Source organism: Mercurialis annua, linkage group LG3 (assembly GCF_937616625.2).
Source record: "Mercurialis annua linkage group LG3, ddMerAnnu1.2, whole genome shotgun sequence".
NCBI classification, from domain to species: domain Eukaryota; kingdom Viridiplantae; phylum Streptophyta; class Magnoliopsida; order Malpighiales; family Euphorbiaceae; genus Mercurialis; species Mercurialis annua.
Window position 1 is genome coordinate 53,312,619 of NC_065572.1, and position 138,502 is coordinate 53,451,120.

The window sequence follows — 138,502 nt, forward strand, 5'->3', positions numbered from 1 at the left end:
TTACAGGCTGAGGATCGACAATTGAAACAGATTATGGACGAGGTTCTTCAGGATGAAAATTCTGACTTTATGTATGTGGATGGAATTCTCAGGTACGGTACCAGACTGTGCATTCCATATTCGTATGGTTTAAGATACTATATTCTAGAGGAAGCGCATAAGTCAGCGTACAGTGTTCATCGGGGTTCTACTAAGATGTACCATGATCTCAAGGGTGCATATTGGTGGAGCGGAATGAAAAAGGACATTGCGGAGTTCGTGTCTAAGTGTTTGACTTGCCAGCACGTGAAGTTGGAACATCAAAGACCATTTGGCTATTTACAACCACTACCTATTCTAGAGTGGAAGTAGGAGCAGATAACTATACTTTGTGGGGTATTTACCACATATCCGACATGGGTATGATTCGATTTGGATGATTGTGGACCGTATGACCAAGTCGGCTCACTTCTTACCAATCAAGGTTATGTATTCAGCTTCGAGATTGGCACAATTGTACATTGACAATATTATTAGTCTTCATGGTGTACCAGTGTCGATTGTTTCAGATCGAGGTTCAGTCCTTGCAGGAATCTTTGGGTTCAAGGTTGGATTTCAGTACTGCTTTTCATCCTCAGACTGACGGTCAGTCTAAGAGGATGATTCAAACTTTGGAGGATATGCTCAGGATGTGCATGCTTAATTTTCAGGGTAGCTACGATACTCATTTGCCTTTAATTGAGTTTTTGTATGACAGCAGTTACCACGCTAGTATCGAGATTGCGCCTTATGAGGCTTTGTATGGGCGCAAGTGTCGATCTTCCATTTATTGGGAAAAGGTCGGCGAGCGTAAACTTTCTAGAGTGGAAATCATTCAGATTACCATGAAAAAGGTACCTTTGATCAACCATAGGTTGGAGAGAGCTTTTAGTCGGTATAAGAGTTATGCTGATTCTAAGCGAAAGGATATTGAGTTTTAGATTGACGACTTTGTGATTCTTCGGGTTTCGCCTATGAGGGGTGTCGTTTGTTTTTGTGTTAAAGGGACGTTAGCACTGAGATACGTTGGGCCATATGAGATTATAGAGCGTGTTGGAGCGGTGGCTTATTGTTTGACTTTGCCACCGGATATGTCGTTGGTTCATCTCGTGTTTCATGTTTCTATGTTGCGGAAGTGCATTTTCAATCCTTCTCACGTGATTGTACCACAGAGTGTTGATATTGACCAAAGAGTTATCGTATGAGGAACAACTTGTTGAGGTTGTTGATTAACAAGCGCGTAAGTCGCGGAACAAAGAGATTCCGATGGTCAAAGTTCTATGGCGTAATCATTCTGTTGAGGAGTGCACTCTGGGAGACGGAGTCCGATATGCGGAATCGTTTTCCTTTCCTCTTTCCTTGAGATGCGTAGGGTTTGCTGTTGTTTATATTCTTGTGTTTTTATATTTATGCGCGCTATATGTGCTGTTTTGTGCTTGGTTTGCATTATGATAAAATCGAGGACAATTTTGTTTTTAAGTTGGGGAGAATGTAATACCCCGTGTTTTTTCGACTAATTCTGATGAACCGTCAGATGTGCTATGTGTGATCTTTGGTGGTTTGGTTCCTTTAAACCTTGGTTTAGTATGCATAGACATTGTTTTGATGTGTGATCGTGTTTCGGGTGTGTTTCAGATCGTTTGGAACGGCTTTGGGCTTAGGCCCAAAATCAATTTTATTGGAGGCATAGCCTCTGTCACGGGCGTGACAAAACACTGCTGAGGTCGCCGTTTCCTATAAATTGACCCCTTATTCGAACTAAAAACATTTCCAATCATTCTTAAAACCCTAGAATTGCTGAGACCTCTATCAAACTCATTTCCCTACTCAACCTTATCATATTTTTATCCTCGGTAAGTATCTTTATCATTGTTCTTATGGTTTAATCCTTGGTTCATCATTTCTTTCAATATAGATTAATAGCTCCATGTGTATCAAATTTTGTAAGCTTTGACTGATTATTATTTCTGGATATTTGTATACCCCGAATATTTAAAATTAATTAAATTGTGCCACGTGTCGAGAATTCTAATAAATTAAATCAAAGTAGATTTAATTTATTAATATTGGAAATTTGGAATAATTTTTATTAATCAGAATTATTGGGATTTAAAGAAAGGTTTAGAAAATTTATATAAAATAAAATATAAATCCCGTGACGATAATTATTCCGCCAAAGATCTTGGAATAATTTATAATATTTTTGGTTAAAGTTTCGTATCGATCGAAGATCTTTTAAAATTTGGACGCGAACGCGTTTTGGGTTAAATTGAAAATTTTAAAGAGTTTAAGGACTAAAGTGCAATTTAGCCACACCTATATAAGGATCATTTTGAAATTGAAAGATTAAACTTACACAGGCTTGAAGAAGAGAAATTCTCTCAATTTTCATTTCCATCGTTCTCTCTCGCCGTCCCGCCGTCTGTTCGTCGTTTGTGATCCGAATCGCAAGATTTTCGCATCTATTTCTTCGTATCGTTGAGGAGCACAAGGTAAGCTACTCGTTTCGCATTTCGATTGTGTGATTTGGACAGAATATCGATTTGATCGTTTAGGCATTTTTATATCGATTTTGAATTAGTTATCGTTTTGAAGCGATTTTGACGTTTTGATTACGTTTTTCGTAAATTTGATAAGTTATGGAGATGGGTTATCGATGAATTGTTGTTTTGGGATCAGAAGCACGTCAGGAGAAAATTGGCCTCGGGATGCGAGCCCGCGGCTGTGCACAACACAACTTAGCTGTGCGAACGCACAACACACTATGAGATCGCATAGTGCTGTGCGAATGCACAGTCATACGGTGCGAACACATAGTCTTTTGAGGACTGTACGAACGCACAGTCTGCTGTGCGAACGCATAGTCAGACGTGCGAACGCACAGTGACCCGACCGATCGTTTGGATTTTCAAACCCCGTTTTGTATTCGCGTATCGTAATCGAAATTAATTTATTGATCGACTAGTTTATGTAAGTAGATCTAAAATACTGAGATTGGAGATCGAATCGAGAATCGAATCAAAAGATCGATATGAATCGATTGAGTTGTAAATCGTTTATCGGAATTGATACGTTGATAGCACGACGGTTTATAATTTTAGTGTGGCATGTCGTGAGTCTAGAGTCAATTCTAGAATAGGTTCCGGATTTGAGTTTATCTAATATCGTAATAGATCCGGGGAATCATCCAGCTGCTGGACCCGGAGCTCCAGGAACCTTATCGAAGAGTTTGCTTTGCTTTTGCTGTTAATAGCACGATCTGTGAGTTTGTTTATTTACTTTTGAAGTATTTACAAAATATATCGTTTTCATATCGCAAATGTTTTCTTTAACATTTATCTACAACGCACATGTTTATATCGTGAATGTTTATATAGAATTGCATTCATACTTGAATTTGAAACCAGTATAGATGTGATGGAACATGCCTTCCTATTGGGCGGTAATATGACCGTGTGATCACCAATTTTGATTTAAGAAGTTATAAAAAGGGCCCATATTATCGAATATCGAACATCGAATATCGTATTGTATCGAAGTTGGAAAATATATATCGAATTGGATAAGAGGTTTAACTCGGTTGAACTATCTCGGAACCCGTATCCAGTGGGTTTAACTCGGTCGAACTATATCGGGACTCACAACTTGGGAATAAGTGACGGTAGAGGTTGAACTCGGTTGAATTATCTTGGGACCCTACCAATTGGATCGATTGAATTGATTATTATCGTTATTATCGTATATCGATAGATATTTGGAGAATAGGGTTTCATCCGGATCAGTTACTTGGTTTCATTTGATTGAACCATTTACATATAGATTTTATGTTTTATTTGAATGCTTATTAGTAACTATGCAAACTCACTCGGTATATTCCCATATACTGACCCCTCACATGTTTACATTTCAGGAAAGAAGTAATACTTTTTGAAGAGTCGGGACTTCTATTCTTCACTCAGAAGTCTACCATTTTTGAAAGTATGTACAGAGACAAGTATTTTGATCGTAGGGCTGAAGTAGACAGATGTCCTAGTGTTACATGTTGTAATTAAAGTATTCAATACTTGCGTACTCTGATGTTTTAAATGATTACCGAAGTTATTTATATATATTGGCATTATCGTTTGATCGTTGTTGGCATGACATGTGTGTATATATTTCATGCATATCAATTAATTGTTTATTGATTATCGATGGATCGTTAGGCTTGCTACGGGTTTCGGAGATAGTACTCCCGTTCCCTAGCGCCGGTCTCGGCCCATGAGATTGGGTCGTGAAAAAGTTGGTATCAGAGCATGGTCCAGTTACCGTTGCTCATATCTGTTATGTGTTAAGTGATTAAAAGCCGAGGATTCTACTGCAACACATAGGAATCGAGTCATGTCCTTGTCAAGTATTCGTTTGATTTTCAAAACTTTCAGCTCTCCCTATAGGATGTGAGTCTGCTATATGATTGGTTTGATCGTATACGACGGAATACGTAGAATTACACCGTTATACGCTTTACGTTTGCGACAAGACGCGTTTATACAGATATATAACGCTATTTATCTTGGTCAGGATGTCTGACCAACAACAAGAAGAATAGCGAGCTTCCGCTGCAGTACGAAATGTGGTTGAAGGAGCACAGGGTGTACTTCCACAAGCGCAAGATGAGTCTTCTGTTCACAGTGGAGGTGGAGGCCAACAGGCTAATGTTCAGGCACCAGGGGTGCAACCTCAAGCTCAACAACCTGATGCCGCAGGTTTTAATTTGAATCAATTAAGTTGAGGTGCAAACTATGCATCAGGAATAGCTACAGCAGCAACAAGCTCATAATATTGCTAGTACTGATCGAGAAATTGTTTTGGCTTACATGAATATTAAGCCAATCAAGTTTGACGGAACAGGAGATGCTTTAGATTTCCTGGAAGAATTGGAACGCAACGCTAGATGTATGCAAGCTGACGAAAGACAATTGATTATTCTGGCAGAAATGTCTATGCGAGGATCTGCCAAGGATTTGTTTCGGCGTAATATTCAACCGGCGATGGACCAGATAACTTGGGCAGAAATTATAAACCATTTTAGAGGGTTCTTTCTACCGTTTGCTGTAATGGAAAGTCATCGTAACAGGTGGTTGATGTTGAATAGAGATGGAAGGTCAGTACACGAGTACGTGACAGAGTTTACAAGATTAAGTAGATTCGCACCGGATTTGACAGCGGATCCAGTAAGGATGAACACGAGGTTTGTTCAGGGCTTAGGGCCCGAGTTTGTGAGTTTAATGTCGGATGTGAATAAGCCTTTACTACAACTTATCGACAATGCCTGGCAGATAGAACTATCCTTGATTCAACATGGGAGGATTCCAGATCCTACTAGTTATATGCCTGTACGAAGTGATACCTATCATACTACTAAGAGTGCTCCAGCACAGTCGTATGCTGGGAGTCATCCAAGGCCATCACAACGCCAGCGAGATCGCAAGAGAGGTCGACATGGACCTCGAGTTGGAACAACTAGCACAAGGTTCGGTGCTAGATCCACCAGTGGATTAGGAAGCGGAGTTCCTATTTGCTTGACATGTAATAGGAGGCACTACAGAGTGTGCCACATTGCTACTGGAGCATGTTTCAACTGTGGCCAATAGGGTCACTTTGTTAGAGATTGTCAAAGATCAGGGACCTTCAGGATCGACTGTTAGTGTGGCGCAACCAGTTTAAAATCAGTAGAGGCCTGCCTACCCAGCGGCATCTGGGCAAGGAAGTACGTTTACTGGGCAACGTGGAAGAGGTTATGGTAACAGAGGAGGTCGATCTGATGGAGGATATGGAGCTGGTCAGACTTCACAAGCCGGTGGAAGTCAAGCGAGAGTGTTTGCGTTAAATCCTCATGAGGCTCAGGCTTCTAATGTTGTTGTACAAGGTACATTCCCTATCGCTTCACAAGACGCTTTAATATTGTTAGATCTGAGTGCTACGCATTCGTTTGTGTCGCTTAGTTTCGCAACTAAGTTAGGAATGCAACCAGCATATCTTAAGAATCCTTTATCGGTAGCCACTCCAGTTGGCGAGAGTGTGGAAGTAAGTATCGTTTACCCCTCTTGTCCTATGAAAGTTCAAGGACGAGATTTATTGGTCCATTTGATTTTGCTCGAAGTGTTAGTTTTCGACGTTATTCTGTAATGGATTGGTTAGCTCAGCACTACGCCAATGTTGATTGTCGGAAGAAGACAGTAATGTTCAACACGCCTGGAATTGAACCGATTTCAATTTAAGGGGATCAAACAGAGTCTCCTACGAGAATCGTTTCAGCTATCAAAGCTTCTCGTATGTTAAGGAAAGGATGTCAAGGATTTCTAGCTATAGTTCGCAATGTGGAAAAGAAGTCTGGAGATGTAAGCGATGTAACGATAGTATCAGAGTATCCAGATGTTTTACCAGAGGAATTACCTGGATTGCCCCCAGATCGCGAGATTGAGTTGTGTATCGAATTGGCTCCTGGCACGAAGCCAATATCGATACCTCCTTATCTTATGGCACCGGTAGAATTGAAATAATTGAAAGGTCAACTAGAAGAATTGCTCGATCATGGCTTTATCAGGCCAAATGTGTCACTGTGGGGTGCATCAGAATTGTTCGTCAAAAAGAAAGATGGATCGCTTAGACTTTGCCTCGATTATCGACAACTAAACAAGGTGACGATTAAGAACAAGTATCCGTTACCGAGAATCGACGACCGGTTCGATCAGTTACAAGGAGCAAAGTACTTCTCCAAGATCGACCTGAGATCGGGTTATCATCAATTAAAGATTCGAGATGATGATATATCGAAGACTGTTTTTCGAACTCGATATGGTCATTATGAGTTGCTGGTTATGTCGTTTGAACTAACCAATGCATCAGCAGCTTCATGGACTTGATGAATAGAATATTCAAGTCATTCTTTGATCAGTTTGTGATCGTGTTCATCGACGACATTTTGAGCACATGTCTCACGTACAGAAGAAGAGCACACGCATCATTTGCGGATAGTACTTCAAACGCAGAGGGAGCATCAACTTTACGCCAAGTTTTCCAAATGTGAGTTTTGGTTAACGGAAGTAGCTTTCTTAGGTCACATATTATCAAAGTGGGATCAAGGTTGACCCAAAGAAAATCGAAGCTGTTTCAAAATGGAAACGACCTGAATCGGTTACAGAAATTCGAAGTTTCCTCGGTTTGGTAGGATACTATCGACGATTTATGCAGGACTTTTCAAAGATCGCTGCACCTTTGACAAAACTAACTCAAACGAACGCTAGATTCAACTGGACAGATAAGTGTGAACTCAGTTTTCTAAAACTGAAAGAGTGTCTGACAACGCCACGAGTTCTAGTATTGCCAAAAGGAACGAAAGGATTCACAGTATACTATGACGCATCAAGAGTGGGGCTAGGTTGTGTCCTTATGCAACATGGTCGAGTAATCGCTTATGCATCTCGATAATTGAAGAAACATGAAGTAAATTATCTGACTCATGATTTGGAGCTAGCGGTGGTAATTTTCACGCTAAAGATATGGAGACATTATCTGTATAGCGCAACGTGCGAGATATTTACAGATCACAAGAGTTTAAAGTATATCTTTGATCAACGAGAGCCAAACCTTAGACAACGGAGATGGTTAGAGTTATTGAAGGACTACGGCTGTATGATACAGTACCACCCAGGCAAAACCAACGTAGTAGCGGATGCCTTAATTAGAAAGTCAACAGGAAGTCTCGCGCATATTGCAACAACGTGGCGGAGACCATTAGTCAAAGAAATTCATACGACGTTTAGCCAAGGAAGCAAGTTCGAGGTTTCATCCCTTGGAAACCTGATGGCTCAGCTAATTATAAGATCGACGTTGATCGATCGAATCAAAGAACTGCAAGCAGACGACCCTCAAATGAAGCATTTGATCGATGAAGTACAACAAGGAAAGTGTCAAGATTTCAGTATCTTTAACGGAGTGCTGAGACATGGTAATAGATTGTGCATACCAAACGTGGACAACTTGAGAAAGCAAATCATGGAGGAGACCCATGGATCGACTTACAGTGTCCATCCGGGTTCTACAAAAATTTACCACGACATCAAGGAAACGTATTGATGGAGTGGAATGAAGAAAGATATCGCGAAGTTTGTGGCAAGATGTCCGACATGTCAACAAGTGAAATTGGAGCATCAGCGACCATATGGATTTCTTCAGCTGTTACCCATTCCAGAGTGGAAGTGGAAGCGAATCACGATGGACTTTGTTGTTGGATTACCAAGAGCGTAGAAAGCATTTGATTCTATTTGGATGATCTTAGATCGCTTGACGAAGTCAGCACACTTCATTCTCGTCAAAGCGACTTATTCTGCAGCAAAGCTAGCCCAAGTGTACATCGACAAGATCGTTAGTTTACATGGAGTACCAATATCGATTGTCTCGGACAGAGGTTCAATATTTACCTCTCGATTCTGGAAGAGTTTACAAGAGGCATTGGGAACACATTTAGATTTCAGCACTGCTTTCCATCCTCAGACGGCCAGTCTGAAAGAACGATTCAGACTTATGAAGACATGCTTTGATTGTGCGTTCTGGATTTCGGAGGTAGTTGGGATACCTACCTACGTTTAGTCGAATTTTCCTACAACAACAATTATCATTCGAGCATCAAAATGGCTCCTTATGAAGCCTTATACGGGTGCAAGTGTAAATCTCCCATTTGTTGGGATGAAGTTGGTGAGAGAAAGTTGACTGTAGCAGAGATTATCCATATTACTTCCGAGAAAGTACCGTTGATAAAGCAACGCTTGAATACAGCCTTCAGTCGACAGAAGAGCTGCGCAGACCCCAAGAGAAAAGATGTGGAGTTTCAGATTGGAGATTATGTTTTCCTCAAGGTATCAACAACGAAGGGAGTAGTTTGTTTTGGAAAGAAAAGCAAATTGGCTCTGAGGTACATCGGACCTTATCAGATCGTGGAGCGCGTAGGCTCAGTTGCCTACAAGTTAGACTTGCCACCGGATATGTTGCAAGTTCATCCTGTCTTTCATATTTCCATGCTTCAGAAGTATGTATCGGATCCTTCTCGCGTGATTCAACCGCAAGCGGTAGATGTGAATGAGGAGCTATGGTACGAAGAGGAACCAGTGCAAATCGTTGGTACGCAAGTGCGGCAACTGCGGACGAAGCAGATTCCCATGATGAAGGTTCCTTGGAGAAACCACTCCGTGAAGGAATGCACGTGGGAGCCATAAGAAGATATGAGGCAGAGATACCCATATTTGTTTGCTCAAGGTACGTGGCTAAAGTTTTAAATTCGAGGACGAATTTATTTTAAGGAGGGGTGAATGTAATACCCCGAATATTTAAAATAAATTAAATCGTGGCACGTGTTGAAAATTCTGATAAATTAAATTAAAGTGGATTTAATGTATTAATATTGGAAATTTGAAATAATTTTTATTAATCAGAATTATCAGGATTTAAAGAAAGGTTTAGAAAATTTATATAAAATAAAATGTAAATCCTGTGACGATAATTATTCCGCCAAATCTTTAAATAATTTATAATATTTTTGGTAAAAGTTTCGTATCGATCAGAGATCGTTTAAAATTTGGACGCGGACGCGTTTTGGGTTAAATTGAAAATTTTAAAGAGTTTATGGATTAAAGTGCAATTTAGCCACCCCTATATAAGGATCATCTTTCAATTGAAAGATGAAACTTCCAGAGGCTTGAAGAAGAGAAATTCTCTCATTTTCATTTCCTTCATTCTCTCTCGCCGTCCCGCCGTCCGTTCGTCGTTTGTGATCTGAATCGCAAGATTTTCGCTTCTATTTCTTCGTATCGTTGAGGAGCACAAGGTAAGCTACTCGTTTTGCGTTTTGATTGCGTGATTTTAACGAAAAATCAATTTGATCGTTTAGGCGTTTTTATATCTATTTCGAATTAGTTATCGTTTTGAATCGATTTTGACGTTTTGATTATGTTTTTAGTAAATTGGATAAGTTGTTTAGATGGGTTATCGAGGAATTGTTGTTTTGGGATTGGAAGAACGTCGGGAGAGTTGAATATTGGCCTCGGGATGCGAGCCCACGGTTTTGCGAACGCACAGCACACTGTGCGAACGAACAGTCTGGGGAGACTGCGCGAATGCAAAGTCAGACTGTGCGCACGCACAGTCTGTTGAGTACTGTGTAAATGCACAGCCTGTGTGCGAACGCACAATTTGCTGTGCGAACGCACAGTGACCCGACCGATCGTTTGGATTTTGAAACCCCTTTTCGTATTCGCGTATCGTAATAAAAATTAATTGATTGATCGATTGGTTTATGTAAGTAGATCTAAAAGACTGATTATGCGATGTTATATTTTTATAATACCATTAATAATTCGCATACTCACTCAGTATTTCCCAAAATACTGACCTTCTCACTCTGATGTTTTTCAGATAGTTAGAGTCGGATCAGACAAACCTTCTTTGTTATGAAAGAAGTCGATTAACTTGCACAGAGTATGAGTTCTCAGAGCTGCAGTAGTCAGTAGGTGTTAGTATAAGATTTGTGATTTGGTTTTAAACAGTTATTTTGAATGTAACTTCTGATATATTATTTTAATATCTATACTTGTGTTATCTAAAAGAGTTTACTGAAAACGTTTTATATATATATTATGTTTTATTTGCAATTTTTTTAGTAGTTTTAGGCTTGCTACGGGTTTCGGAGCTATCACTCCCATGCCCTAGCGCCGGTCTTGGCTCAATAATTTGGGTCGTGACAATTGTGATATCAGAGCAGTTGGTCTAGTTACCTCTGCTAATATATGTTTTGTCGGTTAAGTGACCTAGGAACTACTGCATCTATAGAGTTGAGTTCTGTCTGATCCAAGTCGTTTGCATGATGTGCTTTGTGATAAGTATGATAGATTGGTTTGTGAAATGCTTGTTTGTTTTTTGGGACATGTATATACGAGATACATACGCGTATTTCGATTTCGATAGGATAGGCATGCCTGATATGCGTATCTAGATGAAACCTCTAGGAGATGTAATGCCTCCTATGAATAGAATATAGTTGATATGGCTATGACTCGATAGTAAAACATATGTGCTTAGCATCAAATAACGCGAGAGATGCTATTGAAGTTGATCGATCGAGACGTCAAGATGTGTATGATAAAGAAGTATGAAACTACTGAGGTGGAAGAACTTGCCGGTTACAGAGGATAAAAGTCTAGAGAACTTACAAAACTGAAAGTTTATAACTTGTTAAAGTTGTTTGTTTAAACGATTTTGAAAGCATAATTTTGCCTAGACCTGTAATAGTCACTGATAACTGCCACGACATTGATAGAAATGCATCACTACATACATCAATACATGCATTAATAGGACATGCATCATATGCATTATGCTCAGACAAAGAGGTGAGCAGTGGTGACTCTTTGGGGATGAGAGGCGTCATCACCTTAGTGCACAATTTTGCTAAGATTTCAACTGAATTTTGATTTAAATTTCAAAATGAGTTGTTTTATTTAAAAAGATTTTTCAAGGATTTGTTTTTATGTGAGCATACCTAGACCAGAACTCTGTAACGGAAGTGAAATGCTCGAGAGCAAGCTGCGATAAAGGCCACGAGAAAAACGAATACGTACGATCGTGAGAACATATGATTTATGCTTTTAGTATATGAACTTAGCCTTGATCGAACGAACTAGAATACGACTAGAATAGCTGACGTAGTCAGATAGTGACGCAGGTCTGCTTAGCGATAAGCTATAACGTGAACACCCTTTTAGACGAGAAATCGAGGACGTCAAACTGCGAGATAAGAGGATAAGCATAATAAGATGGAATCGAAAAATTAACGAATGTATACCACAGAGTGAGGAACGAGTATGGTTGTTATACATCGATAGAGTAAGTTTTAGATATACTACGCGGATGGTGAAGGTTTAGTAAAACCGTGATAAGTTTTGATTGAACTGTTGGATCAAGTCTATATTGGAACACGATGTTCCTAAGATGGTTACCTGATTATTGTCATGATCGTCAAATCGAGACCTTGAAATAGTTCTCATAAGAGTATATACAGATAAAAGCGACGAGCCAATGAGACGTGCGACGAGAATATGAAATACAGAGTATAGCATTGGATCAACTTAGTATGGTTACATCACTTCCGTGAGTAGTTTAAAATATACGATTTGGCCAGCTAAGTATAGCTAATGCCCACCCCGCATGGAAGTGACTGGTTTGGGATATACGATAAGAAAGATCGAGAAGTAAACGACAAGTATTGCAATAAGTGAATTAGGAGTTGGAATTTCCCCCACAAAATTGTGATTATGAAGCGGGTAAGTAAAGTACGAAGGGTATAAATGTAATGGATACCGGTGAAGTGTTGAACCTTAAATTTCAGATAGATCAATAAAGAGTTAAGCATAGTGCGATTTATATGGAGAATTAATAGTGATCCTTGGATGAATACGTGGAAACTACATGTGGACGGCTAAGATGTGTTTTATAGTAATAAATGTATCTGATATATGATTGCAGTTTTGTGTATCAAAGTATTCGAAAGAATATAAATAAGAGACTCAGTATCAGAATTGAGCCATACTAACGAAAGTAATATCAAATAGACCAAAATAGAAGATAAGATATGAGAGTAATGTACCTACGAGAAGGTATTTATGAAAAGGAGAATATAAGGACCAAAAAGGTAGATTAAGAATCCCAAGAAATTCGTTAAAGTAATTAGTATCAAGAAAGTACAGGTAACTAGCGTGCCACATGAAACTCGATAAGAGTAATCGAGGAAGAGAAAAAGAGAAAGTCACGTGGAGAGTTAACAAGAAGATTAAATAAGTTGAACTCTATGTAGTCATAGACGCATAGAGACCGAAAGGGATAAAGATGATACGAACAATACGATCGACTTGACTGATAGTTAAGATGTCAATAAGGATACTATAAGATGATATGCACACAATTAAGAACACACCATGTCGAGAAATTTAGACAAAATGAACTACTACTCTCTACCGATAGTCGATATTATGAGTGAAAAAGCAAAGAGTACAAGAGGTACAAGATACAATGAAGAGAAATACCAAAAACGCAATAGAAGATGATCGCGAAGCACGATAAGAGCATGAATATGGGACACAAGAAGAGTACCATAGGATTATAAAATTAGGGCTACTAATCCTAATGGGTTGTTAAGAACAAGAAGTAGAAGAAAGATCGTAGAGAAATCCATCTACGGTATGGATAAAGGAAAGAGATAACGAGTAGAAATAGCAAGATCGTGGATAGTAATGAGAGGTAAGCCTAACGCTACATGATAATAAAGAGAAATAGTGTGGAAGCTAAGAGCCAAGCCAAGATCGAGTATTGGAAAGAGGAAATAGATATGCGATAGTTGGATTATGACGATGAATACTGAAAGCATCATTGAAGATCGAAAGACGATCAATGTCGAGAAGACGATATATGAGAGAAGAGCCTAGTTGAAATGATATAGGAAGATGAATAAGAAGTTAAGGACAAGTATAACCCAAGGGTTAATACTAAAGTAAATATTGAAGTCCCGAAAGATGAATCGCGACGAGGAAAATAGTGAGGAAGCTAATAAAAGGCAGAATCATGTCAATAAGGAATGAAGTAGATAGATTTTATAATGCCAAATGTGGCAATAAGGATTCGAATATAGTAAATGATCATAAGTGTCGTGAAATAGTAAAGAATGTTTACGTTCGCGAGAAGGATGAACAAAGATCTCCGCAAGGATACGGAGGTAGAATTTGGATAGATAAGAGAACAGATTAACGAATTTGAAGATCAATGAAAATATACGCGATGCGCAATACGTGATTAAGGTAACAGTGACGACACTACCACAAACAACATGCGGCGACAAAAGTTGAAAAGATCAAGAAAGCTCATCGTGAATGAATAAACAGAGTTCATTGAGCATATCGCAAAAATAAGTTATGTATGAATAAGAAAGTTAAGCATAGAACGAGTAACGACGTCACCAGAGGACATCCTGGTGTGTGTGTCTGTGTGTAAAATTGGAAGAAGATTAAGACCCTCACATAAGGAGTATAAGTATAAGGATTAGTTAAACGTTGTCTCATCACGATAAGATCCAACATTAAGTGTAACGATTCTATTTAGTTATAAACTCGGAGGCTAAACCAGATGAATTGGAAATAAGATGAGACCACGAGTATAAAGAATAGTGCATAACACTAAGAAGCAGGAAGTAAGTCAATAGATATACAACTAATGAAGGAGTATATGAGACACGAAAACGCAAGAGATAAGCCAAGTAAGCCCCTACAAGGAAAACAAAGACCTTATAAGGATACGTCATGAGAATTCATCTCATGGATTACCATTGATGAACAACGATAATAAAAGGTGAAATTACATAAGATAAGTAAATAAGACTTACGAGGATAGCGGATAATGGAATTAAGTTTCCAACATCATGACGAATGGCAGTCGGACGACGACAACAATCTTACGAAGAAAACTACGTAAGTAGTAAAGCACGAGCTAATTGAATGTCCACATCATTCAATAAGAAATGGTACTAGAAGTAAATATATTAGACAAAGAAGAATAATCGAGAACAAAGAGTTATAAATGCATGTGGATGCAACTAGTATTGCCATAAAAGAAGATATTGGAGATAAAGATAAAGTCGTGACAACGACCAAACAAAGAAAATTAAGACGTACGAGCAAATGGATTGTCTACATCACTCAACAACAAATGAGGAAGCATAATAACAAAGACTATCGTCTCTATTAGGACTTAATTAAAACATATACTTGGAACTAAGGGAAATATTAGGAAAAGTTACTGAAATAAAGTTTAAGCCCTAAATTGGAAATTTACCAATTAATTCTCTGAAATAGCAATTAAAAGATTATGGGCGGAAATATATATATATATATATATATATATATATATATATATATATATATATATATATATATATATAATTCCTTTTGAATAAGTAATTGAAAGGATCAGAAGGATCCAGATGAAAGAAAAGGGAGAAAACGACGATCAACATCGATCCGCCGCCGTTTCGCCAAATCGCGCGTTCTTTATATCGATTTGTTCAGAACTCGATTCTCTACCATATTCAATCTTATAATCAAGGTAAGGAATGAGATTTTGATGTTGAAATTGATGGATTAATGGCTGTTTTAGGTATATACTTTACGTTTATATCGAAATCGTCGAAACTAGGTCGTTTTCGATGTTTTCGGAAAGCTAAGATTTGGGTTTTGTCGGAATAATTGTATTACGCATGATGGAGCACGTCGGAGCGGCCCGGAAGTGGATTCCGGGTCTGTACGAAAGCACATCAGAGTTTGCGAACGCACACCTATGTGTGCGAACGCATAATGCCTTTTGTGCGCTCGCACAACCAACAAACATGCCTGCTTGGGCATTTTTTTCCCGTTACGACCTTGTTTCCGACTTTAAGTGTGTCGGACATTGGAATTAAATCACGGACTCCGAAAACATGAAATTTGGATATCGAACATGACGTGTTCGATTAGGGTTTTAATATATAAGGAACCTATGATTGGAAATCGATAAAAAGTAATATAACAAGTATCTCGACTAAGTATATGAACACGATCAAAGTTATGAGACGTGTTTAGAATAAGATTGTGTTAACCTAAGTTTATAACTTATGGTTTTAGTACTAAATTTAATTTTATAAATTAAATGTACGTACGATTTGAATAGGAAATGGATGTATCGAGGAGCTACTAGACCGGCGAGTTGGAGTAGCTAATGGTTCAAACGACGCATGGAACTTACATTCGTGAAATTGTGATAATGCAGTTTTGGATAGCGGTTTCTGTGAGTTACAATTTAACTAATTTCTTATAATACGAATACTATTATCAAATACATAGCATTTATATGACTTGCTCGTATAAGATACTGCTATGTTTGATTGATTTGATTTTATGAATGATGTTTTATTCATTGCTTTGCATATATGAATCTAGTATGTGATCCGAAGAAACTAACTACCTATTGGGTGTCAATACGCTGTGTGATCACCAGTACTTGAGTTGGCGAATGGCGTTGTTCCTTGACTCAAGAGTCTCTGGTTTTGCTTTGGGGGATGTACGACATTCCGGACGATTATCACATGGCTCTTCCGGCGGAAGGTCAGTTTGCCAATTCTCGTCATCCTCTCGGCTCCTCCTTTGTTTTTAAATAATAACCTTTTGCTGGTGTTCGCTTCCCGTTGGATTCGTTATTGTTTCGGTTTCTGAAGTCTTGGGGCATTGCCTTATCTCAGTTGCATCCCAACGCCATTCGCCACTTCATTTGCCTGAACTCGCTTCATAATCTAAACGGCGAGCAATTGTCTCTCAATCGCGTGCACTATTGGGTGAACTCTCCCTACCGGAAAAAAGGATCTGCCATATATCTCTTGGGGGTTCCGCTCTGATTTGAAGATGTTTAATGACCTTCCTGACTCAATAAAGAAGCAGTGGAAGAGTAAGTTCTTCATCATCTCCCATCCGACTAATTCCCTCAGCCCTATTTTTCGCCGCTCTCATATCAACCCGCGTGATCCTTATGAGGTTCCGACAGAGAAATATTCTCTCATGCAGCGGATTGGACTATGTATACTGAAGGGTCCCAGACTTTTAGTGATTTTATCAGTGAGTATTTATGGAACCGTGCTGCACCCCCTGTTTCTCTTCCCGTTGTGTCCGCTACTATTGCTTTTTTGCCAGGCGCTTCTTCCGCTGTTGGTGAGTTCTTGTCTGCTCTTTATTGTTATTTTTTATATATGCTTTTATATTAGTCTATATCGTTTCTCACCATTTGCGCTGGTAGGGCGCTAAGCGAATTTGCCTGCCGCGACTGAACCTGCCATAGTTTCTCGGAAGCGTTTACAAAATGGTGATTCAGATCTCCCTCCTAGGAAGAAATTAGAGATTCGTCCTACCGTATATGTTACTCCTTCTCTTCCTTTGTCGCTGCCTGTTGTTCATCGTCCTGCATCTTCCGGTAGTCGACTAATGGTTCTGCCATCTTCTTCTACTCGTCTCGATGTGGTTTCAACTCTTCCGGCATCCGTCCTTCTAGCTTCGGCCGAGGCGCGCACCTCCCCCTGGATCAGTCTGCTGCGTCTTTGTCTTTTCAGGGTGGTGAAGATGAAGAAGAGGAGACCGTTGCTCCCCCTCCTGTTCCTCATGGGGGTTCTCAACTGATTCTTCCTTTTAGTTGTAATTGTCATGATTTGAGTGTTTTTTGCCAGATCCGTGATTTTATCGGAATGATGGAGCCTCCATCCTTTTACCACCCTTTGGAGGGTGAAGGTCTTTTTGATTTAGTGTGCTAGGCGCTTTTGACTGCTGTTGACGGTGTTCGTATTGCCCAGCAGCATTTTATTGCAAAGGAGTGTTGAGTTGGCGGTAGAGTAGGTGGATCGCTCCTTTGCTGATTTACAGGCGAAAGAGGCTTTTATTGATAAGGACCTTTTGCGGAGGGAAAATATCGATCTTCGCGCTGAGCTTGCCCATTTTAAGGCTGATCATGCTGTGGCGGGGGAAGGTTTGGAAGACTTTGCCTTTCTTATCTCGATTGTTGAGGTTACATCGGAGGGCTATTCGTGAGAATTACCTCGATTTGCATTCGGGTTCCTTTCTTTCCATTGATACTCGTTTGTTGAAGGAAGAAGCTCAAGATCTGTTGAATAATTACAAACAAGCTAGTTTTATGCCTCTTGCTGTTGCTCCTTCTTCTACCTCTACTGCCGTCCCTTCAGTTCCCATCAGCCATCCAAGCCTTCCTCCATTGTCTTTGGTTTTTCCTTCTCCCTTTGCCTCACAGTCTTTGGCCCTGCCGGATCCCAGCATGCCTTTCTTGTCTGAGGGTTTTGGGTTTCTGAACACGCCCAATGGTGGTTGATTGCTCTTGTAATAGTTTTTGTAACTTTCCTTTTGGTAGGGAATAGCTATGTAACAATGTTGTATTTTGAATTTATGCTATCTTTATCTCTTGTATTTATTTGTAGGTTGTATTTTCCAGCGCAATTTATTTTTGTTGAATGATTCGTTAGTGGCTACTTCTCTTGTCTTTTTATAGTTGTTGTCGTGTTTTTGCCTCTGAGGAATGTTCCTCTAGTAGTTGGCTTTTGTATTGTGGGAGATATCTCCCAAATACCTTCTCCTTTTTTGTCGTTTGTTTGTTTTTACTTTCCTTGAGAAATGTTTCTCAGTTCGGTGGCCGTTGTCTTTGGGGAATTGTTTCCCCTTCATTTTTGTTTTGCACTTCTGTAGCTTCCAATCAACATTTTCTTCCATTTTATTCATGAAACGATTTTAGGTGTTCTACATTCCAGAATCTAGGTACTTCTTGTCCTTCCATTGTCTTTAAGCGGCATGCTACTCTTCCGGTTGTCTTGGTCACTCAGTATGGTCCTTCCCAATTGCTTTCCAGCTTTCTTACATCAGCGTTGCCTTTTCCTATTGCATCATCTCTTAAGACCAGATCTCCCATCTTGAAGCATCTTGGCTGCACCTTCTTGTCATAGTACCTGGCTGTTTGATTTTGATAGGCTTCTGCTCGGATGTTCGCCGCATGTCTCCTTCCTTTTAACTGGCCCATAGACCTCCTCAATTATTCTTAGTTTGTTTCTTCGTTGTAGTTTTTTTTTCTTATCGACGACATTCTGATTTTCATTGGGATGACCGCTTCTACCCCTTAAGTTAGAAGGAATGGTGTTTCTCATGTTCCTTCCTTGGGGTTGTTCTGCATGCCCAACCTACACAGTTCACCTCTTCCGCCCAACTACCTTTCGCTTCGTCTAACCTCTTTTTCAATCCTTTATAAATTGTTCTGTTGGTAACCTCTATCATTCCGTTAGTCTAGGGTGCGCCACCGTTGTGAATTGTAGATTTATACCCAGGTTTTCACAGAAACCTCTAAAAGTTGCGCTGTCGAATTGCTTTCCATTGTCAGTTACTAGCGTCTTTGGTATCCCAAATCTACACACCACTTCTCTCCAGAAAAACTCATCTGGTTTGGCCGATGTTATCGTGGAGACTGCTTCTATTTCTACCCATTTTGTGGAGTGGTCAATTGCCACGAAGATGAATTTCTTTTAATTTTTTACCGTTGGGAATGGCCCCAGGATGTCTATTCCCCATTTTACAAACAGCTAGAGGTTGTGCCCGGCTTTGTTTCCTGAGCCGGGATGTGCGACCTGTCCCCGTGCCTTTGGTATTTGTTGCATTTCTTTACCAGTTCCTTGGAGTCTTCTTCCATGCTTGGTCAGTAATACCCTTGTAGGGATGCCTTTCTCACCATGGCATGCTCTGCATATTCCATCGTGTAGCTCGCTTAAGATATATTGTCCTTCTCTCCGGGATACGCATCTGCACCATGGGTGGTTTACGGCCATTCGGTATAGCGTTCCTCGGTAGATCGCGTATCGGCTGGCCATCCTCCTCACCTTTTCTACTTTTCCCTGGTCTTCAGGAGTCTTTCCCTCTTCTATGTATTTCCATATAAGTTCCATCCATTCATCTAATTCATGTGTGGGACAACTTCTCGGCACATTGATTGTAGGTGATGCTATTTCTTCTTTGAATTCCATTGTTTAAACTTGTCGCTTTTTTCCAATGTTGCTATTGCTATCGCGTCTGCTTCTGCGTTTTCTTCCCTTCCTATCTTTTTTATTTGTCATTATCCTCCCCGCTTGTCAATTTCTTATAGAAGCTCCTTCGCACTTTTGTTATATTTTAGCAGGTCTTCCTCCTTTGTGGCGAACGTTCCGTCTATTTGTCCCACCACAAATTATGAATCGTAATGGATCTTCAAGTTCCCATTTTTACTTCAACCGCTAGTGCTATCCCTGCTAATAGTGCCTCGAACTCCACTACGTTGTTTGTTGCCATAAAGTTTAAATGGACTCCGTACTCGATCCGCACCTTATGTGGGCCTTTAAGGATGACTCCCGCTCCTGCCCCCTTTTCGTTTTTTGCCCCGTCAATGTGGAGTTCCCATTGCTCTTTGACTTCCGACTCTATCGTAGAGCATTCAGTCAATTCTGCTACAAAGTCGGCTAATGCTTGGGCTTTCTCTATTTGTCTTGATTCATAGCTGATGTCATGTTCTCCCAGCTGTATTAACCATTTGACCATTCTTCCCAAGAATTCTAGCCTCTGAATTGCCTGTCGCAGAGGTTGATCAGTTCGCACGACAATTGGGTGTGCATGGAAGTATGGCCTCATTTTCTTTGCCGTTGTTGTCAATACTAACGCCATCTTTTTGATTTCCGGGTACCTATGCTCCGCATCCTTTAAGATCCAGCTTATATAGTACACTGGTAGGTGTTGGCCTGCCTCCTCTCTTACCAGAACCGTTGCAGTCGCGTCTTTGCATATGAAAATGTACAGATACAAAGTTTCTGCATCTTTGGGTCAGCTCAGCAGCGGTGACTTCATTCGGAACTTTTTTAAGTCGTCGAAGGCTTGATCACATTCTTCTCCCCATTTGAATATCTTTGTTTTCAGCGTGTTGTAGAACTGCAGGCATCTTTTCGCTAATGACGAGATACATCGTCCCAGGGCCGTTCTTCTTCTGTTGAGGATCTGTACTACCCTTTGGTTCTTCGGCGGAGTCATTTCCAAGATAGCCTTGATTTTTTTTGGGTTTGCTTCCACTCCTCTTTGTGACACCATGTATCCTAGGAACTTCCCTCCTTCCAACTCTGAACGTGCACTTTTCCGGGTTCATCTTCATGTTAAATTTGTCGAGTATCTCCATCATCGTTCGTAGGTCTGTGGGGTGATCTTCTTTGCTTTTGCTTTTCATGATCACGTCGTCGACGTACACTTCCATTGTTTTGCCGAGTTGCTCCTTGAACATGTGTTTCATTAGTCGCTGGTATGTTACCCCTGCATTTTTTAGTCCGAACGGCATCATTAGTAGTAGGTTCCTTCGTCTGTGACAAAGCTTGTGTTTGTTTGGTCTCCCTCTTTCATCGGGATTTGATTGTACCCTTGTGCCATGTCTGCCAGATTGTACATCACGTATCCTGCTATAGAGTCGACTAACTGATCGATGTTAGGCAGGGGAAAACAATCCTTCGGGCATGCTATATTCAGGTCCATAAAGTCGATGCACATTGTCACGACCCAGTTTCAAGAATCGTGACCGGCGCTAGGGTATGGGTATGGTTGTATCAAAACCCGTAGCAAGCCTTGCGGATAACAGATAAATATCATAAACAACAATGTACCTGCATAAAACCACATGCTCGGGGGCAACCGAGACTCCAACCTAGTCTAGCAGTACATATAAGCAACATATATTAAAAGCATACTTAATTTCAATTAAAACTCCAATAGCATGGCGATTAATATATAATACCATAAACAATATAATCATGCCAAAGCTGATAAAATAATAGTCGGACCAATCCAACAAACAATAGTCTAAATGTAAACGTAGACTATAACATAAATAAACTGATACTACTACTGCGGTCTAAGAGTTTAAAATAGTTCGACTCTTTTATTCTGAAAATAAAATAAAAACCTCCGAGAATGAAGAAACGGAGATCGACCAATGCTCAAATCATAAACCTGGAAAATTTGGGAAAACAACGGGGTCAGATTTATTGAGTAGAGTTTATATAACCATTTACATTTATTAAGTTAAAAACCTTTAAAATGTTTAATAAAACATTTTCATTATGGATTATCAATGAAACCCTAAACCACAATTCTAAATCCATTGTCGTGTCGGTGAGACGTATCTCAATAACCGATCTCCGACTATCACTTAATAAATAGTGAGCCCAGGAGACGTATCTTCCACCGGTGCCCTCACTAAGGTGAGACGTATCTCAAACCTACCTCAATTCCATAATCATTACCGGTGCGCACGCAGTCCCGATGATGCCCATCGAGTAGCACGTTCCAAATCAAATCCACAATGCCTAAAAACAGTTCAAAAGCTGCGTATACATATATATATATATATATACAAAATATAATAATTGCTTAATAAAGAGGTAAATAGAGATATAAACTCACTGTTTGCTATTCCACGTGAAACTTGACAAGCAATCTAACTCTGGTTTGCCTCTGAAGTACGAATAGTCGACGGGTCTAAATAAAATATTAAAATCATCATTAAAATCAGAGTCTAACTCTAAAGAGTAGTAGACACCACATAGGACTAGCACAACACAATACCAAGTCACATTTAATAATCACTTATATTAAATGCATTTCAAATATAACCCAATTTACAAAGTACAAATCATGATGCATATTTAAAATGATTCGTAAAATAATTTAAATAAATTCGAGTTAAAATCCATATCAATGAGTCAGCCGAGTTATTTAAAACTACCAAGCTTCTTCCCACTTGTTGGGCGACCATAGTCCAACCCAAACTAAAACATTATTAAATTTATAAACCCGAGTTTATAAATTAAAATACTTGATAAACAATTATCTATTTTTAAAATAGAAATCAATAGCTTCAAATCCAAGTAACCCAAGTTACAACTAAAACTTAACCATTTTAAGTTTATAAAAGTTTAGGGGCTAAACTGTACTTTAACCAATTTGATTTTCGAAATCAAATTTAATTGCTTGTCCTTAGTTTATTAAATTATAAATCACTAAAGTCCAAAAGTTTATCTTATAGATAAAATCTAATTTGAATAAGCTCTTATAAATTTTAGGGGCTAAACTGTAAATTGCCAAAATAACATTTAAATCAAAATTAAATATAATTGCCCGTGTAATTATACTAATTTAGATTATAAACTAATTATCGTTTTTAAGTTGTCAAATTAAAATCAAAACGAAGTCCAAACGTTAAAAACAAACAACTATAGTTCAATTGATTTAAACTAACAATTTGGTGCCTAATATGGCCATTTAGCCATCTTCCCCATTTCAAATCAATTCCATGCCGCCAACCCTCTACTGCAAACATTCAAGGATTTAAAGCTAAAACTAAACCTAGGTCTTGTGTTTTCTTTTTTGTTTTAGCATCACAAACAACCTAACTTAGTAGCATTACTCAATTAACATGAAAGAGATCATCAACAAGTTATAGTAACCATCTTAAGCAAGAAACAACTACGGCGGCCCCACAAGGATTCCACAACTAAAATCACAGTACAATAACTCGAAGCAAAACCCACGATCATAAACACAAGGATTTGCTGTGATAAACACGCTAAGTTTCTGATTCTATGTTGGTAGTAACAGACCCAAGAAACGGCAGGAAACCAAAATAAGGTTACGAAGAACCGTACAGCGAAACGAACGGAACAATCGCAAGCTAAGCTAAGTTTAATTCATTAACAAAGAATGAATCATTGTTTAATGATCATCCACAACACATATAACATATCCATGAACAACATAGGAGACGACAGCAACTTAAAAGCAAAACAGAACAACACCACGCGAAATTACGATGAAACGGCGGCGACTATGTCGTATTGAATTACGTACCGTTTTGGCGAAAACAAAGATGAGAATTGAAGAGGCGTGTGTGTACAATCTCAGCGACGAAACGGAATTGATTTCGATCTACAAATGAGCGAGAACGATCCAAATTACGGAGATGCCGTTTATAAGCTTAAACTAAAAATAATGAAACAAGGAAACTCACCAAACTTGAGTCCAATGGAGTTGGAATGAAGAATGATGATTGAGTTTGCAGATTGAATCAGTGAGGAATGGCGGCTGAGTTGGAGTTTAAAGATGGCAGTTTAGGTTTAGGGGAAAGAAACGTGAAGTTGCACGTTTAAATAGAGGGGAAAGAAAAGCTGAGCTGAGGCACGATTGTGCCTTAGCAATTTCTGAAGGGACTCGTACGAGACACTCAGTCTCGTACGAGAAAGCCCTAATTAACAAAGGGTCTCGTACGAGACTCTTGCTCTCGTACGAGACCTCACGTTTTGTTTAAGGGTCTCGTTTGAGACCCTTAAACAAAACAAGAATGTATTATTTATTTATTTTTTAAAAAAAATCAACAAATTTTCCTCTTTTTAAAATTTAAACAACCTATTTAAAACTTCAACCAATCCGACTTTACTCGGACCACAAACGAAACACCGAAACCGAAAATGATCCGGATTTGAACTAAAAACTCATCGGAAATATTAGAAATTTTACGGGGTATTACACACATGCGGTTCTTTCCGTTCGCCTTCTTCACTAGGACCATGTTACTTAACCAATTCAGATATTTGACTTCTTTGATGAACCCTACCCCAAGTAGTTTCTCTACATCTTCTGCTATTATTCTCTACCGTTCTTCCGAGTGTCATCGTTTCTTATGTCGGATCGGTTTCATAGTTGTGTCGACGTTTAACTCATGGCATGCTACCTCCGGGTCCACTCCTTTGATGTCCGAGGCTTTCATGGCGAATGTCCCCTCGAACTCTTTAAGTACTTTTCGGATCTCCGAATTTATCGATTCTTTCATGCCGGTGCCATTTTCACGCTTTTCCAAGCATGGACTTCCCAAGGTTTCGTGTCTCCCACTGGTTCTGCCGTCAATTCCTCACACATAAATTGTAGTATCTCATCTATGTGAAGCAGCTCAGCCATGGGTATGCAGTGGCTGGCTTCTGCTTCCTCTCGACTTCCTTCGGTCATCATTGCTCCTTTCTCGGCAGGAATCATCATCCTCTCGTTCATTGTGTCAATAGTTGCTCCTGGTTCATAGAGGAATGGCCATCCTAATATAAGGTCATGTGGGAGGCTCTTGTTTATGATTTGGAAAAGGGAGGTGATCGTCCTTTCTTGTCCTCCTGCATTGCCAAGATTCACCTGAATGTCCGCTACTCCCATTGTTCGGAGCCTTCCACCTTCCACTCCTTTAATGTCCTCCGATTTCTGCTTGATCCGGATTTGGCTTCCTCCTATCGCCCAATAGGCCTTCTCTGCGATGACATTGGCACTCGCTCCTGGGTCTACCGATACCCTCCGGATCTCGTGCCCTCCTACCCTCGCTTTTATCACGATTGGTTCTTCCGGTTCACCCTAGATGGGCCTAGGTCTATGCTGCATTCGACTACCGGTGAGGTGGTTCTTTTCCGCTTGTATCTTCTCTCCGGATCTTCGTCCACCGTCGTTCTCTTTCTCTTGGCATTTAGGTTCCTTTTAAATATGTCCATCTCATCTTGATTATGAATGATGTCGTGGGTTTGTGTAGCTCTTACTGCTCACCGCTTCTATCGCTAAATTTGTTCTGAGAACAGGTTCCCACAGACGATGCCAAATGATAGAATTGGACTAATAATACATGTGTTGGGTTTGTATGTGTATGTAATGTGTCTAGAAGTCCGCCCTTGTGTGAGTATGGGATTGATCTATTTATAGGCGAGCTTGTGTCTCTTACTTTACTTAGTTGATGTGGGTTTTGTGCTAATCCGGGTGCTTTGTAGGCTCATTCCATCAGTAATGCTTGGAAAGCATTCAACTTCATGAGATTCAATCTCATGAGGTTAAGACGTAATCAATGAATATTGTTAAGGATATCATGTATAAACATATACATGACATAATACGAAAAGGACAAGGAACGTCAAGGAAAGATGACGCCAGACTCCAATAAATTCGGAAGTCATACGACACACGATGGAGATAATAAATGTTATAAGGAACTTCTTAGGCAATATAATTTGGAAATTTGCGACGACATAGCGCATTTCCATAATTAGCCACGAGGCTATGTTTCGGAAAAGTTCGGACCCCAAAACTCGATTATTGGTAATCAAAATCAATGATTGTAAGTGAATGATATTGCATAGATTAAATTTGGATGATTTAATCACAACATTATTAGATTGGATTAGTTGTTTTTCAAGCTAAAAGATGAGCGAAAAACATGAAATTAAGCAAGGAATACAAGTGTGACTAGTAGACAACTTCAAAGACGATTTCGGAAACCGAAAAGATGTCGGATGAAGTTCGACTCTCACAAAAATAGTAGATAGGGTATCGAAATATAAGAATATGAAATAAAATCTGGAAAAAGACTAATTTATATGCTTGGTTCATTGGCTTTAACAACAGCCATGACGACAATTTTACAGTCTTCAAATTCAGCTCAAGAAGGCAACTTTAAGGTTGATTTCCGATACCTTCGAGAAAGAATCTCAACTCAAAGTATAAACAAAAGTTGTAGACCACGTTGCCGACTATAATAATACCGATTTTATTTGGTAAATGAATGCTTCTATACAAGCGGTTTAGATATCCATAGTAGGCTCGAGGAACAGTTTTTGACAAGTTCAAGTTGACTTAAAATGTCAATTAACCATTTGGAATGTTAAAATTTATCAAATCATATTTGATTAATACAAACGAGGATTAAAGAAGAAGGTTAAAGTTGGTATAAGGTAATTAGAAATTAAACTGAGAAGTAAGTATCGGGAATATTACAGTATGAGTAAAATACCACGGCTATGAAGAAAATAACAAAGTGAGTACCAAAATAAAAGAATTAAGAAAATTCGAGGACGAATTTTTATAAGGAGGGGAGACTGTAACACCTTCGAATTTGGGTATTTTAAAATTAAGCGGTGTATCTCATTTTAACTGGTTAAAATGAGATAAATAAGAAATGAGCTAAGTATTTAAGTAAAGGAAGACCCGAGTAGGTCGATATTGAAATTTCAATAAGAAAATTTCAATAATAATATTTCATAAGAGAAATCGAATTGGGTCAAAGAGATAAATTTGAGAAAGTTGCTAAAACTCCACTTTAGCTCAAAATTGGAAAATAACTGTTTTAATTCCCGGAAAATGAAAATTAAATCAATAATTGACGGGATTTAGTATTTATAAAAATAATATCGATAAAATGGTTATCGATAATTATTTAAATGAAATTAGGACGAAAAAGTTGGAAAAAAGTGTAATTTAGCTCAAATTGGAAATTGAGCGTTTTTGGCCAAAATTGTGAAAATAAATTAATAGAAAATGGAATTTAGAAATATGAGAAGAATATTATTTAGGGTTAATTCCTAAAAAAATCACGAACTTTACACGGAATTTCATTTTAATCATGACCTTTAAAAATTGTCATTTAAAGGCACGAACTTTCATTTTATTTCAAATCTATCATTAAAGTAAAATTCGGTGTATTTTATCTAACTAAAAATTCGTAATCCTAAATATTCTAACTGAAAGATAATAAGATTTGATGTTGATTAATAACTTGGGTCTTTCATTAATGGTTTAATGAAGAATTTAGTTAATAAAAATACACTGAATGATGAATTTGAAACAATATAAAAGTTCGTGTCTTTAAATGGCAACTTTTAAAGGTCGTGATTAAAATGAAACTTCGTGCAAAGTTCGTGATTTTTTTAAGAATTAACCCTATTATTTATTTGGAAATAAATAATACGGAATTGATCAGACCTAAAAGATTTAGCATTCGATGGACTAAATTGGGCGAAAGAAACGTTATGAATTGTGAAGTGAGGAGGTGGCAAGTCAAAGGACCAAATGAAGATATTTTCCATAAATATATAAGGATTCTAATTTGAGTTTAAACTCAGATTTTCAATTGAACTCAGCCATCAAAACTCATCATCTTTTCCCGCTTGAGGGTTTGATGTGCAAATCTTTAATCAAGCATAACTTTCTTGTCTTTGGTCCGTTTTTGACGATTCTTATGGCCACGGAACAAGGAGGACGAGCTTTACACATCTACCACTGCAAATCAAGGTAAAAATCATCACCTCCCAGGTCTGATTTTTAACAGTAATTCGGGATTAAAAGTATAAAATGGTGATGATAATTTGAGGTTTAAAATTAATCGTGGATACGCAAGTAATCAGACAGTAGACAAGTAGACTCAGACACAGATACGCAGACACAGATACGCAGACACAGATACCTTATCTGAAGATTAAGCTGTTGTAACTAACTTATTGCCAAAATTCCTATCTTATAGGGATCATCATTATAACTGAATAAGAAGAGTTTAAACAGAAATCTACTACATGAGACCTGAAGCTAAGTCAATATCAAAGTCTATACCTATAAATAGACATGGAAGTTAAGGTAAAAGCCCTAATTCATTCTCTTTAAACTACGTCATTTATCTTTGAACCTTACAAGGTATCTGACTTAGGCATCGGAGTGTGGTCGGACACAACGTCCGACTCATTCTAACCTGTGTTCGTGATCTCAGGTTGACAAGAGAAGATCCTACCATTCGCAGAACCATCAGAGTTTAAACTCGGATTTTCAATTGAACTCAGCCATCAAAACTCATCATCTTTTCCCGTTTGAGGGTTTGATGTGCAAATCTTTAATCAAGCATAACTTTCTTGTCTTTGGTCCGTTTTTGACGATTCTTATGGCCACGGAACAAGGAGGACGAGCTTTACACATCTACCACTGCAAATCAAGGTAAAAATCATCACCTCCCAGGTCTGATTTTTAACAGTAATTCGGGATTAAAAGTATAAAATGGTGATGATAATTTGAGGTTTAAAATTAATGTTTAGGTGTTGTAAATTGATGGTTTGGGGCTGAGTTAGTGTTGTTTAATGTGAGGTGAGGATTTTGATGGGTTGTATTCATGAGAGTTTGGGTTTGTAGGTGGATGGCCGGTGATGGAGACCGCCGGACCTGCTGGACTGAACCTCCAGTAGGTATAATCACCGTACCGCAACACACTGCTGCTACAAAGCAGCAGCTCTGGTGCAACGCATGAGAGCCGTAGCAGCCCTCCCCTTGCCAAATCAGAGGAGGGCAAGGCGAAGAGGGAAAGGGATGAGCCAACCACGGTCTAAACGATATTAAAATCTTGACGCAAACGCTACGCTACGCGCTAGCTGCGGTTTGAACGTAAAATACGTTCGAAAATGGATAAAGAAACTAAGATTTTAAATGAATGAATAATAGAGGTATAGGGCTGTTTTAGGATGATTAAAACTCTAAGGAAATGAGTATTTAGTTAAGCATTTTACGTCTAAAACGTAAACGGTAAATTGACGCAAAATGCGTAGTTTGCGTAAAATGCCATAAAGTCGGGTTTAGAGGTTTAGAGTTAATAATGGCTGATATAACCCTCAAGAATATCTTGGATACAGGTTTTAACGGTGGAATTTAAGTTATACGTTTATTAGATTTAAACGTATCTAGTTATTATTGTGTAATAGGTATCGACGAGCTACAAATATGACGCTTTTGGCTAAGGGGTTCAGCCAAGATAAGGAAACCGTGAAAGATTTTAAATAGCAAGTAGTGAGTATATCTTACTCACTTGTATTATCTATCAAAATTTTTATTTGATATATATTGTACGAATAAAAAGAAATGCATCGCTTGAACTGTTTATGTTGATTGAAATTGTTATATGTATTGATTGAATTGATTGGATTGGCTATATGAAAATTGTTGGATTGAATTGTTTGATTATATGGATTCTATTACTTTGTTTCTTACTTGATAATTGTTTGCAAAGTGAATCCGGGTACGATCCGAAATAGTATGTGATCACAGAGTTTAGTCGGTCTAGATGATAAATAGATCGGAAATAGACTAACTTATGACGCGAAAGACATAGGTTAAACTCGGTAAAGGCATCTCGGGACCTATATCTAGGGAGTGGAACTCGGTAGAGCGAGGCTCTCAGGCCTCACCTTATATGGAATGCGTAAAAGTGTGATACCAGTTAAACTCGGGTGAGTTATCTTGGGATTGTATCACTGGGTACAAGTTAAACTCGGTCGAGTCATCTCAGGACTTTACTTATAAATGGACATGAGAAAGCAGTACTTTCGTTAAATCTAGTGATGAGCTTAGATTAAGAAATGGTCTGGATTAAGATTAAGATCGAATCAAAATGTATGTATACGTGAATTATTTGAATTAAATGTGATTGTATCGACGTGGGTGTATATATATGAAAAATAGTTTTAAACGCGATGTTTATTTTGATAATGTGTTTAAGTAATATATATATATATATATATATATATATATATCTCACTCAGCTTATAGCGACCCCGTTGATTTAAACATTTTCAGGTGCCTAGATCTAGGACTTGACTAGAAGTCCGCTTTTTGCTCGGAAGTCAATTTTGCATGTACAGTCCTGACTTCCTCTTCGCTGCAGTAGTGTTTGTCTGACTTGTCATAGTCTAGTATGGAAATATATTAATATTGTATATAGTTTCCTTCTTGATGTATATATATGGGCCAATATGTTTGTATTTTGTCCACGGGAGTAGATTTTTGTAGTATGACTCCAAACACTAAGTAGTTGTATGCCGGGTTAGTACGTATGAGATACAGAAATGAAAACCTGAGGTAACTTGTAATGTTCCTACTAGTGTATGTATGTGTATATGTTTGATAAATGCTTCAGCGTATAGGGTCAGTACTTAAGTATTACTTGAATGAATTGCGAAAACGTTTTAGTGAATTTTAGGCTTGCTACGGGTTTCAGAACTACCATTCCCATTCTCTAGCGCTGGTCTCAGCTCAAGATTTCTGGTTGTGACAGCTCCACACGATGAATTTTGATGTTGTTGTTGGTGTTTCTACAAGCCTGGTTGTTTTGCTGCATACTGAAGTTTGTTCTTGTAATAGCTTCTTGTTGCTGCTACTTTAGATTAAAAAACTTTAAAGTTAAAATTTAAGGTTTTAATTTATTTTAGAATTGTGGTATGTGAAGCACTAAAGTTTAAATACTCTGAAATATATTATCTGATGTGTTTAACTAAGTTTGTGATCAGGAGGTAATTGAATTTGTAGTTGATTGTCTATTTTAATGCGTGAAATGGTTATAAAATACTTGAAAATTGTTTGAATTAGCATTATACATGTACAAAAAAATTCTGATATATATTAATACATGTCTAGGCAAAAAGATACAGATTTTTATGTTTTGCAGGTATATAAATATTATGATGGAAAGTGATTAATTTGTAAACATACAGGTCTAAGGTAAAATTCGGTTTCCGACCGAACTGAATCAAACCGAATCCGTTCAGTCAAATTCAGTTTTACCATAATTTTGATCAATTCGGTTCGATGACCGAAATTTTGAAAAACCGAACGGTTAGTGATTTCATACAATCTTTTCACTATAGCAGATCCGTAGTAGTGGTAGTAGTAGATGCTTGATGATGTCATGTTAAGGATAGTGGTGTCAGGCCATGTCGAGTCTGTCCTTATATTATTTATATCATGGGTGTTTATGTATGTTTGTACTTTGTAATATGATTGTATCGAGATGCCATGGTAAGCTCGTAAAAACATGATGAAACGTAAAGAATTCTCACATAAAAATGATATAGAAATGAATAGTTGTATGTGATGCTTGTATGAGTGATCATTTAATCTGCGAAATTTTTTTAACAAACTTTTAGAAAAAGAATTATATTTTCAAAAGAAAAATCAATAGATCGTTTGGCTTGCTACGGGTTACGGAGCAACCACTCCCGTTCCCTAGTGCCGATTGCGACTCATGGATTTGGATCGTGACATCGATATTCCCCTAAACATATGCTCTTGGTGACCCATTAGTCAAACACCCTGGTACTCTGACTCGGCGGACCGACAACTTGTCAGATCTAATTGGGTTTCAAATATGAAACATTATTAGACATTGAATCCCTAACTTTACTCGTATCATATAGACTTCTAGTCTTTAAACTATTTCCATCTATAAACGAACCTAATTCCGTTCTTGATATTGAACTTATCGTTCAAATCTTAATACCGTTCTTGGTATAGACTTACTATTCTTTTTATCATTAATCGATTTGATTAATATATAGGTTAATTAAAACGGCATAACATTTTAATAAACCAACTATCTTTATTCATCTATATTCTTTTTAAACTTCTGAATGTTGTAGTTCAAATTTAATAGTTCTTTAGATAAACAGTCGAGTGTACTACTCGAAACGAGGACCAAACATCCAAGTACCAGAGAGTCGGCATCACTGTGCGTCCGCACAGCTGGGAATTTGCGTACGCAAAGCTAGGACTGTGCATTTGCACAGCCACGAGGAACGATCCCTGGGGCTTTTCTGACATACCTCGACCTTGAATTTTGCTCTGAAGAACAAAACGATATCCATTTCAATTCAATTTCGCAATCGAAACATTAAACCCTTATGAAATTTAATTGATTCAATACATTCAAAGTTATAAACTCAATTATAATTCAAATTAATAATAACTGAATTCAGACTAACAATTATTACCTCATATACGTGTGGATTATAGAAGAAATCAGAGTCAGAATCGAGAAATCGGGTTGGAATTGACGGAGGGGACGAAGCCCTAGCTTCGTCCATCTGCTCGCTGCGGAAAAAAAGAAGAAGGATCATTTCCTTCATATAATTCTGTTTATATATCATTTGGCCAATTGGTCACTAGCTCAACTTTGCACTTTAACCCACTTTTTAATTATTCGTCTGCACCTAATTATGAAACAAATTCATAATTTTGCAAAATGTTATCCAAAAATCCTGTAAAATATGAAACAAATAAAAATATAGTATGTATTCGCATGTGACTTATATTTTATTTTTAGTAAATTTTTGAAAATTTATTGGGTCTAGATGAGTCCCACTTAATTCTTAAACTACGTCCAAATTTCATCCAATTTTGACGGTAGCTTCTTAAAATTATTTCGCGAATATTGACATTAAATATTCGCTCGGGACTACTAAATTATTTTATCTTAATTTATACTTTTTGCTTTAATCCCAATTAATTCCACTTATAAAAATTTAAATACCAAATTTAAATATTTCAAATCCTATACTTACGATATATCTTTAGAGACACTTATAAATTAAATTTATTCTTAAATTTAATTTAAATACTCTCAGTTAGAAAAATCTTAACACGTGATGCACAAAACTGCAAGTATATAGTATCGTAATTAAGTAATAAAGAGTAAGTAGAGTGTCGAACCCACGAGAAATGAATCTAGTACCAAAATAGTTAGCTAAAGCATTATTTGAGCAATCAAAGTTGAGACAATTTTGTATTTTAAATTAAACTAATGAAAAAAGAAAATACTAAATACAAGAAATTAACAATGATAACAAACAATCTAAAATATTGCTTTTATAAGGATTATCGTGCCTTACAAATCTAAATCATATCAATCAATTTCAATTGTTACATACAACGTCGGATAGATCAAAAGTTGCTAACTCAATATCCCTATATATTGCTAACCTATTGATTATAACCTGTTATTCCGAATCATCCTTACTATCACGGCTTACAGAACGATAGAAGATAAACGGCAATTTATAACCACATCACTAAGAACAAGTTATCCACACACACGCATGGTGGTCATACCATGTAAATATGTCTTGGTTACCTCTTTCCGATTAAATTGCTTTAGTCCCCTCCTCACAATTCAATCTAACTTCATGCAATTGTTAGCTACTCAATCACAAGCATTAAACTCAATAACGAAAATTGCATATAAAAAAATATGTCATTTTGTTTTCAGTTTTTAAACCTATTATCCATACTACTCACAATATTTCAAATCAACTAATTTAGCTAGACATGGTAAAAGCAAACAAGTAAACAATTAAGAGTTGCATAATTAAAGAGAATGAAGAAGAAATCAAACTTGATTTGGCGTGAAAATAATCCTCTTAAATGAAATTTTGAAATCCAAATAGTGCTTGGATGATTTACAAGCTAAGCTGAATTAAAAGTAAAAATTAAACTAAACTAAACTAAACTAATAAAACAAGAATAGAATATGAATATATTTACATTAATAAATGGATCAATGCCATAAAAAATCATGAACTTTACACGTTTTCTCATTTTAATCACGAAGTTTAAATTTTCTCATTTTCATGCACGAACTACCATTTTTTCCCAAATTCATGCACGGCGCTGAGCTGACACTCATTCATTGGTGTAAAATGAACTCCACCTCAGCGAAGTACACCAATGGAGTCGTGACACCTCAGCACCGTGCATGAATTTGAGAAAAAGTGGTAGTTCGTGCATGAAAATGAGAAAATTTAAAGTACGTGATTAAAATGAAAAAACGTGTAAAGTTGGTGAATTTTTATGACATTAACCCTTAATAAATTGAATGATTCAATAGCCTTGAGCTGAACTTTATTTATAGAGGTCTTGAAACTTGAGTTTTGCCCGAAGTCAATCTCCTTTTAGGATTAAGATTAACTGTTGAATGTGTAGAGAAACACTCGTAATCCAATTTAGAATTTGATATTTGATGTTCTCAATCTTCTAGAAGTAGAAGATTCCACCTATTATGTTGTAAAAGTAGTCCTAGTCGAATTAGGATTGATCCCCGATGAATTTAGCGCATTCTGGATAATTTTTTTGTCGATTTCCACTTTGCAGATGATCCTGCCGAGCAAGGACATCCTGCTACTCTGCAGAAATTGGTTATCTCGGGAAGGGCTGGTTACAGAATCCATTCTTGCCGAGGAAGCCCTTCTTGCCGCTCGGCAGGATTCACTTCCTTGGCACGATTGCGTTTCAGCGCAACTAGACAATTTAGAAAGTCATAACTCTTTGTATTCACATCCAAATGACTTGATTCTTAATCCATTGGAAAGCTTGAGATGTCTAGTTTATTTCATACGAAGAATATAAATTAATCAGAGATCTCTAAGTATTCTAAAATATCCAATTAAGAAAGAAGGGTCAAATATATAAGTAAACTAATGCAACGCGTAGTTTTGTCAATCTTCAAAACTTCATAACCTTAGCTAGACAACTCTTAATGATGTAAATCTTGATGTTTTGGAAAGATTAGGATGTCTACTACAATTCATATGAATAACTCTTTCTCATTTGAGATCTTTAAGAAGAACAAACAACCAGTTCATGAACAAGGATCAATTTGATATAATTTCTTTCTTTCTTGGCAAATTCCTTCGACTCCCGGTTCATGACTTTCTTGCATAAAAACAACACCTATTCAAGCATAATATCCTCAAAATAATATAAAATGCACACATTATACTTAGAATAGGTACTTTACAAATTAAGCGTATCAACACGTGACCTATATTAACACTTAAAAAGTGCGGGGTGTTACAGTAAATTATTGACTTATTCTTTTTAATTAAATGATACAAATCGACAACCCTTTCACTTTTTAGAAAGAATAAGACATCCCTTTAGTTTATTTTTGGTATATATCGACCATCGAACTTTTAAAATTGAACAAAAACTCTCTTCCATCCAAAATCTCAATAAACTAATGACGTGACATATAAGAAAAAAGTTCAAAAGCAGCCCTAATATTTTAAATACTTACATATTTTATATTTATGAATTTGTCTAACCATTTTCATCGTCTTCTTCATTTAAATATATATAATCAAATAAAATTTATAAATTAAAACTCAATTAAACTAATCGAACCTAACTAAACACTTTGAAATCCGACTAAATCAATCGAAACCTGATTAATTAAACACTTCAAAACACAATTAAAAATAATAATTGAATTTCTATTATTTTAATTGAATTTCGATGTCTTTAAAATAATTCAAACATTGAAATCCAATTAAACCAATCAAAATCAAATTTAACACACCGAAATCCGATCGAAATCTATTTTTTATTTTTTAAAACCTCATCCGGAGGAGAAATATTTGGTTCTTCATGAACATACCAGATCTGTTTTTGAAGAACAAACATGCTGGTCTGTTTCTTATGAACGGACCTCGGAGATGTCTCTAGCGGCAGGCAGTGGAGCTGGTCGCCAGAGAAGATGAAATTTGATGTTTAATTAGATTTCGGTTGATTTAATCGGGTTTTGAAGTGTTTAATTAGCTTTCGATTGGTTCAATTGAGTTTTGATTTGTTTTAATAAATTTAATTTTATATATTATTTAATTATTAATATTTAAATAAAAAAGATGGTGAAATGTGCTAAAAATTTATAAGTATAAATTTTTTAAGTTTTTTAAACATTAAGGATGTGTTTGAATTTTTTTTATGTGTTATCTCACCAGTTAACATATATTTTGGACGAGAGAGTTTTATTTCAAAAAAACTAAAATTAAAAGATCGAATTATATCAAAAAAAAATTAAAGAACTGTTTTGTATTTTTTGAGAAACTATGAGAATTTTTTTTGTACTTTTGGCCAAAAATGAGTGACCTTAAAAAGCGGAAGTACATTCTTTAACTGTTTGTAAGAAGCACGGAAACTTCGACGAAGTTGTGTGTCCCATTTCAGAAACGTTTCGGAAACCGAAAACTCTCAGAAACTCTCGGAAACTTATAAGAATACATTTTGGGCCGTTTCTGTAAATAAAAATAATAAAAAAATTGTAAAAAAATATCTAAAAAATTCTCAACAAATAATTTTTTGAACCAATTACTCATGATTTTTATTGTTCACGTTATCTACGATATAACTTATTTTCTTATTTTTGTTGCATTTAATTATATTTGATTTATTTTATTAATTGGCATAAATGTATAAATAAAACGTAATATATTATATCCCTATATTTTTATTATTTACACATTTTTCCACGTTTCGTGTCCTTCATTTTAGAAAAATGCCTGTTTCTGTGTGTCCGTTTCGTGTCATTTCCGTTTTCCGTTTCCATGCTACCTAGATTTGGAGTGTTTTTTTATATATTTCTAATTAGTGTATAAATTTACAGAAATCAAACATGTTTTATCTTGTGGCAAATAGCCCTAACAATCATTGCCAATTATAACTACAGGTACCAAACAGGTAATTCTCCAATTCATAGAATCATAAGTGAAAAGAAAAGAGGTGCAGTCGAAGGGCAAATTGAATTTCTCTTTGTTTGCATTGCCTTAAAACCTGGTTTCACAGGCCAAGCAGAGGAAAAGAAAAAAATGGGCAAGAGCGAGAAGACACAGCTGGGTAGATCGTTGGTGAAGCACCACAACCAAATGATCCAACAATCCAAAGAAAAAGGCCGTTTTTACAACTCCCTTCACAAAAAAATACTCGAATCCATCACCGACACAACCGATATCGAAGCCGTTATCGAGCAAGCGGAGGACGCCGACCGCCTCTTTTCCCTCCGCCACTCCGACCCAAACCAACCCATTAGTCTGTTCGTTTTCTAACTCTTCCCTTAACTTGACTAATAGTTTTTATCTGCTGTAACTTTTCTTAGTTTAATTGGGTTTTTTGAGTGTAGAGACACGAGCTCAAGTGCGAGTGATTTGACACCTGAGGAGAGGAGGGCGCAGCAGAAGAATGAGGAGGCTTTACATGCTGGGAGTCTTCGAGTTCCTCGAAGGTATTCGCTTTCGCCTTTTTGATTATGTTGGTTGGTGTAATTTATTTGGGTCTTGTCCTGTAGGCCTCCTTGGAATGCTGGAATGTCTGTGGAGGAGCTGGATGATAATGAAAAAAAGGCCTTTTTGGTCTGGCGCCGAACCCTTGCAAGGTCTGCTTCATCTCGAGTTAGTATTGTTAGTAGAGGTTTCTGAATGCTTGTTTATGTTTTGATGTCGTACTGTATTTGTTGCAATTGCTTCAGCCTCGAGGAGAACGAGAGTCTTGTTCTTACACCGTTTGAGAAGAACCTGGATATTTGGAGACAGCTTTGGCGGGTCGTTGAACGAAGTGATTTGGTAAATTGATGTTTTTTTAATAGTGTACAACAATTTTTATACATTGCGATTGAATAATAGCCTTTCATAATTTTAGGTGTTTCTTTGTGCATATCATGTCATGGCAGATTGCTAAAGTTCATATTCACTTCATTGTAGGCATATTTGAATTTTTCATGTTGAGTAGTGGTTCAACAAGTAACTGCGAGCATTAGGTTTATCAACTTCTTGGAGAACACATTTCTATCGTAAAAGAGATATCCTTTATTGACTGCCCCCAAAGTTTTCCCAATTAAGAGGCTTAAAATAGGATGTCGAAAATACGATAATTACGGTTGGGTAGTTGTTCAACTATAGTATATATTATCTTTTAATAGAGTGGAAAATTGCATTTCAGAACAAAACAAATTATTTATAAGGCATTCACAACATTTTAACCTAAACATAGTGTTTCTACATCATTGGCTTCATGTCCATTACAAAATTACTCATCACAACACTCTTTTGTGTTTCTTTTTATCATCAGTTTTCCTTTGCTAAACGTTTTTCATTTCTGCTTCGATTTTGCAAACCATTACAGAATCCCTTCAACAAGCCAGGTCTGGCTGGGATTGGAGAGATTGCCTGCCCTGGCTTATCTATGAAAGATGGCCATCTAACTTGCCCTACCTGATGAAGCAAAATCAACTTAAATAGGATAAGAAATTTTTTCTTTGTCTCATTTGCATTCGAAAAGATAATTTGGAAAGTGAACTCAAGAATTACATTATTGACCTAAAAGAGTGGCAAATCCTTATGTCAATTGAAAATTTGTGGAGCAAGATCTAAGTTAGTGGGACTCTTATTATCATATTTTATGCTTAAGATGAAGAGAAAATTAAAAGATGGAAGAATATAGGAGATGGAGGGGTCATAAATTGGCTTGGAAAGGGTGGATGTGAGGGGCCTTATTGTGTGAGATTCTATAAACATCATTAGCTTTAGAGTGCAACTTGTGATTTTGAAATCATTTGATGAGATATGTAACTAATGGTTCTTCTAGAAAAAAAATACTTGGGCTTTATTACTTTAACGACTCCTTTTTGTTAAAAAAAAGTCATTGGTACAGGTGGTTGCATCCTGATAGTGTGCTTGCTTCTTTCCTATTTGTATTTCTCTTAGTACAACATATTAGTTTTATATCATGTAAGTGCATGTTAGTAATACTGTGTTAGTTTCATTCTGTTAAATAAAAAAGTACGCTGCCATTCAAACAAAGGAAGAATTGCACACATGGTTTTAAATAACGGTCATGTTCGTGTATAACTATCTAGACGTGGTAATTTGTTTAGTTTATGTATTAAATATTAATAGTACGTGTGGTCTTCATGCAATACTGCTTTAATACCCTTTTAAATAAGATTAAGAGCTTGTATGAAGTGAAAAAATAGCATATTATGTTAAACTAAATTTTTTATTAGCAATAATAGTATGTGCCAAGGAAAAAAATATTAAATCTGTCATGTACTTCAGTTTTCTTTTTAAAATATTCGTATAAATAAATCAAGTATTTGTCTGGACTTGGTCATTCAAAATCAAAACAAAAAAATCCAGTGTGCTATATCTTTAATGGTATTCTTAATTCACAGACTCTTATATCTGATGCTATTTGTATCTTTTATTGTTTTATCATGTACAGTAAAACTTATTGTTGTTCATGCGTCATTGCTAATCTCTGATGCACTGGCTATATTGCCTAGTTGCACTCTTGGCTAATAGATTATTTTGACACTTTGAATATTCTTTTGTTTATAAAATATGTTCTTGTTGTTTTATATTTCATATGAAATGCATGGCTTTAAGTTATAGGCATATCTCATTATTAAGGCATTTGAACTCTTCACTTCTATAATTCTTGTCTTTTGGTTCATTCTGTTTGTTATGTTCAATTTTATCTTTAACCTGTGCAATGACTTTCAACAATTTTTTCTCCATGTGTTATGTGCAGCTTGTAATGGTTGTTGATGCACGAGACCCCTTATTCTATCGCTGTCCGGACCTTGAGGTAATAAATCATTTAATATGTTTAAAAAAAAGGCTATTTGCTTAGAAAGTTAAAAGCATTTTTTTGTGTGCCAGATTCATTTATATTCGATCAGAGAAAAATCTGATTTATTATGTCAAAAGAAATAATTTTTACTTGATACGTTGGAGGCCCATTTATTGATACCCATAGTTGTTAAAGGAGAAAAGCGTTTCGAGGTGCAAAGGGGTCCTAATTCTTGAGGCGCTAAAAGAAAAAACATGCATACAATAAAGTTTATAGAAATCATTAAATAGATAATAAAATATGCATGAATGTATTCTAAATGTAAAATTGAAAAAATGTATAAACAATGAACTTAAGTAGTTCAAAAGTTTTTCAAACTTAAGAACTAAACAGTACCATAGTCATATTACTAAATCCTAATTTGTTTAAATTTATAGAAAAAATTATATTAAAGTCAACTACTCATCATCCGCAAGGTGAACAAAGTCGTCATCATCGTTTTCTTCTTCTTAATCAAAATCTCCATCTCACTTTCTAAGCTTTTTCTTCGTCATCTTTAATCTTCATTCTTCCTCTTCTGTAAGAGCTAAACGAGTGACCTTTTATGAGAAAATAAAGATGCTTTTGTCTTTTCAATTCTTTTGGATGTGGATTCATTTGTTTTGCCTTCAATTGATTTGATAAAAGATACATCTTCTCCAACTCCACTAGCTCTAGTAAGTGCACTTCATGTCAAGTTATTGTTATCAAATACCAACTCATCTTTATCATCATTTTCTTCATCCATGACATCCATTACACACTTTTTACTATTATCTACATCTTTTAAAGAAATTTAAAATTCGATTAAGACGGTCACAAACTTTATATCGAGGCCACAATGCTCAGTTGTATTTCACAAATACCAAATAATTTAAGCATTTTTGAGCTGGCATGTTTTTTTCTCTTCTATGAATATTTAAAACATATAATCATAATGTTTATACTATGAATTCATAATCTAGCAGGTAATAACCAACAACTAATATTACACTACAAATGAACAAAGAATTAAATTCAATCACTTGCATGTTCTAATATGCTCCACTTAGATTCATAACCTCATGCGCTACAACTGAGAGTAAGTACTTCAATAGAAAATCATTGCAAGTTTGGAGTTGATTCATAAGATTTCTATTATTCAGCAGTCAGAAAATTTAAAATTCAAAACATATAAGTGTTTGCCATTTGAATATGTTAAAGGGGCTTTTTACTTTCCAAACAGATTCTCCTCTGTTTTGATAGTAGGTTTTTGACTTGAAAATAGTTTGAAGTACCCGAAGCTTTTGTCTTTCCATGTGCCTCACAACTAAGTCTATCATGTCTATGCAAACTAGTCTCTTTGAATTTTATAGAGTGAGTTGCTTTTCTTACTCTTTATAATTTAAGACCAACCTTTCAAGAGATTACTTGCATCCTAAATTCTTTTATGTCAATCTTAATATTTCTCAAGTTAATGACTTTATTATATTTAAAAAAAGTCAAAGTAGCAATCTCAAAGGCACCTCTCATTGTGCACCTTGCGTTATGGGTGAGGCACACTCATTTGATAAGTTGCCCACCATTTGCCAGGTGAGACACCAGGGCTAGCGCCTCTTTCCCCAGGCGCGCATTCAACAACTATGTTAATATCTAAGTGATATTGCTTGAAGCTCCATATTCTCTATCTGCATTTTCTATTTTAAAAATGACTGATAGACAACAATTGATTTGTTGAAAATGTTGGTTATGTCAGCATTTATCATCTTTATTCATCCATGCTGCTCAACTTTTTAACAAATAATGGGCTAAATTATGATTAGGAGCAGAACAATTTGGTTTATTCAGTTTGTCTTAATTTTCCCTTCCTTAGACGGTCGTAAAATTTATCATTTTAATAATTTTTTATGTTGATATTATTCTTTTACTTGCAGAGTTGAGAAATTATTGAACTTAATCTATCCACAATGAACATTTGTATGCTTCTCATCGTCTTAACATGCAGATGATTTTGTCTGGCACATGGCTTTAAACCTTATGTCTTTCAATGTAGGTATATGCAAAAGAGGTTGATGAGCATAGAAAGACATTGCTCCTTGTAAATAAAGCTGATCTATTACCTTTCTCAGCCAGGTTCCAAACTCCTGCGTGCTCATATGCTTATGTTATTTGATTCTCAATGTTACAATTTTCTAATACTTTGTTGCTGCTTTGGTTTTTATCACAGACAAAAATGGGCGGAGTATTTTCACCGTCATAATATTTTGCACGCGTTCTGGTCAGCCAAGGCTGCTACTGCAGTCATTGAGGGGAAGATGCTGAAAGAAGCATGGAACGAGCAGGCTGACCCTGAAAAGATGGACGACTCTGATACAAAACTTTTTAGTAGGGATGAGCTTTTGTCTCGATTGCAGTCAGAAGCAGAAGAGATAGTGAAGTTGAGGAGTAGATCTGGGCCAAGTGGCAGACTGGAGTCTCTCGGACAAAATGTTGCTGGGCAGTCAGCTCAGAAACATGTAGTTGTTGGATTTGTTGGGTATCCTAATGTGGGCAAAAGTTCTACTATCAATGCTTTGGTAGGCCAGAAGCGGACTGGAGTCACCTCTACACCAGGGAAGACCAAGCATTTTCAAACGTTAGTAATCTCTGAGGATCTGACCTTATGCGATTGTCCCGGACTAGTATTCCCTTCCTTCTCAAGCTCAAGATACGAGATGATTGCTTCAGGGGTGTTACCAATAGACCGGATGACTCAACACAGGGAGGCTGTGCAAGTTGTGGCTAATCGAGTCCCAAGGCATGCTATTGAGGAAGTTTACAATATTAATCTGCCGAAACCTAAGCCATATGAACCACAAAATAGGCCGCCTTTGGCATCAGAACTTTTAAGGGCTTATTGTGCATCTCGGGGCCATGTGGCATCTAGCGGACTACCTGATGAAAATAGAGCTGCCCGTCAGATTTTGAAGGACTACCTAGATGGCAAGCTGCCACATTATGAGATGCCACCTGGGATGTCTTCTGTGGAATCAAGTGTTGAAATTGGAGGGCTCAGTTTATCCGAGACTAATGAGATAGATTCATCTGACCTTGAAAACCCTACAAGTAGTGAAGCTGAAACAGCACCTGCTCTTGAACATGTACTTGATGATCTAAATTCATTTGACTTGGCCAATGGACTAACTTCCAAAAAGGTTACAGCCACAAAGTCAAATGCATCGCTTAAGCATCACAAGAAGCCTCAGAGGAAAAAGGATCGTACATGGAGGGTCGGAAATGATGGCGGTGATGGAATGCCAGTGGTTAGAGCGTTCCAGAAGACGGTAAATACCACTTCTTCACAAGTTGGCTGATTAGTGATATTCCTCAAGGATTCTCTCATCACCTATATACTGCTGAGAAGAGAAATCCAGAATTGAAATGGCCTGCTACTAGTTTACATTTTAAACTCGAAGCCATAATTACAATATGAACTAGCATCTAGTTTAGCATTTTCGGGCCACGAGATTGAACAGCACGATCTGTTTTGCGTGCCTTATGCGGTTATTTATTGTTGTAGTTCTTTCTATTTTGGGTTGGGGGGATGGGTTTAGGGGAATGAATGAAGTTGAGTTTGATCTATAAAAAAAACTGCTATTTAAAGTTTATAAGTTTGTTCTTTCACTTGAGAAGAGAAAAATGGCGAAAAAAAGGAATTATTAACCATTTTGATGTTTGAACTATTATACGACATTCTAGTGTCTCTGACTTTCGAAACTAAGGCCATTTTCAATCCAAAACTAACTTCTATCACACTACCCCTGGCTCAAAAGAAGATAGAAAAATGCTTTATAATCTGAGAGTTCTAAAAAAAAAATAAGAAAATGCTTTATAATTTATCTATTATAATCCTCCTGTTGTGATAAGATTTTATTCATTTAATTTTTTATTCAAGTGTATCTCAAAAGCAAAATTTAATACATTCATTCTTCATAGATCAATGTCAGCCGGTATAAGTAGATGGATGAATTAAAAATAACTAGATATATAGCATTATTCAAAAAAATATCATCACCACCGCCACTACTCTTGTCTATTTGCTGAGTTGGAGTTATTTTGGCAAAATATATACTTGACCTCTTGCACCAGCATGCAATATTGATTTTAGTAGTGTTTATTCCATTCATTTGTTGTGTCATGTCATATTTACAACAAGTCAATGAGTATTTATGATAGAAAATCTTTTAATTATTACATAATTTTTTTATTATAAATTTTTCCACATAACTAACGCATTATTGGTTTGTTGCACGAATGACATAGCGCAACGGTTGCGTGTAATAATTTTTCTTGATTTCAGATCATGTAGTTTTATTTTTATACGTTATTTTAGATATACTTAAGAAATATATTGATAATGTTGATCCAGATTAAAAGATATTTATAATTTGATTCTCATTATTTAAATTCATATGCATTGCAGTTTTAAATTTCTAACTTTTAGTTTAGTGTGTGAAAATTAATCAGTGGAGTGCAAATCACACCCTATTATTATTTTTACTATTATTATCAATGTATACTATTTTGTTATTTAAACAATTTAAATTTAATGTTTTCTGAATATTAGTCCAAAAATTAATAATAATAATTTTTTAGAATTAATTACATATAAAATCACTACCTTAACATGAAATTTCAAAAATAACACGACCTTTAAAACGTATCAATTCAGGGCATCACCTTTCATTTCTTTTCAAAAACAATATGGGCATATTTTTAGGTAAAATCTCACAGACTAGTACATCCAATAAGAGTGCCATACGTGTCATGCCACGTTAGTGAAAACGCCATTAAAAATTGCCGGTGTTGTTTTTGAAAAGAAACGAAAGATAGTGCCCTGAATTGACACGTTTTAAATGTCGTGTTATTTTTGAGATTTCGTGTACATGTGGTGATTTTATATGTAATTAACCCTATTTTTTTATTATAATAAAAGAATAAAAAAATTGTTTTACCATATATACAATAACAAACACACTATTGATAACTCTTTTTCAGACAGGTAGAAAAACGACAAGAGACTGGAACGTCCGATGATTTTTAAACCGTTCATGTGACGAGCTATTGATCCGCTTGATATAATTTAAAAGGATTAGATCGACGTGCGTCGGCAAATTGAAAGGACGTTATTTGTTGCGAATCCATATAAATTCAAAAGGATCGTGATAAAATTTTAAGAAGTTTGACTAATCTAATGCCTTAGAAGTTTCTCCATAAATTTATAGTTTAGGTTGATCCATGTGTCCAAAAATTCTAACAATTGTAGCCCTAAAAATCGTTTTTAATACTTTCAGGGAAAAAAAACTCGTGTCACCTTTTTTAATGATATTTTTCATTTAGTTTGAAAATTATTATTAAATAAATAATAAATAATAGTTAAATACATATAATTATCTAAATGAAACCCTAAACAAACCCTAATCCTAACCTAAATACTATAAATACCACATTATCACACATTTATAAAGGGTAGAAAAAATATTTTAAAAAATTAATTAATTATTGCACAAAAGATCATTTCAATGTTCTAACACCCGCACCGGATATGGACCGAACTGTCTCACGGCGATCTTTGACAAATCTCAACCACCTCCACCAATTTTCAGCTACCATTAACGCACCAAATTAATCAAAATCAAGAAAATATGCATCGAATATTCAGAATTTCCCGTTGCACAACGATTTATACCGGATCTTGCATTTGGAGTATTAAAAACGACCCAATGACTTAGAATAGTTTTTTTTAAAAGATCCAACTTAATCGTTGTACATGTATACGTATATAATTTACATATGTTTCAAATTTACTTCATTAGAACGAATTGTTAAGGTTTATGTGGTCTTGAGTTTTCTTGCAAAATTTCCTTTAAAAACTGCATGTAGATACGTTTTTAGCGCGCTTTTAACCGTCTTCATATGTTATATCGATTATATGTTAGTTTCAGAGGCTTACTTACGTACTTTTTGATGTTTGCATGACTTTTTGGGTTAAAAATTGAATATTTGAGGTCCAGTAGCGAGTTAGAAGCGTTGCTACAAGACACTTCATCGCCTTCTCCTTCTCATTCCACCCAAAATCTATCTAACGTCGTTTTAACGAGTTGGCACTATTGACCATGTTGTTAACTCTATGATCCATAGTTTTTTTCTATGTTTCCTGCTTCATCAGGATTTTGAATCATTAGAATATTGTTTGAATACTTTTGAACTTCTTAATTATTTAAACCATTAGACTCATATCGATCAATAAAACATTGTTTGTTCCATAATCAATTCCTAATTCTGTCTGTATTGACAAACAAATGACAGGCAATTGCTAGACGCCTTAAAAGGTCAAAAGTATTCAAACCTTATATAATTAAACTAATGTTTAAGTAGGTTGATACTTCTTATTTCTTTGAATGTACGATCCATATCCAATTTTAACATGACTAGTCAGATAATTACATTAATTAGTTCAAAACTAATCAAACACATATAAACTCTAGGATTACTATGAAAATTGTAGTTAGTGGTTATATAAATATTTAAGATGGTGATTTATAAAATTAACCGTACAACCGGTTTAGATATTGCGCATGTAATTTGAATAAAATAAATTTTTATTTGTTACTTGCTAAAAATCTCTAAGTTTAGATGCTTGATTGAGAATATATATTTTTTGTATAACATGCCAATACAGATCGATTGATATGCCAATTTATATTATATTGGATGTTTACACTATATTCTATACTTTATTTTCCAAACATTTATCTTCTGGTATTTATTTTCTAGTGTTCTATTGTGATGAGATGTTATTATTTGTATACAGTGATATAGCCATAATTATTATCTTATGGGGTAAAATTACAATATACACTATATACGAGGAAATAATTTTTGAAAGTTAAGGGCCCAAATTTTAATGTACAAAAGAATAGATATTAATTTATATAATTTTTAGAAATTTAGGGGGCTAATGTCTTCCTTACCCCTTCTAGCTCTGTCATTACCTGTATAACATGAGTTTGTTTTGGTGTATAATCGGCAAATCAATAAAATTAATAAATTGCTTTAAGTGCAAGAGTTCGTTATGTCCATAAATCCGTGTCTTTTTGTTCAATGCTTGGTGTTTTATGCATCCATAAGCTAGTGAGGTGTTTAGTCAGTAGAAAAGACATTTCTAGCCTAGTTAGACGAATCCATTTCCTGTTAAAACCATTATGTTACCATAAGCATGGGCGAACTAACACCCCCACGACTCTTTCCTCTTTTAATTGTGACTTAACTGGAAAAAAATTCAAAATGTTTTTAACATAAGAAACAAAAAATATTTTTAAAAATATTTCTTTTGACATGATTACAAACTTGAAATTATTAATATTATTATTTTACCAGTTATACCCATCACCTACTGCATTGTAGTAGAAATTCTCTTCTCATCTTACTCTCTACAACAACCCTATTTACCTTCCGATGCTCAAAGCCGTTCTCACAAACCAGTATTGCACTCCACTATTGGAATGTTTTATGCAGAGTAGTATCACTCACAGCTCAGTACCTTTATAGTTTGTACTCGTAATTGAGAAAAATCATCAAAGGTATAATTTATTGTGGAAGAACTAAGTTGGTTAGTATTATAAAAACCCGAACCATAAATCATAATAATATCAACATCATGATCAATATCTAAAGGTCGTCCTTCGAGTGACTTCTCTCGACCAGAACTACCAGATTGAGTCGTGCCCTGAGACACATATCTCGATCAGAACTACTTGGCCTCCAGTTAATCCACAAGTCATGTGAGTCCCTAAAGACGTATTTCGACCAAGAATCATATGATAAATCATAATATACTCCAACTCACATACCTGATCACATATCAATACTGATTTGCACGTTGTCCCTCAATAGCTAGCACGTTCTAATGACACAATTTATAAAATATTTTAAAAACGAGTAATACAATTACTTATGTAATTAAAAAATTTAAGTCACTAAATAATAAAATAAACTTAATATCGAATACGCTTATAAATCCACAAACTTCTCTAGGCTTGTTCTAATTATGAAGCTTGTGAAGTTGACGGGTTTAAGAACAAATACAAAGTAAAAATACAAATTTTTAGTAACACGAAACATCAAGTCTAACTCTAGAAGTAAAAACTCATCACCACGATTAAAAAATCAACTTAATACTTACATAATCCAGATAACACCACAATCAAAATATCAATCAATTTCAAATATCACAATACGGTTATTGATTATGTTCTGAGTTTTAAAACTGATCTTTTTTGGATATCAAATAACAAAATAATGATTTGAATTCATCAAAATAATCATCTACAAAACTTGATCCATATTTCTAAAAATAACACAATTTATGTATCCCCATAATTTTCACTTTATGTCGATTTCAAAATAACTAAATAATTGAAATACCAACAATTATACAATTTGAAATCCATATGAACTTCAACCATTCATCCCATATATTTTACAATTTTAAAGTACAAAATCATAATTGGGATTAAATTCAAAACTTTCAACAATTATTTCTTTTCTAAACTCAAAATTCTGAAATTACGATAAAATCAAATAATTAAAAAAAATACACATAAATTAAAGCAGAGCAACAACCAAAAACCTTAGATCTGCCAATATTATCTAGCAACCACAAATAACCATAAATTTTAACATGTGTGCATCATTTCATGAAGTTCATGAAATATTCATTAATAATATAAATACTCAAAATTGAGAAAACAATAAGACAAACTCTGATTTAATGAAAAGATTGAGTTGATAATATCTTTATTATAACTTACCCAAAATCTTAAGAAGGTTCTTAATGATTTTTTTAAATTGAAACACTGAAAATTGATCAACTTTTGGAAAATCCTTCAATTCTTCCAATACCTTTAATGCATGTTGTTTATTTTGAGTTTGAAGTGTTTGGTTTTTTTTGGGAAGCGTTTATATGTATAAATATGAGCGGATCGGGGCTCGAGGGATGCTCGCCCATACTTATGGTTGACCTCTATTCTAGAAAGGTTTGAAAAATATGGAGTCGCCACCTAACTCAACCACGATATGTATTTTCTAACGATTGGATAACCTCACTCGCTTATGGGTGAGATTATCGTATGCCGGACTAAAAGACCGGGTTCGTGGACATTCTATCAAAACTCGTGTACTTGACTTATCGATTACGTTGTTATTTACTGAACATATTCGCTTTATTCTCATCTCGACATTCATGCAGTTCACAGTATAATTTGTTGGAAATTAAACACTTGTGAAAGCGGTAAAGGGACCCATATAAGACGCACATATGACTTGATCTGGCATGAGAGACAAGTAGCAAGTACTACTAAGTATACATCTAACCCTGTTGGTTTCTATCATGTAATAGACAATGGCTGGTCTGGATCGTTTTACATGCACAAAACCTGAACACCCGATGTCTAGGTGTCATTGATTTTAGTATTAATCATCTTGAATATCCTATACAACCTCTATTTACCTTTTTGTGGCAATCCTATGATTTCTATGTTATTTGTTGGACTTGCTGGATTTGATTACTAATTTAATATGTCATTTAGTCTGTTAAATATTGGATTTGTCATTCTTTTGGAAATATATTAAACAATATCAACATACACAAAGGGAAGATGATAAACATACAAGGTTAGAACACTTTTAAACCTTATCGACCGGAGTGTCTGACACTCGATGCAGTTTGGCCGCCAAGGTGGTCGGAATCAGAATTTAGTCAAAACATGGAAGTTCTTTGTCTCATTGATATAGATCCACGGGTTCAAACTGGTGTTGAATCCAAGTTTAAAAGAATTTGGAATTGCTTCTGGAAGTTTCTAGTTTTGTCGATTGTGGGTTTTGAAGCCTGATTGGCTTGGCAGATTACAAGTTTGGTTTCGAGGTCCAAAATAAATTGGAACAAGCCTATTACAACACATATATCAATTCTACAACTAATTATGTACACGTGGGCTCAAACAGGGCCCAATTTTGAGCTCAAACGAATCCGAAAACAGGAAAACAAGTTCAAACTAAAGTTTAGAAGATTTGGGAGTCAATTCTGGGTTGGAGAAAAGGATGATCACAGCGCCATTGGGAGTGGCGGAGGTGCTACTCCAAAATGGCAGCAGCAGTGTGTTCTGGCAGCGGCATCAGTTATAGGGGAGCGACAGTTCATCGTTTAGCTTGGGATTTCATGCAAAACACATACTCTAAAACACATCAAAACGAACAGAAAAGCACATTGGAATGCACTACAATTAATAGACAATTGATAAAATATCTTAAATCAGCTAAAGGACAAGTTTTTGATATGAAATTATGGAACTTTAAGCAAAGAACATGTTTATGGCAAGCATAAGCGTAAAACAATCCTAGCATGCATTGTAAGTATCATAATTGAACATAAACTAGATATAAGTTACAAAGCATATTAAATCAGCCTAATAACATGTTTCTAGTCAGTTTTGCATGGCATCATGCCAAGAACACTGAATTTTGGAAATTATGGTAGTTTTAGCAGAAACAGACAAAATAAACTAAGCATGCACCCTAACATATATACCAATCAGCAATTATAATTAAAAGGCATGAAAAGTGACGAGAGACAGTTTATGGGTCCTCGGAAGTACCGTTATGAGTCCTTGGCTCGTTTTCTGGTGATTCGGATGTAGAATCCAACTTTGGATCGATGCACAATAAGGCGTACTTGAGTAATTAAGTTGTTTCTAGCTCGTTTGATTGACTGGTGTGTGGATGTGTGAGGGGTTCGGCCAACACTAGATTTTCCTAGGGTGCTTTTTCTAGGATGATTAATTGCCGACCTCTGGCTAGGTTGTCTTAATGGTATGTTTATAGTGATTAGAGGTAGCTTAGGGTTAGCTAGTAGTTGAATTACAACAAGTTTCTGCAAGTGAGTGAGATGATAACATTTGGAGTGTGAGGTGATAGACGAGTTAGTGTTAGGATTAAGCTAAATACTATTTTCTTATTTAAATTCGTATTCATTCTTGTAGGCTATGTAAACTATGGTTAAAAGTTATTTTTGGTGTCGATAGTGTTAAAAAAAGGCTTCTCGGACAATATGAGTTTGAGTATGGTTAATTTTATCCTGTCAAACTTGTAAATTGGCCCATAAATTTTTGAGATATTACAATTAGTCCAATTTCTTAGGCTTAAACTACAATTTCTCTGGATTTTTATAGGTTATTTACGGCTAATTACATTTTAACCCATCAAGTTCTCAATTATGCACCGATCACGCTTGCTTGAATTCAAACAAGCAGATCGATAGCTTGTCACCTGGATGAATTTCTCTAAAAATCATCATTGGAGGCTTTAATCTCTTATCATTTTTTACCTGTCCGGAAAATATGTGTTTATAATAAATCATGTATTTGAAAACTTCTAGTTAGAGAAAATACATTTAGAAAGACAGAATGCGTTTAGAGTGAGAAAGATGGTGATATGAAAAAAAATATCTTTAGCACGAAATGAATACTTATATAAAAAAAACAAACGATCCTAGATATTTTCTTAAAAAACGAATGGAGTTTTCTTCTGGACTAAAACCAAATACCACATACATCAAGAAACACATTCCAAAAATAAAATATAATTGCCAATCGAACAACAAGACAAAGGCTAAAATCCAACTAACAACACATACCAGTAAATACGTCGGAAACATAAATAAAATGTTGCCGAAAAAGTATTGTCATCATTTCCATGTAGCTCTACCCCTGCCTCTATGTCCTAGTTATTGACGTTTTAAGTATTATTATTTATTTTAATTTATTTGACATTTTCATCTACTAATATATATTAATTAATTTTTTTATTATATCCTTATTTATATAGATTATTTAAAAACATTATAAAGCTAAACGTTAGAGAAAGTTATTATAAAAGTATATTTATTAATTATACTTTTTCCATCCTACAATGATAGGCCATTTGGACAAACATAAAAATGATATATAATTAATACAAGAAAAATTGAAGATAATGATATTTTATTGAAATTATATTGGTTTGTCTTTTTTTTAACAAATGTTCGCTTCACCCCCTCAACTAGGCACAAATCGTTAAAAATGTCATTTTTGAAAAAGTTGATCATTTCAACTCAAAAATTGGCATTTTCTCATCAAAAGGCCCTTCACTAGCAGTTCCTCAGTCATCTTTTGAGTGTGTTACGTTCTCCATTATAAAATAAAGAAAAGGTTTGATAAGACTTTTAATATTTAGTTCATTCTATTGGCGCGGCGGGACGCGAGGGTCCGGATCGAATATTTCAATTCAAAATTGGAAGTCTAAGAATCCGGATCCAGAAATTGATCATATCAATAACAAATGGATCATCGTATCATGTAGTAATTAAAACACGCATCTAGAAATTGTAAGAAGTATACCTATGTCGATTCTCCAACGATTCTTGTAGTCCCTATAGTACGACGACGTCAAGCTCGTCCACACGAGTATGCGTCCGATTGAATCCCCGCCTTGAAATAATCCGCAAGGGTTCCTCTTGCCGAGCAACCCTAAGCTCAAAGTCTCACCTCGATTACGTCTTTTCTCGGATGTATGAAAAACTTTCTCCAAGCTTTTCTGTGATTGATGACTACTTGAACTCCTTCAAATATGATCTCTTAAGTGTGGTGTATGTAGAATGAGTAAAGGCAATCTCTATTTATAGGCAAGATTTTGTAGGAAACTCTGACACCTCACATGCTAAGTGTCACACATCAAGTAAAGGTGTTGCCACCATTCGATACCTCACATGCTAGGTGTCACGCACCAAGCATAGGTGTTTCCATCATCTGACACATCACATGCTAGGTGTCACACATCAAGAATAGGTGTTGCCACCTTCTGACACGTCGGATGCTAGGTGTCACACACAGAGACATATATGACATCATCGTGATATCATCACATGACATCATCACGTGACATCATCGCATGATATCATCGTGACATCATCAGATTAACTTAGATAAAATACAATTAGGTGCCTACTAATTTATAGCTCTTACAAATTAGTCCATAATTTATACTTGTGTTTCATCTTAGATTAATTTCCGAGATATGCTAGTATCTATATGAAATCGATCTCTCGTAAACTCAATCGGTTGCACACCCTATTGTGTGTGACTAACTAGGTTCACATCTATATGGCAATGAGAGTCATAAGAAATGCCTTTCTTATATTAAATAATTAAATCCCATTAATTATTAATTCTCGTAGATCGTGAGTGACGTCTAACAACTTATCACAACCCCCAAATAGATACGAATGTTTTGATGCATTCTTTATGAACCAATGTGCATAGTTACCGTACACTCAAAATTCCCTTCATCTAAGATTCTGATCTCTACTAGTGTCACAGTTAAGTCAAACACTTTTTGTCTTGATCATATGACCTCATCTCAGTTCTTATTCTTGATAAATATGACTTCCACTAGAAATAACTTTCTATGTAAGTCATATATACCTGCGCAGGTTTTATCATCCATCAAGAACAATTTGAGATAGCATAGAATCTTTTCTCCGTTCATTCGGAGTGATAAATTTGGTTAAACCCCTATCTTTATATACAACTAACTAGAGCCAACATATCTCGCGTCACTAGCTCATGAAAGATCTAGGGATAAGGAGTATCAAACTCTAATCACCTATATACAAGATAGTGTCACCACAAGTCAAAGGACATATGTACAATTATGAACTAGATGACATTAAATTGACTTTGATGAAATACCATGTATAAGTCATCTAGCGTCACTTGTTTGACTCACTCAAACCCTTTGAGTGTCCATATGTTTATTTTGATCCCCATCAAGTAGTATGAGACTCACGACTTCCTATAATTAGTAACTCTTTACTAATCAGGAGAATAAAAGAGGTGACGATCTTTCCGGGATAATACGATGCCCTTATTCGTAGGACCCCATCGATCGTGAACGTTTATTTAGATCACTTGTATAATAGAATCTATCACTCATATTCTTAACACCTTAAGAATATATTCTATCACAATATGATAAGGACAATATGCAATAAATAAACGCTTAGTTGATGAGACAATTAGTTCACATAAAACATGTATATCATTGCCATTGGGATTTGTTTATAAAAGTATACAGACAAAATGGCCCTTGGGCACATACTACTAACACATTACTCAAATTAACACTTAACCCTCAAATTTCAATTATATTCTTATAATTTTATAAGTTAAAAATCATATTAATTTTAATTAAAATTTTAGGGATTTGTTTGCCCATTTTCCTCCTTTATAGCTAAGGTTCCCCCAACTTTCCCTACCACTAGTTGAGATTTGTGATAGATTTTCATGTAATCTGTTATTACTTCCGTCGCCAGCGCCAATCCTATCAGGAATTCTTTGTATACTACGACATTGTTTGTTGCTGCAAAGTCCAGGCTGGTTCCATATACGATTCATACATTATGTGGCCCTTTTAGGACAACGCCTGCTCTTTCCCCTTTTTTGTTTTTTTGCCCCATCTATATAAAGTTCCCACAGAGTGTCTGGTCTGTCTTTGTTTCTAAGTAGCTAGTTAGTTCAGCTACAAAATCTTCTTAGGCTTGGGCCTTCATTGCTTGTCTTAGCTCGTATCGGATGTCATGTTCTCCCAACTGCACAGACCACTTGACTACTCTACCGGATAGCTTGGGTCTTTGGATCGCTTGTCTCAGCAGTTGGTCTGTTCGTACCACCACTGAATGACCTTAGAAATATGGCTTTAGTTTCTTAGATGTGGACGTTAATGCTAGCGCCATCTTCTCGATTTCCTAGGTACCTATTTTTAGCGTCTTTCATCATTCGGCTGACATAGTAGACCGGGAGCTGTTGTCCTCCTTCTTCTCTTACTAAGACCGTTGTTGTGGTGTCTTTGCATACCGCATTATACAGGTACATGACCTCTGATTCCGTGGGTCTGCTTAACAACAATGGTTTGACCAGAAACTCTTTTAAATCTTCGAGCGCCTTTTCACATTATTTTCACCTTTTGAACATCTTGGTTTTAGTGTGTTGTAGAATGGGAGGCTCCTCTTAGCTAATGATGAGATGAATCATCCCAACGTTGTTATTCTACAAACTCGAAATACATGATAGCTTTAATATTTTTTGGGTTTGCTTCTATTCCTCTCTGTGATACCATATATCCTAGGAATTTTCCTCCTTCCACGCCGAATGTGTACTTATCAGGGTTCATTTTCATATTGAATTTGTCGAGTACTTTCATCATAGCCTAGAGCCCTTGGGTGGTCTTCTCTCTCTTGATTTTTATTATTATATCGTCTACGTATACTTCCATTGTTTTTCCGATTTTCTCCTTGAACATGTACTTCATCAACCGTTGGTAGGTGGCTCCTGTATTTTTCACTCCGAATGGCATCATTGTATAGCAAAATGTACCTTCATCTGTTATGAAGATTTAGCTTGGTCTTCCTTCTTTATTGGGATTCGGTTGTACCCTTGTTCTATATCTACTAAGCTAAAGAGTTTGTAGCAATACAGTAGCATCCACTAGTTGATCAATATTTGGTGATGGAAATCAATACTTGGGGCATGCTTTGTTAAGATCTGAGAAATCTACACACATACGGAACTTTCCGTTGGAATTTTTGACCAATTCTACGTTGTCTAACCATTATGTGTATTGATGGGCTTGATAAACGCAGCGCTTTGCAGTTTCTCGATCTCCTCTGTGATTGCCTTATGTCGTTCTTATTGGTGCCTCCATTCCTTTTGCTTAATGGGCTTTGTCGTCGGATCCATGTTCAATTCATAACAAGCGATCCCCAGATCTACTGCTCTTATCTCTGAAGCCTTAGTTGCAAAAGCTTCTTGAGTATCTCTTTTATTGCCTCCTTTGTGGGCTTTATAACTCCAGTCCCGAGTTTTATGAGACTCACTACTTATCCGGTTTTCCTCAATAATCAATAAAATAAAAAAATTAATTCGCACGAAACGGCCGATTTATTTAAGCATCAAGGAACCATTGTTTTAACAGGAACAAAAGAAAGTGTTCTCAAAATACAAATCCAGGCAAATATTCCTAACATGCAATCAAATTAAAAAGGGAAAAGGGTCAAATAAACCTCTAACGTTTAACGTATAGGTCAAGGAAGCCCTCAACGTTCAGAAATGTGCAACAAGGACCCTAACGTTTTTAAATTGTATCATCTAAGACCTCTTTAGGGTTCCTCGTTGATACGATTTAACAAACGTTAGGGTCCTTGGTGACCCCTATAAAGGGCTTAGATGATACAATTTAAAAGCGTTAGGAGCTTATTCGACCCTTTCTGAACGTTGAGGGCCTACTTGATACATAGGCTAAACGTTAAGGGATTATTTGACCCTTTTCCCAATTAAAAATAGCTAAAAAGTTTGCCTAATTCACTGCGAATCTGATTGTACTCCTGGCAAGCCGCTTGATATTTTGCCTCTCAGAATGCTTCGGCATTTCTTCAAGTCAGTCCCCTCCGACATATCCTGGCTCAAGTCTTTCTCCAAGAGAGCAATCCCTTATTCTTCTGTCTCCAGCTCGAGTTTCAGTGCGGAAATCTGGGCAGATAAACTCTTTATCATTGCTCTTCGCCCCTACAGTTGGGTCGCCGCAGCCTTCACGATTCCCTTCAACACCTCAATTCGCTCCTTGGCATGGGTTTCCTGAGAGAGGAGTTTATCATAGCTAGCTTGGGCCGATACAGATTCGGCATACATCTTCTCAAACAGTGGGAGGGAAACCACTGCCTTAGCCGCCGAGGCTCTCATTTGTTCACCCTGAACTTCAGCGGGTGCATCAACGAGCACCTGAGCAGAAGCTTTGAAATTTAGCATATCTTCAACAAACTTGAAAACGGCGATCCCTTTCTTTTTCATCTGCCTCATGACCCCCAAGTGGACCTCTTAGTCTTTAGAAGGTTTGCTAGCAACTTCCCCAGCTTGATCGCCTGCTTCAGGGAGAAGCAAAAGGTCCCACTCACTGTCTAAATCGAGGAAGGCTTTAACTTGAGCCGAAAAAATGTCATCCTCGACCAAGGAAGTAGTGTCAGGAATCTGCCATGATCGTCCATAATAAAACAAATCAGCTGCCAGATTAGCTGTCAAAATTTAAAGTAAGCAAGTAAAAATACATTGGTAGCAGTCTTGTTGGCTATCCTCTCTAGGAGATTGAGAAGTTCAGGAGCCATCGGCGATAAAGGAGAAGGGAAAGGAAAAATCGCCAGTATTTGCGAGATAGTGGGAATCTCTTGAGAGCTGGTAGGGTGCGAGGAAATGGAACCCTGAACCTGGTGACCCTCATCGTCGGTCTGGTCATTGCCTATTTGACCATCACTTTGGCGTTGAGTATCGTCCTTAGAGGACGAATGGCCACTTTGAGAAGGCACAGAGGCGGATTCTATTTCCGCCGGGCTGGGGTCGAACAGATGGGACTCTCTTGGTTCCACTCGTGGTCTTTTGGGCTTTGATTCTTTCTTGGACGGCTTTTTTGTCGCCGACTGTTTATTCTTTTCCCTCTTCGCCTCAGGTTTCTCTTCACCCCCAATGTCGAAGTTATCGTTCTTGTTCCACAAGGGTACGCCAATTGTAAAAAGTCAAAGCATTAGTAAAGCCGATGCGAGTTAAAACTTGAACTAAAGGACATTTTTACCTGGTATTCTACTATAGCCAACCCAGACTAATTCATTTATAGCCTCGACATCGGATGGACATCTGATGCCAGTATATGATACACTCTCGCTGTCTATGTCCGACTCCGATTTTTTAAGTTTTTTCATACGTTTTTAATGGGATTGGCCGAAGATATATTACAACTAGGAACTGGTGGGAATTTATATTTGAATTTAGGGCGAATATGAGACGCAAAGTATTCATAGGGAAATGTGTTCTTATATTTTTCTTCCCAAACGTTTTTTATATTTTTATTGTAATTAGACCGAGCTACTAGCCTATGTTCTTGAATTTTATGGTTCATACCAGGGTGATCAAGGGGATCATACTTGAATATGTAGAAGCGTTCGAATTTAGCTATCTCAAAGAGAGGAGTAAGTTTACCTGCAAATTTGAAATGTTTTGGGACCTGCAAAAGAAACTGATTGGCATGAGTAGGATTTCTTGACAAATGAGGTAAAGAAAAAATCATGAAGAGCTAGAATTTCTTTGGGCGATAAGTCAAAGTAAGACTCGGTGACTGAATCCCGCCAGCTTTTGAATTCTAAGGTGTAACTAGGAGAGTAAGAAGGGCGAGACAAGTCAGGGATAAGAGGCAGATAGGCTTTCTTAAGGCGAATTAAGTATTGGAGATATGGGTAATTCTCAAGGTGAGGTTTATGGGTCCCGTGATTATTGAAGGAGATCAATAAAGGACAGGGAATTCCTTGATTGAAGCCAAACTGGCGAGATACATAGTTGAGGCAGTACGCTTCCATCCCACTACGGTCATACTCTAAATCAGCGACTAAGTTTTGGGCTTTCAGAGCGCTTCCCCAATATTGACCATCGAGCCTAAAATTTGGGTGAGCTCGGGCTTCTTCAGTGTCTTCACTTTTCCAGCCAAGGAATAACCAATATGGGGGATATTTCAAGTTTAAAGCCGAGCAAAACAATTCGGAGGGCTTGACCGAATTGTTGAATACTTCTAAGACATCCATGATGTGGGAAAGACGAGTGGAAGCTGATATTAAGGAGTACCCACACAGTTCGACTTTAATTTGAGGGCCGACCTCGAAGAGCTCTGGAAAATAGAGGGCAAGCCAAAGTTGGACGATCCCAAGGGGGCCACTTGGACACTTGAAAACACTCTTAGCAACATAAGGGGCGATGTCATTCATGGCCCGATACAGATGAGCAAGCATGAACTCTCCTAGATTGAATCGCCGACCTTCGGCGAATATAGCCACAAGCCTGAAGCAGTCCTGAGTGACCCGAAATAATGAAGTACACATCACAAATTTCGCCACTAAGAAGGCGAGGAAAGAAACATGTTCTCAATGGTCCGATTTGCTGAGTTTGCCGCCATAAATAGTTTGATGAACAGTCCTTAGCTCCTTTGCGCTTTGGTCAAGTTGAATTCGGGAGTATCGGCGTCTATGTTTGGGGAGATGTGTTCGCCAACCATTAGGATGTTGAGCATGACCGCCAGATCTAGCAGGGTAACCCTCATGGCGCCGAACTTGAAGCAGAAGCAATTGATAGTGCTTGACCTGAAAAGTGACAAACCCATGATATAATGTTTGACGATGGGCTGACTAGCTTTGCACTAGTTGATCATATTGTAAATTTCAATATCGATCCATATCTTGCCAAAGTGAGGTTTGAGCCTATTTACCCAATCTTGATATCCTTGGTGTTCTATCGGTCAGTTTCTAAAGATGGTGTTGACCTGGATTAAGGATTGGTGAGGAAGAGAAAAGCGTGGTGGGGCTTCGTCATGAAAAGGAGAAGCTAGTTTGCACAATTGGCTGGGTGAGGTAAGTATAGGGCCGACACATAATTGGTTCTAACTAGCGTCGACAATTACCTTGAAGTCGATGTTTGGAGCAGCCGCAGGTGTTTCTTCGATCTTAGCAGTGACTTGAGCAACGAGTTGGTCGTTGGGAGCAGGCATAGTGGCTTCAAGAAGAAAATCACCCGTTAGCAGAAGGAAAATAAGAAAGGCAAAGAGTAGAAGGCGAGTGCTTACTAAGAGTCTGGAGATTGCAGAGAGTTAGAAGACAGAGAAATAGCTCTAAAGATTGAAGAAAGTTTGTTAATGAAGGAATGACTTAGAAATTTCCTAGTAAGGGTAAATCAGAGAGTAACTGAAGAGTCCATGAGGTTAATGCTCGACATCATGAGATAGTTGAATGACAGCTCATGCGCTGACATGGCATCAAGGGGGGTAGCGAAGAGTTAGTAGTTGCGCTCACCTTGAGCCTAGAAGGAGCCTCGGGCCGACAAAAACAAGCCCATAAATAATATTTCAGGACTTGTTAGGGGCATTGTTTACACCTTCATTGGGGTAAAATAGGCTTAATCAGAGAATAAGGCCCAAATAAAGCCTTTTAGTTTATTTATTTTATCCAGTTAAAATTAAAAATGAATTAGGATTTTTTTTCTTAGTAATAAGAGTTAGACTTAGATTAGGAAGTTTATTTTATAGAGCTATAAATAGCTTAGAAAAATCATTGTGTAGGATCTCTCAATCAATTAATCAAAAACTCAGCCAGTGCTTTTTATCCCGCAATTCTCGGATTGTTTTAATTTAGGTTTAGTTCTGATATCAATCTCGCCTGAGTTTCTTAACTCCCATATTAATTCTGTTAGTTTATTCGGTTAATTCATTTAACCAAGAAGCCCTGTGAATATTTTTTGCAAGCTTGTTAAAAGCATCAGACTTCAAACTGATCCCACTTATAAATTCAAAGATTTCGAGTCGGGGAATATTTCCGGGTGAACAATGGTATAAAAAGTTTGATTTTTTTTATGAATAATAAGTATAATAAAAAAGCCATAAGAAGTGCAGAGACCAAATCTAAGCTTTCACATAAAAAGTTGGGCAAAAAATTAAGAAACCGTGAATAATATATATTTTGGACTCCTTTGAAAATCAATAATCCGTAAAAAGTTTTAAAATTATAGGGATTAAATTAATATTTCAAAATTAATAAGCGCTAATTTAAAAAATAAAGAAAATACCAAAAATTATTTTAAATCTTTTTCTATTTAATAACCGATAATGTGTTTCACTCTCGAAGATTCGATATGATTTGTTTAAGCCTAAAATAAAAGTGATTAACTTTTTTTATATTTCGTGGCAAGTTGAGGGAGAGAAACAATCCTTTATTGTTTTTGTTTTACTTGATGGAATCTGTCTTCTGATCCGGTTGATTAACCTGCAAAATAAGGTAGAAGCTAACCGGATGGTGGTTGTCCGATTAACTCTCTAATGCTAAAGTCCGTTTAGAGCTTTGAGTATATGAATGTAGTTGTGTGTTTTAGCATACCTCAAACTCTTTATATAGTAGTTGAATGTATAACTTGTAGAATTGGAATAGGAAAGTGAATCCTATTTAGTAGGGTTTGACCCTGATTAGAATTATAATTCTTTATTCAGACATGAGTTCTATTTAGGAACGTCTTTTTAAATAGTTTCGTCTTCATAAGTTAGAGGTTATCTTCTTAAGTTGGAGTTTGTATCCAAATAGGAAAAATATTCGAGAATTGATGGTTCTGGTGATGCTGGATCCGGTCTTAATGTGGCCGGTCTGAGTGTGATCTTCAATCTACACAGAAAAGATAGGTTAGAAGGATTCGAGCCGGTGTTGGCTCGAACACCCTCCGATGCCTAAGTCAGATAGACTAAATTGATAAGAGTTTAGAGTGAATATGAGTAATCTAAAAGTGTCCTTTACCTGACCTAGGTCCATTAATATATAATAGATAGTCATTGCATTGTAGCATGAGTCTTGTTACTGATTTGAGTTCATCTTCTTGTTAAGATTAGGTAAAATCCGTCCTTATCCCTGATTTCACGGGATAAGGGCGTTATCTGGTCTTCTCCTAACATTGCATACTGAGTCAGTGACTTCGGACATGTCTCTGAGTCAGTGACTTCGGGCTTGTCTCTGAGTCAGTGACCAACGCCACCTGTGTGGGTCTTGTGTACAATTCTGGTGGTGTATCCATCATTAGTCCCTCCTAACAAAAATATTTATATCAAGCATTTATGTTTGTTTCATTGTTTATGTGGAGTGTGTCTGTGACCTTTTGTCTTGTATTTTGAAACGTTGTTTTCTTCGTGCTGTGTCTTCTTATCGAGCTTTCCTCGGCTCGGCCCACTTCATTTCTTTGTTTTGTTCTTCATGTTGGATTTTGTTTACTTTTTTCTCCTTTATTGCAAAGATGGGTGATAATTTTCTTGATGACTTGACTCTCTCTCTTTTGATGATAATGACGATGTTGTGATTGTCAGGTTTAAACATGTGTTACCCAATGTGTATGTAAGCGGCTGTTTGACTTACTTCTGTTCCACTGTGATAAAGATCATTCGTGAGGACTACCCCGATTATGATATCCACAAGTTTATGTCGATTGATTTTCGAGCTCTGGGTCAGCGAGCTGCGACAAAGGTTGCAGCTTAAGAAAGATGGGTTGCAATTTTCTCCAGTTCTCCCTTCGTACGCTGCTAGAGATGGCATGAAGAACACCATGGAATCCAAGGAGAGAAGAAAAGCTTGCTGATGCTACTGCCAAAGATGGCAAGGAGCTTTTGCCTCCTTCGGGACTATTGACTGCGTCCAAGACAATTTCAACCGTTATTTGTAGGTTGAAACTTCGAAGGTCCTCAAGCATGATTTTCTTGTCCCTGACTCAGTCGAGGAACTTTCTAAAGAGAAAGATTCAGGTGGTCCAAAGGAGGGAGTGACCCTTCTAGAGGAAAAGATGTAGGCCGTATGTAGCTAGCTTCCTTTTACTTTGTTTTGGTGCTACCTTGTGAGGTAGAACTTCTTTTGTTTGTACTTTTCTTTAGGGGGGTCTTTGTGGTAGACTCCCCCTTTCAGAGAAGAATTGCGTGCTTTTACGAATGTGTGTTGCTTTTTCTTTATCTGTAAAGAATCATACTGTTGACTATGTCATGCGTCTATGTCATAGGTCTGCGACTAGCTTCTACTAGAGACATCGAACCGACAAATGACAAACTTTCTAGATTCTCTTGATGAAGAGGAACTCAATGCGTTTGATGTTGTAAGTCCAAAGGAGGAAGCAACATTTCCAGAGGAGAACATCGTCTAGGCTCGTAGCCTTTTTACTTCGTGTTTGTTTTGTTCTTGTCCCTTGGGATAATCATTTGTTTTGTATTCCACAATTTCTTGTGGTGAATGTTCTGGGGATGTTTTACAATCCACATTATTCCTACATGGAGATCTTCATTCGCCATACAGTACACTAGGTCTGCAACACTACACTGAGTCTGATACAGTACACTAAGTCTGGTACACCATACTAAGTCTGGTACGTTATGTCAATCCCTGTTTGAGTAGGACTCTGTTTGGTCTTAGATATTTCTGGTATGGTTGAACCATATCCATCATTACTTCCTCCCTTTCAAACAAGTATACTTCAAGCATTTATGTTTGCTCAGTCTTCTGCTAAGGTGAAGAGTCCAAAGGAAAAAATTGACAATCCTTCGAGGAAGGAAGAACTTCGTAAGGAGAATAATGATGGTCCAGAGGAGGGAGCGACCTACCAAAGGAAAATGTTGTTTTTAGCTAGCTTTCGAATACTTTTTGTGTTGCCTCGTGGGACAACACTTCTCTTGTTCTTTCATTTTGGGGCTCTTATGTTAATTAGAACCGGCCCCTTTATTTCAGAACAATTTTCATGTTTTACGGATCAGTTGGTCTACATCCTTCCTCTGATTTTGTTGGCGCTGTCATGGAGCCTTCTCGTGGAGATGGCGCAGAGAAGAGTCTCAGTCCTTCCTCTGATTTTATTGGCGCTGTCATGGAGCCTTCTCTTGGAGATGGCGCAGAGAAGAGTCTCAGTCCTTCCGCCGAAGTCCTAGAGGATGAATACAATACTCAATGTAACGAGGTAATTTTACCTCCTTTGGGACTATTGACTGCGTCCGCCGTACTTCGAGTAAAATGGTTCTTCTAGTGGTGCTGTCATTCTAGTAGAATAGTCCTTCAGGTTGGATGGTTCTTTCAACGGGGTGATCCTTCGAGTGAAAATGCCTCTCCGGTGGAAATATTCTTCTAGTAGAATAATCCTTCAAGTGGGACGGTTCTTTTGATGGAGCAATCCTTCGGGTGGGATTTTTGGTGGAGTTGTCCTTCCATAAATAGTCCCTCAAGTAGGACGGTTCTTTCGATGGAGCAATCCTTCAATGAATCGGGTATTGTGGTATTTTAGTCGTCTGCCTTCGATGTGCTTTGGTTTTGATCTTTGTATGGTGCCTTCAATGGTCCTGCTTGGTTATCTGCCTCCGGTACACTTTGACTTCGAGGAATGTCTTTTGCTTGAAACTGTCCCAAACTTGGTTGGGCGAGTTATGAATTTTGGATTTCTACTTTTATTGCTGCATGTTCGTTAGTATTCTTCTTCATAAGGTTTCATTTTTAATTGAAAGGATAGTTTATATACCTTTAACGTCTTTTACGACAATGATGTTGTTCTTTCTTTTGCAAGTGGAGATGAAGCCTTTTCTTCTTATTCAGCTGTTTTGTTTTTGTTTGGCCTGCTTCTCGGGCGATTCCACTCTACATTTAAGTCTAGAGTACTCCTCAATCAGTTGTTTCCCAAAATCCTCTATGTATGTGTCTAGGATTACTCATCCATCTGTGCCTGCACCTGGGACTACTCGTTCATTGTTGTGTATTTCTATCTAGGATCGTTATTTATCTTGTTGTACGTCTTTTTCTTGAATTTTTTGTCCTCCACTTTTTGTCCCAACAACTCTGCGTCTGGGTTGTTCGTCCTTCGGTTGTTGTCCTTCTGCGTCTGGGTTGTGCATCTACGCCTGGGACTTCGTCAATCTACATCTGTTCCTGGGATTACTTGTCCGTCAGTTTTTCATAACATCTATGTGTCTGCGCTGGGATCTGCGTCTGCGCCTATGATCTGCGTCTATGCTTGGGACTTTGTCAATTTACATCTGTGCCTGGGATTACTCGTCTGTTGGTTCTTTTCATAACATCTCTGCGTCTGCGTCTGCGTCTAAGATCTGCGCGTCTACGCCTGGGACTTCGTCAATCTACATCTGTGCCTGGGATTACTCGTCCGTTGGTTCTGTTCATAACCTCTCTGCGTCTGCATCTAAGATCTGCGCGTCTACGCCTGGGACTTCGTCAATCTACATCTGTGCCTGGGATTACTCGTCCGTTGGTTCTTTTCATAACATCTCTGCGTCTGCGCCTAAGATCTGCGTCTGCGCCTAGGATCTGTGACTGTGCCTGGGACTATTCGTCAATCTACATCTGGTGCCTAGGATTACTCATCCGTTGGTTCTTTTCATAACATCTCTGCGTCTGCGCCTAAGATCTGCGTCTGCGCCTAGGATCTGCGTTTATGCTTGGGACTTCGTCAATCTACATATGTGCCTGGGATTACTCGTCTGTTGGTTCTTTTCATATCATCTCTGCGTCTGCGTCTAAGATCTGCGTCCGGAATCTGCGTATGGGAGCATCGGTTATTGTTTCCCCAGCACTCTGCGTCTGGGAACATTATCCCCCGGTTGTTTCCCCAGTACTCTGCGTCCGGGATCGTTCCTCCTTTGGTTCTTTTTCTGGTGCCTTTCTCTTTTTGCTCACTAGTATAGTGATTTATATACTGACTGGTACATTTGTTTCTCTTCCGAGTGTCACAGTAGTTTATCTTCTGACTGTCACAATGGTTTCTTTTCCGACTGTCGCAGTAGTTTGACTTTCACAGTGGTTTCTCTTCTGAAATTCCATTAAGCAACATTTCAATCATTGCAAGCTTCGGTAAAAATGATTCAACAAGTAAAAATTAATGCGTTTACAATAAAGTAATTTTTTTTTTTACATTACTTTAATATTTTAATTTAGTAGATCCATAATATCGATACGATTAAACGTTATTCTACAAGAATCATAAGGTTGCCACTTTGAATACTAGTGATATAAAAGGAGAAACTTATCTGTTTTTTTTTTCTGTTGCATTGGTGTCTGCGTCTGGTACACGGTAACTGTTCCTTCTATGACATAGAAAGATGAAGAAGTTTGGATGAACTAAACTTTCTTGATTTGACAGCTTCATATATTACCTTTTGATAGCCACTTTTACTCTAATTTGTTGATTTTCACTCGTGATTTCCAGTCTTTTTTTATGGTTGTCTATCACCGAGACCAAAATTAAATTTATTCAAGAACGAATTATCGTTCCCACAGACGGCGCCAAATGATGGTTCCGGTGATGCTGGATCCGGTCTTAATATGGCCGGTCTGAGTGTGATCTTCAATCTACACAGAAAAGATAGGTTAGAAGGATTCGAGCCGGTGTTGGCTCGAACACCCTCCGATGCCTAAGTCAGATAGACTGAATTGATAAGAGTTTAGAGTGAATATGAGTAATCTAAAAGTGTCCTTTACCTGATCTAGGTCCATTAATATATAATAGATAGTCATTGCATTGTAGCATGAGTCTTGTTACTGATTTGAGTTCATCTTCTTGTTAAGATTAGGTAAAATCCGTCCTTATCCCTGATTTCACGGGATAAGGGCGTTATCTGGTCTTCTCCTAACATTGCATACCGAGTCAGTGACTTCGGACATGTCTCTGAGTCAGTGACTTCGGGCTTGTCTCTGAGTCAGTGACCAACGCCACCTGTGTGGGTCTTGTGTACAATTCTGGTGGTGTATCCATCAAGAATCCTTATAAATCTGGCGATCTGTCCGAATTCCAGGATCGACGCGTTTTGTCTGAGTTCTCAGGGATTCGGTGTTATCCTTGTGGATGAGATTATATTCCATTCGAAGCGGATCTTATAGATTCGGCCACCAGTTTCATCTTTAGGCAGGAATCCGATATCATTTGAGAGTAGATTTCCAGCGACTCGACTTCATAGTTCGATATCCATCATTTTTAGGGCTGTAAACGAACCGAGCTGCTCGTGAGCAGCTCGGTGTTTGGCTCAATAAGAGCTCGGTTCATGTTCGTTCGTATTCATAATGAACCGAGCTCGAACTTGATTTTATGTTCGTTAATATAAATGAGCCGAACATGAAGATAGTGGTGTTCGGCTCCTTTACGTTCACGAGCAGCTCGATTAATAGTTCATGAACAAGCTCGTGAACGAGTTTGAATAAGAGTTCGTGAACGAGCTCGTGAACAAGTTCGTTAACGATTTCGTATATAATTCGCGAACAAGCTCGTTTTTATACTCGATTAGGTGTTTACGAAATAAGTCATATTTAAATTAATTTACATAATTATCTTAAATAATCTTCAAAATTACATAGAGTAAACTAAACTACGTAGTTTTTGGTATATTCTATCAAAACTACGTAGTTTTGATAAAAGAAAAGTTAAAAACTCATAACCCTAAAAATAAATTTGATATACTAAAATTTAAAAGTCTAAAATTAAAACTAGTAACCCTAAATCTAATGTGCCGTCTCTCACTCATTCTCACTATTTTATTCATTTTTGGGTATTGTTTTTAATTTATTCAGCTCGTGTTTGTATTCGTTCGTTTAATGGTTACACAAGTTGAGCTCGTGTTTGTTAGTTTAGCCGCTAAACGAACGGGCTCACGAACGAGCTTGCGAATGAGCTCGTTTAGTACTTATCGAGCCCATTCGCGAGCTTGTTTGTGAACGAGCTCGTTTAGTACTTATCAAGCTTGTTCGTGAGCTTGTTCGTGAGATCGTTCGTGAGCTCGTTTGTTTAGCGGGTAAACGAACGAACACGAGCTGAATATGAACACTATAAAATATAAACGAACCGAACATGAACACTCTGTTCAAAGTTTGAATGAACATGAACCGAACATGAACGCCTTGTTCACTAAACGAGCCGAACATGAACACTCTAAAGCTCGGCTCGGCTCGGTTCAGTTACGCCCCTAATCATTGCTCAATGAAAAGAAGTAGTTTGAGAGAAAGGGATATGCGGCAGCACGTGGGAAGTGATTCTAACCAAAGAAAAGAAGGAAAAGCAGATAGGAAACTTGGGAGCTTCAAATTCCTTTTGCCCCCAAACCTCATTCATTTCAATGTTAATTCATGTTTGATGCCTCTCTGCTCATCATACTATGGGAGCTCAGAAGAGCATCCATGCGGGCAAAGGTGTGTCAATTATCAATTCATATTCAAACGACACTTCATTTTCTCCTATACTAATGGTGAATTGTGTGCGTCTGTGTTAGCCAAGATTGATGTGAATGTGGATTTCACCCACAAGCTCTATGCCTCCTTGATGCTCCCTTCTCTCAGGTTCTTCTCTTTTTTCTTCTCATTTCTTCATGAATTTCCATTGCTCAACACTCACTCTCTCACTCTAACAGCAACGCTGCCGCTCCTCTTTCACTCATTATTGGGAGGTATGTGTTTTGTAGTTACCTTTTAATGCTACCCAGTTACACCAAGTCCATCTAATTGGGTCTTTTCCACAGTCTTTGCATTAAACACCCCAATTTGTTTGGTGGGAGTGAGAAGCTTGATGTCTCATTGAACAAAGGCCTCTCTGATTCAAATGTACTCATAGCTTATAGAAGACCTAGACCTGAATATCTTGCCCAACACTGTTTTATTATTCAGGTAATCTTTTGCTCCTACTGTTTTAGTGAATGAGGATAATAGAGCATACGAATTCGACATTACCAATGTGATTTATTTGATGAGTGACCAGTTGAGAGCTAGGTAGCACGGACACCCGAAACAGGACACTTACACGACGAAACGGTGTTATTTTAGGGTTTCCTATGTAGAAAATGAAGTTTCGTGTCCGAAACGTCAAGTGGCTCACACGTTTCCTGAATGAAGTGTCCGTGCTACCTAGGTTGAGAGCATTTGAAGTAAAGCATTCGCTTTTCTACACTGAATGTCAACATTTTGTTTTACTCTATTTATCCGATTCTTTGTACAGCATTCTTTTTCACCTGAAATTGCAGTCCATGGTACGCCTGTTCAGAATTTCTCTCATTCTGGAAGTGGAGGTGTCAATTTGTCTCAATTCTCCATTGGTGTGGATCTGAGTGAGCCTGCAAGTTCTAAATGGAGCAACACTACCAGTATTAAATTTGAGGTTCATTCTCTTATTATTGCACCTTATATGTTTCTCTTGGCATTGTTCTCTTTACTTTATTTCATCTGCAATATATGCAGCTAATTTGATTTGGCGGCAATAAGTGACAATTGTGAATGAAAATGCAGAATGTGCGCCTGCTGAATGATGATGGCCGTTCTATAACTTGTGATCTTGATGGATTCCCAGTGACTTGCAGGTATATGTTCTTACGGGATTTTCATTCAGTAACTCTATTTTTTATTTATATTAACACTGTTTAAAAGAATATTAACATTGCAGCGGAAGTTCCCATGACTCTATGGTAGTTCTAAAGCAAGAGTCTCGGTATGCAAAAGCAAATGATCACAGTTTTTCTCATGTATGTTATCTTCACCTTTTTTTCCTACACTTGCATTTTCTTGTTCTATTTGGCTGGATTAAAGTACTTCCATCCAATATCTTTTTCTAATGTCTTAATATCTTAAAAACAAGTGTCAATCGTTTTCATTTCCACTAACTATAAGCTTACCTGTATTCAGTTCAGCATGCAAATAGAACAAGGGATTCCTGTTTTATCAAAGTGGCTTATCTTCAACCGGTTCAAATTTGTTGCACGAAGAGGAGTAAAACTTGGGCCTGCCTTTTTCTTGGCAAGGTGAGAAAGGTTCCTTTTTCTGTCTTTATTGGATTCTGCATATTGTTAGAGGAACTGCCAATGCTAACTCCTGAGATAAAGTAAATTATTTGAAAACCATTGGAAATGGGAAACCAAATTCAGAAGTAGTATAGAGGATTCATGCCCTTGTATTTAATAGACATCTTCTACGAGTCACAAGAAATGTTTTGCAAATCAGTTCGAAGCATGTATTAAGTATATTGTTAAAGTCTAGTAGTCGAATAGATAATAATTGCAAAGGCATGCAACATACTCAAGTACTAATATTCATTATTCATACGACATGTTTATGACTAATTATACAAATTAAAAAATATGTCTAGCCTAGACAGCTTTAGCAATTGGCAGATATCCTTCTTAGAAGTATCATTGGGACTGCAGAATGAATTGAAAAAATATGTAGTCCTTGAAGGGTCATAATTACCTTTGCGGAGACAAGAAGGCACAAATTTAAACTGATCCAGCTATATTGTAGTATTTGGTAGAGGGAAGAATGTAGGTATATATGAAAGCCAATTAATTGTGAACTCCATGTGGCTTATAATCTTTATCATTTAACATTAGTAAGATTTGTCCTGTAATGTTGAAACCTGCTTATTTCCATTTTCTAGCGAAAATAGTGATAACTTTTGATAGTCTAAATAATGTTTTCTAGGAATGAATCTGTAGAGAAAAAAAAATCATCTTTTGATTAACCTGGCTAAAACTAAACGATTTATGTGCTGAAAGCAGGATATCACTCTGGCTATTCAAAACTAAATGTAAACTGCCCTGGTCATTGGTAGTACCCAATAATTATTATAAGCAATCCATTCCTAGGGCATTCTTTATTTCTTCCCCCTTTTAAGCACTCTTACCCTTTCCTCTGACAGCCTGACAGGTGGTTCAATTGTAGGAGACATGGCTCCCTATCAAGCATTTGCTATTGGTGGTGTTGGTAGTGTGAGAGGTTATGGCGAGGGTGCTGTAGGATCAGGGAGATCGTGTTTAATTGCAAATAGTGAATTGACATTTCCTTTGGTATGTGTTGCTTTCATCTTTTTACCTTTAAAAGATTGTGACACTGGCATTCTTGTTTACGATACTTTTTTACTGTGGGCAATTTCTGAATTCTACTTGAGCAGTGTGCCATAAATTATGCAGTCATGAAGCAGATCAGTGAGGACCGTTAGGAGTTATTTTTATAACTTATTTGTGATCATCTTCTTGTGCTTTTCTACCTAAATAATTTAATGAGGTCTGGCACTACTAATTGCAAACTGATAAAAGTTCTAGCATCTTTTAACATTTGATTTTTGAAAATACATTGTACGTCTAAGGTTTTCATGTCCTTTTTTTTACTACTACTAAGAACCATATCTAACTAAGAGCCATTAAATAACTGTGGTTTAGTTTTGATGATCTGAGAAGCCATTACATCTCGGATTGTTGCTTAAAAGTGATTTCATGTAGTGAAGGAATATTGGCCATACATGGAACATAAACTTTATAGAAAAACTGTCTCAATCTAATCTGCAAGTGAGCTCTCACATGCAAAGAAAAACATTAAATCTGGATACTAAACAAGGTTAATTTGCCGTTTTTTAATCACAATAAAGAAAGTCTAAAAAAGTACAAAATTATTAAAAATACTCTATTAGCAGCTTACTGTTTGTGGTTTATAGTAGTAGGGTCATGACCTATAATTTTGTAATTCTTTCTTTAACAAGCAAGGTTTACATGGAAAAGACATAAAATGTTCTTCCTCTTTCCATCATAACTCCAAGGGCTATAGGATGTACATGTTGCCTGTTTCGCTAAAGCTTACAACACAATTAATTGTAGTTTTATATATTTCATCTATATCTAGGGGTGTGCATTTGGTTTATAATGAATCAAACCGAAATGTTTATTATTTTGAAAATCAACTTGAATTGATTCTCTGATGTTTCTAACTAAATCGAACTAAACCAGTCAGGTTCAGTTGGATTTTTTGTTTGATTTGTACCAAAACTGAATAGAAATTTTGTTACCACCACAATCAAAATATACCAAATTTCCAATTTCTTATACAGTTTTAAACCTAACCATATTTATCAATTCGGTTTGCTTGATTGGTTTCAATTCGGCTTTGCACACCCCTAACAGTATTAATGGCTATGCAATGATAATTGAGTGGGTCGAGCTGGATATACTCAAAACATTTCAGTCACCTTCATGGTGCAGCTAAAGGTTCGAGATATGAACATGGCAAAGAAACTGTTACATCTCTGCTACCACAACAAATATTCGGTTCACCTTCTCAAGGCTCGCCTTTAGGTGATATGATTTTGGACAACTAGAGGATTAAATAATATATTGTCTTCCCCCACCATGTCAGCTTAGTGCTCAGGATCAAACATTTATACTCTGTTACCATTTCATTGTATCTTGTTTTTTTCTATTATTAATATAAATGCCTTCTCTGTGCAAATTATTGGTAAAACAAGAGATGAGTTTTAACTATTTTTTATGTTTAGAACAAGATGTTGGAAGGTGCACTTTTCTTGGACTGTGGAACAGACTTGGGCTCCAGTCGGCTTGTACCTGGTAAGTTTCATATGCTGGTTGTTCAGGAATTGCGTCAAGTCACAATTTTTCTTTTTAAAGTGTCTGATTAATATCTTCCAAAGAGAAAGGTGGAAGGTGTGCTAATTACATAAAGTGAATAAGCCCTTTTAATTCTCAGCTTTTAAAACAGGTCTAGCCATGAAATTTATACGACCATCTGCTTTACCAACTTACTATGATGCTTTGCAAACATGTATATTGGTCAAATCAAATATTAAATATGCCAAGCCAACTCTTACCAAAACCCATATGATAGGGTTGAAAAAGCTTCTCAGCTGATGTAGGAGAAGTCTTAGGGGTTTGATTAATTTCCCCAACTTATGTAGAATCAAAAGTCTAAATTTTAATACAAATAATGAAAGTGGAAAATAGTAGGAAACTATACATATTGGATCAATTTCTAATTAAAGTAATAAAGATAAACAGAATGCTAATTGCACAATATATATGATTTCTATGTCACTGTTTACGGTACCCACGATGTGGAGATGTTCACTGGAATTTAAGTCTGGTTGATATTATGGGATTATGTTTACAACGGCAAAGTTTGGGTTTCAGGAGTTATACAGGTCTGCATCTTTAGCACTTTGTAAACATAAAACCCAAAGTTCCGTAGGCACTAGGCAGCGAGTCCAATGACTCATCATATAGGGTTGATGCTTCATCACAAAGAGCTTGAAGATTGCTTGTTGTCTAAGATTAGTCGTCACTATTCGAAGTGCAATCATGTTGTACCATCTGTAGCTTAGTTCCTTTAGGACAAGGGCGTTCTTAAAAATTGGAAACAATTAGTTTGTCGACTCCTAAACTAATTATTACATATCAAGACCTAAATGAGCATAACTGATTGTAATCTGTCCTGAAAGTCCTATGTCATTTCTAGAGAACTGTATATTTTACATAAGACCTTTTTTTCTGTGAGATGAACTATTTCCTGTTGTACTTGATTTGTACTGAGAAGCATCACCACTAAGAATCTAAATCAACTGGGTAAATTATGGAATGGTTGTTGCATTTACTTTTGGTCTCTGTGCATAGCGGGGATTTATATGACTTACATTCCCAATCTTTTCCAAGTCCCTTTTAGTTTTCTCGTCAAAGAAAATAATAGTAACAAACCTAAGCTCGTGCTTTTTCTCTCTCTTCTTATTGAATTACTCTTGGCTTCCCAACTTTGATGCTTTGTAAAATCAGGACCTACATAATGCATTGTTAACCATCATTGTGAAGCCTTTTGTTTGCTATCTACACCTAATTTTATAGGAAGTTCTGTATATAGCACAGAACTGTCCATTTTGTGTACATAAATTAAATAAGAACTCGATATTAAAACATTAAGGGAACCTACTGACGTTCACTTTCATAATTAGTTTGACTTGGGTTTCAGGAAATCCAGCCCAAAGGCAGAACAAGCCGGGATCTGGAATGGGACTTGGATATGGCCTTCGCTTGAAGACTCCTATCGGTCACTTTCAGGTTGATTACGCCATCAACGCATTCCATCAGAAAACTTTCTATGTTGGCATCAGCAACCTTATTTCATGAGTTTTCTCTATGTCAAGCTCTCTTAATGGTTTAGATAGAAGCGTAATAGCGATTGGTTTGAAGGTTGCTGATAGCCTTGGATCAAGTTGGCAAGCCTTCTTGGATAAAGGACCAATTTTACCTTTTAAGATTTTTCTGATTCATATTTTGTATAGCAATTAATTGCACCCTTCTCTAACATCATGTTTATTATAATTATAGAAACAATGATAACTTAATTGATTTTCTCAACAATGATCTCTTATTTAATTTAAATACACAAATGCTCTTGATTTTTCCTCTTCTTCTGTTTGCTTTCATTTTCGTCTTATTTTCCCATGTGTCGAGGTTGCAAATAACTAACTGCATTTTATGTGCTATGGACGCATGGATACCAACATTGACACGACGCGGATAGGTCATTATAGCGATTTTCAAAAAATAAGGATTTATTTTCAAAAAATAAAAAATTAAGGATTTGCTATAGATTGAATATGCATACTGATAAATAAATATATAATGTAAACGATGTCTTAATTCATTTATAATAATTTTGACAAACTAAACTTTTCATATAAGTACTAATCATAATCTTATCTACATGTTTCCCTATGAGGATCAATCCTCAATGATAATCATAACTTCGATCAAGCAATTTATGAGTGTAAATTGCACGAAATAAATATTCCACGGTTAAATGTGAAAAATTGAGTTATAATGAGAGAAATAATACCGAAAATAAATTTACATCAACAAGCTATGGTGCTTACTGTTACAAGGTTGAAGATGTTTGGACTTTCTGAAGTTTCTATTAGCTCCAATTTTTGGACTTCCTGAAGTTTCTGCCAACTTTCAGCTTCCACAAGTTTGTGCTAACTTCATCCTGTGGACTTCCTAAAGTTTTCATAAAAATTGCGGCTTCCGTTTCCTTTTCCGCTCTAGTTAATCATCTTTCGATTTACAACTCATAAGTTAAGTCATAAGCTGTACTCATGAATCAATTGTTGAAGTCAGAAATTGTAGTGTTCACAATTTTATTCATGCTGCATAATTTGAACTTTTAAAATCTTTGATTCCATCCATATTTTCTTACTTCTGATGCTTCTATCAAACTCAATTTATAAGAGAGATGATTTAAATAAGGGATAATGTCATAAAAATTCACCAACTTTACATGTTTTCTCAATTTAATCACGTTCTTTAAAACTTCTCATAAACATACACCAACTTTCATTTTTTCCTAAATTCATACATGGTGCTGACGTGACACTCATTCATTGCTGGAATTTGCTGAGGTGTAAGTCATTTTTAACCAATGAATGAGTGACACGTCAGCACCGTGTATGAATTTGGGAAAAAATGAAAGTTGGTGTATGTTTATGAGAAGTTTTAAAAAACGTGATTAAATTGAGAAAACGTGTAAACTTGGTGAATTGTTATGACATTAATCCTTTAAATAATCTATCCATTAATGTAATCATTGTAACGGCTAATTTGCTTATTACTTTCTTACATTTTCCAACTTTAAACCCATGTTTTATAGTGTTAGCTTGTCCTGGATTCATTCCATGTACCATAATTTGCATAACTCAACATATATAATTATAGTGAATACAAAAACAAATGAAGCGGTTACCTCAAGAGAAACGTGACCAAGAAAATTCTTACTCAATTATTGCATAATGCTTGTATTTATTCATTTTCCACCAACATCGTTTAATGGAAGTTAGTTGTAGTACCTTGTCGTTACCTAAAGGTTCTGACGTGTGATGAACGTACTGTCGAAACTTTGACGAAATATGTGTCGATCTTGATGTTGTAATGGATTGTGAATGCTTTGAGTGATGGAAATATCATGATTGATTTGATATTTGAAGATGGTTTACATGATAACCCTAATCTGTGTTTCGATTTAGACGATCAACCGTTCGTTTCGGGTTGAGAAGGTTGGAGGAAAACGCATGCAAAATATCGCATGGTGGAGCTTACGAGCATATACCCTTGGGAAGGGTAATGTGCGAACGCACACTAGGTCGGTCACAAGGACTATAAATAGACCCACTTCGTTTCTAAGACGTCAATTTTCTCCATGTACATAGGTTTTAGAGAGCATCAAACCCTAGCTCTTCTCACCAAGTGCTACTTTATTTCCTAAACGTTCAAAACATCATAGAATTCAAAGTTTAAACTAGAGACCACATACGTAGAGTACAAATCAAAAACGGTTTGCAACCGTCGAAGCTAGTTGATCGAACATCAAAATTCTTAATGTTTTCTTCGGAGTTTTGAGGTCCGATCGTGCTTGAGGGTGTGGTAATCATTGCTCATGTAAATTTTATCCATTTGGATGATTGATTTTCGAGTTTGGAGGGTTATGTCGAAAACTATATTTTACGGGTTCCACGTAAACGTGTTGTTTGTCGCCAGAATTGTTATGGCTATTAGAATTAAGTGTTTTGGTCACGATATTGATGTTAAAAGGATGAGAGAGATGTTTTACGTCGAGGTCATAAAAATCGTGATGTTTCGTTAAACGATGATTTATATATTCTAATGCATGTTAGAAATAAGTGTTTTGACTACATATTTCCTGTTTTAATATATAAATTGGCATATAATCAACCTGGCTTGCCATGTCAAGCAGGAAACAGGAAACATGTAATAAAAACTTCAAAAATGTTGCCTAGGATTATATGTTTTTTGCTTGACATGACAAGTCAAATCGATCATATATATGCCAATTTATATATTACAATGCATGTTTACATTATTTCTAGTTAGTTCTATTATATTTTCAGTTCTTCCAGTATTTCTAATTTTTTATATTTGTGTATGAGTTGAGATTATATTTATTTGTTGCATGTACTACATGATATATTTGTTAGTGATATACACTAGATTAATCATGTTTGACCATGTATTGACTTTATCTTTTGTTATTTATTTGTTGGCACTTTTATTATCATTATATGTTATGATTAAATGCTTGAATGATTAATTCTTATTAAGGTCATCAAGTACGTGACTTGATAATAAAACCTTTAGAATTAATAAAGAATTATATTCAAACTATCCCTATTCTTAATAGTATATTAAGGCTAGTATGATGTTGACTGATAATTATGTTTACTAATTATGTATATGAATATTAAGTCAAATCATAAGTGCCATTTAAAAAATAAAGCATTGGATGACCATTATGAGAATACTACATGAATCATTGTCATAAGTATCTCTTAATATAGTAATATTAAAGTAATTTTTTTGACCTTGAAATCACCATGGATTTCTACATAGCTATTTCACATTTTGATACAATCTTACATTATCTTTAATAGAATAATGGAATAGATTGTCGTTGGTTATGAAAATAACTATGTGAGAAATGTGAGTGACTGAGAAGGAATTTGTCCCTCAATTATTTGAGTAAGATATCTATGGGTCCCTTGCAAAGATAGACTAAAAAAATGCATGGTCATACTAAATGAATTGATAAAGAGTTATCATTTTCAGTTTACTTGAAATCTAGAAACTAATAATTGATTATTAAAAGGATGATAATACTATGGCTTATATTCAATCTGGATATCGCGAGACAAAAAAATTAAAATATTATTATAAAGTTAAATCGGATAATTGATATTCATATGACTTGGGTAGTTATAATGTCTTGCTAGAGGCCACTTATGATTTGTGGGCCGAAATAGAGATTTTTAATCCACTGCCAACGCTATATGAACCTACAGAGTCACATACTAAAAACTGGCTCAAAATAGTTATGGGTTGTACAAGCCTAATAGAATATAATAATTAATAGATTATTATATATATATATATATATATATATATATATATATATATATATATTAATTGAATTTCAAATTTAAGGATAAGTGTTATCCTTAAGATATTATTTTGTAAGGTAATATTAATAATTAGCATATTTATGTGTGTAATTATCAAAAAGGAGTTTTTGATAAACATAAACTTAAAAGAGTTATAAAATCCGTAGTGTTTGAATTTGATTGCAAACCACGTTTTTTTGAGTAAACCATATATGTGTTATTTTCCTATAAATACACTTTTAAGGCTAGAGTTTTTAGTGATGTGTTTTTTGAAATAAACACAAGACATAATCACTAAATTCGTAATTGCTTTATGAAGCAATAGTGCTAGCACACAAGCACTCGTTTTGGCAAAAGTCTGTTCGTGTGGATACTTATAGAGAACGCATTATTTTGGAGGCGTTTCTGATCCGAGGCAAGTATCATCAAAGTGAACCACCTTCTTTATTCCTACATTGCTGTTTGAATTCGACATTCGAGTAAGTTATAATTATGCAATTAGTCTATCTCTTCGAATTATATGGATGTTGTTTTGGATTTTTGTTAATTTTTTAAAATTCCACTGCGTTATGAACTTAAAAAACCCAAAACTATTTACTTGAATATACGAGTAAATTGATAAAATTAATAATATGAAAAATCTCTTAAGTTGGTTGTGTCCACGAACTCCGAACTTTCAGTACGATGCACGACATCTTATGCATCCATAAGTGAGCATGATGTCTAGTTGATATAAAAGGTATTTCTAGTACGACTAAGTGGCTACTCCTTCTAGTGTAAATCCCTAAGTTTCCATAAGTCTGAGTGAGGTGGACATCCCACAACCCTTTCCACTTTCACATATAATATATGTTTCAATTGCATTTATTATATAGATAAAGTGGCAATCTAAGAAAAATAAAAATCCTTACAAAATTAGGCGACATAAGCTAGAAAAATCCTCATGAAGTTAAGGCCACAAGCTAGAATAACCCATAAAATGCCCATTAAGCAAGGGGGAAAAGGTGTAAGAGAAGGGCACAAGTCGGGCGACTTAAGTAGCAATTTGCCCCTTCAACTTATAAGTAGTGAACAATTAATATATAAATTAACTTTATGGCTAAATCAGTATACAAATTTGATAGTTTTAGGCAATTTGCCCCATTTTGGAAAATTAGCTTACAAGTTAAAGGGGAAAATTTCCAATTGAAAGGAGAATTAACTTACGAATCGAGGAGGAAAATTGCCAAAATGGAGCTATTTTCCTATAATCACCATGTTCGTATACTGATTTGCCTACAAAGTTAATTTAAGTGTTAATTGCCCATTGCTTATTAGTTGAGGGGGCATATTGTCACTTAAGTCCAAGCCGGGCAATGCAAAAGTGTTTGTCAACTAAAGGGGCACGAAGCTAGTGGCTAGTTAAAGTGTGCAAGCAAGACTTATTTTGTTGCACAAAAATATTCGATTCCTAAAGAGAAGTCTCGTCTAAAGTTGATGTGTGAGCAATTGCAGTAATCAATCATGAACAAGAAACCAAAATAAGTATGAAATTCTAAATACAATTTAGAATAAAAGGTCAAAAATACTTTTAAATATCTAATTGTCTAAATCGTGTTCTAACTATTGTCTAAAAATACAGATAGAACAGCCGTCAGAGTTTCTAGAAAATTATTCTAAAGTTATTTAGGATTGAATTTGAATTAGGTCGATCGAGCTGGAAATCAAAATTCTGCACTTTCTAGATGAAATGGCGTGATGCCATCTGAAATCCTAAATAGTACCTTAGAGGGGGGGGGGGTGAATAAGGTTATTTTAGAAATTAAAAATTGATTAGAGTTTTGTTTAATGTTTAAAAAATAGAAGAAAGAACACAAACAATTTAGAGTAGTTCGAACCACAAATTGATTCTACTCCACTACTCAATCAAAGTTGAGATTTGTAATAAATTCAATGGGTGTTTTAAGGTTAACACCTAACTATTACAATAAGTGTTTTTTTAGAGCTCAACACTAACTCACAAAGTGATTTTCTTAGGCTAATCATAAACCAACAAACACTAATGATAAATCAAAATTGATTATCAACAACAAAGAAAAGCAATCAATTAATGATGCACAATTTAATAAGAGAGAATATAGTTGAATGCTTGTAGTTGTTGATGTAAGAGTGTCTGGCCACATAAATGTGGTAGAATATAACCCCAACAAACTCCTCTAAGACTTTGAGGGAAAAGGCAACGTTTTGGTGAAAACAACAATGTCATGCTCGTGACACTGTATGTTAAGCCCCCAATGTGCCTTTTGGACAGGTGGTCCAATTGGCTCCAGCCAGGTGGCTTGTGATCTTTGGGGGATAAGGAAAATAGCCGTTGGAGCCCTAACGGTCCTTTGTGTCACGCCTGTGACACTAAGGTGTAGCCCCCCGCGAAATACTGCTAGAAGAGATAGTTTTGCCATGCTGAAAGTCACGCCCGTGAGCCAAAATATCACGTCCATGATTCATGTGTCGCGCCCGCAACACACATTTATCACGGGCGCGAAAACCTTATGGATCCGAGGGATTTTAAAAAATTTGATTCTCGCTAGAGGACTCCGAATCGATCCACGATAGTTTAATGGGCTCCTACACACTAATAAACAATATTATAAGCTTCAAATTGATGTGTCGAAGTCAAAATTAAATAGATCAAAAGGACTTGGTCCAACAATCTCCCCCTTTTTTATTTTGACAATCATTTTAAATAGGCCAATTCACCAAAAAGTACCAAACCTTTACGGGTTGTGTCAAATTTAGCCAAACCTTTTAAAACCACCCTATTTGGCCAAACCTTTGGTTTTCCGTTCCAAATTCGGCCATCTGCGAACCAAACCGTAATTGCCTTCCGCGTGGCAGCCCTGTCAGCAATGAATCACCAAAACTACACCGTATTGATGATGACATGGCCCAATTTTAATTTACTAACCGAACTCGGTTTAAACCACAAGCAACCTGACCAAATCATCCACCAACCTAACTCAACTAATGAAACGCAGCGTTTTTCTTCAAATTCAGAAGGTGAAAACGCTGCGTTTCATTTTTCCCACTGAAACCCAATTTCATTTTCCCTCTTCGACATTTTTCATCTTCAAACTAATCTTCTCTACCCTAAAAAAACTCAGAAAGAAAAACTCAGAAGAACAAATGCAATGAATCTGTCAATTTCTAAATAATTTCTCCCTCGTTGCTGTGCACATCGATGGCGACTGGAAGACCGAAAAATTACATGTAAGTAATCGACTTTTATTACCCTCGTTTGGATATGGTCAGGTTGATTTAAACTTTAGGGTTTGTGGCATTGGGCAGTTTTAATTACTTTTATCGATTCCTTTAGGGTTTAATTTTGCAAATTGTGTTATTTTGGATAGTTAGGGTTCTTTTCAGTTTTGATTTCAAAATTAGGGTTTCTGGTGTTAGGCATTTTAAAATAGGTGCTTCGATTCTTTTAGGGTTTCTTTTTGCAATTGGGGTTTGATTTGCAAGTTGGGTTATTATTTTAATATTAGGGTTTCTGGTGTTAGGCATTTTAAAATTAGGGTTTTTTCAGTTTTGATTTTCAAATTAGGTTTTTTGGTTTCTACTTAGAATTTCTGGTGTTTGGCATTTTAAAATTATGGTTTCTGGTGTTAGGCATTTTAAAATTAGGGGTTCTTTTTTCAGTTTTGATTTTCAAATTAGTTTTCTGGTTTCTAGTTATGCTGCCATGGTGTTAGGCATTTTATAATTAGGGTTTCTGGTTTGAATTTCAATCTGCAGTTATTTTCAATTAACATTAACACATTGTAGCAGGTTTTTCTAGTTAGAATGTTCTGAAATTAGTGTTGTAGTGTTTAGTGCTCAGATTATGGTGTGCCTTGTATGCTAATTAGATGTTCTGTTATTTAGTGCTCATATTATGATGTTCTGAAATTGGATTGCTATTGTTGTGAAACTGGATTTCTATTTGCGCTATTTTGTAGGTCTTAAGTTGAAATTGGATGGGTATTTTTGTGAAATTGGATTGTTATGTTTGCTATTTGGTAGGTCTTTAGTTGAAATTGCATTGTTTTTCTTTGTGAAATTGGATTGCTATGTTTGCTATTTGGTAGGTCTTAAATTGAAATTTATTGGTATGTTTGCTTTGACTGACAACATTACCATAATGCGATGTTAATATTGTCGACTGTTTATATTTCAGAGCTTCCGTGGAAGTATGGGTTGATGTTGATATGACTGATACAGTACCAGTTAAGTGGAAAGAAAACAGCGGTCAGTACGTGCAACCGTCATGGTACTGTAATGAAGGATTAACCCTTAGTGGCATAGTTGGCAGGGTTAAAAGTATGGGGTTTGCAGTTAGCAGAATTGGTGTTTTTAAACCAACCCGAGAGTATAAATCAAGAAGTGAATGGGACGTGTTAACAATGTTGAACAACGATGATGATGTGAAAGAATTTTGGATCGCAGCTCAAAACGTCGGGTTTGCAAAAATGTTCATAGAGTGTAAAGCTCAGCCAACTCAAAAGCATGTACTAGAAACAGAAGGAGATTTGGAGTCTGGGAATGCAAGTTTAGAGGAACTTATAAATTTGGAGGATGATGCATATGCGGAGGAATATGCGGATATAGAAGATGCAAATTTGGAGAATGAGCCAATTGTGCAGGCCTATGTGGAGGATGATGCCCCTGGGGAAGATGGAAGTTTGGAGAATGAGTCTACTATGCAGGCTGAAACTAATATTGAGGATGACATGAGGTACATGGCTGACAGCGAACAAGGAACTGATGACGACGCCGACGAAGTTAATGGTGGAAATGAGTCTGACGAAGAGTGTATTATTGCTAGGGAGAGCAATCGTACTTTTCGCACCTTGGCCGTAGATTCAATATATGGCTTAGGTTTAGATGACATGTTAGCTGCCCCCGGCGGTGTTTTTAATGATGACAGTGTAGTGAATGAAGATACAATTAATGGAAATGCTGAAACATTTGGGAGTGATTATGCAGACAGTGATGACGGGTTAGTCACTCCATCAAGTAGCGATGAGGATGTTATGGAGATTAGGGTAAGAAAGAAACCTAAGCGGACTTTTTATAATCCCAAGTGCAACCACGAGGAACTGAAATTTAAGGTCGGGATGCGTTTTACGACAAGAGATCAATTGAGGAATGCTATTCAGCAGTGGGCAGTATTGAACGGACACAATGTGGGCTGGACTAGGAGTTCTCGTACTAGGGTAGAGGCTGTTTGTAGTGGAGATTGCCCTTGGACCCTATACGCATCCAAACTCGGAGGTGAGAAGACCTTTTGGATTAGACGAGTATCGAAAGAGCATACTTGTCCTAGGTCCATGACGAATAGGCAAGCTTCAGCTGACTGGGTTGCAAAGGAGTTCATTCAGAAGTTTCGTAGGAACCCAATGTATGTCGCGAGTGAAATGATGCTTGATGTGAAGGAGAAGTACAACGGCCTTATTGTTTCGCGATCGACTTGTTACAGAGCTAGGGACTTAGCTTTGCTGATTATTCGGGGGTCCATCGAAACCCATTATGCATTGTTTAGATCATATGATGCTGAGCTGAAGAGGGTTGATAAGGAGGGTCTGTTTAGGTTTTTTTTCATTCACAATCCAGACACTGGGGCTCCAATATTTCAGAGGTATTACGTTGGTTTTTCGGGGCTAAAGAAGGGTTTTAAGAATGGTTGTAGACCTATTCTATGCGTCGACGGATGTTTTTTGAAAACCTTAGTTGTCGGAGCGCTACTCAGTGCGGTTGCACGTGACGGCAATAATCAGATGTTTCCGGTTGCGTGGGCCATAGTCGAAGCTGAAAACGAAGAAACATGGACTTGGTTTATTGATTACTTGATGGACGATTTGGGCTACGACGATGGATTTGGGCTGTCATTTGTCAGTGACCAACAAAAGGTAATGTCTTGGCCTTTATTTCACTTTGTTTTTCATTTCTGTGTTATATTTGTTGTTGTTTTTGGCATATACTGAATTTAATTTTAATTTGTTACTTTCTTGTGTCCTCAAGTTGCTGTGTTGTTTGAGTAAATTGTTAGTTGGTGCCTTCCTGAGTTTCTAGATTTATTTTGACAATTTAATACAAAATTAATACTTAAGTGGTTTGTGGAAAATAACTTTTAGACTCTTTCGAAATAAATACTTAAATGGTTTTCCCAAAGAGATCATCAGGTTGCTGTTTCTATTGTTTATAGATTTTGTGGCTTGTACCTTTCTATATGGCTTTTTGTACCCTTGTAATTTAACCTTGAATATTTCGTACAACTTCAGTATGCTCAGATTATGTGGCCTCAAATTCAAAATTATGTGATATGCTGAATTGTAAAGATTGCATTGTTTTATATTTGACAGGGATTAGCCAAAGCAACGAGTCCATTGCTGCCATGGCTATCCAAAAGGCACAGAATGAGAGAGAAGCTCGCCAGGTGACCTTTGAAACACTTCATAATACAAAATTTGAGATAATGACTGAATCTGGAAGTATATTGCTGCCATGGTTTTTTCATGATTTTTTTACTTTCTTTTTAATGCAGGTCAGGAAAGGTGTTGGTATGCGAGTAATGACTGAATCTGGAAGTATATATACTAGAGTAAGTATACTTTCGTTAGAAATTTATTTAATATATAGGCTGTTTGTAGCATGGTAGTTGGTTTTTTTATTAGAAATAAGTATTTTGGTTAAGCTTTTCAATTGGATACATTAGAAGTTGTATGATTTCACTTTGTTCGTTTTGAGGTAAACGTCTATTAGGCAGGGGTTTTTGGTGAGTTTGGGAATAAGTGTTGTAATTTTGCATGGATAAAAGTGACTGCCGTATTCTTCCAACTTGTGATTTTGTGTGCAGTAGTTCCATTGTTTTGTGATTTTGTGATTTTGACCACATGTTGTTATGTGTTTGCAGTCGGCCTGGAATAGCAAAGTAAACTATGTTTACGGATCCAATGCTACAAGAGATGCTCTTACAGCTCCTAAGAGAGGTAGAGGAAGGCCCCCCGGAAGCAGTAACAAAAAGAAAGATGCACCAGGTTCAAGTAATAGCACACCGAAGGGAAGCTGATCAACATTAGTGGCTGTCTTTTTGCTTTTGTAAATGCTTGTGAATAAACACTAACAAGCTTTTATGATACTATATTTTTGGGATCACTAACTCATACACACAGTATGTTAGTGTAAATGCTTGTAATTATATAGAAACAAGCTTCATTTTGTTTAGGTAATGCTTGTATGAACAAGCTACTTTTGGTTTGCACCCATCAATTATATATATATGTTTACAATTGCCTCATCATCTATTTCTTAATGTAGTAGCTTTATTATGTTTTTATTTCATTTATTATGTTTTTATTTCATTTAACAGTACCATACAATTGCCTTGTAATAATGTGATAACAAATACTCTATTTAAGCCATGCAGCTCATTATCATTGATACACATGATGGCAATCAAACCTTGTCTCCAAAGTGAATACAAAACCGAAAATGTCAAAATAGAGAGAAATGCACCATTCACTTCATTAGTACATATTACACAACAGTAGCACAAGATTGACCAAAAGTCAATTCACAAAATATTACATATCATCTTCTAAAGCACAAGATTGACCCAAAGTCAATTCACAAAATATTACATATCATATTCTAAAGCACAATATTTTACGTTGCTAGCACCAAAAAGAGTTAAATACTTTCCTACATACTTCCTACATACTTCCTACATAAACCTACATACTTCCTACAAACAGCCTACAACCTTCTTCGAGCTCCAATGTCATCACCTACACAACATTACTTGCTGATTAAACTGCAAATACATAAAGGACATAAAAAAAATGAATAGTAGCATTATATTGCAAAACCTGCCGCAACTCTGCGAATCTTCATCATCAGACTTCAACTTCCGATTCTCTTCAATGAGCCTATCTCGATCATCAATGAGCTTCTCAAACGTTATTGCCGCTCTCTGTTGTGCTTCCCTAATCCTAGCAAGTTGTTCATCTTTCTCTGCAATCAGAATCTCCTGGTTTCGCACTTGCCCATTCAGCAATTTGATCTGTTCCAGTAAATAGCCAATCTTCAAGAACAATTCTGCCGAAGGCTCTCCATCATACCATTGGAACGCACCACAATCATCTGTCTACACCAGTAAAACCATTATTCAAAATACACACCAATTCCTAGTATATACACACACACACTAATTCCCTAAAATACACAACAATTCCTACTATATACACTTACTAATTGCTCAGCATATCAAAAACTTCAACCTAGCTCAACTACAAAACACACTAATCGCTTACAAGTTTGCAAGAAAACATAATACAGCCAAATTATACACTAATTACTACCAAAACAACGTAACACATCCACAATATCCCTAAATTTGCACTAATTTGGAGAAACCCCAAATTATCCCTAAACTCGCAGAAACCTAATTAAATTATAAAAAAAAATCTTGCATTTCACTTACTTTATACTTGGAGCATCTCCAAAACCTCCTTCCAGGGTTCTTTTGCGTCCACGATGTGTAAAGATACAGTCTTCCGTGCTTACAGTTACCACGAACTTTGGTAGGAGGCAAATTGAGTAACTCTTCCGTCGCATTTTCCATAACACGCGATGTTTCAGAAATCGAAGACATTTCGTCAAGAGAACGGAGGGATCTGCTGCAATGGGTATGAGATAGAAAAGTTAGGGTTTTTTTCTTAGCAGTAAAAATTAGGGATTTGAAAGCTTCAGTGATATTTAAAATGTCGATACTTGGGTTTTGAAGGAGAGAATCAAAACGCATCGTTTAGGGAGTTGTATGGATGATTTGGTCAGGTTGCTTGTGGTTTAAACCGAGTTCGGTTAGTAAATTAAAATTGGGCCATGTCATCATCAATACGGTGTAGTTTTGGTGATTCATTGCTGACAGGGCTGCCACGCGGAAGGCAATTACGGTTTGGTTCGCAGATGGCCGAATTTGGAACGGAAAACCAAAGGTTTGGCCAAATAGGGTGGTTTTAAAAGGTTTGGCTAAATTTGACACAACCCGTAAAGGTTTGGTACTTTTTGGTGAATTGGCCTTTTAAATAAATGGCTCAATTTGTGGGAGTTCAAACGAACTTTGGCTCCCCTTCACATTATGCACTAAATATATAAAAAATAGTAAAGGCATAAAGCAGTAACCATTTTAAAAAATTAGGCATTTTGGAAAATTTTGCAATTTTGAAAGAAGTTAAAAATCAAAAGCAAAGACTTCTTCCTCTTTGTCAAAAGCAAAAACAATAAGGGCATAACAAAAAAATAGCAAGGTAAATGGTCAAAACAACAAGTATTGAGATAATGCATTATTTGGGAAATTGAAGAAAATGAGATACAAAACCAAATAATCATTAATTGAAATAGAGCACTAATACATGGCAAAGGAAATAAAGACAAACTAACAACTCATGTATTCCACCACATGTTCAAATACAAGGCATTTTTGGCAAGTACAAAATACAAATATTTTAATTGAAAATGAAAAATGCATGTAGATGAATGAAATGCATCATTCAATCTTCAATTCTCATCGCTTTCGGTTTCGCTCAGTTTTTCCTCTTCACCATTATTATCATCATTACAGGCGGAAAGAGGTTAAGGTGGACCCTAATGCTCATCGACACGATTGCGCATGTAGCCCACATCAAGTTCCAACCGACCAAAGGATCAATTCACCCCCTCAACTTAGCACGAAATATCAAATGAGTCATTATCGTCGCTTTTGGTACAAACAGACCCAAAAGTTGTGTTTTCGTATCCAAAAGGGAAAAGGGTCATTTATACCCTTATGGTTTGTCTACAAGATCAAATGAGCCCTTAACGTCCGAAAAGGTTCAAATATGCCCCTAACGTCTTACAAAGTGAACAATCAGGCCCCTATTTTAACTTATAAATGAGACGTTGGGGTTTGGTTGTCAACATCGGAGGGCCTGAATGTTCACTTTTTAAGACGTTAGGGGCATATTTGAACCTTTCTAGACGTTAAGGGGTCATTTGATCCTTGAGTCGAACCATAGGGGCATAAATGACCCTTTTTCCTATCAAAAAAGCGCCTGAAAGAGTGAGTTTCTTAAATTTATTATATTAATTTAATGAATCATAATGAATCATATTCTAATTAATTAAAACTACAATTATACCTTAATTAAACTAATAAAACACATTTAACTCTAATTAATTATATTTTACTTAAATTCATCAAAATATATTTTAGTTAATTAAAACTCTTAATTATATCCTAATTTCCTCTAATAAAACACAATTAATTCTAATTCATCTCTCTCTTTTTCCGCCGGAATTTTTTTTCAGTCAAATGTTTTTTTCCCGTTATCACTTCGGGTCTGCTCCTCTATCGTGGAAGAGCAGACTCATCGCCGGAGCAGATCCAGATGGTATGCTCCACGGCGCCGGAGCAGATCCATCAATTTGTAATTTTTAAAATAATAAGGACTATTCTAAACTTTTAATCGGGAGAGTGTGTTTCAAATGCGTGTTGAGAGTGGGCAAGAATGATAGAGGGGCTGATTCGATACGAAAACGCAACTTTTTGGTCTGTTTGTACCAAAAGTGACGAGAATGACTCATTGATATTTCGTGTCAAGTTGAGGGGGTGAATTGATCCTTTGTTCAAATTAATATATTCAATCTTTTAAAAGCTATAGCTCATCTGTAGCAACCAATTTATATAACGGTGTCAGAAAGAAGGAAATCTTTGAGGTTTATTCAAAATGTTAGATGCATTTCATCATCTTTTTATACATAAAAAGCTTGTTTAAAATATACATCAAAGTTTGGTGGTTGTCAAATATCCGTCTATTCTGAACTTAATTATACAAGCTATGATTCATCAATTGTCGGCCACAGCTAATCAGTTTTTCTTCTCATTCTGACATTTTGTATAACAGGCTGTGCAAACGTTAGTATTATTAATAATAACAGTTTGTTAGTTGGAGTAGGGTAAGGCTGAATGGAAAAAGAGCAGTCGGATCAAAATACAGTAAAAATGTGAATGGAAGTTTTTAAAAGAATAACAAAATTTTGAAAGAGAAAAGAAGAGATGTGTTCTCACATTTGTTTTGCAGTATCGATTCGCTTGCCCTATGAAATACAGAATACAACTCCCACATTCATATATCTCATTCACTTTATATACACAACACACAACAAAGCTGCTCATTTACACCATCAAAATGCACCCTTTCATTTCTTCCTTTCTGCATATATCCCTTTCTTCTTAGCTACAAAGAAACCGTTTTAGTGTTGGAACATTTTGGGTTAACGGTTTCTGGGCACTTTTGCCTCTTCAAACTTCATCCCCAATGAGCTTGACTCCAAGAATCTTACATTTCCTACTATCCATCTTCGGAAAATCTTTATTCGCCTGTAAAATGAGATGAGCCAGCTTAAAAGAGGACATTTTGGAGTTCCCACGGTAAACTAATTTTGACACCTTATATGAGGATTTAGATTCACATCTAGAAGATAATTAAAATGCAAAACAACTAATTATTTAAAAGGCTTAAGCCTTAATGCTGTTTTCAGCATAACACACCCTTCTTATCACTTAAGCTATAATCAGACCGCACTGACCACCTAAGCGTGCTGTGGAACCAAAGAAACTCAACTCAACCATGTTCCAGACTAAAGAAAGCTTCTCGTCAAATAATTATAATTCACTAGTTCTCTATTGGTTGGTGGTTACATATGAACGAATGCTCCTTATCAAATGGAGAAATAATAGTATCATGCAACAGTATACAGTGCTTGAACAATACAAACACAAGGAGACAAGGTTCATTGAATAAATGCCTAACATTAACAATGGTCAAAATCACAAGGAACCGTAACAAATCTAAAGTTTAAACACAAAATCCAGTCAGAAGCACTAACACACAACCAAGGGACACATGAACAATAGAAACATAGTTAAACAAAGGTTTGTTCGCTTCGTTTTTTAACATAGGGGGGGAAGCAAAGTAAAACAAGGGAGATCTTGGGAAATTGTATTTTCTTATGACTCCATTTTGTATTATTCATCCAAATTCTTTTACTTTGTTTAACATGAAAAAAGATATATGTTGAATCTCATTTCCTTTCTATTTCCTTTCTCTAGCTATCCATCAAAACAAAAATAGCCTAATGCTTAATTAGTCATTTGTAAAAGAATTGGAATATCCTAACGCTTCCACATTTCATTTCCATTTCCGTAAATACTTCGGGATTTTACATTCATGGTTTATCCTCATAAAAAATATCAGTGCCTGTTTTCCGTTTCAGCATTTCCATTTCCGTGCAACATAGTAAATGACAATAACAACAAGACCAAGCCAGAGCTAACTACAGAAGATTTCAGATCGAGTAAAATATATATCTACCCATAGAAGATAAACACAAATTAGCTCACAGCAAAAAGCATCAACAACAACAACAACAAATACTCCAGAATATAGATCGAACTACCCCATCACCACTAATGAATATCTACCATTAATTTCTCACATCAAACTCACAAACAAATAACTGAATCAATTCAATTAATAGGATTGAGAAACTTACCGGGAAATACGACTTCTTTTCAATCCCGGAAAATGACTTTGTCAGCAAGTTTCAGCAAGGGTTTCAAACAATCAGGAGAGAATTTCCTGGCAAACAAGTAAGAACTCGAATGATTCGATTTTCTTAGCTCACGAATCAACTCGGGCATTATCTCGCTAGGCCCGTAAGTGTAGGGATGACCATTGGTAGTGCCAGTCCAATTAACCCTAGTCAACGTGTAATGAGTGCATCCTTTGGGATCCGCCATTGATAACAAAGTAGGAAAATAATGCTCTTCTGGGTAACATTCATCAGCCTTATAACAAGGCTGCTTGAATTTCTTCCACAAACTCTGATCTTTAATCACCATCAAAGCATGACGGCGAGTCAACACAAAAAACTGAGACCCAACTCGAAATTTCTCAAACGAAACCTCAGGCATCATCGAATACCTCCCCCGCGCAATGTACCGCTTCCAAAGCCGCGGTTCTTTCGAGATAATCTCGATAAAACTCTTAAACCGTACTCGAACCCCGTACTGAGTTGACTCGGAAGATGCCAGATCGAACGAATTGGACGAAATAAGAGAGTTATAAACATAACTAAAAGAATGTAGAGGGATACAGTACTGAGACAAAACAGCAAAGTAGGCATTAGCCGGATCGTCGAGGATGGCGGTGGCGAAGAGGCGGCGAGTGGCGGAGATCAGAGTGGGGGAAGCACGGTAGGTGCGTTTAGCGTGGGTGATAAAATGACGGTCATTAAAAACAGAATCACGGGCGTTAGGGCGGGTGATGTTAACAGATGGGTCAGCGTGGATGTAGATATTGTAGAGATGCTGTTGACCGGAGTTGAAGAATTGGGTCCAGAGCGGTGAGAAGTAGAGATCGGTGTTGGTGAGGAACAGGAAGGCGATTTTCAATTTGGGGGAAGGGGAGGAGAGGTGGGAGAAAGAGGTAGGGTTAGAGAGGGAGATGGCGCGGCGGAAGAGGGAGAGGTCATCTTGCTCATCGGAAGGGGAGATGGAAGGCGGAGGGCGGGGAGGGAGGAGGCGGGGAGCTAGGAGGAAGAGGATTGGGAGGGAGAGGAGGAGGGAGAATGTTAGAATGAAAGGGGAGGAGAACATTGAGGGGGAGGAGGAGGAGGTCAGGAATTGGACGAGGCAATTTCGCATATAATGTGGCGGTGGAATCGGGATTTGGCGGTGGCGGTGGCGGTGGTGTGGAGGGGAAGATGGGCATGTGAGTTTGTTAGGGTTGGGATGCGGTGGCGGTGGCGGTGGCGGTGGCGGGAGAGGGAGGGTTTAGTTGAAGTGGATTTAATAGTGGAAGTTGAATTTTTGAGCTTGGAAACAGAAACCACATTAGAATGTTGGATTTCTGATTAGGAGTAATTTTCCATGTGTGGGGTTAAGGATAGGATGAACCATCCTTTTCTCATACAAATCACCATCCCATTTTATTACTCTTCTCTAGGCACAACAAACAACCAAATATATTTTCATCAAAAAAAGATAAAAACAACCAAATATTTAACACTTTCTAAACATAATCAAATTAATTTTGTGCAATTTTTATAACATTTATTTGAATTAAACTTACCATTAATATTTTAAATATTAGATGTATTATTTTAGTAACTTGTCAACTAAACAATCTTTAAACCGACAAATAAATAAATACTCAAAATGTTATAATTTAATGATAATATAGATAATATTTATGGGCTAAAATAACTACTCCTTCCGTTTTTAGTTGTCGCTTTAAGCTAGATTGTTAAGATTAAAAAAGTGCTTTTTTGTCTTAAATTATAATAATATAACCTATTTATAAACTCCACTATTGATTAATTCAGTTTTGAAAATAGAGTTATTAATCCACTGTTGCATAATTTAGCTCTGAAAATTGAACTACCATTTAATGAAGTGATTTAATAAGAAGGTCAAATTTGAAATACTATTGTAAAAATCACATAGAAATTCTAAAGTAACAACTATTGATGGACAAAAATATTTACCTAAATCGACAACTAAAAATGGACGGATGGAGTGATAATTAGTGAACACTTAATAACACAACAAGTGAGTAAATATTTGAGAGGATTTTTACCTCTTTGATGAATATTTTCAAAATATTTGAGAGGATTTTTACCTCTTTGATGAATATTTTCACTTGTGAAATTTACATGGATGAAAATCTATTTATAGGCAATTTCATCCACCATGTAATTAATGCATTTACATCATATCAAATACGGAGGGGTGAATTTTTTTACCTAAATTAGATAGGTAAATATTATCATCACACACTATTTATTACAGATAGGTAAATTTTGTCATACAAAATATTCCACATTATTCATAACACTCCCTCTTAGATGATAAAATGTATATTTAAAAGAGTAAATTACGCTAAGGTCCCTGAGGTATACCATAATTAACAGTTTGGTACCCCTTGTTTCAAAAGTCTACTTAATGGTCCCTCGGTTTTAATTCTGTTAACTATTAGGTCCCTCCGATAATTTCAACACTTATTTTCAAACGATTTGATACCCCACCTTTAGTTTTGTGAACGATTTGGTCCCTCACTTTTAATTTTATTAAACGATTTGGTCCCTCACTTTTAATTTTATTAAATGATTTGGTCCCTCACTTTTAAACGATTTAGTACCCGATTTTCAATCCGTTAAACGATTTGGTCCCTCAAATTAACAAAAGGATCTCTCAATTAACGGAATTAAAACTGAGGGACCATTAAGTAGACTTTTGAAACAAGGGGTACCAAACTATTAATTATGATATACCTCAAGAGCCTCTAAGTAATTTGCTCTTATTTAAATTACGCCATGTCGTATTGCCTCATTAAAAACCTAACTTACTAAAGAAAAACCTAATGGGATAAAAACTTTAGTTAGGGAAAAAGAGTGCAGTATGTAATTTCTCCCCATCATTGTAACATAGATAATCCTTCACGCATTTCTAAATATTGTTGAACATGTTTTCTAAATATTGTTGTTGGAAGTGTCTTGGTGAAGAGATTATATGAATTGTCATTTGATTGAACATACTGGATGTCAATTTCTTGATTTTTTTATGATTTTTTGAGTGTATGAAAAGAATCTTGAAGGTATATGTTTGGTTCTATCACTCTTAACGTACCCGTCCTTGATTTGTGCTATACATGCAACATTATCTTCATAAGACCACAAAAATGTTGAATGTGTTGTGTTATTAATCCATGTCATACACATTCCCTACTTGCTTCATATAATGCAATAAGTTCAGCATGATTTGAGGAAGTGGCTACAATTGTTTGTTTTTGTGATCGCCGAGAAATTGCATTACTTCCACTTGTAAATACATATCCAGTTTGAGACCTAATCTTATGATGATTAGACAAATAACCTGCATCTGCATAACCAATCAATTCAAATTTTGAATCATTAGAACAAAATAAACTAAGATCAATGCTTCCACGAAGATAATAAAATATATATTTGATTCTGTTCCAGTGTCTCTTTGTAGGAGCTGAACTGTCTTGCTAATAAATTTACCGAAAAGGATATGTCAGGACAAGTGCAATTAGCAAGATACATAAGTGCTCCGATTGCACTGAGGTATGGTACTTCATGACTAAGAATAGCTTCATTTTCTACACAAGGACGAAATTGATCAGTTTCAACATTTAGTGAGCGAACAACCATATGAGTACTTAAAGGATTTGCTTTATCCGTACCAAAAAGTTTTAAGATCTTATATAATTTGACTGATGCACTAATACGCCATTGTGCATATGCTTAATTTGTAAACCAAGACAATATTTGGTTTTTCCAAGATCTTTCATCTCAAATTTTTCCTTTAAGTACATATTTGTTTCATTAATCTCATTGTCTGTTCCAATAATATTTAAATCATCAACATAGACAGCTATAATCATAAATCCGGATGTTGTTCTCTTGATAAAGACACATGGGCAAATAAGGTTATTCACATAGCCTTTATTTATCAAATAATCGCTTAAACGATTGTACCACATGTGCCATGATTGTTTTAACCCATACAAAAATCTTTATAATTTGATTGAATATATTTTTTTGGTTTTTCTATTTAATGATTCATGCATTTTAAATCCTTCAGGGATCTTGATATAAATATCGCTATCTAGCGATCCATACAAGTATGTTGTTACAACATCCATGAGACGCATTTCTAATTTCTTATAAACTGCAAGAATGATTAAATATTGAAATGTAATTGCATCCATGACAGTGTCACGACCCAATCTCATGGGCCGAGACCGGCGCTAGGGAATGGGAGTGGTTGCTCCGAAACCCGTAGCAAGCCTAAAAACATAAAATAATTTTTCGCGAATCATATACGTCATGCATGACATACATAAACACGTGTCATGCAGAATCATACATGCCAGACATACACATCCTTTGGCAATCTCAAATATCAAAACGCAGCTAGCGTAAAACATTTAAAACTTTAAAACATTAAAATTATAATTACATAAAACTATACATTACAAGCTGATTTGCAAAATACTTATCTACTGCAGCTCTAAGAGATAAGTACTGTTTCTTTACATACTCAAAATACAGACTTCCGGAAGTAGGATAGAAGTCCGTTGCTTCAAAGCGTCTTTATCCGGAAAGGAAATCTGTGAGGGGTCATTATATGGGAATATACTGAGTGAGTTCATACATTTACTAATAAGTATTCAAATAAAACATAAAACGATATTCAATCTTATGCAGCCAAGTACGAGATCCGACTGAAACCTTAATCCTCAAACATACTAATTATCAATCAAACAACCCAATCATTAATATCAAACTGTGAGTCCAACTCACTGGTGGGTCCAACCCGCTAGATATTGGGACTCCAGGCTACACCGTAGCCGCGTACTCGCTCGTATCGAACCATACCTCAAATCTCAAATTTCATAATCATAGTCAGCTCATAGCTGTATCGTATCGAAACTGGTGATCACACAGTCCTATTGCCGCTCAATAGGTAGCACGTTCCATCGGATCAATACTGGTTTTAAATCAAGCGTATGCGCAATTCATATAAAAGTTTTGCATATAAAACATGCAGTTCAAATATAAAGCAATATAAAATAATTGCTTAAATAAATACTTTAAAAGCAAATCGTATAAACTCACAGAAAACGCTTATCCAAAAATACGTCGGGGCTTAGAAACGTCGAGCTTCCCGAACTACTAGTCCAGCTGCTTCTTGCCTCGCCGGATCTAAATTTTTTTTAAAACATTTGATTCATATCAGATTCCTATTCTAAGATTGACTCTAGACTCAAGACTCGACACGTTTTACTTTCATTAATCGTCATGCTTCTCATGTATATCCCGTTAAACGGTATCTAACTCGTTTACGGATTAAATATCATCTCTATATCAATTCCCGTTTAACCTTGTTAGGTTAATGTCTCACACTATTCGATAATTAATCGAATACTAATCGATTTCAAATCTCGATATGCGTGTATAACGAATTTTTCTCAAAACTAGGTCGATTGGCGAGTTTACGGTGTGGGCGAGTCGCCGACTCACGCAGGCTGCGGGTGCGTAGCCCGCCTATGCGGGCGCGTCGCCCGCCTATGCGGGCGCGTCGCCCGCCTATGCGGGCGCGTCGCCCGCATAGTATGCGGGCGCGTCTATGCGGGCGCGTCGCCCGCGTATGCGTGCGCATCGCCCCGCTGCGCGGGCGCACGCCCGCCTCACGGGCGCGCCGCACACCCCGACCCGAAAAATCAATTTTTCCGACGTGCTTTCGATCCAAAAACGCTCAAACACATCCTAAACACGTAATCTAACTCCAAAACACTATAATTAAATTCTAATATCGATTAAAACGATATAATCGTTCCGTGGCCTAAAACTTTAACTCGATTTAACTCAAAATATATCCGTCTAAACGATAAAACGTCAAGCTTACCGTAATACGCCACTGAAATACGATCGTTTTGAGTTATAGAACGTCGAAAACAGACGAGAAACGGAAACCGCGCGACGAAACCGTAATTGAAACGGCGAGCGAGAGAAATGAAAGAAATGAAAGTGATGGTTTCTGGATGATTCCTTCAGCTGAAGGAATTATATATATTCTGGTTAATTTTCACTTTGGTCTTTGAAACTTTTTAAAAGTTTCAATTTAGTCCAAAACCTATCCGCGTCTAAATTTTAAACGATCTCCGATCGACTCGAAACTTTTACCACTAATACTATGTATTATTTCGCGGACTTTGGCGAAATAACTTTCGTTACAGGATTTATAATTTATTTTATGTTAATTTTCTAAGCTAAATCCTCAAATCCCGCTAATTAACTTATTAAAATTTATTCTAAATTCCCGATATAATTAAATTAAATTCTCCTTAATTTAATTTATCGGAAATCTTGACACGTGGCACGACGTAATTATCTTAAAATATTTTGGGGTATTACATTCACCCCCCCTTAAAATAAATTCGTCCTCGAATTTAAAATTTAGCCACGTACCTTGAGTAAAAAGATATGGGTATTTCTGCCTCATATCCTTTTCTGTTTCCCACGTGCACTCTTCTATGGACTGACTCCTCCATAGGACTTTCACCATCGGAATCCTCTTCGTTCGCAATTGTCGTATCTGCGTATCGACAATCTGCACTGGCTGCTCTTCGTATGTCAGTTCCTCGCTGACATCCACCGCTTGTGGTTGGATTATTCGAGAAGGGTCTGGTACATATTTCCGTAGCATGGAAATATGGAAGACAGGATGGACTTGCGACATCTCCGGTGGCAACTCTAACTTGTAGGCAACTGAGCCTATACGTTCTGTGATCTGATATGGTCCGACGTATCTCGGAGCCAACTTGCCCTTCTTTCCGAAACGAATAACTCCCTTCATCGGTGACACTTTGAGAAACACGTAATCTCCGATCTGAAATTCGATGTCATTCCTCTTGGGGTCCGCATAGCTCTTCTGTCGACTAGAAGCAGTATTCAAACGCTGCTTTATCAATGGTACTTTTTCTGACGTAATCTGGATGATTTCTGCTCCAGTGAGCTTCCGTTCACCGACTTCATCCCAACAGATAGGGGATCGACATTTACGCCCGTATAACGCTTCGTATGGAGCCATCTCGATGCTCGAATGATAGCTGTTGTTGTAGGCGAATTCGACTAGAGGTAGGTACGTATCCCAACTACCTCCGAAGTCTAATAAGCATAGTCGAAGCATATCTTCTAACGTTTGAATTGTCCGCTCAGACTGATCGTCTGTCTGAGGGTGAAACGCAGTGCTGAAATTCAATCGTGTTCCTAACGCGTCTTGTAAGATCTTCCAGAAATGAGAGGTAAATACGGAACCTCTGTCTGAAACAATTGACACGGGGACTCCGTGTAGGCTCACGATCTTGTCAATGTACTCTTGAGCTAACTTTGCTGCGGAATAAGTCGTCTTGATGGGAATGAAGTGCGCTGACTTTGTTAAACGATCCACGATTACCCAAATGGAGCCAAAACCTTTATGCGTCTTGGGTAACCCAACTACGAAATCCATCGTGTTGCTCCCATTTCCACTCTGGGATGGGTAACGGCTGAAGAAATCCGTAAGGTCGTTGATGCTCCAACTTGACTTGCTGACAAGTCGGGCACTTCGCCACGAACTCCGCGATGTCCTTCTTCATTCCGCTCCACCAATACGTTGATTTGATGTCGTGGTACATTTTCGTGGAACTTGGATGAACGCTATACATCGTTCCATGGGTCTCTTCCATGATCTTCTGTCTTAAGTCTTCCACATCTGGAACGCACATTCGATTGCCATATTTCAGTATTCCATTGACGATACTGAAATCTTGACTCTTTTCTTGTTGAACTTCCTCAATTAAATGCTTTAATTGAGGGTCGTCCGCTTGCAACTCTTTGATCTGATCTATCAACGCCGATAGTATCGTTAGCTGAGCTATTAGGTTTCCTAGAGATGAAATCTCGAACTCAATCTCTTGGCTAAACATCATGTGAATCTTGTTGATTAATGGTCTCCGCCATGTCGTTGTAACGTGCGCGAGACTTCCTGCCGATATCCTGCTTAATGCATCCGCCACTACGTTGGCCTTGCCTGGATGGTATTGTATCGTGCAGTCATAATCTTTTAATAACTCCATCCATCTCCTCTGTCTGAGGTTTAGTTCTCGCTGATCAAAAATATACTTCAAGCTTTTATGATCTGTAAAGATCTCGCACGTAGCGCCGTATAAATAATGTCTCCATATCTTTAGCGCGAAAATCACCGCCGCTAGTTCTAGATCATGCGTCGGGTAGTTCGTTTCATGCTTCTTAAGCTGTCGCGAAGCGTATGCAATTACTCGACCATGTTGCATAAGGACGCATCCTAGTCCAACTCTTGACGCATCGCAGTAGACTGTGAATCCTTCTGTTCCTTCTGGTAATGCTAAAACTGGTGTCGTCGTCAGACACTCTTTCAGTTTCAGAAAACTGAGTTCACACTGGTCCGTCCAGTTGAATTTCACGTTCTTCTGAGTTAACTTCATCAAAGGTACATCGATCTTCGAAAAGTCTTGTACAAATCGTCTATAATATCCCGCTAAACCAAGGAAACTTCGAACTTCTGTAACCGATTCAGGTCGTTTCCATTCTATCACAGCTTCGATCTTCTTTGGGTCAACCTTAATGCCGCTTTGTGAAACCACATGACCCAAGAAAGCCACTTCTGTTAGCCAAAATTCACATTTCGAGAATTTGGCGTAAAGCTGATGCTCTCTTAGCGTCTGTAGTACTATCCGCAAATGCAAAGCGTGTTCTTGTTCTGTACGTGAATAAATCAAAATGTCGTCGATGAACACGATCACGAACTGATCCAAGTACGGTTTGAATATCCTATTCATCAGATCCATGAAGGATGATGGCGCGTTCGTCAATCCAAATGACATAACGAGAAATTCGTAATGTCCGTATCGAGTTCGAAAAGCAGTCTTTTGAACATCATCGCACGAATTTTCAGCTGATGATAGCCTGGTCTCAAGTCGATCTTAGAGAAATACTTCGCTCCTTGTAACTGATCGAATAGATCGTCGATTCTAGGTAACGGATACTTGTTTTTGATCATCACCTTGTTCAATTGTCGATAATCGATACATAGTCGAAGCGATCCATCCTTCTTTTTCACGAATAGCACTTGTGCACCCCATGGGGAAACACTCGGTCTGATAAAACCACGATCAAATAACTCTTCTAGCTGATCCTTAAGTTCTTTGAGCTCTGCTGGCGCCATTCGATAAGGAGGTATTGGTATTGGCTTCGTGCCAGGAGCCAATTCGATAGAAAACTCAATCTCGCGATCTGGGGGTAATCCAGGTAATTCCTCTGGAAAAACGTCTGGATACTCTGATACAAATGGCACGTCACTTAAATTTGCACTTTTCTTCTCCACGTCTCGTACTATCACTAAGAATCCTTGACATCCCTTCTTCAACATACGACAAGCTTTAATAGCCGAAATGATACTTGTACAAGATTCCATCTTATCACCCTGAATTGATACCGCTTCAATTCCAGGTGTATTAAACGTTAATGTCTTTTTCCGACAATCCACATTGGCATAGTGCTGAGCTAGCCAATCCATTCCTAATATGACATCAAAAACTAATACCTCGAGTAAAATCAAGTCGACCAACAAATCTCGTCCTTGAACTTTCACAGGACAGGACGGATAAACGATACTAACTTCCACACTCTCTCCGACTGGAGTAGCTACTGACAAGGGATACGCCGGTTGCAGTGCTAACTTACTAGCAAAGCTAGGCGAAACAAATGAATGCGTAGCGCCCGGATCAAATAAAATTAACGCGTCTTGAGAAGCGATAGGAAAGGTACCTTGAACCACAGCATTGGAAGCCTGAGCCTCCTGAGGATTCAGTGCAAAGACCCTGGCCTAACTCCCGCCAGCCTGCGAAGTCTGGCCAGTACCGCGTCCTCCGCCATTTCTTCCTCCACGATTTCCATAACCACGGCCTCTCTGGCCAGTGAAGGTACTCGCTGTCTGATCATATCCTGACGCTGTCTGTTGCGCAGTCCTCTGCTGCTGATAGGAAGGTTGCATCACCGTAGTCATTGAGCCTTGGGGCATCTATCTCGGACAATCTCTAGCAAAATGGCCCCGCTGACCACAGTTGAAACATGCTCTATTAGCTAGGTAGCACGCGCCATAATGCCTCCTATTACAGTTCAGACATAAAGGAACTCCGCCTCCCATGTCACTAATCGATCTGGCACTAAATCCGGTGCCTGAAGTACTGACTCTAGTTCCATACCGAGCTTTCTTATTTCTCTGCTGACGTGATGGGGGTCGAGAATAACTTCTAACATATGACTGAGTAGGTGCGCTCTGTACGCTGCGAAACACATCACTCCTCACAGGCGCAACATTGGAAGGATCGGGAATCTTCCCAAAACGGATCTGAGAAACTTCCATTTGCCTAGCGCTATCGATCAGTTGCACTAGGGTTCTTCCGATGTCAGATGTCAGACTCACAAATTCAGCTCCTAGACCTTCTTCTAACCTCGAGTTCACTCTGGCTGGGTCTGTAGTCAGGTCTGGTGCAAACCTACTCACTCTGGTAAACTCTGTTACAAACTCTTGCACAGATCGATTGCCTCTACTCAAGGTCAACCACTGACTACGATAACTCTCCTTCACCGCATATGGTAAGAAGTATTCCCTAAAGTGGTTTGCAAATTCAGCCCAAGTCATAGTATCCATGGTTGGCTGAATGTGCTGCTGAAACCAATCTTTCGCGGGTTCTTTCATTGACATTTCCACCATAATGATGGTTTGTCTCTCATTATCTTGCAGGCGTCGAGCGTTACGTTCTACTTTTTAAAGGAAATCTAAAGCATCGCCAGAGCCGTCAAACTTAGTTGGCTTAAGGCGCATATAAGCTAAGACGATATCTCGGTCAGTAAAAGCAACATTGCGTAGCTGTTGCTGCTGTAGCTGTTCACGATGCATGTTCTGCACCTCATCCTGATTGACTTGCATAGCCGCAATTCCCGTAAGAAACTGATTCAGATCAAAACCCACAACATTAGGTTGATGGGCTTGCGCTTGCACTCCAGGTGCCTGCGCCTGGGCCTCTTGGCCACCACCTCCTCCATGGACAGAAGACTCATCTTGAGCTTCTGGATGAACGTCATGTGCCCCTTCTATAACGTTTCGTGCTGCAGCGGCAGCTCGCTCTACTTCTTTTCGTTGGTCAGACATCCTGACCAAGACAAACAACGTTATTTAGCCGCATAATCGCATATCATTGCAAACGCATATCGTATTAAACGCGCATCTCATCACATGCGAACACACACGTAAGACAGACTCACATCCTAGAGGGAAAGCTGAAAGTTTGAAAATCAAATGAATACATAACAAAGACAAGACTCGAATCCTATGTGCTGCAGTAGATTCCTAGGAAAATCAATCACTCTTCTGACATAAGCAATGGTAACTGGACCATGCTCTGATACCAACATTGTCACGACCCAATCTCATGGGCCGAGACCGGCGCTAGGGAATGGGAGTGGTTGCTCCGAAACCCGTAGCAAGCCTAAAAACGTAAAATAATTTTTCGCGAATCATATACGTCATGCATGACATACATAAACACGTGTCATGCAGAATCATACATGCCAGGCATACACATCCTCTGGCAATCTCAAATATCAAAACGCAGCTAGCATAAAACATTTAAAACTTTAAAACATTAAAGTTATATTTACAGAAAACTATACATTACAAGCTGATTTGCAAAATACTTATCTACTGCAGCTCTAAGAGATAAGTACTGTTTCTTTACATACTCAAAAATACAGACTTCCGGAAGTAGGATAGAAGTCCGTTGCTTCAAAGCGTCTTTATCCTGAAAGGAAATCTGTGAGGGGTCAGTATATGGGAATATACTGAGTGAGTTCATACATTTACTAATAAGTATTCAAATAAAACATAAAACGATATTCAATCGTATGCAGCCAAGTAAGAGATCCGACTGAAACCTTAATCCTCAAACATACTAATTATCAATCAAACAACCCAATCATTAATATCAAATTGTGAGTCCAACTCACTGGTGGGTCCAACCCACTAAATACGGGGACTCCAGGCTACACCGTAGCCGAGTACTCGCTCGTATCGAACAATACCTCAAATCTCAAATTTCATAATCATAGTCAGCTCATAGCTGTATCGTATCGAAACTGGTGATCACACAGTCCTATTGCCGCTCAATAGGTAGCACGTTCCATCAGATCAATACTGGTTTCAAATCAAGCGTATGCGCAATTCATATAAAAGTTTTGCATATAAAACATGCAGTTCAAATATAAAGCAATATAAAATAATTGCTTAAATAAATACTTTAAAAGCAAATCGTATAAACTCACAGAAAACGCTTATCCAAAAATACGTCGGGGCTTAGAAACGTCAAGCTTCCCGAACTACTGGTCCAGCTGCTTCTTGCCTCACCGGATCTAAATTTTTTTTAAAACATTTGATTCATATCAGAATCCTATTCTAAGATTGACTCTAGACTCAAGACTCGACACGTTTTACTTTCATTAATCGCCGTGCTTCTCACGTATATCCCGTCAAACGGTATCTAACTCGTTTACGGAATAAATATCATATCTATATCAATTCCCGTTTAACCTTGTTAGGTTAATGTCTCAAACTATTCGATAATTAATCGAATACTAATCGATTTCAAATCTCGATATGCGTGTATAACGAATTTTTCTCAAAACTAGGTCGATTGGCGAGTTTACGGTGCGGGCGAGTCGCCGACTCACACGGGCTGCGGGCGCACGCCAGCGTATGCGGGCGCATCGCCCTGCTGCGCAGGCACGCCGCACACCCCGACCCGAAAAATCAATTTTTCCGACATGCTTTCGATCCAAAAACGCTCAAACACATCCTAAACACGTAATCTAACTCCAAAACACTATAATTAAATTCTAATATCGATTAAAACGATATAATCGTTCCGTGGCCTAAAACTTTAACTCGATATAACTCAAAATATATTCGTCTAAACGATAAAACGTCAAGCTTACCGTGATACGTCACTGAAATACGATGGTTTTGAGTTATAGAACGTCGGAAACGGACGAGAAACAGAAACCGCGCGACGAAACCGTAATTGAAACGGCGAGCGAGGGAAATGAAAGAAATGAAAGTGATGGTTTTTGGATGATTCCTTCAGCTGAAGCAATTATATATATTCTGGATAATTTGCACTTTGATCCTTGAAACTTTTCAAAAGTTTCAATTTAGTCCAAAACCTATCCGCGTCCAAATTTTAAACGATCTCCGATCTCCGATCGACTCGAAACTTTTACCACTAATACTATGTATTATTTCGCGGACTTTGGTGAAATAATTTTCGTTACGGGATATATAATTTATTTTATATTAATTTTCTAAGCTAAATCCTCAAATCCCGCTAATTGACTTATTAAAATTTATTCTAAATTTCCGATATAATTAAATTAAATTCTCCTTAATTTAATTTATCGGAAATCTTGACACGTGGAACGACGTAATTATCTTAAAATATTTTGGGGTATTACAGACAGGATAATATGTTTCATCATAATCAATTTCAGGTCTGAAAAAGTCTTGAGCAACAAGTCTAGCTTTATATCTTGTGAATTCATTTTTTCTCATTTCGTTTTCGTATAAAAACCGATTTGTAACCTACCGGGTTCACATCTTTAGGTGTGAGGACAACATGTCCAAACACACTTCTCTTGTTAAGAGAATCTAATTTAGCTTGCATAGCGTCTTTCTATTTATCCCAATCATGTCTACTTTGACATTCAATCACCGTTCTCGGTTTGGGATCCTCATTTTTATTTATGATATCACATGCAACAACATAAAACAAAATTTCTTTAATATTTTACATTGTGTCTCGATTCTACACAATCTTTGGATTATTGTAATTAGTTGAGATTTCTTCGTTACTCTCATTTGTCTCCTCTTCTGGGGTACTGTCTTGGTTAATGTCATTCGTATCCTCTCTTGGGGCATTTTCTTTGTCTTGTGTTTCTTCTGGGATATTTTTCTCTTCGTTGGCATGATCGAGATTTTTTGCTCCCTTTCTTTTTCGAGGATTTTTATTTTTTGAACCGATCGGTCTTTCACGCTTCAGGCGTGTCTTTGATTCATGATCGCTTTATTTTCAGAATTCTCTTTTGGAATTTCAAATCTAGCAGGAGCATTAGCTGCTGGTATCATGGATTTAAATCGCGGTAACGGGCGCAGTCGCGGCCGCAGCCGTATATAACAGTAACGGATCAGTTCGGCTGTAACGTTTCGTAACGGTCTGTTGAAGCGCAATTTTTTTTGTTTTTTTTGTAAAGTACGTGGAACTAACATAATTAGAAAGAACTAAAATGAAATATATTTATACAAATATCTAATAAAAAGAACTGTAAAAAAGGCATTTTTTCATTTTTTTTTATCATTGTTGAAAATGCTTTAAATTTGTTTATAATAATAAAATTTATTCATAATAAAAGATACAAGACAAGAAAACATAAATAGAATTTGATATGTTTATAACAAAAAATATTACAAATGAAATTACCACTATAAAGAGTGTCGTGGAGGATTTTGTAGCGGCTCTTCTTCTTCCCTCTGATAATTGAACAAAGAATCAGCAAAATTTGACATATCTACATGATCTCTGACTGACTCGAATACAGGTTGAGTAGTTGATGATTGTGGATCATGTTGGGTTGATTCAGTACTGATAACACCGCTATATCCACAGTTGGTATCACCGTATCCATAGTTGGTATCGCCGCCATATCCATAGTTCGTATTTGTTCCTGAACTATCTCCTTCATAGTTAACTGCATTATAACTATCATACCCATATAAGTTATAGTTGTCTTGTCCGCCTGAATGGGGTTGATAATATGTTGGAGAATGATAAGGAGGAAGCTCATTTGAAGGAAAAGGAGACGAGCGAACATCATGAATTGAGGAACCTACATTAACATTTGGGACTTGTGTAAAATCATGAGGATACGTTGATGGAACACATGTTTCTCCTTCCCCTCTAGCTGGTGGTGCACTATCATCATCGTCGTCGTCATTCCACTGTCATCATCATCACTACCACCACCACCACCACTAGTAGTAGGTCCAGTCGGATTACTCTGTTGAGCAAAAGGTTGAGTTGTGGATTAATCATCATGTGATAGCCAATCCATATTTTCTCCATCCAGTAGAGGTCTTTCTCTTTCTTCAAGCCATTCAGATAAACGATCATCTTCCTCAAAAATATAATCCAAATTAATTGGATTATAACTTTGATTCAAAAATTTCTAACTCTTTCTAGTTACATTTCGAATTTTGAGCTTCATATTGTAATGGACAAAAACAAGTGAATGCAACTTTTGATATCGTAGTCTATTCCTTGTCTTTGTGTGTATCAGTGAGAAAATGCTCCAATTTCTTTCACAGTTTGAAGAACATGTTGTCTGACTCAACACTTTTACCGCGATGGTTTGAAGTTCTGGAGCACTTTCACCATATTGAATCCACCACTCAGCTATAATGAAAACAAATTAACTAACAATTAAAATAAAATTTAAATGAATAATTAAATGAAAAAAAAATCCTGGATTAGTAAAATTAACGGCTCTTTGTGCCAATGCATAACCAAAACTTTCCATATTATCACAAAAAATTAGTACTTACAAATTAATTTTTTACTTATAAATGATCTTTGAAATAAATAAAAAATTTAAAAAATTTAATTGTTTACTTGATTTGGTGCTTTGGCTTGGTCATCTAAACTTGGCTCTAATTTTTGAATCACATTTTTCATTCTAGCAAATACCTCTCTATCATTGGCAATGTTATGCTTGCCATATTCAAATAGTGGATTGAAAAAATAACCTGCAAACAGATCATATTAGTCTAAATTAATAATTATATTTAAGTATATAAATTTATATGCGAATAATAAATTTTACCTGCTGCATGCAAATCATGATGTAATTGAAATTCCACCTATGATCAATTATTCTCCAATAATTGGCATGACTCCTACAATTGTAGGTCTATCATCACCATCGACTAATCGTAGTATTTTAACTAAGGTTCTTGAACTTTCAAAATTTCCTTTGTCTTTTTCCAAAAATCTCAACCTTCGCTCGACAAGTTAAGAATTATTTTCTTAACTTCAACAGCAGGACCGGTGGTAGCTCTACCATACTTAGAAGCTAACCATCCCTCTGATTCAAACATATTTCTCAATCCCATTTTATACCTCATAATACTTTCCAAGACAATAAAATTAGTAGCAAACCTTGTAATTCCAGGTCGAAGAAGATCTCTGCCATAAGTGAACTTCTTCATGTAATTGCACACCCAATTGTGATTGTAAATGAATTGGTTTATTTGTTTTTCTATTTCCATGGCATCTTTGATAGTTTTTCTTTTCCCGAAATCTTCAAGGATCAAATCAATGCAGTGTGCAGCACACGCGGTCCAATGAATGTGTGAAAATCCCTCCATCAATTTTTTTCCACCGGCTTTCATTGCTGCTTCATTATTAGTGACAATCTGAACAACGTTTTCTGGACCAATTTCTTCAACCACACTTTTCATTAGTCCAAAATAATGTTCAGCTTCTTTAGAAGTAACAAGTGAAGCATCAACTGACTTATGAAATATAGTGTCACGGTTAAAATAAATCATAAAATTAATTATGGACATTCTAGTTGTGCCTGCCTGTCACGACCCAATCTCATGGGATCTGTACTGGTTTCAAATTCAAGTATGAATGCAATTTCATATATACATTCACGATATAAGCAAATGCGATGTAAATAAATGATATAAAGCATTTGCGATGTAAAAACGATATACTTTTTAAATATTTGAAAAGTAAACAAACAAACTCACAGAAAACGCTTATCCAAAATACGTCAGTGCTCAGAAACGTCAAGCTTCTCGAGCTCCTGGTCCACCTACTCTTGCCTCTCAGGATCTAAACGATTTAAAATGGACAATTCAAATCAGAATCTTATTCTAAGGTTAACTCTAGATTCGAGACACGACAAGACACAAAGCATAAACTGTCGTGCTTCAAACGTAATCTTTTCCGATAAACGAATCATACTTCTTTCGTTTCTTAATACTTCTCAATTCAATTCTCAATATAGAATATGGGTTTTCTTAATAAAACCAATTGATAACCACATTCTATCTCATTCCAAACTACTAGTCACATTTTACTCGTTTAACGTCCGAATTTCGCATTTTCGGAGTCCAAAAGTCGATATCGGGTTAAGGGATCGTAAAATTAGGTTTTTGGAGTCATCCCCCCTTGCACGACGTGCCCCTAAAACACAATAAAAACGTGTAAAACGAATCGAATACGTAATCACGATACGGTTTCGCCGTAACCTAATTTTCAATTCAAAAACCCATCCAATAAACTCAAATAAACGGCGAAACCACGTGCTTACCGTGATTACCCGTTGAAATACAATCGATTCGAGCTATCGTACGATGAAAACGGTGAGAACGACGATGAATAGGAAAATGATCTGATGGTTACTGATTTAAGCTTCTGGGTTCTTCACTTTGAAGAATCATCTTATATATAATGGTCAATTTGTAACTTAGTCCTTGAAACTTTTAAAAAGTTGCAATTTAGCCCAAAACCTATTCGCGTCCAAATTTTAAACGGTCTCTGATTGACTCGAAATTTTAATCATGAATACTATAAAGTATTTCGCGGACTTTGGCGAAATAAATTCCGTCACGGGATTTATAATTTATTTTATATTAATTTTTGAAGTTATTTCCTTAAATCCCGCTAATTCGCTTAATAAAAATTATTCTAAATTCTCGATATAATTAAATTAAATCCTTCTTAATTTAATTTATCGGAATTCACGACGCATGGCACGACTTAATTATTTTAAAATATTTTGGGGTATTACATTCACCCCCCCTTAAAATAAATCCGTCCTCGAATTTAAAACTTTAGCCACGTACCTTGGGTAAATAGGTATGGATATTTCTGTCTCATATTCTCTTCTGTCTCCCACGTACATTCTTCTACGGACTGACTCCTCCATAGAACTTTCACCATTGGAATCTGCTTTGTTCGCAGTTGTCGTATCTGCGTGTCAACAATCTGTACTGGTTGTTCTTCGTAAGTTAATTCTTCACTTACGTCCACTACTTGCTGTTGGATTATTCGAGTGGGATCTGATATATATTTCTGAAGCATGGTGTAGACACCTATTTTTCGGACAGGTAAAAAGTGATAAGGAACTGAAGCGTACGATGATGATTTCCAGAGAAATATGTCCGGGTGACGAGCTTTTGATTTGCTTGCTGGAATCTAAGCATGCGTAATTTGTGCACAGCTGTAAACTTGGAGGATTAAAATGTAATTTGGCGTGAATAGCCCATAAAAATCCAAAGAGATTGTAATCTAAGTCTAGAAATTGGACTAATTGCCATATCTTAGAAGTTTATGGGCCAATTTGCAAGATTGACGGACTGGAATTGACCCTGACCAAACCCATAGGACCCTAGTAGCCTTTTTTGATGTTTTTAGACACCAAAATAGACTTTTAGAACCTTTTTACTATAAATAAAATCCTAATTAAATAATTAAAACCTAATCCTAAATACATCTACACTTATCACTTAACACTTCTTCAACCCTTAACCAAACTCTAGCTAGGACAAACCTATAAATACACATAAGCTAACCCTAGACCTAATTAACCAATATAAATACAGCCTTAAGCCAGCCTGGCAAAAGGTGGCACACAAACCCTAGAAATCAGACATCAAATTCGGCCATCATTAGTATAGCAAACCCGAAATCACAATGCACACACACACATACACACACAAATCCAGTCCTGAAACACCTTAGTACGTGTTAATTCTCCAAGAACGCAGCGTAAGCACCAGATTCGAAGCCGGATTCCACATCCACTTTGTTGGCAAACGAGCCAAGGACTCAGAACGGTACTTTTGATGACCCTTATTATTTCTTTGATTTTGCCATAAATATTGCATATATGATTGCCATAATTGCTGTAATTATGACTAGATTGCATGTTTAGATTATTTGCTTATTTGTCATTAAAATAGCTTTAATTAACTAATTCGATGCTTTCAACAATTGCCATAATATTCGATGATAGACATGTTAAATTGCTGTGATTAATCATGTTTAATGCTCAAATACCAGAAAACAATCAATTTAGAACTCTTAGAATGCATGTTTCTAGGAGATTTTAGCTAGTTTTGCCATGAAAATCATAAAATCGTACTTGCTGCCCAGAGAATATTTTTACATAGATGAGCTTTAAACACTTCGATTATGTGTTTTTTGGATTCCTTGTTCGATTTTATGCTGTTTTGACTACTTTTGCATGAAAAACGGTGCTAAACGAGTCAGAACGAAGCAAAACAAAAACGACCCAGAAACTGCCGACGAACCGCCGCCGCCGCAACAAACCGGCGGCGCCGTCACGTCATATTGCCGGCGCCGCCATCATGAACCGGCGCCGTGTTCTTCATCCCTCAGCTCCCCCAGGATTGCTTCCCATATCTTCCAGACTTCGATCCAAACTTCCAGACGCATTTTCGGGCTCATCCGGACTCCGAATTAGGCTCAGTTTGATTCAAGAAATATTGTTTTAGTTGTAGGACCTGTTTTGTCACGACCCAAATTATTGAGCCGAGACCGGCGCTAGGGAATGGGAGTGGTATCTCCGAAACCCTTAGCAAGCCTAAAACCATTAATTATTTTTCGCAAATAAAAGTATAATATATAATGTATATTAAAATATTTTTGGAAAATCTCTTTTTAATAATATACTTATGGATATTAAAGTATTATATCAGAGTTTACAATATGAAATACTATTTGAAATTAAAGTGTCTATCTAATACTGACAACTACTGACTACTGCAGCTATTAAAACTCATGCTTGTGCAAGTCCAATGACTTCTGGCACAATGGAGATGGTTTGTCTGATCCAACTCCGTCTACCTGCAAACATCAGAGTGAGGGGTCAGTATTTGGGAAAATACTGAGTGAGTTTGCAAGTTACTTATAGTATTATCAAAATATAGCGTCACACGCTTAATACGTATATAAATTTTTGATGCAAGCAAACATTATTAATTTCAAAAGTGTGAGTCCAACTCACTAGATACGGGGACTTCCAGACTACACCGTAGCCGAGTGCTCACTCGTATCGAAATCATAAAGTGCGAGTCCAACTCACTGGTGGGTCCAACCCACTGGTGGGCCCAGCCCACTAGATACGGGGACTTCCAGACTACACCGTAACCGAGTTCACTCTCGTATCGAATTCATATCATATCATGCATAAATATATATTAAATTCTAATCACAAAATCAAGCACTTTAGACTGACTCACTAATGATCACGCAGCCTATTGACACCCAATAGGTAGTTGGTCTCTTCGGACCGCACACTAGATATTCATCTTCAAATCAACGAATACACAACATCTATATAATCAAATTCATCAAACTTAACATCTCATATAAACAGTTCATATAAAAACGATATACTGATAATAATAATCATACTAATAAGATATGAAAATAACTTTCATAATAATACGCAAAAGTAAATTGCCACTCACAGTGACCGCTATCCAAAACTGCATAATCGTCACCCGATCACGTAGGTTCCGTGCATCGTTTGATCTTACAGCTACTCTAGCTCATCGGTCTGATAGCTCGCCGATACGTACGTTACTTAGTCGAGTTACATGTACGTTTAATTCATAAACGTAGGCTTAATATCAAAACCCTAAGTTATAAACTTAGGTTAACTCGATCTTATTCTAAATACGTCTTTTAACTTTGATCGTGTCCTAATACATAGGTGAGATACTTGTTATATCTCTTATTCATCGATTTCTAATCATAGGTTTCTTATATCTCAGAATCCTAATCGAATACGTCATGTTCGATATTTAAATTTATCGTTTTCGGGGTCCGTATTTCCTTTTTAATGTCCGACACTCTTAAAGTCGGAAAACGGGGTCATAGCGGGGTGAAAATACCGTATAGGTGCTTCACATAAACTATGCACCCGCATAGTCTTGCTGCGCGCCCGCGCATTATAGTTGCGCGCCCGCGCAACATACTTACGCGCCCGCGTAAGACAGTTACGCGCCCACGTAAGACAGTTACGCGCCCGCGTAACATACTTACGTGCCCGCGTAACACTCGCCCTCGGCCATTCCGACGTGCTTCCGGTATGAAAACGCTCCAAACGTGTTAATAACACTTAATCTAAGTTCAAAACACTATAATTCAATCTCAAAACCATTAAAACGATTAAATTGTTCCGGGCCTAAAACTTTTACTCGATATAACTCCAAATATATCCATTTAAACGGTAAAACGACAAGCTTACCGTGATTTGCCATTGAAATACGATCAATTCGAGCTATAGAACGTCGGAAACGGACGAGAAACGAGATCGAGCGACGAAAACCGTAAGTATCGTCGAAGGAATAAGAAAATGATCTGATGGTTTATGAGTTTCTGGATTCTTCATCCTTAATGATGAAGGATATATATATCCTGGCTAATTAACTCTTTTAATCCTTCATTTCTTTAACTTAAACCATCTCTCTTTTAAACTTTCTAATTTAACCAAACAGTTAAATTATTCTTTTGACTCAATTACTTACGTATTATTTATATCCAAATAAATAATACTAATTCATAATTATTATTTTCCGTCTATAATCTTCTAATTACTATTCTCGAGACTTAATTGGATAATTTGCACTTTGGTCCTTGAAACTTTTCAAAAGTTGCAATTTAGCCCAAAACACATCCGCGTCCAAATTTTTAAAAGGTCTCCGATTGACCCGAGATTTTTACCATTATGACTATAAAACGTTTCGCAGACCTTGGCGAAATAATTTCCATTACGGGATTTATATTTTATTTTATATTAATTTTCTAACCTTATCCTCAAGTCCCGCTAATACGCTTAATAAAAATTTAGTCTAAATCCCCATAAAATCAAATTAAATCCACATTAATTTAATTTATCGGGATTTACGGCACGTGGCACAATTTAAATATTTGGGGTATTACATGTTTGTAATAGTAAATGGGCTTAACCCGATGTTTTTAGGGCCTCGAAGCCCGCTATTGTAATCTGCCCAGCCAACCGGGCCCACGAGTCTGAGGCCCAGCAAACCAACAACTTCCGGAGCCGATTCCGGGCTAACCCGAACTCGAAATTGACTCCGGATCAAACCAGTAGAACCAGATCGACGAGACGCACAACTCTCGTGATCTGACCGAAGGCCAATTCTGACCAGACCGATGGTCAAAACCCGCGCGAGTGCCAGGCACTCAAAGTCAACGAGGTTTAAAAGTATCTCTAACCTTGTATGTATATCCAACTGCCCATGAGCACGCTAGCGCCGTTTACTGCTTTCCAAAAGCATCCAAATCTAATAATAACCTGTTAATGGACTAATCACTCAAAATTGGCCCATGAATGTAAATCCAGCCCATCACTTAGACATCGTAGGACTAACATGAAAAAGTAGTAACTTTTGTATAGGTTTTTCAAGACTCACCTAATAAAATCAATCAATCACACTTATACATCAGGATTTAGACTTTGTGCATGTAAAATATCCAGACCATCCAGACTTATGCTATTTGCTAGAAACCTCTAAGGTTAGATGTATGCTTAGGAGTACCCGCTACTTGCCTCAAATGCCAGTCCAGATCGAGTCATATGCGCGTCAAACGTGTTTACTGCTTTCATACTTGTTTATTTACAGCTTTCATATCATGTGAACTGCATATACTGTTGAGATGAGATATAAAACGAATATGTCTAGAAAATAAAGCCGGTAACAGATAAGCCAAGCACATGAGACTCGTGGAGGTCCACGAAACCTTGTCTTTGGTCCGATGCACGATGGTCTTACCGGAGGCGAGTAAGGCTATCCAGTCGGTAAAAATAATTTCCTAGTTGAACTAGGTGGCGACTCCATTTTTCAAACCATTTCCAGATCGAGAAGTCAGCCATAAGCCTTGGGCGAGCGGCCCCCGAACCCCTCTCCGCTCACAGTGGTGACTCCACTGGGGACTAAAATCATTTGTTTTTAAAACATAAACATAAAAACGTTTTAAGAATTGTTTTCAAAAACGGTTGCCATGGACCTAAACCGCACTGTTTGCGCCTTATCGATCACCGGTTATATTTTCCAGACATATTTCCACCTGCTGCATTGCATTAGAAATTTCTCTTCTCACCTACTCTCTAGGAGTCCCTATCCAGCCCCGATACTCATAGCCGCTCTCACGCTCTGGCTTTGCACTCCACTGTCCAGAACGTCTTATGCGGAGCAGTATCACTCACAGCCCAGTGCCTCGGTCGTTTGTACTCGTGATTGAGGAGACCTATCAAAGGTATATTTGTCTGTGGGAGACTTAAACCGGTTACTACCAAAACCCAATGACTCAGCCCACATGCATTCCACCTTAGACACTACCCTCTAGGAAAATCCCAATATAATGATTGTACTTGAGGCATGACTTCCAATGTAATGATTCTAAATCCAATATTTCAAAAATTACTATTTCAATCTCAGTCTTAGGTCCGGCCTAACAAATTTTCCAATTTCAAAACCATATTTTCAAAACTTCCAGTTAGGCCAGACCTAAAAGAAACGAATTCGATTAAGTGGTACACCTTCGCTTAATCAAACCTCCAATAACCAGTCTAGTGAAAACTCCTTTCGCTAGATACAGCCGCAAGGCTAAATCAAATTCCAAATTTCAAAACGGACTTCCACGTCCACCCTCATGTTTCAAACTCCTTCCAGAAGGGACTTAGAGTCATTACGTCGACAAATGCTGCCTATCAGCTTTAGAATTGCTAGAAGAGAGCTTTTTCTGCAGGAACGCCGACTCTTGCATTGCGATGCAAGGGTCCAGACCAAACCACCTAGGAATAAACCTCACCCGAAATACGTGTGTGGGAGAAATAAGGTTGGAAGGAACAGCATGTCTCTGTGATATCAAACTGTTCTATGTGCCAAACTTGCTACGTGCTATGTGTTCAAAACTAACCCTGCATCTCATGCTTCTAGAATATAAAATGTCATATACTAACCCCTTGTGGACGCAGCCATATAGGAAATACATCTCTGACTGCTACTCACTGACATCGCCAAAATGACGCACTACGATATCAAGAACCAGGCCACCGCTCAAGCCGAGGCAAGACAATCTTCTCCAGAGTTTGAGCCGATCACAGAGGAAAGGAATCAGAACTTAATCCCTCTGAGCGCTCGATTGGGTACCCAAACAGCATCCGGGATGCCAAACATCAGCCAATTGCTAGCCGGAACCAGGACGTGGAAGCAACCAGAACATGAGTTTGCACTCCGAATGGGGCGAGAGATGAGGAACCAACCCTGCATTTCAGAATTACTCGAGAAGAGGGCTAAAAGGAAGAAGTGTGAAGAAGGGTATGCAGGATCAAGTGGAGGGGTAGATGAAAGAGATCAAGCATTCCCCAAGATCTACGAGAAAGATTTTGAAGAGGAGGAATACGTACCTTCTTTCAAATTGAGAAAACCACCCGCCTCTGTTTTCAGAAGACTGATAGAACCACTGCCGTTATAAGAGTTTTGCGAAGAGAACATATACTCCATAGATCAGTATAGAAGCTTGGAGCATACTGCACAGACCACCGAAGGGAATGCCGTCAAGCGATAGGAGTTAAAGAGTCTAAAAGCTAACATGGTTGCTGAATTGAGGACCGAGATGGAAACCTTCAAGCGTGAGATAAGAAATGAATTCGCAACCATGTTCGAAAATATGAACAAACAACTTGCTGTGCCAAGAACACCCATGGAAGAATGGTACAACGCCCAAAACAGGATCAAAAAAGGGCTAAGCACGCAAGGGGCTCTTAACAGGAGGTTCTCCAAGTTTGAGGAACCCCTATCTGTCATATTCGAAGAGTTGAGAGCTCTGAACCTGATAGAGCCAATAACAGTAAGGACGGTACCTGATCCAAGTAGGCCAAGCTATATCGCCGATGTATACTGCCAGCTACACCAAATTAGAGGACATCATACAGATCATTGCATCACTCTCCAGCATAAGATTCAAGACCTGATTGACAATGGGATCATCTTAGAGCATTGAAGAGATAAGAAGCAATGACACCGCCCGTGCTTGGGGCATTTTTGGAGATTTGTTCTCCTTGACTATCTTTACCATTTTCAAGTTTTTTTATTTCAATTTTCCAGTACTTGAACAATTATGAACAATCTGCTTTATTTATTTTTCATTAAAAATCCAGAGTCAATGATGAAATATATTTTGCTCATTTATGTGATGTCTTGCCTGATGGACATGTTATTTTCAATAGCCATATATGCATGCATTAATGAGATTGAGCTATGTCGTTAGCTCATTCAATAACCGGTACAAAAAAGTGAATAACTTTTAGAGATAATTTTGTCGCAAGAGATTTTACTCCTGAATCATGAGAAAAACCGGATAGCTATCTTAAAGGGATAGCGGCTTGCAGGGTAGTACCCACAAGAGATCTCTCTCAGGTCTCTTGGCACAAAAAGATTTGGCCACAAATCAGAAGTCTTACGCGACTCAAAGGCGTCTAGCAGTAGAGGCACACGTTAGAACGGACGTCTAGCCCGTATAGGAATCACCGCCAACAAAGAAGTCCACCACCAAGCAGCAGCCCACCTATCTACGAGAGCGGGATGATCTAAAGAGTGGAAGAAGGAGTGCGCTACAAGACCTCCTCCAGACGTCTGTGAGCCGCGTAAGACGCTCATAAAAAATAGTCAATTACAAAAATCTGAAAAGGACTAATTGACGACAGGGGTACGGCCCCTTGAAACAGAAAGTATCACAATTTTACCGGCTGTTCAATGAGTTAGAAATATAGATCTCTTATCAAGCATGCATGCCATGATTATTAACCAGTGCATGTACCTAGAAAGGACAGGCAAACGACCATAAACTCTAAAGCACAATCTTTGAGAAAATGGAAAATAATGATAATAATAATCAAATACACTTCCCAGTAGCGCCATGTAATCGTTGAAATGCGCATATACTGTCAAAACAGAAACCAAACAAATCCTACAGGGCTAAGCCTCATATTCAAAGCAGATGAATAGAGTAGCCGAACTCTTTGCTAAAACATCCAATCTCCCATCAGAAAAAAAAACGAAATGCTCCAATGAGGGGACAAATTAGAGTCCGGAATGGAAGGTTAACGAAAAGCATAACCAATCTTCGGAAAATGCAAAGCTCAGAGATTTACAGTGCAGAATCTGGAGGCATCAAGACCACCATGTGATCTCACGAGACGACGAGTTCCCGACAATCAAAACATGACAATATGGTTTTCAATCATCCAGAACAACCAGATTGAGCATCATAGAGTTCAAAAGCATAAAAGGCCTCAGCTATCTGGAACAGCCGAGCGGAACATCAAAAATTATCGATCTGTTCAAAGCCAGACTGCAGAAGCCAGATTGAGCAAAGCGAGAGGAAGACTCTACATTGAACCATCCAGTTCCCCACCAGAAAACTGAATGCTTCAATGAGGGGGCAATACTGAGTCTACAATAGATAAGCTCGGGAAAAATGAAAAATGGAGCCAATCTTTGCAAATTTGAACTCCTGTCAAGGCCTAGAATACCAAGTCCATAATGGACAAGAACAGAAAAAATGAAAAATATGGCCAGTTTTTGCAAATTTGGACACCCCGAAAGGCTCATAAATCTCCATAATTAGAGGCAGAATACTTCCTCAGCCAGACAGTAGGGGGCATAAGACTTCCACAGCCAGACAGCAAGGGGGTAGAGGACTTCCTCAGCCAGACAGCAAGGGGCAGAAGACTTCCACAGCCAGACAGTAAGGGGGTAGAAGACTTCCACAACCAGACAGCAAGGGGGCAGAAGACTTCCACAGCCAGCCAGCAGGGGGCAGAAGATTTCCTCAGCCGGACAGCAGGGGGCAGAAGACTTCCACAGCCAGACAACAGGGGGCAAAAGACTTCATCAGACAAATAACAACTGAGGGCGGAAGAACTCCTTTTTACCCGAATTTTGGAGTACCACTCTACAAGTACAGCAGGACAAATACCATACCGTCACAATCTAAAGACAGAAATCTGGATATCAAGGGGCCATCGAAATCCCCACAATAGGCTTTCGGCCTCTTACAGAATCAAGCACAAGCCTCTGCCCCCTACAAAATCAGCATAGGCCTAGAAACTCCACAAGCAAGATACGCCTCGAAAACCACATGCAACATGCCTCTACTGCCCGGATAAAGAAATCTGGATGACAGCAAACGTCGGAGTCTTTTTAATAGGCCTCTTGTAGAGTCAGAATAGCCATGCTATTACTATCCCGAGGTGGAAATCCGGATAGCTAGGGGCATCAAAACCCTCATCACAGGTTTCAGGCCTTCTTCTTATCTAAAAGCATTATGCCTCTACCTTCCTATAGAAAACATCCGGATAGCACGGGGCATCAAAGACCTCGAGAAAGGCGTCGGGCCTCCTACCCTAGAAGAAATCAAGACAGACTTCCAGCCCCCTTACCCCATAAGCATGCAGAAAAGGCGTCAGGCTTTCCTCCTAGAGACAAAACGAATTGCCGACCTCCTACCTCCAAAAGTACCCGAGACAGGCGTTGGGCCTCTTCCCTAGAATCAAGACGAGAGTATTTAAATACATGCGCGATGCCTCTACTATCATGAGACAGAAATCCGGATAGCAGGGGGCATCATACCCCTCTCTATGAAAGTTAACAAACTTCTGCTACTACACATCAAGGGGCATCGGTCATGGGACTAAGGCCTCCCATGACTCAAATACTTATACGACTACGAGCTCCCAATTACGGCAACATCACAGTACTATGGCTTTCCATTAGTTACAAATCTCTAGACTACGGATTCCCACTGTTCATATACTCCGGGACTACGGGTTCCCAATTATGAAAACATCATGGGACTAAGGCTTCTCACACGGGACTACGGGTTCCCAATCATGGAAATATCTTGGGATCAAGGCTTTCTACGACTCAAACACTCAGGGACTACGGGCTCCCAATTACGGCAACATCTCGGGACCGAGGCTTCCCACAATTTGGTCATCATGGGACTACGGGCTCCTAAACACAACAGAAGACGAAGAATTAGATCACTTTTTGGAAACCAGAAATTTAAACAAGACATCCAAAACACGAAGTGACAATAAAGTTCAGCAAACAAAGTATACGCGAGTAGGAAACGATGCACTGACATACAAGAAGGCTCTACAAAGGACAAAATTCTACTTGTCAGAATCCCAGTCCTACACCAGGGTCTCAGAATCTCCATCATCGCCACCGGAGAACTCATCGTCAGCATCGTCGTTGCACCCAGCCTGCACACCGTTAGAAGAAGAAACAGGGTCTCTACAACCACCACGGGCTCCAAGACCACGATCGTCACATCAGCTACCGCCAGGAAACCCAACGGGAATATCAGCTCCACTGTCAGCAGGATCCAGCTCCGCCCGCTGCAACTTACGACCCAGATCGTCCATGTAGTACTGCAAGAAACCAGAGAGCAGTCAGAGCAAAATATTGCATACATGCATACATATAGAATAGATCATATTGCATTTTGGCATTTTTACCCTCATCTGTGCAGATACGGTATATAACTGACCTCTCCAGGAACAACCGGTCACAACCTCCATCCCATTCCAGAACCATCAGGCGCCAACCCTCTATCTTCAAAAGCCACCACCATAGACAGCAGGCGCAAAGCCTACGCCACACGGAAACACCCAGAGCAGACAACCTACAAGCCAGACAACGGGCCACTATGCATGGAAATACTCCCCAGAAACACCAGGCTCCGAATATCCATCTCACCCCAGAATAAGGACAAGGCACCAACCCTACTCCAACACCAGAACAAGCAGCAGACATAAGCTTAAAAAGCAGAAGATAGGGGGGGCATCATGTCTCCACCGGCCAAAAGACAAGGGGACAGCAGGTCATCGCAAACCAGAAAACAGGGGGCATCAAGAATCCAACAGCAGAAGAACAAGGGACATCAGGTCTCTAACAGCAGAAGAACCAGGGGCATCAGGTCTCCGATAGCAGAACCAGGGACATCAGGTCTTCACCATCCAGAGAACCAGGGGCATCAGGTCGCTACCAGCCAAATGTCAGGGGCATCAGGTCTCTACTAGCCAAAAGTCAAGAAGTAGAAGTTTCCCACAAGACAGGAACGCAAACATGTATTCAAAATACACTGTCAAAGCAATACGACATCTACAATACAAGAATGTACAATCAACTCGTTTGAGTTCCACCCTTGTGACAACGACTCAGGGTCGCCATCCTAGCTCCCAAAGAGCATATCAGCATCGTCCGGGACCTGAAAGCCTGGCACGCCAACTGGAGGCAGCTCACATAGAAGACGGGGTAACACCGGGTCGTCCAAGTAGCTTTGTTAGGGAGCAGATACAAACCCAGCCACCGTATAACCTCTATGGTCCGGACAAAGAGCAGGGGGCACGACGTCCCTCCCGCGCAGCACAGACAATGGCGGACCCACGGGAATCATAAAAGAACTAGGCCGGATCCACCAGCGAAAGACGTGCTTACCCAGAAGCAAGGACCAACAATTAGGGCCATGCATCAGATATCGCATGCCAAATCTCTTAGTAGTGCCCTGCAGCCAGCGAAGCCAAGTCTCCCCCGGAGGGATGTTCCGCACGAAGGGATCCGCAAAATACTCCAAGTAAGTATACAAGTCAAATACAGTTTAAACACTAACTAGTTTTTTGTATGTTGTATGTTGTGTACCCCAATACAGGCCAATTCACTCAACTACTCTTTACAAGAAACTCCCAGACTTAGAGTCAGAATATAAAACATATCCCAGAATCTCAACAGCAGAAAACCTATCTCAAATAAAAGGCCGAAATCCTGAAAGAGTGTCAGACTGAATCACCCAAATCTGAGAAAGGACGGATTAAAGTGAATAAGGATGTATCCACTTTCCCCTGAGGCGTTTATAAGCGCAAGCCTTCCATGGACAGGATACTTAGGGCAATTTTTCTTCTAATAAACCCAGAACCAAAAGGCTCTACAGAAAATTCAAAACAAGCTCCAGAGCCTTCAAAACAAGCCTCAGAGCTTTTAAAACGAGTAATAGAGGCTCAAACAAATCCTAGAGAACGAAAGTCAGAGACCGGAAGAATAGAAGCCCTCCAGAGGATAAACAGACAGATTAGATATACAGTAGCCCCAAAGAACGAATAGGCAGAATTCAGCAATATAGAAACCCCAGATAGAGGACCAGAATTATCCAAATAAAAGTCAAAAATACAGCCAACCCAGAGGATTCGTACAAGTCCCAAAACCTTCAGACAAGACTCAGAGCCTTTAGATGAGTCCCAAAGCCTTCAAATAAAAGAGTCGGAGCCTTCAGACAAGTCCCGGAGCCTTCAGACAAGTCACAGAGCCTTCAGAACAAGTCCTAGAGAATCAGAATAAGCCATAGTGGATCAGAACAAGCCCCATAGCCTTCAGACAAGCCCTAGAGCTTTCAGACAAGACTCAGAGCCTTCAAACAAGACCCATAGCCTTCAAATTAGTCCTAGAATCTTCAGACAAGACCCAGAGCCCTCAAGCAAATCCCAGAGCCTTCAGAATAAACCCAAAGAATCAGGGAAAAGGCCCAGAAAAAGATTCAGACTCCTCAAATGGCATAAAGACGCGAAGAATGGTAGAGAGACACCTAGATACGACATAAAGACGTCAAAGAATGGTAGAGAGACACCAAGATACGGCGTAAAGACGCCAAGGAACGGTAGAGAGACACCAAGATACGGAATAAAGACGCCAAAGAACGGTAGAGAGACACCAAAATACGGCTTAAAGAAGCCAAAGAACGGTAGAGAGACACCAAGATACGGCATAAAGACGCCGAACCACGGTAGAGAAACACTGAAACATGGTAAAGAGACATCATAAGTGGCAGAAAGACGCCAAAGCGTGATGGAAAACATCAGCATACGGTAGAAAGACACCGAAGCCTGGTAGAAAGACACCAGCATCCGTTAAGCGTGGAATAATTAACAGAATCCAGCCACCTATAATCCAGACACCTATGCAATATAGGTGGCCTTTGGGACGGCCAAGGGATCCTGTCTGTCTATAAGAAAGTCTCAGACAGGACAATTACCAAGTTTCAAGCCATCGAACCACTCTCGGGACGGCCAAGAGTTTATAGCTCCATTCCACGGAGCACACACTCAGGCATCTCGGGCTCAACGGCAGCTGAGAAAACCACTCCCAGCTAGATGCGGAGTAGGCCAGAACCAGAGGTGCATGAGGCTAGAGTCATGCACCACAGCGGGTAATGCTCAGGCTAGGGCATTACCATACCACCAGGCGAGCGAGGGACTCCGATGGTGGACAGTATCCTTGTCTCTCGTCTAACAACAAGTTTCTTCTTTAACAAAAATTGACCTAATCGTCTATTCTCGTTAAAGAGGGGGAAAACTGTAGACACCTATTTTTCGGACAGGTAAAAAGTGATAAGGAACTGAAGCGTCCGATGATGATTTCCAGAGAAATCTGTCCGGGTGACGAGCTTTTGATTTGCTTGCTGGAATCAAAGCATGCGTAATCTGTGCACAGCTGTAAACTTGGAGGATTAAAACGTAATTTGGCGTGAATAGCCCATAAAAATCCAAAGAGATTGTATTCTAAGTCTAGAAATTGGACTAATTGCCATATCTTAGAAGTTTATGGGCCAATTTGCAAGTTTGACGGACTGGAATTGATCCTGACCAAACCCATAGGACCTTAGTAGCCTTTTTTGATATTTTTAGGCACCAAAATAGACTTCTAGAACCTTTTTACTTAGCCAGCAAGTGCAAATACAAATTAAATAAATAAAATCCTAATTAAATAATTAAAACCTAATCCTAAATACATCTAGACTTATCACTTAACACTTCTTCAACCCTTAACCAAACTCTAGCTAGGAAAAACCTGTAAATACACATAAGCTAACCCTAGACCTAATTAACCAATATAAATACAGCCTTAAGCCAGCCTGGCAAAAGGTGGCACACAAACTCTAGAAATCAGACATCAAGTTCGGCCATCATTAGTATAGCAAACCCGAAATCACAACACACACACACACATACACACACAAATCCAGTCCTGAAACACCTTAGTACGTGTTAATTCTCCAAGAACGCAGCGTAAGCACCAGATTCGAAGCCGGATTCCACATCCACTTTGTTGGCAAACGAGCCAAGGACTCAGAACGGTACTTTTGAGGACCCTCATTATTTCTTTGATTTTGACATAAATATTGCATATATGATTCCCATAATTGCTGTAATTATGTTTAGATTGCATGTTTAGATTATTTGCTTATTTGTCATTAAAATAGCTTTAATTAACTAATTCGATGCTTTCAACAATTGCCATAAAAATCGATGATAGACATGTTAAATTGCTGTAATTAATCATGTTTAATGCTCAATACCAGAAACCAAACAATTTAGAACTCTTAGAATGCATGTTTCTAGGAGATTTTAGCTAGTTTTGCCATGAAAACCCTAAAATCGTACTTGCTGCCCAGAAAATATTTTTACATAGATGAGCTTTAAACACTTTGATTATGTGTTTTTTTGGATTCCTTGTTCGATTTTATGCTGTTTTGACTACTTTTTCATGAAAACGGAGTTAAAACGAGTGAGAACGAAGCAAAACAAAAACGACCCAGAAACTGCCGACGAACCGCCACGTCATATTGCCGGTGTCGGCACCATGAACCGGCACTGTGTTCTTACTCCCTCAGCTCCCCCAGGATTGCTTCCCAGATCTTCCAGACTCCGATCCAAACTTCCAGACGCGTTTTCGGGCTCATTCGGACTCCGAATTAGGCTCAGTTTGATTCTAGAAATATTGTTTTAGTTGTAGGACCTATTTCTAATAGTAAATGGGCTTAACCCGATGTTTTTAGGGCCTCGAAGCCCGCTATTGTAATCTGCCCAGCCAACCGGGCCCACGAGTCCGAGGCCCAGCGAACCAGCAACTTCCAGAGCCGATTCCGGGCTAACTCGAACTTGGAATCGACTCCGGATCAAACTAGTAGAACTGGATCGACGAGACGCACAACTCTCGTGATCTGACCGAAGGCCAATTCTGACCAGACTGATGGTCAAAACCCGTGCGAGTGCCAGGCACTCAAAGTCAACGAGGTTTAAAAGTATCTCTAACCTTGTATGTATATCCAACTGCCCATGAGCATGCTAGCACTGTTTACTGCTTTCCAAAAGCATCCAAATCCAATAATAACCGGTTAAAGGACTAATCACTCAAAATTGGCCCATTAATGCAAATCCAGCCCATCACTTAGACATCGTAGGACTAACATGAAAAAGTAGTAACGGTTGTATAGGTTTTTCAAGACTCACCTAATAAAATCAATCAATCACACTTATACATCCGGTTTTAGGCTTTGTGCATGTAAAATATCCAAACCAGCCAGACTTATGCTATTTGCTAGAAACCTCTAAGGTTAGATGTATGCTTATGAGTACCTGCTACTTGCCTCAAATGCTAGTCCAGATCGAGTCATATGCGTGTCAAACGTGTTTACTTCTTTCATACTTGTTTATTTACAGCTTTCATATCCTGTGAACTGCATATACTGTTGAGATGAGATATAAAATGAATATGTCCAAAAAATAAAGCCGGTAACAGATAAGTCAAGCACATGAGACTCGGGGAGGTCCACGAACCCTTGTCTTTGGTCCGATGCGCGATAGTCTTACCGGAGGCGAGTAAGGCTATCCAGTCGGTTAAAAGTCATTTTCTAGTTGAACTAGGTGGCGACTCAATTTTTCAAACCATTTCCAAATCGAGAAGTCAGCCATAAGCCTTGGGCGAGCGGCCCCCGAACCCCGCTCCGCTCACACATGGAAATATGAAAGACATGATGAACTTGCGACATCTCCGGTGGCAAGTCTAACTTATAGGCGACTGGCCCTATGCGGTCCATGATCTGGTATGGTCCGACGTATCTCGGAGCCAACTTTCCTTTCTTTCCATAACGAATCACTCCCTTCATCGGTGATACTTTGAGGAAAACATAGTCTTTGATTTGAAACTCAATATCTTTCCTTTTGGGATCCGCGTAGCTCTTCTGTCAACTGAATGTCGTGTCCAAACGTTGCTTTATCAACGGTACTTTCTCTGACGTACTCTGGATAATCTCCGCTCCAGATAGCTTCCGCTCACCGACTTCATCCCAACAGATAGGGGATCGGCACTTGCGACCGTATAAAGCTTCATAGGGAGCCATCTCAATGCTCGAGTGATAGCTGTTGTTGTAAGCGAATTCGACTAAAGGTAGATAGGTATTCCAACTACCTTTGAAATCTAATAAGCATAGTCGAAGCATATCTTCTAACATTTGAATCGTCCGCTCAGACTATCCGTCGGTCTGAGGATGGAATGCAGTGCTGAAATTTAATCGCGTCCCTAACACTTCTTGTAAACTCTTCCAAAAATGAGAGGTAAATACATAACCTCTGTCAGACACGATTGACACGGGAACTACGTGTAGGCTCACGATATTATCGAAATATTCTTGAGCTAACTTTGCCGCACAATAAGTCGTCTTAATAGGTATGAAGTGCGCTGACTTCGTCCACGATTACGCAGATGGAATTGAAACCTTTCTGCTTTTTGGGAAATCCAACTACGAAATCCATCGTATTTTTTCCCATTTCCACTCCGAGATGGGTAATGGCTGAAGAAATCCGTAGGGTCGCTGATGCTCCAACTTGACTTGCTGACAAGTCGGACATCTTGCCACGAATTACGCGATACCTTTCTTCATTCTACTCCACCAATACGTTGCCTTGATGTCATGATACATCTTCATGGAACTAGGATGAACGCTATAGATCGTTCCATGAGTCTCTTCCATTATCTTCCGTCTCAAGCTGTCGATATCTGGTACGCACAATCGATTGGCATATTTCAATATCCCGTTGACGATGCTAAAATCTTGACTTTTTCCTTGTTGCACCTCCTCAATTAAATTCTTTAATTGAGGGTCGTCAGCTTGTAATTCTTTGATTTGGTCTATTAACGTTGATCGTATCGTTAGTTGAGCCATCAGGTTTCCAAGAGATGAAACCTTGAACTCTACTCCTTGGCTAAACATCGTATGAATTTCTCTGACTAATGGTCTCCGCCACGTCCGATTTTCTACTTAACGCGTTTGCCACTACGTTGGCTTTGCACGGATGGTATTGTATCGTGTAATCGTAGTCTTTCAATAACTCCATCCATCGTCGTTGTCTGAGGTTTAACTCTCGTTGTTCGAAGATGTATTTGAGACTCTTGTGATCTGTAAATATCTCGCACGTGGCGCCATATAAATAATGCCTCTAAATCTTCAGCGCGAAGATCACCGCTGCAAGTTCTAGATCATGCGTCGGATAGTTCGTTTCGTGCTTCTTATGCTGTCACGAGGCGTATGCGATTACTCGTCCATGTTGCATTAGGACACATCCTAATCCAACTCTTGACGCGTCACAGTATACTGTGAATCCTTCTATTCCTTCTGGTAGCGCTAGGACTGGTGCTGTCGTCAGACACTCTTTCAGTTTCAGAAAACTGAGTTCGCACTGGTCCGTCCAGTTGAACTTAGCGTTCTTCTAAGTTAATTTCGTCAAAGGTACAGCGATATTTGAAAAATCTTGTACGAATCGTCTGTAGTATCCCGCTAGGCCGAGAAAACTTCGGACTTCAGTAACCGATTCAGGTCGTTTCCATTCTATCACGGCTTCGATCTTCTTTGAGTCAACCTTAATGCCGCTTTGCGATACCACGTGACCCAAGAACGCTACTTCCGTTAGCCAAAAATCACATTTAGAGAATTTGGCGTACAACTGATGCTCTCTTAGTGTATGTAGTACTATTCGCAAATGATGTGCGTGCTCTTCTTCTGTACGTGAATATATCAAAATGTCGTCGATAAACACGATCACGAACTGATCCAAGTATGGTTTGAATATTATGTTCATCAAGTCCATAAATGCTGCTGGCGCATTGGTCAATCCGAATGACATAACGAGAAACTCGTAATGCCCGTATCGAGTTCGAAAAGCAGTCTTCTGAACATCATCATCGCGAATCTTTAGTTGATGATAGCCTGACCTTAAGTCAATTTTGGAAAAGTACTCCGCTCCTTGTAACTGGTCGAACAAATCGTCGATTCTAGGTAACGGATACTCATTCTTAATCATCACCTTATTCAGCTGTCGATAGTCGATACATAGTCGAAGCGATCCATCCTTCTTTTTGACAAACAGAACTGGTGCACCCCGTGGGGATACACTCGGTCTGATGAAGCCACGATCAAATAATTCTTCTAGTTGATCTTATAGTTCTTTGAGCTCTGATGGTGCCATACGATACAAGGGTATCAATATTGGCTTTGTGCCAGGAGCCAATTCGATACAGAACTCAATCTCGCGATCTGGGGGTAATCTAGGTAATTCCTCTGGAAAAGCATCTGGATATTCTGACACTAGTGGTACGTCGCTTAGTTCTACACTTTTCTTCTCTATGTCTCGTACTATTGCTAAAAATCCTTGGCATCCCTTTCTTAACATACGACAAGCTTTAAGAGCGGAAACAATGCTCGCCAGAGATTCTACCTTATCACCCTAAATTATAACTGCTTCAATTCTAGGCGTGTTGAACGTTACCGTCTTCTTCCGGCAATCCACATTGGCATAGTGCTAAGCTAGCCAATCCATTCCTAGTATGACGTCAAAAGCTAATACTTCGAGCAAAATCAAGTCATCTAATAAGTCTCGTCCTTGAACTTTCACAGGACAGGATGGGTAAACGATACTAACTTCCACACTCTCGCCGATTGGGGTAGCTACTGACAAAGTATTCCTAAGATACGCCGGTTGTACTCCTAACTTACTAGCAAAACTAGGCGAAACAAATGAATGCGTAGCGCCCGGATCAAATAAATTTAATGCGTCTTGAGAAGCGATAGGAAAGGTACCTTGCACCACAACATTGGAAGCCTGAGCCTCCTGAGGATTTAGTGCAAATACCCTGGCCTGACTCCCGCCAACCTGCGAAGTCTGACCAGTACCACGACCTCCGCCGTTCCTTCCTCCTCGATTTCCATAACCACGGCCTCTCTGGCCAGTAAAGGTACTTGATGTCTAATCGTACCCTGACGCCGCTTGATGTGCAGTTCTCTGCTACTGATAGGAAGGTTGTGCTACTGTAGTCATGGAGCCTTGAGGCATCTGCTTCGGAAAATCTCTTGCAAAATGACCCCGTTGGCCACAGTTGAAACATGCCCCAGTAGCGATGTGGCACGCGCCGTAGTGCCTCTTATTGCATGTCAGACAAATAGGAGCTCCACCTCCTAAACCACTAGTAGATCTAGCACCAAATCCTGTGCTAGTAGTTCCAGCTCGAGATCCATGTCGAGCTTTCTTACGTTCTCGCTGACGTTGTGTCGGCCTCGAGTAACTCCCAACATATGACTGTGTTGGAGCGCTCTGCACGTTGCGAAACGTATCACTCCTTATTGGTACAATGTTAGAAGGGTCGGGAATCCTCCCAAACCGGATCAGAGAAACCTTTATCTGCCTGGCGCTATCAATCAGTTGCACTAAAGGTTTACTTATATCAGATGTCAAACTCACAAACTTGGCTCCTAAACCCTCTACAAACCTCGATTTCACTCTAACTGGGTCTGCAGTCAGATCGAGTGCAAATCGGCTCACTCTAGTGAACTCAGTCACAAACTCCTGCACAGACCGATTGCCTCTACTCAGGGTCAACCACTGGTTACGATAACTTTCCGTCACCGCAAAGGGTAAGAAAAATTCTCTGTAGCGATTCACAAATTCAGCCCAAGTCATAGTGTCCATTGTTGGCTGAATATGGCGTTGAAACCAATCTTTCGCAGGCCCTCGCATTGACATTTCCACCATAATGATGGTTTGTCTCTCGTTAGCTTGCAGACGTCGAGCGTTGCGTTCTAATTCCTCCAGGAAGTCCAAAGCATCATCAGAGCCGTCAAACTTGGTTGGCTTAAGACGCATATAAGCCAAAACGATATCTCGATCGGTGAAAGCAACATTACGTAGCTGTTGCTGCTGTAGTTGTTCACGATGCATATTTTGCACCTCAGCCTGATTGGCTTGCATAGCCGCAATTCCCGTAAGGAACTGATTTAGGTCAAAACCTACGACATTAGGTTGTTGGGCTTGTGCTTGCACCTCTGGTGCCTGAGCATGGGCCTCTTGGCCACCACCTCCTCCATGAACAGAAGACTCGTCATGAGCTTCTGGGTGTACATCATGTGCCCCTTCTATAACATTTCGTGCTGCAGCGGCAGCTCGTTCTGCTTCTTGTCGTTGGTCAGACATCCTAACCAAGACAAACAGCGTTGCTTAGCCGCATAAACAAGTATCATTGCAATGTATATCGTAAATAAAGCGCATCTCATTGCATGCGAACACACACACTTATAACAAACTCACATCCTAGAGGGAAGCCTGAAAGTTTGAAAATCAAATGAATACGTAACAAAGACAAGACTCGAGTCCTATGTGCTGCAATAGAATCCTAAGTAAATCGATCACTTTTCTGACATAAGCAATGGTAACTGGACCATGCTCTGATACCAACATTGTCACGACCCAATCTCATGGGCCGAGACCGGCGCTAGGGAATGGGAGTGGTTGCTCCGAAACCCGTAACAAGTCTGAAAACGTAAATCGATTTTTTGTAAACATTGAATGCCATGCATGACAAACACATACACGTGTCATGCTACCAAACATGCCAGGCAAACATATCCTCTGGCAATCACAAACACAACATTAAATAATGCAGCAGGTGTAAAACATTTATACTTTAAAACATAAAGTTATATTTACAGAAAACCCTTTGATACAAAACATTTATCTACTGCAGCTCTAAGAGTAAAATACTGTTTCTTTACATACTTTCAAAAATACAGACTTCTGAAAATAGGATAAAAGTTTGTTGCTCCAAAAGCGTCTTTCACCTGAAAGGAAATCTGTGAGGGGTCAGTATATGGGAATATAATGAGTGAGTTTGCATAGTTACTAATAAGCATTTAAATAAAACATAAAAATCGATGATGTAAACGATTCGATCAAATGCATCCGAGTAACTGATCCGGATGAAACCCTATTTTCCAAATATCTGTCGATATACGATAATAATCAAATCGATCGATCCAATTGGTAGGGTCCTAAGATAATTCAACCGAGTTCAACTTCTACCGTCACTTTATCCCAAGTTGTGGGTCCCGAGATAGTTCAACCGAGTTAAACCCACTGGATACGGGTCCCGAGATAGTTCAACCGAGTTAAACCTCGTATCCAATTCGATATATATTCCAACTTCAATACGATACGATATTCGATGTTCGATAATATGCGCCCTTTTCATTATTTCTCTAATCAAAACTGGTGATCACACAGTCCTATTATCGCCCAATAGGAAGGCACGTTTCATCGGATCTGTACTGGCTTCAAATTCAAGTATGAATGCAATTTCATATATACATTCACGATATAAGCAAATGCGATGTAAATAAATGATATAAAGCATTTGCGATGAAAAAATGATATACTTTTTAAATACTTGAAAAGTAAACAAACAAACTCACAGAAAACGCTTATCCAAAATACGTCAGTGCTCAGAAACGTCAAGCTTCTCGAGCTCCTGGTCCAGCTGCTTCTTGCCTCGCCGGATCTAAATGATTTAAAATGGACAATTCAAATCAGAATTATATTCTAAGGTTAACTCTAGATTCGAGACACGACAAGACACAAAGCATAAACCGTCGTGCTTCAAACGTAATCTTTTCCGATAAACGAATCATACTTCTTTCGTTTCTTAATACTTCTCGATTCAATTCTCAATATAGAATATGGGTTTTCTTAATAAAACCAATTGATAACCACATTCTATCTCATTCCAAACTACTAGTCACATTTTACTCGTTTAACGTCCAAATTTCGCATTTTTGGAGTCCGGAAGTCGATATTGGGTTAGGGGATCGTAAAATTAGATTTTTGGAGTCATTCCCCTTCAAAAGAAGGGTGGTGCACGTCATACACCCCCCTTTCACGACGTGCCCCTCAAATTTTGGGAGGTGCACGTCGTGCACCTCCTTAGGGCACGTCGTGCCCCATCGTGGGCATAACTCCGGCCGCTGAAAACGGCCATTCCGACGTGCTAAATCAATCCCGAACTCATCCTATATCCAAATGACATCCTAATCTACCCAAAAACACAATAAAAACGTGTAAAACGAATCGAATACGCAATCGCGATATGGTTTCTCCGTAACCTAATTTTCAATTCAAAAACCCATCCAATAAACTCAAATAAACAGAAAAACGACGTGCTTACCTTGATTACCCGTTGAAATACGATCGATTCGAGCTATAGAACGTCGAAAACGGACAAGAAATGGAGATCGTACGATGAAAACGGTGAGAATGGCGATGAATAGGAAAATGATCTGATGGTTACTAATTTAAGCTTCTGGGTTCTTCACTTTGAAAAATCATCTTATATATAATGGTCAATTTACAACTTAGTCCTTGAAACTTTTCAAACGTTGCAATTTAGCCCAAAACCTATTCGCGTCCAAATTTTAAACGGTCTCTGATTGACTCGAAACTTTAATCATGAATACTATAAAGGATTTCGCGGATTTTGGCAAAATAATTCCGTCACGGGATTTATAATTTATTTTATATTAATTTTCGAAGTTATTTCCTTAAATCCCGCTAATTCGCTTAATAAAAATTATTCTAAATTCCCGATATAATTAAATTAAATCCTTTTTAATTTAATTTATCGAAACTCACGACACGTGGCACGACTTAATTATTTTAAAATATCTTGGGGTATTACACTGCCCATCCGTCACACATAATTGTGACACCCCGTTCCTTTCAGATTGGTTCAAAAGAAGAAATATATTGTTCCATCAATTTATATTCATTTGGAAGAAATACCTCTGCAATTTCATAAGGAGTTGGTGGTGGTATATCTGGATCAACCTCATGAGATGCTCTTAGTAGTGGCCGTGTCCAGGGTGAATTTGCAACTACGAAAGGCAATCTATTATGAACCACAAAATTTCCAAATGCTTTCATTAATTTTTCTTTTTGACTCTTGAACCATTTGGTTTTAATTTTTGGTTGCTTTGCTGGAGCTCTTTCCTTTTCTAATTCAACTTCTCTAGCTGCTAATCTAATACTCGGTGTTGATGCAGGAGCAAACCTTGCGCTTCCTCCACTTCTTTCACGAACAATAAATGAACGGCCAAATGCATGTTTTTCTTGTTGGCCACTGCCATTACCACCACCAACATCATATTGATCTCCCCTGCTTCTTCTATATTCATCTTCATGATATTGTCACATAATTTCTTGTCTCGCTTGTTGAAAACTTTCATCTTCCTCCTCATCCTCTTATACATCTGGTTCGTTCATTCGAGCACATTCATCTTCCACCTCTTTTGATCTTTTTGTTTTATCTTTTTTTGCCAAACTAAACTCCATCATAAGTTTATACATATCTTTTCTTACATTATTAGAAACTTTTGAACAGCTACTTACTTGACCAGATAAATGAGCCAGATGTTGTTTTAAACGGGTAATGCCACCGGTAATTTTTTCACCACAAAACGAACAAATCACTTCGCCTTAATTTCCGGTTGAAGTATCAAAATTCCATCCGACATCGTCTGGGTTTTGATCCAGATTCGGCACGTGCTCTGGGCATTTTTATTTTTAATATGCCAATAGAATAACACTATCAAAGAGAGTATTTTATAATTTATTTTTAATGTGCCAATAGAATAGCACTATCAAAGAGGAGTAGTATTTTGGAAATTTATTTTTCTTGGGAATATAAGGACATGGAAATAACATGTATTTATAATGCATTGACAACTATTTACACTCACTGACTCAATTCATTTTTCTATAATTTTTTTTGGTCAATCACCAAATTATTTGCCTTCATTATTGTAAATGCCAATAATTTATATATGGTCAAACTTCCATGATTGTTAAAATAAATTATATCATCGACATGTGTATAATTTCAAATTTTACCTCTTTTTTCTTACAAAAAAATGCACACCCACTCTATTAAAATACTGCATATCCCACTCTATTTTATTTTTTCCTTACAAAAGTATGCCCACTTGAATTGCATCACTATTTCACATGTAGCATGTCAGTGTTCTTCATCTTTATCAAAAAGCACATCACCTTTCTGTCAAAAATCACATCATCTTCATCTTTCTTTTCTTCAGTTCTTCTGCTTCACATCATTACCATTAGGTAACGGTTCACTAACGCCGTTAACCTGTTATATAACGGGAACAACAACCATTATTTAACAAAAGATGAAACGGTGTTGCGTCACGGTGTAAACGGTCACAGCAGGTGAAAAAACCTGGAAATAACGGCTGTTACGTTATGTAACGGCCGTTATATAATTCCATGGCTGGTATATATGACTTAGTCACTCTTTTTTATCTGTAAATGCATCAGGAAATTGATTTGCTACAGCTTGCAAATGCACAATCTTTTAAACTTTTGATTCACATTGTTTTGTGCAAGGATCAAGATGAAATAATGAAGGTTCACACCATGCAATGTTTTTATCCAATTGCTTATTTTCTCCCCCTAATAGTGGGAATCCTCTTACTTGCTGTAAAATCAACACATGTTAAAGGTTCAAGATACCTGATTATGGATGCAGACACATAACCAACGTATACTACCAACTTTCTTTGAGAACCCATTTTTGTGCGTTGTGGTGGTATAATTGGCACGTATACATCATAACCAAAAACTCTAAGATGGACAATATTTGGTTCTTGACCAAATGCTAATTGTAATGGGGAGTATTTGTGATATGCTTTAGATCTAACACGAATTAATGATGCAGCATGTAATATAGCTTGTCCCCATATAGATATAGGTAGCTTAGTTCTCATCATTAATGGTCTAGCAATAAGCTGAAGACACTTAATTAGAGACTCAGCTACACCATTTTGGGTATGTACATGTGCAACGGGATGCTCGACTGTGATTCCAACAAACATGCAATAATCAGTAAATTTTTGAGATGTGAATTCACCAGCATTATCAAGTCTTACCCTTTTAATTGTGTAATCAGGGAATTGAACACGCATTTTAATAATTTGGGCAAGAAATCTAGCAAATGCGACATTGCGAGTTGATAATAAACAAATATCTGACCATCTACTAGATGCGTTAATCCATACCATGAAATATCTGAATGGTCCACATGGTGGATGAATTGGCCCACATATATCACCTTGAATTCTCTTAAGAAATAAAGGTGATTCATTTTCAATTTTAGCCTATGAAGGTCTTACAATTAATTTTCAATAGAACAGGCTGTACATGGAATATTACTTACTTGCGAAATTTTCTCACCTTTCAATGGATGTCCTTGTGCACTGTCAATTATTCTTCGCATCATTATTGATCCTGGATGACCCAAAACTTCCTGCCAAAATTTTAGTATTAAAGCATCACAATATGTTTTCTTTTCAGCCATATGTGACTCAACCACATTTACATATGTATAATATAAACCAAAAGAAAATGTGGATAAATTTTCAATCACATGTTTTTTACCATAAATATTTATTGTAATATGAAGATATTCCATATTGTCATAATTTACTGTCTCAATATGAAATTTATTGTGACGAATATCTTTGAAACTTAACAAGTTTCTCTGTGACTTAGGGGAAAATAATGCTTCATTAATGGTAAGTACAGTTCCCCCTTGTAATAGAATAGTAGCTCTTCCGGAGCCTTCAATTAATTTTACGTTACTAGATATTGTACTAACATTTGCCTGCTATCTTTTAAGATTTGAAAAATATTTTTGGTGTTTAAGTATAGTGTGAGTTATCGCATATCCACAAGACATATGTCTTCATTACTAAACTTGGACGAAACACCATGCTGAGAATTATCCATATGCTTCTTAAAAACAAAGAAAAATTCATGATAAGAAATTATAGAATAACATAACAATACATTAGTAAATAATAAAAATATTACAAAATATGTTGGATTAGTTTTCATTATTGTTATTCTCAAGAAAATCAGAAACATCTAAATGTGTCATGTCTATCGAGTCAGCATGCATAAGACTGTAGTCAAAATCATCATTAAAAACAAAGTTTATTTCTATATTGTTTCCATTTTTCTTAAGGGAAGCTTGGTAAAACTCAACAAGATGTTTGGGCATACGACAGGTACGCGACCAATGTCCAGTCATGCCACATCGATAACATTTACTATCGACATTTTTCACTTGATGTTTGTATTGTCCACTGTTCCTTCTCTCTTATTTCTCCTCCTTCTTATCCCACTTCTGGTGGTGATTCTTATGCTTAAAGGATTTATTATAACCGACATGGTTATAATTATTTTGACATCGACCATAACCACGGCCACGACCATGAGTAGATCTATGTGCGCTCGCATTTACTTCAGGAAATAGAGCAGAACCAGTGGGTCGTGCCGCATGATTTTTCATTAACAGCTCGTTATCTTGCTCAGCCAATAGAAGGCAATAGTTCTGAATATTTCTTAAAGCCTTTCTCACGATACTGCTGCTGGAGTACCACATTAGATGCATGAAAAGTGGATAATAATTTTTCTAATAAATCTTCATCAATAATTGTTTCTCCACACAGTTTTAGCTTTGAGCTAATTCGGCATATTGCAGAATTGTAATCACTGACACTTTTAAAATCCTGCAATCTTAAATGCATTCAGTCATAACGAGCTTTTGGAAGTATTACAGTCTTCTGGTGGTCGAAGCGTTCTTTTAAACTTTTCCAAAGAACAAGTGGATTATCTTCACTGATATTCATTTTTTAATCCTTCATCAAGATGATGACAAACTGTCACGACCCGATTCTCGGATCGAGACCGGCGCTAAGGAATGGGAGTGGTTGCTCCGAAACCCGTAGCAAGCCTTAAAATAAAATCCATTTTTCCATTTAAAAACAACTGATTCTTTCTTTAAAAGTTCTCATCTTAAATTGTTTCAAAATTCACTATAAATTTTTCGCGGAATAAAACAATTCCTTTTTCAATTCCGAAATATTTTCATTCGATCAACCATTTCATGGGACCGTCTTTCCATTTTCACAACATGTCATTTATCACTACCCTTTCCGATGCATAATAGGGCAAGACATGCAATTCACATTTATGCCACGTTGGGCTCACATTAGACTTTCAGTCTCGATGCCAACAGTTTCATTACTGTTTTTCCACATTTAACTCGGTATCTCAAATAACCGAGAGGCATCGCAAAATAACAACGATAAGCATGCATTCAAATATATAATAATAAAGCGATGAAAATAAACAGAGTTATAACGTGGCAATTCATCGCAAAATAAAAGCATGCTAAAAGTTCCGTCTAACTAGACAATTCTACTGCAGCGCTACGATAGGAAAATGTACACTATACAAAGAAACCAAAATAGAGACTTCACGGATCAAGAAATGAAGTCCCACCAAAAAGACAGCCTATGTACCTGAAAAATGGTACAACAATGAAGTCAGATTAACTGGTGAGTTTACAACTTATAAACACACATTAAATAGATGTATCTTTGTTTTAGGGATTAAGGCTTTCCCTTCCAATGTTAGCCTCCATCTTCTCTTTTCTCTTATCAATGGTATTTGTTATTTCTCTCGTTATTCTTATCATGGTATCAGAGCCAATTTCTCACTCTTGCCATTGATTTATCTCTCTGGTTGGCGATTTATCTACTCGTCTTTTGAGTTTGTTCTCTCTAATTAGATGATTTAGTTTGTAGTTGATTTTATTGATATGTCTGAAATTAGAGATGATTCGCTTCAAGCGGTTAGTGTTCAGTTAGATGGTAAAAATTATGCATATTAGAGTTATGTGATGAAATTTTTTCTAAAGGGTAAACAAAAATGGGGTTATGTTTCGGGTGCCTTTGTTAAGTCTGAGGATAGTGCAGCTGCCGCTTATATGACTTTGTTAGATAAATGGGACGTGGATAATTCCAAGATCATTACTTGGATTAATAATTCTGTTAAGCACTCGATTGGTACCCAGTTAGCAAAATATGATACTGATAAGGAGGTTTGGGATCATCTAGCTAGACTATAAACACAATCTAATTTTGCAAAACAATATCATTTGGAATCTGATATTCGTGCTCTAAAGCAGAAAAACATGAGTATTCAGGAATTTTATGATGCTATGACATATTTATGGGATCAACTGGCTCTCACAAAATATGCTGAATTACGGGCCTTTGGGGCTTATATTGCACGAAGAGAGGAGCAGATATTAGTACAATTTTTAATTGCTCTTCGTGATGCGTTTGAAGGACTTCGAGGGTCCATTTTGCATCGTCATCCGCTGCCTTCTGTTGATTCTGTTGTTAGTGAACTTTTGGCTGAAGAAATTCGTCTTAAACCTTCTGTTGTTAAGGAAGTTTCTACTGCCTCTAATCCATCAGTCTTTGCCATGCCTCCGCGACCGAATTTTAATTCTCAATTCAGGCCTTATGGAACTGTTGCTCGAGATGAATGTGGTTTTTCTAAGCAGAAAGGTCATTGGAAATCACAATTTCCAAAGTTGGGGAAAGGAAAGCAGCAGCATGCTCAACAACATCCCCATCAGCAGTCTCATCAGTGGAGTTACCGACCACTGGCTCCTCACAATGGACCTCCTATTCTTCCTCGTCCTCACAATGCAATGACAACCTCTTCTTTAGATCCATCAATGATTGAGCAGTTTCAGCAGTTCTTTGCATCTCAGTCACATGCTATGTCAGCTTCATCTCAAATAGGTTTGTCTTCTAGTTTGTCAGGTATATCTTCTTCTTCTTGGATTTTAGATTCCGGTGCTTCAAATCACATGTCACCTAATTTTTCATCTTTTACCTCTCTAACTCGTAAAGTTTCAGTTCCTGTTATGAGTGCTAGTGGTACACCTATGCCCTTGCAAGGTGTTGATTCAGTTTTACACCTTCTTTGTCCTTATCTAATGTTTATCACATACCCTATCTTACCTTAAATCTTGCTTCTGTTGGTCAGCTTTGTGATAATGGTTGCTTAGTTTCCTTTTCTTCTTCTGCTTGTTATGTTCAGGATCCAAAGTCTCAGAAAATGATTGGGATCGGTCATGGGGAAGGAGGACTTTATATATTGGATCAGCTCAAAACACCTAAGATTGCGGCTGCTGTTCCTGGTGTGGATATATCATCTTTTCGTTTGAGTCCTTCTTCGTCTGTGTTTTACATGTGGCATTCTCGCCTTGGTCATGTCTCTAGGCCCCGTTTGCAATTTTTAGCTTCTACTGGAGTTTTAGGAAACTTAAACACTCATGAAAATTTTGATTGTAGTGGCTGTAAACTAGCAAAATTTTCTTCTTTGCCTTTTCCTAAAAGTAATACTATATCTGTTGCACCTTTTGATCTTATTCATTCTGATGTTTGGGAACCCTCTCCTGTTTCTACAAAAGGGGGTTTTCGTTATTATGTCTCTTTTATTGGTAACTGCACTCGTTATTGTTGGATTTATCTTATGAAACGTCGCTCAGACTTCTTAGGCATTTATAATGAGTTTCGATCTCTTGTGAAAACTCAACATGCAGCTGTTATTAAATGCTTTAGATGTGATTTAGGGGGGGAATATACTTCTAATGCTTTTAAGGAACTTCTTGCTTTAGATGGTACTATTTACCAAACTTCTTGCAGTAATACTCCTGACCAAAATGGAGTTGCAGAAAGAAAACATAGGCATATTCTTGAGACTGCCCGATCACTTTTATTGTCTGCTAGTGTTCCTAGTGAATTTTGGGGGGAGACAACTCTTAATTCTGTTTATTTGATTAATAGAATTCCTACTTCTCATAATTCTGGTATATCCCCTTATGAAAGATTGTATGGTAGTCCTCCAGATTATTCTTCTCTTCGTGTTTTTGGTTCTACATGTTTTGTTCTTCTTCCTCATGTTGAACGGAGCAAATTAACTTCTTGGTCTACTATATGTGTCTTTCTTGGTTATGGTGCAGGACAGAAAAGGTATCGTTGTTTTGATCCAGTCAATCGTAAGTTATATGTTTCTCGTTATGTTGTCTTTCTTGAACATATTCCTTATTTTATGATTTTTGACCGTTCCCACAATATGTCTATGCATGATCTTGTTTGTATTGATCCTTTTACTGCTGATGATGATGATCTACCTCCTGTTGGCAATTCTGACACTCCTATTGGCCCCTCAACTACAATCTCTACCCAATTATCTTCTGAGACGACGGATACTACTGAGCATCAATATCCAGTCCGAAATTGT

General features: G+C 37.7%; 4 protein-coding genes across 6 annotated transcripts; 2 read left to right on the forward strand and 2 right to left on the reverse strand.

The window, feature by feature from the left end:
• Positions 1-36,890: 36,890 nt before the first annotated feature.
• Positions 36,891-43,459, forward strand: LOC126673595 (GTPase LSG1-1-like). The gene is made up of 7 exons (XM_050367800.2): positions 36,891-37,182; positions 37,270-37,371; positions 37,435-37,521; positions 37,615-37,708; positions 39,675-39,731; positions 41,788-41,867; positions 41,962-43,459. The coding sequence occupies exons 1-7, from the start codon at positions 36,959-36,961 to the stop codon at positions 43,085-43,087; spliced, it is 1,770 nt and encodes a 589-aa protein (XP_050223757.1). The 5' UTR covers positions 36,891-36,958; the 3' UTR covers positions 43,088-43,459.
• Positions 43,460-67,442: 23,983 nt separating this feature from the next.
• On the forward strand, positions 67,443-73,651 carry LOC126674546 (outer envelope protein 39, chloroplastic). 3 transcript variants are annotated; one of them, XM_050369014.2, is made up of 11 exons: positions 67,443-67,623; positions 67,709-67,770; positions 67,842-67,877; positions 67,950-68,094; positions 68,423-68,581; positions 68,710-68,780; positions 68,864-68,942; positions 69,103-69,218; positions 70,112-70,259; positions 71,738-71,807; positions 73,199-73,334. In XM_050369014.2, the coding sequence occupies exons 1-11, from the start codon at positions 67,561-67,563 to the stop codon at positions 73,201-73,203; spliced, it is 954 nt and encodes a 317-aa protein (XP_050224971.1). In that variant the 5' UTR covers positions 67,443-67,560; the 3' UTR covers positions 73,204-73,334. The 3 variants fall into 3 exon arrangements, with proteins under 3 accessions (XP_050224971.1, XP_050224970.1, XP_050224969.1); XM_050369013.2 differs by having other exon boundaries at positions 67,444-67,623; positions 67,704-67,770; positions 73,216-73,651; XM_050369012.2 differs by having other exon boundaries at positions 67,444-67,623; positions 73,216-73,651.
• An 11,081-nt stretch (positions 73,652-84,732) lies between these two features.
• Positions 84,733-86,340, reverse strand: LOC126671004 (uncharacterized). The gene is made up of 2 exons (XM_050364693.2): positions 85,698-86,340; positions 84,733-85,361 (listed from the first exon to the last, which is right to left on the reverse strand). Exons 1-2 carry the CDS (start codon positions 86,016-86,018, stop codon positions 84,999-85,001), a joined length of 684 nt encoding a protein of 227 aa, XP_050220650.1. The 5' UTR covers positions 86,019-86,340; the 3' UTR covers positions 84,733-84,998.
• A 1,906-nt stretch (positions 86,341-88,246) lies between these two features.
• LOC126674036 (glycosyltransferase BC10-like) lies at positions 88,247-91,220 on the reverse strand. Its single transcript, XM_050368402.2, has 2 exons — positions 89,810-91,220; positions 88,247-88,634 (listed from the first exon to the last, which is right to left on the reverse strand). The coding sequence occupies exon 1, from the start codon at positions 90,960-90,962 to the stop codon at positions 89,829-89,831; it is 1,134 nt and encodes a 377-aa protein (XP_050224359.1). The 5' UTR covers positions 90,963-91,220; the 3' UTR covers positions 88,247-88,634; positions 89,810-89,828.
• Positions 91,221-138,502: the final 47,282 nt, after the last annotated feature.

What these genes read in the sequence shown, in the direction of transcription:
- LOC126674546 (XM_050369012.2), top strand. Translation starts at nt 67,561, where the DNA reads ATGTTTGATGCCTCTCTGCTCATCATACTATGGGAGCTCAGAAGAGCA. An exon ending in CTACCAGTATTAAATTTGAG is followed by an intron (nt 68,582 to 68,709) that starts GTTCATTCTCTT and finishes ATGAAAATGCAG; the next exon opens with AATGTGCGCCTGCTGAATGA. An exon ending in CTCCAGTCGGCTTGTACCTG is followed by an intron (nt 71,808 to 73,215) that starts GTAAGTTTCATA and finishes CTTGGGTTTCAG; the next exon opens with GAAATCCAGCCCAAAGGCAG.
- LOC126674036 (XM_050368402.2), bottom strand. Translation starts at nt 90,962, where the DNA reads ATGCGAAATTGCCTCGTCCAATTCCTGACCTCCTCCTCCTCCCCCTCA.
- LOC126673595 (XM_050367800.2), top strand. Translation starts at nt 36,959, where the DNA reads ATGGGCAAGAGCGAGAAGACACAGCTGGGTAGATCGTTGGTGAAGCAC. An exon ending in AGTCTTCGAGTTCCTCGAAG is followed by an intron (nt 37,372 to 37,434) that starts GTATTCGCTTTC and finishes CTTGTCCTGTAG; the next exon opens with GCCTCCTTGGAATGCTGGAA. An exon ending in TCGTTGAACGAAGTGATTTG is followed by an intron (nt 37,709 to 39,674) that starts GTAAATTGATGT and finishes TGTTATGTGCAG; the next exon opens with CTTGTAATGGTTGTTGATGC.
- LOC126671004 (XM_050364693.2), bottom strand. Translation starts at nt 86,018, where the DNA reads ATGCGTTTTGATTCTCTCCTTCAAAACCCAAGTATCGACATTTTAAAT. An exon ending in GGAGATGCTCCAAGTATAAA is followed by an intron (nt 85,362 to 85,697) that starts GTAAGTGAAATG and finishes TTACTGGTGTAG; the next exon opens with ACAGATGATTGTGGTGCGTT.